This window comes from Bos javanicus, chromosome X (assembly GCF_032452875.1).
Source record: "Bos javanicus breed banteng chromosome X, ARS-OSU_banteng_1.0, whole genome shotgun sequence".
In the NCBI taxonomy this organism is placed as follows: Eukaryota; Metazoa; Chordata; class Mammalia; order Artiodactyla; family Bovidae; genus Bos; species Bos javanicus.
Window position 1 is genome coordinate 38,728,324 of NC_083897.1, and position 130,895 is coordinate 38,859,218.

A 130,895-nucleotide genomic window follows, 5' to 3' on the forward strand; every position below is an offset into this window, starting at 1 on the left:
AGATCCCATAACGCTGGTATAGAAAAATATTTTACGAGTATGAAAAAAAGTTTTAGCTAGTGAGGGCTTCCCTTGTGGCTCAGCTGGTTAATATCCACCTGCAATGTGGGAGACCTGGGTTCCATCCTGGGGTTGAAAAGATCCCCTGGAGAAGGGAAAGGCTACCCCACTCCAAGTATTCTGGCCTGGATGGGGTCGCAAAGAGTCAGACACGACTGAGCGACTTTCACTTCACTTCCCTTTAGCTAATGGAGTGTTCAGGATAGTACTGTCTGTTAAGGCGACTTTACTCTGATTCCAGCTATCATCCAATCCATCCGATTCTCTTTTTGCTACTTCTCCAGTTAAGAAGGAACCGTCTGATTCTGATGTGACTCCCTACCCCACCCCCATTCATTTATTAAATCCCTGTTATGTACCAGGCACTGTTTCAGGCTCTGGATGCAGAGTACTGAATAAGACACCAAATTAACATTCTTGTAGGGGAAGATTCAGAGTGAACATACAAAAAGTATAAAATAAAATGTTACATAGTGATAAGAATTTGAGGTAGATAAAGCAACAGTGAAAGGGGTGCTATTTAGATGTCCACCGGCTTTTGCTCTCATTTTATTCCCCCATAGGGTTATCTATGACCAGTGTCTTCTCCTGGAAAAACCCAGTTAGCCTTTGCCCTGCTTCATTTTGTACTCCAAGGCGAAAATTGCCTGTTACTCCAGGTATCTCTTGACCTACTTTTGCATTCCAATCCCCTATGATGAAAAGGACATCTTTCTCTGATATTAGTTCTAGAAGGTCTTATAGATCATAGAACCGATTGACTTCAGCTTCTTCAGCATTAGTGGTTGGGGAACAGACTTGGATTACTGTGATGTTGAATGGTTTGCCTTGGAAACAAACAGAGATCATTATGTTGTTTTGAGATTACATTTCTAACTCTTTTGTTGACTATGAGGGCTGCTCCATTCCTTTTAAGGGATTCTTGCCCACAGTAGTAGATAAAATGGTCAACTGAATTAAATTCACCCATTCTGGTCCATTTCAGTTCACTGATTCCTGAAATGTTGATATTCACACTTGCCATCTCCTGTTTGACCACACCCAATTTACTGTGATACATGGACCTAACACTACAGGTTCTTAGGCAATATTCTTCTTCACAGCATTGGATTTTACTTTCACTGAAATCAGATTGAGTATATTCTTTGCAGCCAAAGATGGAGAAGCTCAATACACTCAGCAAAAACAAGACCTAGAGCTGACTGTGGCTCAGATCATGAGCTCCTTATTGCAAAATTCAGATTTACCTTTAAAAAAGTAGGGAAAAACAATAGGCCATTCAGGTATGATCTAAATTAAATCCCTTATGATTATACAGTGGAAGTGACAAATAGATTCAATGGATTAGATCTAATAGACAGAGTGCCTGAAAAACTATGGATGGAGGTTTGTAACAATGTATGGAGGCAGTGACCAAAATCATCCCAAAGAAAAATACAAGAAGGCAAAATGGTTGTCTGAGGAGGTCTTACAGACCACTTAGAAAGGAAGAGAAGCGAAAAGCAAAGGAGAAAGGGAAAAATATATCCAAATGAATGCAGAGTTCCAAAGACCAGCAAGGAGAGATAAGAAAGCCTTCTTAAGTGAATACTGCAAAGAAATAGAGGAAAACAATAGAATGGGAAAGACTAGAAATTTCTTCAAGAAAATTGGAGATACAAAAGGACTATTTCATGCAAAAATGGGTACAATAAAGAACAGAAATGGTAAGGACTTAACAGAAGCAGAAGAGATTACGAAGAAGTAGCAAGAATATACAGAAGAACTGTATAGAAAAGGTCTGAATGACTCAGATAAGCACGATGGTGTGGTCACTCACCTAGAGTCAGACATACTGGAATGTAAAGTCAAGTAGGCCTTAGGAAGCATTACTACAAACAAAGCTAGTGGAGGTGATGGAACTCCAGCTGAGCTATTTCAAATCCTAAAAGGTGATGCTGTGAAAGTGCTGTACTCAAATTTGGAACACTCAGCAGTGGCCACAGGACTGGAAAAGGTCCGTTTTCATTCCAATCCCAAAGAAAGGCAATGCCAAAGAATGTTCAAACTACCGCAAAATTGCACTCATTTCACATGCTAGCAAGGTAGTGCTCAAAATCCTTCAAGCTGGGCTTGAACAGTACATGAACTGAGAACTTTGAGATGTTCAAGCTGGATTTAGAAAAGGCAGAGGAACCAGAGATCGAATTGCCAACATCTATTGGATCATGGAAAAAGCAAGAGAATTCCAGGAAAACATCTACTTCTGCTTCATTGACTACAACAAAGCCTTTGACTGTGTGGATCACAGCAAACTGTGGAAAATTCTTTAAGAGATGGGGATACCAGACAATCTTACCTGCCTCCTGAGAAACCTGTATGCAGGTCAAGGAGCAACAGTTAGAACTGGACATATGACAATGGACTGGTTCCAAATTGGGAAAGGAGTACATCAAGGATGTATATTGTCACCCTGCTTATTTAACTTATATGCAGAGTACATCATGCAAAATGCCACACTGGATGAATCACAAGCTGTAATCAAGATTTCAGGGAGAAAGATCAACAACCTCAGATACGCAGATGATACCACCCTAATGGCAGAAAGTGAAGAGGAACTAAAGAACTTCTTGATGAGGGTGAAAGAGGAGAGTGAAAAGGCTTTCTTAAAACTCAACATTCAAAAACTAACATCTTGTCATCCAGTCCCATCACTTCATGGCAAATAGATGGGGAAAAAGTGGAAGCAGTAACAGATTTTATTTTCTTGGGCTCCTAAATCACTGTGGATGGTGACTGCAGCCATGAAATAAAAAGATGCTTGCTCTTGGAAAGAAGGCTATGACAAACCTGTGCTTGCTAAGTTGCTTCAGTTGTGTCCAACTTTTTGCAAACCTATGGACTGTAGCCCACCAGGCTCCTTTTTCCATGGGATTCTCCAGGCAAGAATACTGGAGCAGGTTGCCATGCCTTTCTACCCAGGGATCAAACCCATGTCTCATGTCTCCTGCATTGGCAGGTGGTTTCTTAATTCCCAGCACCACCTGGGAAGCCCTATGACAAATCTAGACAGCGTATTAAAAAGCAGAGACATCACTTTGCCAAAAAGGTGTAGAGTCAAAGATATAGTTTTATCAGTAGTTGTGTATGGATGTGAGAGTTGGACCCTAAAAAAGGCTGAGCGCCAAATAATTGATGCTTTGGAACTGTGGTACTGGAGAATAGTCTTGGGAGTCCCTTGGACTGCAAGGAGATCAAACCAGTCAATCCTAAAAAAATCAACCCTGAATATTCATTGGAAGGACTGCTGCTGAAGCTGAAGCTCCAATACTTTGGCCACCTGATGCAAAGAACTGACTCATTGGAAAAGACCCTGATGCTGGGAAAGAATCAAGGCAAAAGGAGAAGGCGGCAAAGGATGAGATGATTAGATAGCATCACTGACTCAATGGACAAGTGTTTGAGCAAACTCTGGGAAATAGTGAAGGACAGGGGAGCCTGACATGCTGCAGTCCATGGAGTTGCAAAGGGTCAGACACGACTTAGGGACTGAACAACAACAACAATTCCAATCATAAACAGAAAAGAAAGAAGTTCCTTCAAACTTATTTTATGAGACTAATATAATTACTATAACAAACCAATAAAAGGATGACACAAAATATGGAAATGGATGTAAAAATTCTAGACAAACCGAATCCAGCAGTATATATTGGTATATCCTAACCAAGCTGAGTTTTATTCTAAGATTGCAAGGATGGCTTAAAATTAGAAAATCAGACTTAACAAATTTAAGGGAAGCAAATTATATGACCATATCAATATATGCAGAAAAAGCCTTTGATAAAATTCAATACCTACTTATGATAAAAAGAAAATTAACAACAACTTAGAGAACTATGAATAGGAGGGAATTTTCTTAATCTGATCAAAATCATCCATTAAAAAACTTCAAGCAAACATCATGTTTAATGGTGTTAATGGGAACAAAGCAAGAAACAGAAGATCTTTGGTGCAACATCATTCGTGTAAAATAAAACACCCATCCTTCACTGTCCGTTCTCTTTTAAACCTTATCCTTGGAGTTTCACTCTGAAGAGAAAGACCCATTAACCCCAGATGGATTCCCTTGCTGTTAGGATGCAGGCATACAGATCCAGCCAGTAACAAGCTGGAAAAGAAATGGGAAAAAAAACATTCAACTTAGGCCACAAAAATTATAAAACAGTTTGGAATAAACAATAAAACATGACAAAAAACTATATTAAAAAGTATAAAACTTTACTGAAAAAAAAAGAAGACCTGAAAAAATAGAAACTACCGCAGTTCTGGAAAGGAAGAGCTGACATAATAAAGATGTCAATTCTTCATAAATTAATCTGGAAATTATTTGCCTGAGTCAAAATCTAGGCGTTTTTATGGACTTTTAACAAGTTAATTCTAGATCAAGAAGAGGAAGTGTTCAAGACATTTTTGAAACAGAAAACCAATGGTGAGGGTCTTGCCAAATTCCTTAGTTTGAATAAATGGAACTTAAATGATACAATTTCACTCTTGCCATTGAAAAGTAGAAAAATAAACTAGAGTCTAAAGTATTTACTAGTAGAATTTAAAATGGGCCATTTTAAAAAATGGGACAACTATAAAAATTTTTAAATACATCCCCTTGAAAATGGGACTATATAAGATAAAAAACAAGAACAATATAGTATAGATAGCAATTGACAGACAAGCTACAACCTGGAGGATTTTACTGACATGGCAAAGAGATCATAAACTTTTACTCTTTCTAAAAATCCCTGAACTGATAGAAAGCATATATATTTTTAGAGCAAATCCAAAATGACCACAGAAAATAAGAAAGGTAAAACAGTTCAAAATTTTAGAACTAACATCCCAGATGATACTACAAAACATAAAACCACAAATATATTTCAAACACTATGGAACATTTCGTAAAGTTGCTTATGAATTAAAGTTTTAAACTCAGTAAATTCCAAAACGTACAAATCATGCAGTTCAGTCTCTGGCAACAATATAATAAAACTAAAACTTAAGAACAAAAGAATGGGCAAAAGTAAAACAAAACTAAACCAAAAATGTATTCTCCACTTGAAAGTTTTTAAATAGGCTTCAGAATAACTCTTTGGTTAAAGAGGAAACATAGAGTAAAATTATAAACTCTTTAGAAATGACCAACAATGAGAGCCTTACATATTAAAACCTAAGCTGTGTGGCCAAACTGGTCATCTAGAAAAATTAATTACTGTAACTACATTTATTAGAAAAGAGGAAAATATAGAGGATGGATGGAGTTGGAGTTTGCAATTCGCAGATGCAAATTATTATATATGGGATGGCTAAACAACCAGGTCCCACTGTATAGCACAGGGAACTATATTCAATATCCTGTGATAAAGCATCATGGAAAAGAATTTTTTTTAAAAAAGAATGTCTATATATGTATAACTAAGTCATCTTGCTGTACAGCAGACATTAACACAACATTGTAAATCAACTATACTTCAATATAAAAAACAAAGAAACACTTGACTTACTAAAAAGAGGAAAATAGATAAGAAATGAATTGATTCTGGCACACCATGCTCACATTTCTGTGTGCACACCCACATGTACACACACAGGGGATCTCGTTTTTTTATCATGAGATGCTCACTACGAGAAGAGTATCCAGGAACAAAAAGGTATAAATTCATCAGAGTGAAGGGAATGTGATGAGGATGGGAGGTTATCCTCAATTGACAGATTTCAACAATTTTTTGGAGATCAAGATGGGAATTAATTAATGAATAAAACAGGCAGGAAACATTCAGCCTAGCATATTAGACAGAGGGACTACGGAGTAGGTGGGAGCCAGTTGGCCAGATATAACACCAGAGAGTAGGCTCACAATTAGCAGGCATGTGGTGGAAGGCAATAGAATTAAATGGGTCTGAACACCTGGGGATTCATTGCAGGCCCCAGTACAGAATGGTTGCATCATTTGAAACCTCCTCTCCTCTACCAGACAGCTGAGTTAGCAGCTGGAGCAGGCCTGCAGGGAAAATACCGGATGATTCTCTAAAGCAATTGAATGAAACGTCTTTTGAAAACTGGGGCTTCCAGCAGGCATGTGGGCAACTCTGTTCTTCAACTCCTTGCTTTCCACTGAGGAGTCAAAGCAGGAAAACGGACCTATTCCCCTTAAACCTGATTAAATCTCCAAAGCTACCCAGCCCTTCTTTGCTGAATATAAACCAACCAAAAAGCATCATCAGAAATTTGAAGAAAGCCTTCAACGTGAAATAGGTGAAAAATGAACTTGGAAGAATCCTAGAAAATGTGGAGGAAAACATGAGAAATTTTAAAATTTTAATTAGCATATCAGAGAACTAAGAAAATATTTTATCCAAAGAACAAGAACAGAATATTATGTAAAAGGAGTTGAGGATAAGAAATAATTATTGGAAATTAAATGTGATTATTAAAGTTCAAATTTCAATTGAAATATTGAAAGATAGAACTGAACAAGTCTCCTAGAAAATAGAACAAAGCAACACAGACAAAAAATATGAGAGAAAACATAAGGATTTTGGTGAGTGATCTAGGAAGTCCAGCCAGCAGCCAACAATAGTTTTTGTCAAATAAAAGCAAGAAAAAGAATAGGAATCAGACCTCATAATAATACTGGACAATAAAAGATAATAGGACAACAATTTAAAAAAGATAATAAGGCAATGCTTTCCAACTTCCAAGAGAAAATGATTTTCAATTTAGAATTCTACACCAGCCAAAATATCCATCAAGTGTGACAGTGAAATAAAAATATTTAATAATATGTAATACCTAAGAAAATTTACCTCTCAAATATATTTTCTTAGGAAGCTACTTGGGCTTCCATGATAGCTCCATTGGTAAAGAATCCGCCTGCAATGCAGGAGACCCTGGTTCGATTCCTGGGTCAGGAAGATCTGCTGGAGAAGGGATAGGCTACCCACTCCAGTATTCTTGGGCTTCCCTTATGACTCAGCTGGTAAGAATCCGCCTACATTGAGGGAGACCTAGGTTCACTCCCTGGGTTGGGAAGATCCCCTGGAGAAGGGAAAGGCTAACTCCCTCCAGTATTCTGGCTTGGAGAATTCCATGGACTCTATAGTCTATGGGGTCGCAAAGAGTCAGACACGACTAAGAGACTTTCACTAGGAAGCTACTTAAGGATGTTCTCCAGTAAAACAAGAGCGTAAGCCAAGAAAAAGGAAGACGTAGTATCCATAAGACAGTGGATCGAATCCAGGAAAGCTGTGACAGGAAATACCAAGGTTGCCAACTGGGCAGAAGGCCTGATTGGCAATCAGTCCAGATTGGAAGACAAGAATGGCAGGCTCTAGGAGAGAGGAAAAATTAAAAAAAAAAAAAAAACTTTTAAAAAACTTTTTAAAGTGTATGTATGTGAACTCAACATATTAGATAGTGTGATTGGGAGTTTGAAGAAAATTGAATTTGATGATGGTAATTAGTTCAAGAAAATAAGGAAAGCAGTTAGAAACAGCAGGGGAAAAAAGAACTGCACTGGAAGCTATCATCAAAATAAGAAGCAAAGTAAAATATAATTCTACCAGTTGATGATGTTTAATAAAAGAGAATCTGTTAGCCCGTGACGCTAAGAAACTTCTCTTTTCAAATGGCCCAGGGGTCATCAAATTTTATTTATAAGAAGGAAATGTAATCCTCTTTTTGATTGGGCTTTTAAAATATTTACAGAAACATCCTAATGTGAATTTTTGTCTTTGATTTTTCAACTTTTAGAGTCAACCTATGCACAAAACATGGAGAGAGAGGTTTTTTTATAGGGTGGGACACGGCTCTCTTCCCTCCAGGGGTAGTAAAGGGTTAACTCATCAGCCTTGGGTGTTTCTGAGGGTGGTCTTGGTGACCCCTGACATACCATATTTGATATTCACACTGTTATCTTTAGCTCTTTGTAAGTTTGAATAATACACTCAGGTCTCTTGTTCTATTAACTTTCTATAGCCATGTATCTTTGACCAGTTGGTATCAGCTACACTTACTTATATATTGTCAGAGTTAGCATTTATGTACCATCTTGATAAAAATGAAAAGATAATCACTAACAGGGAGGGAGGAGACTGGAGGAAATTCAGGGAACAAAAGCATACTGGTGTTTGAAGGTGCTCAAGAAATAACAGAAGAGGCTGAAACTGATTAGTTCTATGAAGACCCAGAAGACCTCCTAGAACTAACACCAAAAAAAGATGTTCTATTCTTCATAGGAGATTGTAATGCAAAAGTAGGAAGTCAAGAGATACCTGGAGTAACAGGCAAGATTGGCTTTGGAGTACAACATGAGACAGGGAAAAGGCTAATAGAATTCTGCCGAGAACATACTGGTCATAGCAAACACCTTTTTTCAACAACACAAGAGACAACTTTACACATGGACATCACAAGATGGTCTATACTGAAATCAGATTGATTACATTCTTTGTAGCTGAAGATGGAGACATTGTTTACACTCAGCAAAAACAAGACCTGGAGCCGACTATGGCTCAGATCATAGTAAAATTCAGGCTTAAACTAAAGAAAGCAGGAGAAACCATGAGGCCAGTCAGGTATGACTTAAATCAAGTCCCCTATGAATATACAGTGGAGGTGACAAATAGATTCAAGGGATTAGATCTAGTAAACAGAACGCCTGAAGAACTCTAGACAGAGGTCCATAATATTGTACAGGAGCCAGCAAACAAAACCATCCCAAAGAAAAAGAAGTGCAAGAAGGCAAAGTGGTTGAGGAGGCTTTACACATAGGTGATGTAAGAAGAAAAGTGAAAAGCAAGGAAGAAAGGGAAAGGTACACCCAACTAAATGCAGAGTTCCAGAGAATAGCAAGGAGAGACAAGAAGGCCTTCTTCGATGAACAATGCAAATAAATAGAGGAAAACAGCAGAAAGGGTAAGACTAGAGACCTCTTCAAGAAAATTGGATATATCAAAGGAAGATTTCACCCAAAGGTGGGCACAATTAAGGACAGAAATGGTAAAGAACTAGTAGAAGCAGAAGAGATCAAGAAGAGATGGCAAAAATACACAGAAGAGCTGTAAAAAAGATCTTAATGACCCAGATAACCACAATGATGTAGTCTCTCACTCAGAGCCAGACATTCTGGAGTGTGAAGTCAAGTGGGCCTTAGGAAGCACTGCTGTCAATAAAGCTAGCAGAGGTGATGGAATTCCAGCAGAGCTATTTCAAGTCCTGAAAGATGATGCTGTGAAAGTGCTGCGCTTAATATGTCAGCGAATCTGGAAAACCCAGCAGTGGACACAGGTCTTGAACAGGTCAATCTTCATCCCACTTCTCAAGACGGGCAGTACTAAAGAATGTTCAAACAACTGGACAATTGCACTCATCTCCCATCCTAGTAAGGTTATGCTCAAAATCCTCCAAGCTAGGCTTCAGCATTTCGTGAACTGAGAACTTCCAGATGTTCAAGCTTGGTTTAGAAACCACAGAGCAACTAGAGACCAGATTGCCAACATCCGCTGGATCATAGAGAAAGCAAGGGAATTCCAGAAAAACATCTACCTCTGTTTCATTGACTACAACCTCCCTCTGCCGCAGGCTTGGGGTCCCCATCTGTCCTCCTTCCTCACTCCTGTCTGCACTTTGACCCCGGTCATCATGCAAGGGATGCATGAGCTCCGCCAGCCTGAGCGAGTCTTTCAGAATCCAAGAGAGGACAAGGGCCTTATGGAGGCACTGTTCATTTGGGGTGAGGAGGAGAAGGAAGAGGTGGAAGAGGAGGAGAAGGAGGTGGAGGAGGAGGTCATAGCTTTTCTTCCAAGGAGCAAGCGTCTTTTAACTTCATGGCTGAAGTCACCATCTGCAGACTACACTAAAGCCTGTGACTGCGTGGATCATAACAAACTGTGGAAAGCTCTTAAAGAGATAGGAATACCAGACCATCTTACCTGTCTCCTGAGAAACCTGTATGCAGATCAAGAAGCAACAGTTAGAACCCTGAATGGAACAACTGACTGGTTCAGGATTGAGAAAGGAATATGACAAGACTGTTTACTGTCAACCTGTTTGTTTAACTTATATGCAGAGCACATCATGCGAAATGCCAGTCTGAATGAGTTCCCAGCTGGAATCAAGATTTCCAGGAGGAATATCTACAACCTCAGATATGTGGATACCACTATAATGGCAGAAAGTGAAGGGGAACTAAAGAGCCTCTTGATGAGGGTGAAGGAGGAGAATGAAAAACCTGGCTTAAAATTCAATATTAAAAAAAAAAAGCTAAGATTATGGCATCCAGCCCCATCCCTTCATCACAAATAGAAGGGGAAAAGGTGGAACCAGTGACAGATTTCCTCTTCTTGGGCTCTAAAATCACTGCAGATGGTGACTACAGCCAAGAAATTAGAAGACGATTGCTTCTTGGCAGGAAAGCTTTGACAAACCTAGTTCAATTCCGTTCAGTTCAGCCGCTCAGTCACGTCCGACTCTTTGTGACCCCATGGACTGCAGCACGCCAGGGTTCCCTGTCCATCACCAACTCCCGGAGCTTGCTCAAACTCATGTCCATCAAGTCGGTGATGACATCCAACCATCTCATCCTCTGTCGTCCCCTTCTCCTCCCACCTTCTATCTTTCCCAGCATCAGGGTCTTTTCCAAGGAGTCAGTTCTTTGCATCAAGTGGCCAAAGTATTGGCGTTTTAGCTTCAGCATCAGTCCTTCCAATGAATATTCAGGACTGATTTAGGATTGACTGGTTTGATCTCCTTGCAGTCCAAGGGACTCTCAAGAGTCTTCTCCAACACCACAGTTTAAAAGCATCAATTCTTCGGCACTCAGCTTTCTTTATGGTCCAACTCTTACCTCCATACATGACTACTGGAAAAACCATAGCTTTGACTAGATGGACCTTTGCTGGCCAAGTAATGTCTCTGCTTTTTAATGTGCTAAGTTGGTCATAGCTTTTCTTCCAAGGAGCAAGCGTCTTTTAGTTTCATGGCTGAAGTCACCATCTGCAGTGATTTTGGAGCCCAAGAAAAGAAAATCTGTCACTGTTTCCATTTTTTCCCCATCTATTTGCCGTGAAGTGACGGGACCGGATGGCATGATCTTCGTTTTTTGAATGCTGAGTTTTAAGCCAGCTTTTTCAGTCTCCTATTTCAAACCTAGACAGGGTGTTAAACCTAGACAGTTGGCAAAGACATCACTTTGCCAACAAACATCCATACAGTCAAGGCTATGGTCTTTCCAGTAGTCATGTATGGATATGAGAACTGGACAATAAAGAAGGCAGAGCACCAAAGAATTAATGCTTTCAGACTATGGTACTGGAGAAGACTCTTGAGAGTCCCCTGAACTGCAAGGAGATCAAACCAGTCAATCCTACAGGAAATCAACACTGAATATTCATTGGAAGGACTGATGCTGAAGCTAAAGCTCCTATACTTTGGCCATCTGATGTGAACAGCCAACTCACTGGAAAAGACTGTGATACTGGGAAAGATTGAAGGCAGAAAGCGAAGAGGGCGACAGAGGACGAGATGGTTGACTGGCATCATCAAGTCAATGGACATGAACTTGGGCAAACTTCAGGAGATGGTGAGGGACAGGGAAGCCTGGCATGCTGCAGTCCATGAGGGTCTCAAAGAGTCACATACAGCTTGGCAACTGAAAAACAACAAAGAAATCCTATCCATTTTTTCCTACCTGAGAGTCATGGAACGTGACAATATGATTCTAAGGTTCATCAGAATAAAGGCACAAGATGAATAAAGAAAATATTGACTCAAGGGAAGACTTGTCATACCAGCTACCCCAATACACATGGAAATGACAGAAAGATAATGCAGCTTTCATGCTGAAAGAGACAAAATATCAATGGGACTAAGAAGACCCTTGAGAAGACCCAGACACAGTCAGGGCAGATCCTCTTTCTGCTTTGTCGGCCAAACTCTGCTTAGATTCTGAATTCCACTCTTGTGTGATTCACGAAGAAATCCTGCTGCAAGGAATTGTGGTGACCCGTGACCTAGTTCCACTCAAAGAAAACTTCAGACTGATCCTTCAGGGGCTTCTGGGGGGCCTCAGCCTCTCTAATCCGCTTGGACCAGCTGAAGGTGACATCTGAAATGGTGGCAGTAGCTCAGTCAAGCCCTGGGTGTCTCTTTAGAACTTTCTTTGTGGTTAAGGGTTCCCCTGGTATAACTACTTTGTTCATTGCCTCAATCACAAGGTGCTTGTGGCCCTTGGGTGGCTTATAGCCACTTCTGTGAGGCCTTGGGAGATTAGAGACTTCATCAGTATGTGTTGTTATTTCCTAGTTTAGGTTTTATTTTTTTTTTAAGTCTGTGCTGAATTTGTTACAATATTTCTTCTGTCTTATGGTTTTGTTATTTTTTTTGGCCACAAGGCATGCTGATCTTAGGTCCTCAACCAGGGATGGTACCTGTACCTCCTGCATTGGAAGGTGAAGTCTTAGCCACTGGCTAGTTTAGGTTTTTACCTTTGTTTTTTCCCTTTCTTAGGTTGGCTACTGTTTTATCTTTTGGTCTCATTTTTGGGTTCTCAGAAAACCAGTTTAGGGATTCATTTATTAGTTCTCTGATTTCTCTGTGTTCCAACTCAGTACTTTCTGTTCTCATCATCCCTGTTTTCTACAATTTTCTACAATTTCTACTACATACAAATAGTCTACAAGTTTTCCTGTGAATTTTTTTAACCAAAGATGTTTTTTAAAGCAAGTTCTAAATTCTAAAGGTAGGCTTTTTCTTTCTTTTCTTTTCCATTTTTGTTATTAATGTTCTATGCCAAGCATATGTTTTGGATTACTTTCTTTTCTGTTTTATTGGAGTTTCTTTCAGCTTCATATTTGGTCACTGTTTCGTCTGTCACTCTGCTCGACCACAACGCCCAGCAGGGCTATTCCTTACTGTGGTCTCCTATCTATTGGCTAGTGGCTAGTCTATCCATTGGGGTCCTCTCAGAAACCACTCTGGTTGAGGGCATTGAATGCCAGGAAAGGGGCACCTAGGACCACCGGGAAGTAGATGGGGAGAAGTGAGGCATGAAGTCACTGGAGGAACACAAGAGAGGATCTGGAATCCGGGAGGGCCTTGGTAGGAGCTGCAGCAGGTGCCCCGGGGGCAGAGAGGGAGACAGGCAGTACCCCTCTACTCAGTCCCTCCCACCCTCTCGGCTCTGCTCAGGCCTCCTGCCGTCCATCCTAGCTGGAAGCCCACTGAGCCCAGAGCCTGGAAGAGGAAGGCAGCGAGGCCCGCCCCAGAAGGGCAAGGGAGAGATGAGGCATGATGTGTGGCCAAACAGGCCTGGGGCAGTCCCATAGCTGTTTAACATGCTGTCTAGGTTGGTCATAGCTTTTCTTCCAAGGAACAAGCGTCTTTTAATTTCATGGCTGCAGTCACCATCTACAGTGATTTTGGAGCCCAAGAAAAGAAAGTCTGTCACCATTTCCATTGTTTCCCCATCTATTTGCCATGAAGTGATGGGACTGGATGCCATGATCATCGTTTTTTGAATGTTGAGTTTTAAGCAAGCTTTTTCACTCTCCTCTTTCACTTTCATCAAGAGGCTTTTTAGTTCCTCTTCACTTTCTGCCATAAGGGTAGTGTCATCTGCATATCTGAGGTTATTTATATTTCTCCCGGCAATCTTGATTCCAGCTTGTGCTTCTTCCAGCCCAGCGTTTTTCATGATGTACTCTGCATATAAGTTAAATAAGCATGGTGACAATATACAGCCTTGACGTACTCCTTTCCTAATTTGGAACCAGTCCGTTTTTCCATGTCCAGTTCTAACTGTTGTTTCTTGACCTGCATATAGATTTCTCAGGAAGCAGGTCAGGCAGTCTGGTATTCCCATCTCTTTAAGAATTTTCCCCAGTTAGATGTGATCCATGCAGTCAAAGAAGTCAATGAAATAGTCAATGAAGTAGAAGTAGATGTTTTTCTGGAATTCTCTTGCTTTTTTCTATGAGCCAACGGATGTTGACAGTTCAATCTCTGGTTCCTCTGCCTTTTCTAAATCCAGCTTGAACATCTGGAATTTCACAGTTCACATACTGTTGAAGCCTAGCTTGGAGAATTTAGAACATTACTTTGCTAATGTGTGAGATGTGTGAAATTGTACAGTAGTTTGAACATTCTTTGGCATTACCTTTCTTTAGGATTGGAGTGAAAACTGAGCTTTCTCAGCCCAGAATCCACAGCTGAGTTTTCCAAATTTGCTAGCATATTGAGTGCAGCACTTTCACAGCATCACCTTTTAGGATTTGAAATAGCTCAGCTAGAATTCCATCACCTCCACTAGTTTTGTTCATAGTGATGCCTCCCCAGGCCCACTTGACTCCAGGATGTCTGGCTCTAGATTAGTGGTCACACCATCATGGTTATCTGGGTCATTAAGAACTTTTTGTATAGTTCTTCTGTGTATTCTTGCCAACTCTTCTTAATCTCTTCTGCTTCTGTTAGGTCCATACTATTTCTGTCCTTTGTTGCACCCATATTTGCATGAAATGTTCCCTTGGTATCTCTAATTTTCTTGAAGAGATCTCTAGTCTTTCCCATTCTATTGTTTTCCTCTATTCCTTTGCACTGATCACTTAGGAAGCCTTTCTTATCTCTCCTTGCTGTTCTTTGGAACTCTGCATTCAGATGGATATATCTTTCCTTTTCTCCTTTGCCTTTCACTTCTCTTCTATTCTTAGCTTTTTGTAAGGCCTCCTCAGACAACCATTGTACCTTTTTGCATTTCTTTTTCTTGGGGATGATCTTGATGACTGCCTCCTGTACAGTATCACGAACCTCCACCCATAGTTCTTCAGGCACTCTGTCTATCAGATCTAATGCATTGAATCTGTTTGTCACTTACACTGTATAATCATAAGGGATTTGATTTAGGTCATACCTGAATGGTCTAGTGGTTTTCCCTACTTTCTTCAATTTAAGTCTGAATTTTGCAATAAAGAGTTCATGATCAGAGGCACAGTCAATTCCAGTCTTGTTTTTGCTGACTGTATAGAGCTTCTCCATCTTCAGCTGCAAAGAGTATAATCAACCTGACTTCGGTATTGACCATCTGGTGACGTCCATGTGTAGAGTCATCTCTTGTGTTGTTGGAAGAGGGTGTTTGTTATGACCAGTGCGTTCTCCTGGCAAAACTCTGTTAGCCTTTGCCCTGCTTCATTCCAAGGCCAAAGTTGCCTGTTACTCCAGGTATCTCTTGACTTCCTACTTTTGCATTCCAGTTCCCCATGATGAAAAGGACATCTTTGGGGGGTGTTAGTTCTCGAACGTCTTGTAGGTCTTCACAGAACCATTGAACTTCAGCTTTTTTTGGCATTAGTGGTTGGGGCATTGACTTGGATTACTGTGAAATTGAGTAGTTTGGCTTGGAAACGAACAGAGATCATTCTGTCGCTTTTGAGATTGCACCTAGTACTGTATTTCAGACTCTTGTTGACTATGAGGGCTACTCCATTTCTTCTAAGGGATTCTTGCCCTTAGATTTGCCCATCCTGGTCCATTTTAGTTCACTGATTCCTAAAATGTCAGTGTTCACTCTTGCCATCTCCTGTTGGACCACTTCCAATTTACTTTGATTCATGGATCTAACATTCCAGGTTCCTATGCAACATTGTTCTTTACAGCATCGGACTTTACTTCCATCACGAGTCATATCCACAACTGGGCGTTTTTTTTCACTTTGGCTCTGTCTCTTCATTCTTTCTGGAGTTATTTCTTCACTGATCTGCAGTAATATATTGGGCACCTACCGACCTGGGAAGTTCATCTTTCAGTGTCTTATCTTTTTGGCTTTTCATACTATTCATGCTCAAGACAAGAATACTGGAGTGGTTTGCCATTCCGTTCTCCAGTGGACCACATTTTGTCAGAACTCTCCACCATGACCCATCTTGGGTGGCCCTACACGGCATGGCTCATAGTTTCATTGAGTTAGACAAGGCTGTGATCCATGTGATCAGCTTGGTTAGCTTTCTGTGATTGTGATTTTCATTCTGTCTGCCATCTGATGGAGAAGGATAAGAGGCCTGTGGAAGCTTCCTGATGGGAGGGACTCACTGTTGTGGAATCTGGGTCTTCAATAATAATAATTACATAATTATCATTAAACAATATAGTCAAATAATAATTAAACAATTTAGTCAACAATCAAGTAGTAAACTTGATTGAACAACATTGGGCTATAGCTCTTCCTGAAAGATAAGGAAGTCAGCCCACTGGAAATTTCTCCCACCTCTTCTCCCTCTAACCCAGATTTCTTTTTCTGAATTAGTATTTCTGTAAAGTCACCCTTCCAGACACTGATGTTGCATTTGGTGCAACAGCTCCTGATCTTCATGGACTTCATACTCACCGTCCTTCTACAGAGTGTTTCCTTTCAGATAATCGCTCATTTCCAGAATGGGCTGATTAAACCTGAAGCAGTTACAAAGATGCCCCTGGTCCCCCTCCACCCTGTGGGCTCACCACTCCCAGCCAGTTCACCCCTTAGATGTACCAGTTCATTTAAACAGCGTGTGCCTTGGCTGCACTCTTCAGAGAAGTGTGCACTCTCAGCTTCCCCCTTTCATAAATTAATAGAAAAAGCAACATTAGTGTCTGACAAAGGAGAATTCAGAGAATATGAATTGGGACCCCAAAAGTATCATTTTATGTCAATGAGGAGAGTACTTTGCCATCAAGAAGTCACTGTGAAGAATCTTTATGAGCAGCCCTTCACTGAAGCAGTTTCCCTGGTGGCTGGTGATTCCCTGGGATTTCCTGGTGGCTCAGCTGCTAAAGCATCTGCCCACAATGCGGGAGAGCTGGGTTCGATCCCTGGGTTGGGAATATCCCCTGGAGAAGGAAATGGCAACCCTCTCCAGTACTCTTGCCTTGAAAATTCCATGGATGGAGGAGCCATGGGCTCCACTTGAGCCACAGTCCATCGGGTCCAAAGAGTTGGACACAACTGAGCGACTTCACTTTCTTTCTTTTCACTGAAGGAGAGAAAGCACAATTTGCTGGAAATGCTTGATGAAGAAATGGGCAGGAATATAACAGCATTTTTCTTGGGGTGAGACAGAGAAAAGGCTTTGAGTTGGTGTTCATATTCTTTTAAAGGTTGATACAGTGGGTCCAGGCAGCAACAGGGGACAGGGCCCCAGGAAAATAAAGTGCCTTCCCTTCTAGGGTCCTAGAGACAGGATACTTGACCTGTGGGGCCACATGGGGAAACCCCAGGGTGGTCAGAAGTCAGACGAAGCTGTAGGTTAAGGCTGTTATTGGGGTCTCTGAGGGCAAGGCGGGACAGGATGAATAGCTGTGAACAGGGTGAAGACGAATGGCTGCTTTGGCTAGTCTTGGTGAGCTTTGGACTGAGGGTGGGGGTCTCTAGTCGCCTGGCAGCTGGCTTTGGGATGATGAGGGTGGAGGAATATTGCCTCCCAGGCTGTCGAAACAGATGCACGAGGCCTGGCACTAAATTGGTTTGCACATCTAAGACATACACCTGTCTGGGCCCTTTGCTATCTCAGGGAATTGGATGGCTCAGGGAAGGGCCATGTTTCCCCAGCCAGGATGTCAAAACTCCGTAATTTACAGAAATGTTATAAATATTTACAATAGCACACAGTCGGCTAAAACTCTCCTCCATGACATAGATATGGGCCTAACAGGGTAGACTACCGGAAGACATGTTTTCCTGGTTCCCAGGAGAAATTGACAAAAAGAGATCCCAGAGTATGCTTCAAAGGAAATTGGAAGCAATCACTTGAGTGTCCTGGGCTTGGAGAAGTCCTCCCCACCCACAGCTCCTACAATTGCCACTGCTGTGCTACTGTCCTGCTCCACACCTGGGCTCTGCACTTACTCCAGGTACCACCTCTTCCCAATGTTAGAGGACCGAGACACGTGCTGAGTTTCATCCCCCCACCCAAAGGTACGTGCCACGGGGGCAAGGCTGCACCTTGTTCTGCACCCACCCTTGGCATTCAAACGTCAGTTGTTCCAACAGAGAAGCTCCCAAGACACACGTGCTTGTCTATTGCCTTTGCTATCCAGAGCAGGAAGGAAATAGCATCTTTGTCATATCATCACGGTAGGGTCCAGGCTCCCCAGAGATGGGAAGCTGGATAGAGCTGTGGTCTGGCCTCTGCTTCTCAGGGAGCTCCCTTTCAGAGATGCCAGTAGGCACGGTCACGAGTGACTACTGGGAAACAGGGCTCCCTGGTTGGGCACCTGGCAGGGCTGGGGTGGAGACCCAGGACCGCACGTGTCTGTCTTTTACATTTTTTTCCCCATCCAGGGTGGTGGCCTCCAGCCCCAGGACCTGGAGTTAGGCCTGACCCTCCTCCCGGGGCTCCTCCCCCATCAGTGCTTTGTTTCCCTATAGCTCTTGCCTTCTTCTGTTGGATTGACCTTCAGATCCCTGAGACGAGTAGGCAGGAGGGACATTTACAAGAACTTGCTGTGTCTGATGACATCTCTATCCTGCCTATTGGGCTACTTACACAGTTTGAGGTTGGAAATGATTCTACTCCGGCATCTAGAAGAATTTGTGCCTTAGCTCTGGTTTCAAGGGTTGCCCTTCTGAATCTTGAGTCTTTCTCGTGACTTCTGGACCCTCTCTCTGTAAACATGTTGACTCTTCCCTTTGTCCTCAGTGCTCTGAATAAAGCATCGGGGATGTTGCTTTGGCTAGTCTTGGCGAGGCCTGATTCCCCAGAGAAGACACTTGTAAACCCTGCCTAGGGGCCCCAATCTGGGTATAGAAGAAAAAGACCCTTGCCCTGTCCAGGTAGAATTTCACAACCCATTGACCCCTTGCTTGATCCTCTGACTTTGTTGTTGGCTAAGTCAGTTTCCACTCACCCACATGTTTTTTTTTTTTCCTTTCTTTTTTATTTATTTATTTTAATTGGAAGCTAATTACTTTACAATATTGTAGTGCTTTTTGCCCTTCATTCACATGAATAAGCCACGGGTGTACATGTGTTCCCCATCTTGACCCTCCCTCCCACCTCCCTCCCCATCCCATCCCTCAGGGTCATCCCAGTGTACCAGCCCTGAGCGCCCTTTCTCATGCATTGAACCTGGACTGGCGATCTATTTCACATATGATAATATACATGTTTCAATGCTATTCTCTCAAATCATCCCACCCTCGCCTTCTCCCACAAAGTCCAAAAGTCTGTTCTTTACATTTGTGTCTCTTTTGCTGTCTTGCATATAGGGTCATCGTTATCATCTTTCTAAATTCCATATATATGTGTTAGTATACTGTATTATCACTCACATGTTTTCTCAGCTCACAAAATGTTGTTGCTGGGCCCTCAGACTCTGCCCTCCAGTTTTGTGGAGATTCATGGTTTTTTTTTTTTTTCTCTCAAAAGTCTCTGGACTGTAGTTTACTGAAGGGCAGAGTTAGATACAGACGTGCAGTCTGCTCTCTCAATCTGAAATTAAACTCTGTGCATTTTTATGTTCAGAGCGGCTTTATTGTAACAGTTCCAACTGGAAACATCTCAAACGTCCTTCAGAGTATGAATGAGAAGCCGACTGTGGTCTGTCACACAAGGGAATCCTGCTCAACAACAAAGAGGAAGGAAATACTGAAAGATGCAGCCACCTGGGTGAACCTCCAAGTAATCGTGCTGAGTGAAAGAAGCCAAGAGAAAAAAAAAAAAAAGAGTCTATATTGTGAGTCCATTGATATGTTAATAAAACTCTAGAAAATGCAGAGAACAAACATACAGTGATAGAAAGCAGAGGCGGATTGTCCAGGGATTGGAGTGCTGCAGGGAGGGGATTTAGAGGGGGTGCAAGGAACTTTCGAAGTGATGGCTACACTCATCTTGATTGTGGTGCTTTCCCGGGTGTATATATGTGCCAAAATGTGCCATGTTGTCACTTTAAACAATATGCTTTTCATATGTAAGTTATACTTCAATAAAGCTACTTGAAATAAAGCATGGGAAATATGTTTTACACTGTAAAGAGCAATTCTGCAGTGAACACCTGGGTCAACACTTGGCGGCTCAGTCAGCCCTCTTTCCACATCTTGTCTTCATTTTTGCAATCATCACGTCCTCATTCTTCTTTAGACTGTTGCCTGCTAAAGAAGCTTCCCAAACAAAAGTTTCCCTTGGCCTATTTTGGGACTTTATGTGGATGGCATAATGCAGTATAGGTTAGTTTGTGTGTCTCTTCTTTCACTCGCCGTAATGTTTATGCGATTCACCCATGTTATTCAACCCAGCTATACTTAAATAATTGTCATTCCAATATGATCTTTCTATGTCTGAATACAGCACAGTTGATTTCTCTGTTCTACTGCTGATGGGCACTTACGTGCTTTCCAGTTTTTGCCCATGACAAGAGGCAAACGTTCTGTGAAAGTTCATCTTGGAGCCTGTGCCCAGCATGTCTCTCCATTGGGCATAGACAGTCACCGAGGGGAGACACCTGTACCAAGTTACGGTCCCAGCAGCGGTGTCAGAGCACTCCTGACACTTGGTGTCCCTTGCCCACTTGGCATTACTGTCAGAGCTGGGATTGTTCATTCTTGCCCACCTGGTGCATAATTAATGGTATCTTCTTGTGGGTTTTCTGTCTTTCTTCCCCTCTGAAGAAGCAGAGGAATCTCAGGAAAAGACACCAGGGCAGGAGGGTGGGAGAAGCTTTGGGGGCCAGCGTGAGGTTGGAACCTTCACATGGGAGGTTCCCTTAGCCTGCCAACTCACACCCAGGAGTGCCTGAGCTCCTATGCATCCAATCAAGACCCCTATTTGGGGCACAGTTGTAGTAGGGGGGACTCTTGTCCTCATCGGAGTCCTCCTGGACAGTCTCCAGCCCACCAGAGAGTTCAAGAAGATACTTCTCCTGGGTTAGGACAAGGCTTTCTCTTCCATATGCATACCAGTGGGAAGAGTTTCCTGTGAAAGTTACCCGCTTCCAGAGGAAATGAACAAGCAAAGACACCGAGGTACTCAAAACCCCAGAGAACCCCTGTTCTGGTTGGTCTCAAAGAATCTCAGGACGCAAACCTTTGGAAGTGGAAGCTTCCACACCCGCAAGGCTATAAAAGTCCTGCTCCCTCGAGGTGAGGACACAGAAGAAACCGTGGGCTGGCTAAGAGCACTGGCAGGGTCCAGGCCACGTGCACACTCACAGCTCACCCCCAAGGGCTGGGCCTCTGAGCAAAAACCTCAGAGGAAGCTCCTGAGGTGGCTTTCCCGACAAGGACCAACGAAACGGAAAGAGACTGTTCTAAATCATCTACCGTCCGGCATTGCCATCAAGCAGGCTGGCAAGAAAACAGCTTTACTTATCATTCTATTCCCTCAAAAGAAAATCATGTATTCACAGTTACTGTCCTATAAAGACGCGGTCAGTGTGCAGCCAAAACGAAGTGAGAAAAAGTTAACACTGTCCGCTCAAGTTGAAGTGATCATACAACAAAAACAGAATTTTGCGGGCTTTTGTTGTTTTGTGGTAGTAGCCAACTGCTTGAAATGTGTAATTTGTTGGCATTTCTGGTTGGTAAACCTATTCAGATCCTTAAGTGAATTCAAGAAGTTGATCTTGTGGGGACCACACCACATCATGTTTTTTTCTGTGCACAAGACAATTTCTAAATGCTCCAAAAGGAAAATAGAAACATTAATCAGTAAGATCATAGAATTTGAGGTGATTATATTCTAATAAGTTTTCAAAATCTATACCTAAACATATAAAACCAACTAGGCTCTTATAGTAAAAGTCTAAGCAGTAGGGTTTCCTCAATATGTGCTTTCTCTCTCTAAAAAAAATTTTTGGAGGAGAGAAAATGGAAAACTGGATTTTTTTTTTCTGTAATTGTTGAAATATCCTGGTTGCTAAGTTACAGGATAAGGGAAAGGAAACACATATTACTATCAGGCCAAATGTTAACAGAGACCAAGAAGCTTCAGGAACCCCTTCCATATTAAACACACTTACCAATATGTCAAGGGCTTTAACAACATAAGAGAGATAAACGGGGCAGTGACCTTTGAGCCAAATTGGAATGGGAAAGCCAAGAGGTTTGCCTGCTCCACACACCTCCAGGGGCAATGACCAGGCTCCAACACTTGGGAGTCTTCTCAAGTTCCCACCAGTCACGGGATTCTAAGGCCATTTAACTGGGTGGCCTCAGGTTGCAAAGGCCCCAGTCACTGCATTCATCTCCAAATGACACAACCCTGTTTTAATCTTGTGATTAAAATGTTTGGACCCATGTATCAAGTCGTGACCTTACTTCTACTCCACTTGACAAAATAAAGCCAAGGGAATAATCTCAAACTCCTAGCTCCTTCAGTATTTCTATGCAAAGTAAATTCTTGAATAAATTCTTTTGTTAATTTTCATTTAAAAGATAGCTCTGTCTTCTCCCTAATTTTATCACAATACAAAATACCATGAAAACACTACATTTGGGTTTTTGCAAGATTTGAGATGTATTTATTAATTTTTTACAAGAAACTATTAAATGTAACTTCCTAAACTCCTGAGAGTTATCCTATAGATCAGATATGTTAGGACTTCTTAGACTAAATAGCTATGGTTCTGTAAATGTAAACACATGAGTTGAACTTAATTGAGTTAAAGTAATGTGTTTTTTAACAATTGATCCTTTTAAATTTCCAACAATAGCAGTAATTATGTAACCCTACAAAGGTACTCCATTTTGTACAGTTAGTGATTCATTCATGAACTATGATTGTAGTTTGCTTCTATCTTGACCCACTATAATTTCTAAGGTTCCCTAATCCATTGACTTTGAGACCTTGGGTGAATAATAAATTGAGGTAATCAGCAAGTAATCTTTACCTGGACAATCTCCAAAGGAATTAAAATTCATAGAGACAGAGAATACAGAAGGACATGATCACTTTTTGCTGATACATTCTTGTCTGTGTATAAACAAAACTCCCTTCATGACACTCAAATTCAGAAAATTACTGTAGTATAAACATTGCTTTGAGCTCAGCACAGTGGTTTTCATTATACTCAAAACCTTAAAATCTTAATGGTTTAAAGACATTGCCACTGGAACATCTTTCACTGTCACTGTTTGTAAGTGTCAATTTGCATAATACATATAAAGTGTAATAAGTCAGTAAATGTTTTAAAAGCTTATGTATAATACAGTAGAGAAGCCTGAACACGCAGAAGAGAAAGGGTCTTTAAGTAATCGATATCTTTTCAGCACAGGTATTCTACCGAGAGAGTGGAGTTTTTTGCATTGCCATGCTAGGCACTGAGAGCTCAAAATTCTGCTAGCAGAGGTGCTGTCCTGCTGCTCCTGGGTATGGTTATTTCAGAACTGAGGCCAATTATAAGTAAAGAAACAAGCAAACAGAACAAATAGCAAAGGACCATCCTTCACAGAGGAGCTAAAATTCTTACTGGTTATCGTGTTACTTTCTCCTGTGTGTTGTTATCAAATATTGTGACTCTGGTTACACTGTCAAGGCCACGGGCATTTCTGGTTCCAGGGCGCCTGCTGTGCTCTTATCCAGCGATTGACCAGTCTCCTCTGACAGGGCCTGGAGAACAGCAAGGTTTGCCCCTTTGCCTGGCTTGAGTGACTCACCATACAGCACATGTGGGTAACGCAGGAGGCAGTGGGGGGGCGGGGTCCAGGAGAAATGAAGCCTGATCAGAATGCACCATATGTATATTCCTATGCCCATTTTGTTAATTGCTTTGGATTTGTTTTTGTAGGTCTTTTTTGCCTCTTCTTTTGTTCTCTTGTGATTTGATGTCTATCTTTAGTGATATGTTTGGATTCATCTTTATTGTCTGTATATCTATTATAGATTTTTGTTTTGCAGTTACCATGAGGTTTTTGTACAACAATCTATATATATCTATATGTTATTGTTCTATCACATACATATATATCAGGGAAGCCTTATAAAAGTGAAAGTCACTCAGTTGTATCCAACTCTTTGCAATCCCATGGACTATACAGAATCCTGTGAGATTCTCCAGGCCAGAATACTGGCCTGGAGAGTGGGTAGCTCTTCCCTTCTCCAGGGGCTCTTCCCAACCCAGGGATCAAACCCAGGTCTCCTGCACTGCAGGCAGATTCTTTACTAGCTGAGCCACCAGGGAAGCCCCTAAGTTGCTGATCTCTTAATTTCAAATGCATTTTAAAGACCCTGCATTTGTACTCATGAGTACTGGTTTTGATGTCATATTTTATGTCTGATTGTTTTGTGTATCCCTTAACTGCTTAAGACTTCCCTGGTGGCTCAGACGGTAAAGCATCTGCCTATAATGTGGGAGACCCGGGTTCAATCCCTGGGTTGGGAAGATCTCCTAGGGAAGGAAATGGCAACCCACTTCAGTATTCTTGCCTGGAAAATCCCATAGATGGAGGAGCCTGGTAGGCTACAGTCCATGGTGTCACAGAGTCAGACACTACTGAGGGACTTCACTTTCTTTCACTTTAACTGCTTATTATGGATACGGATGATTTTACTACTATTGTCTTCTAACCTCCTACTAACTTTGTGTGTAGATGATTTCCTACCTTTCTGGTGTGTTTGCTTCTACCAGTGAGATTTTCCGTTTTGTCATCTTCTTGTTTCTGATTGTGGCCTTTTCTTTCTCACCTAAAGAAGTTAAAGCTGGTTGGTTGATGCTGAATCCTTTTAGCTTTTGATTTCTCCATCAAACCTGAACAAGAGCCTTGCTGGGTAGAGTATTCCTGGTTATAGGTTTTCCCCTTTGATCACTTTAAATATATCGTGCCACTCCCTTTCTGGCCTTCAGAGTTCCTGCTGAAAAATCAGCTGATAGCCTTTTGGGAGTTCCCTTGTATAGTATTTATTTTCCCTTGCTGCTTTTCATATTCTGTCTTTAATTTTTGTCATTTTGATTACAGTGTCTCTTGGTGTGTTTTTCCTTGGGTTTATCCTGCCTGGGACTCTCTGTGCTTCCTGGACTTGGGTACCTATTTCCTTTCCTAGGTTAGGGAAGTTTTTAGCTATTATCTCTTTAAATTTTTTCTCAGTCCCTTTCTCTCTCTCCTTCTTCTGCAATCCCCACAATGTGAATAGTAGTGTGCTTGATTTTCTCCCAGAGGTCTCTTAAACTGTCCTCATTTCTTTTCATTCTCTTTTCTGTTTGGTGGCAGTGATTTCCACTACATTACCTTAAATGTAAATGGACTAAATGCTCCAACCAAAACACACAGACTAACTGAATAGATAGAAAAACAGGACCATATATATGCTGCCTACAAGAGACTCACTTTAAATCTAAAGATACATACAGAGTGAAAATAAAGGGATGGGAAAAGGTATTCTATGCAAATGGAAATCAAAAGAAAGCCAGAGTAGCAATACTTACATCAGACAAAGTGGGCTTGAAAATAAAGACTGTCATGAGAGATAAAGAAGGACACTACATAGTGATCAAAAGATCAATCCAAGCGGAAAGACATAATGACCATAAATATATATGCAGCCAACATAGAAGTACCATAATACACAAGGCAAACATTAACAGACGTAAAAAGGGAAATTGATACACCACAATAATAGTGGAGGATTTTATATTTTTGAAAATATCTAAATTATTATATACATAAATAAATTATGTCTTTAATAAAAAGACATGGGTTTGATCCCTGGGTTGGGAAGATCCCTTGGAGAAGGGAAAAGCTACTCACTCCAGTATTCTGGCCTGGAGAATTCTATGGACTCTATAGTCCATGGGGTTGCAAAGAGTTGGACACGACTGAGCAACTTTCACTTCACTTCAAAAAGGAATAAAATACTGCTTCATGCTACATTTTGGATGAATCTCAAAAGCATGATGCTCAGCGAAAGAAGCCAGACACAAAAGGCCACATATTGCATGATTCCAGTTAAATGGAATGTCCAGAACAGGCAAATCCATAGAGATGGAAAGTAAAATGGGAGGTTGCCAAGGGTTGAGGGGAGCAGGGAATGGCGAGTGACTGTTAACAGGCACTAGATTTCTGTTTGGGATGATGAAAGTGTTCTGGAATTAGACAGCAGTGATAGTTGTACAGCACTGTGAAGCTACTAAATGCCACTGAATTGTACACTTTCAGATGGTTAATTTTATGTTATATAAATTGCTCTTCAATAAAAACACTTAAAATATGTTTTGGCAATTGCCTAACTTCTTATAAAAATTTTTAAGATAAATTTTTAAATGCTCCTATTTTCATGCAAGAGCTGAGATAAGCAGTCAGCACAATGACTTTTATACCTGCTGAGAGATCATGCTCTGCTAAGTTGCTCAGTTGTGTCCCACTCTTTTGGGACTCCTGTTAGCTGTAGCCCACCAGGCTCCTCTGTCCATGGGACTTCCCAGGCAAGAATACTGGAGTGGGTAGCCATTCCCTTCTCCAGGGCATCTTCCCGACCCAGGGATCAAACCCGTGTCTCTTACATCTCCTGCATGGGCAGGTGGGTTCTTTACCATTAGTGCCACCTGGGAAGCCCATGGAGCATATTCCAAGGTTTAAAATTCCTTTGCTTATTAACAGTCTTAGGGATACACAAAATAGATTGTCAGGCCCAAGGTGGCTGGAAACACATGGCCCCACAAGACAGTATCATGTTGGGTATCCTGGCCAACTTTGAACAGTGTCTTCCTGAGTCTTGGGTTTTCTCTCAGATGTGGGCATGGGCAGCACTTCTCAGTGGATGGGCAGAGATGACCCCTGCAGTGGCTCCCATTCTGCACATCCTCCTGCAATACACCGGGACCACTCCTCCTCCCAACAAGAGGCAGAGTCTCTTTCCCCTTCTCCTGACCAGGTCTGGCCCTGATACTTTCTTGACTAAAAGACTGTGGCAGAAGTCATACGGGGTGGCTTCCAGGCCTAAGCAGAAGAGACTTTGCAGTTTCTGTACTTACCCTCTTGGAATCCAATCCCATGGGAAAAAAAAGTTTGGGCTATTTTTCCTGAGAGGCCCCACATAGAGAAGACCCTGGAGAATGAGATGCCACGTGGAAGAGAATAATAAAACCCAGCGCAGCCAGAACCAACTGCCAGACATGGGACTGAGGCCATCTAGAATGCTTGGGCCTCCTTGGCTATGCACCCAGCTGAATCAAGTCACAAGAGGGATCCCAGCCAATACCATGTGGATGAAAGAACACCCCCCAGAGCTCAGCCAATACATCAACTCAGAAATAACAAATCACTGTGATTTCAGGGTAGCTCGGTAAGCACTAGAGAGCAGATAACACCTGAATCCAGCCCAAATCATCCAATGTATGTAAACTCCTGAGAACAACCAGAAACCATGTGATGAGCCCATGTCAAGCAAGAGGGGACAAAAGCTCAAGATTGCTAGGATCAACCCTGACCAGAAGCAAATGACTTCCTGAGGTGGGCTGCTGGCCAAAGACCCATGAGCAAGATGTAATTATCAAAAACGATCAGGGAACAAGTGAAATTGATGAGGAAGAACCAGTTGTCATAATCTGTCCTGGCATTTGGAGGGATTATCCTTGGTGTCCCTTTTGCTAATAGTCACACACTGAAACCTTTTCTTCTCGCTCTTTCTCTCATTCTCAATTAATAAGAGGTTACACCTGTGCAGATTGTACTTCACAGCCCATTGACAACAGGATCACGTTAGATTTCCCTGATGTCACCATGTGAACAGGAAGTACTACCATGGAGAAAATGTTCCAGAAAACCCGAAGATGATAACTATAGAGCCAGGTGCAGATTCACTGGATCCAATGTGGATTCAAAAGCCCACAATTGTCTTTTGATAGAGGAATTAGTCTTTTGATAGTGTATTAACCTTGACTTTTATCCATTTATATCTCTCTTACCCTTCTGACCCTGGACCCCTGCCTAAAGACATATCCTTCTCATATGCAAAATATTATTTATTTCATCCTGACAGCTCCCAAAGTCTTAACTGGTCCCAGCGCTGACTCAAAAGTCTGGAGTCCAAAGGTGAAGTGAAGTGAAAGTCGCTCAGTCATGTCCAACTCTTTGGGACCCCATGGACTATAAGAATTCTCCAGGCCAGAATACTGGAGTGTGTAGCCTTTCCCTTCTCCAGGGGATCTTCCCAAACCAGGGATCAAACCCAGGTCTCCTGCATTGCAGGCAGAGTCTTTACCAGCTGAGCCACAAGGGAAGCCCAAGAATACTGGAGTGGGTAGCTTTTCCCTTCTCCAGAGGATCTTCCTGACCCAGGAATCGAACTGGGGTCTCCTGAATTGCAAGCGGATTCTGTACCAACTGAGCTACCAAAGCCACATGTAAATAGCATCTAAATGAGCTGTGTGTCAGACTCGATATCCAATTTGTCCCAAGGCAAACTCCTCTCCAGCTGGAAACTGCTAAAGGAAGCAAGTTCTGTGCTTCCAAAGTACAACCACAGGACAGGTAGAGGCTGGACACTGCCATTTCAAAAGGGAGACACCAGAAGGAAAGATCCGACAGGTCAAGAAGGTCTGGCAAAACATCAAACGCAAAGCCTCGAGTATCAGCTTCTTGACCCCAGTGTTCTGCCCACCAGATCCAGCCAAGCGGGAGCCCAGACTTCCAGACTTGCTGCAGGGTCCTTGTCCCCAGGGCTTAGCTGGGCACAGTCCACGCAGCAACTCTAATTGACCAGGGTCAGGTGCCCGCAGCTCTTCCGGGCTCCAGTCACATGCCCGTGGCGCAGCCAGTCTGAGGGCTCTGGAGATGCACCCAGTCCCACAGCTGCATTGGGTATATTACCCAGGCTGAGGCCCTCTGCCTTGGTCTCTGGCCTGCCCCACCAGTTGGATGGAGATCATCTGGCCTGACAAAACCCAGACAATACCCTGCCCCCCCACCCCGCTGGCCTTGGATTGGAGCAGGTAGTGCTGAGATCCCTGAGTAGCCTTTGGGGTCCACCCCGGGTCTTAAAGAATCGTCACACTGTCCCATCTCATAAACTCTGAGAAGTCCCACGGCCTCCCTTCACTCCTTCCTGTCTCCGTCCCCTTCAGTTCCAGCTGGGGTGGCCACAGTCAAGCCAGTCTGCTCATCAAACGCTCGCTCAGCCACGCCTTTAGTACTCTCTGCAGAACACGTGTTCCCATTTTTTTGCACTATGGGAAGGCTGAGAATTTTCCAAAATGTTAAGTTCTGCTTCCCTTTGGATGAGTCATTCCATCTTTAAGTCATTTCTCTGTTTTCAGATTGGACAGTGAGCTTTCAAAGGAAGGCAAGCTGCACCTTCACCAAACATCCAATTTCACGCTCACACATTTGACCTTCTACAAAACACTAGAAGAGCATGAACCCGGGGTAGCCAAGTTCTTTGCCGTTTTCTAACAGAGAGGGCCTTTCTTCCTCACTTCTGTTCTTCAACCTCATCAGAATGACCTTTACCATCCACACCTTTACTAACATTCTTCTCACAACCCCTTAGGCCTTCCCTGGGAAGACCGAGGTTCTCCTCTTTAACTTCTGGGTCCTTGTCAGACTCACCTCCAAACTCTTCCAGCCTCTACTCCCAACAGGGTTCCAAAGCTGCTTCCACATTTTTAAGTATTTGTTACAGCAGCACCCCAACTATTCGTTAGCAATTTCCTGTCTTAGTCTGTTCAGGCCCCTGTGACAAAATACCATAGGCTGGAAGAGCTTATGAACCACAAACAGTGATTTCGCTCACTGATTTCCAGCACTAGGGGCTGGAAGTCAGAGATGAGGATATGAGCATGGTCAAGTGGGGGCCCTCTTTGGAATTTCAGACTTCTGGCTTTCTTCAGAAGGCAAAAGTATCATCACATGGCAAAAGTCTCTCTCAGACTTTTTTTTTTAATGAGGGCATAGTCTCATTCACAAGGGTTCTGCCCTTATGATTTAATCAGTGTCCAAAGGCCTCACCTCCTAATACCAGCACATGGGCCAAAGTCAGCAAAGAACTTGACCAAAGGCAGTTGCCAAGGGTGTGCTGGGCCTCTTCCCAAGGGCCACCGGGCTTCAGAGGAAAGCAGTCATTTGCATCGGTCCATCCAAGGTGAGCCTCTGGATAAACTGAATTCATAATCACAACCTCACCAGAAATGTCACTTATAAGGTAAAGGGCAACTGATCAGATTCAGACATCCAGACTTAGAGAAGAAAGCTCAAATAGACCGGGCAGAAAATGGCCTGGGGCATCTCCTAAGATGCGGAAGTTCACAGCCTCACAGAAGAGCAAACAAGTCACTTCCCCAGAGAAATAGTGGCACCTTCCATTTGGCTCCCTGAATCAAAGACAGTAAAAACCTTTCCAGAACAATGAAAACAAAGCAGCAATCTCTCATTGAAGTGTGAATAAAAGGCAGAACAGACAAAAGGAACACACACAGTAAGATAACATGAATACACACAATAAAACCACAGAGACCTGAGCTACAGCAAACAGTACTGTTAAAACGGCTTCTCCCTAGGCTTCTGTTTGGAATTTCATTCGTAACCAGGGTGGACAGTAAAAGGGAGTCATATTGCATATGCACATCTTGTTGATAATTTAATTGCATAAATATTGGGTAAGCTTTTGTCTGATTTCCACTGTTTGTGATAGTGAAAATGTTTTAAAATTTTAACTGGGCCACAAATGAGATTCGTGATCTCAATACCAAAAGAACAAGGAAGACTGTGCTAATGTACTAATGCCACTGAAGTGTACACGGAGAAATGGTTATGATGGTAAATTCTGTTATGTGTGTTTTACCACAATTTTAAAACTAATTTTTTTTAATGAGAAAAAAAAAGACGAGATTTCTGGGTGCAGGGAGGAGTAGGGAGCAGCAAAACACCCGAACTCCTCTACTTTTAAAAGCGCAGAAACCCCCGCCACCCCCCAGTTCACACTCGTGGAACCAGGAGGCACAGACAACGGGCAAATGGAAGAATCTGTCGGACCAGAAGCCACGAGGGCGTGGCAGGGCAGCAGGGCGGCAGGAAGGGTCCCAGGCGTCCCCGGGGCGCACCAACCGGGATCCAGCCCCTCCGGAGCCGGCCCGATGCCGCGCGGGGAGCTCGGTGCGCGGACCCGAGGGGGCGCAGGACCGAACCTGAGCGGGGGCTGGAGGTGCAGAGGGCGGAAGCGACCCAGGCGGCCGCGCGCCAAGGCCTAGCCGCGGGGAGTGGCACAGCGGCGCCAGGAGAGGGCGCCCGAGAGCCGGCGCCGGGCCCAGAGCAGATCCCTTCCAGGACCCGCCTCCCGCCCCCGCCCCGGAGACCCCGCCCCTCGCCCCCATGGGGTCCCCGCACCGAGAGATAGGGGTTAGAAAAGCCAAGTCGATCCCACCCAGCGAAGCATTTTTGCACGCCAGTGCGGACTCGGAGGCTGGTACACATGCCACGGCTGTCAGCGGTTCCGTTCGATGCTCAAAGGGTCAGCGGTGTGGCCGCGGGCAGCCCCTCCCACGCCTTCCCGCCGGTTCCCCCAAGCTCAGCGCCCCATCGCTGCACGAGCTGGCGTTGGGGTTCCCCCTCCCACGGGACGTTCCTGCGAGATCAGACGCTTCCCCTGGGCCTCAGGTGGGCAGGGGCGGCTCCCACAAACCCCAGGCTCTGGCCCAACGCAGCTTCGAGCTCAGCCAGATGCCTGGTTGGCCTCTTTGCAGTGGTCGCAACCCGGACACCAACACTTTCGAAGGGACAGCGCCGCCCGCCGTCACAGACCCACAGAGATCTCAGTGCCAGCCATGTAATGACTACTTCGTGTTCTTTTTAGTCGCAGGGGAGTGGCTGAGCACTTCTCCCTTGATGGGGTACGCTGTTGCCAAAAGTCATAACGGGGTGTTATGTCGTTGATGGCGTCATGAAGAATATATATATATTTTCATTTGTATTTGCATCACACACTTAAGCTCATCATTTCTAAATGTACAGTTCAGTAATGTTACATTTGGTGCAACCAGGGGCCATGAAACACTAACTCTACATCTGCCCTCCCCCAGCCCCTAGCCCCCCACCCTCCTACATTCTATCCCTGTAACTTTGACTACTCTAGGAATCTCATTTAAAAATGGAATCATGTCCTTTTGTAACTGGCTTTGGAGAATATGTCTTTTTCAAGGCTCTTTATATTCCAAACTAAATAGTTTAATTACAGTGGAAATTGCAGTTTAAGGCTTGCCTGTGAACTGGATTATAAGTATAGATCAGATTGGAAATAAAACACTTTTTTCTCCAAGTAAAAAGGAGAAAAATAAAATTTCAAATACAAGGAAGAAGAAACAAAGAAAGAAAAAGCAACAAAATCCCAACAGGTTTTTTGGAGTTAAATTCCATAACATTGGAAATAAACAAAGCTGTGTGTTTCTCCTCAGTGGCAGTCACAGCGAGCAGAATTGGGGGACAGAGGCATGGCAACTTTTAATCCATTCAAATTTCAGATATTTGCACCCAAACTTTTTAGGTATCCCTTGTTAATTCTGTTGTTGGGGTGGGAATAAAGACCTATGGATGAGCTGCAAAGGTGTGGGAATTACTGATGAAGGTGATACCAAAAAAGTCCTCCTCCAGCCAAAAATCAACTGAAGCCTTGTAGGGATGAGGAACAGAACAGAGGCAGTCCTAGTGGGGAGCTTTGAAGTTAGGGCTTCAGTGTCTTTATAGATACAGAGCTCTTCAGATTCCCTGTTTTCCTCTCAGGCTCATTTGGTTAATTTGTGTTTCTCTAGGAGTCTGTCCATTTCATCTAAATTTTCACATCCGTTGGGATCAAATTGTCAGCATGTCCGTCCTCTGGGTAACATCTGTGGGTTGAGATGGTGGCTTCTTGTCATTGCTCAGTTGGATTCCTGCCACTCAGACCTTCCCTCCACCAGCCACACCCCCACCGCCTTGACTTCTGGACTGTGGACCACTCCATCTTGGGCTTACTCAGTTCCCAAGCCTTGGAGCTGGCTTTGACTCCTCCCTTCCTTCACCGGCTTCCACCGCAGCCACTCAGAGACTCTGCAAGCCCTGCCTGTTGGTTGCCTTGACACTCTATCACCTGGATGCCCACAGGGCCTGTTACACAATACCCCTGCTACCTCCCTGGCCCCTAACACTCTCAGAACATCGACCAGAGGGAGTGTGTCATCATCTAAATCACTTTAGATGAAAGTGATTTTCACTTTCACTCCAAAAATCATAACATGCTCTGTATTTCATTCACAGTGAAAGCTAGCATGCTGAAAATGGCCTCCGAGACACACAGAGACACTGGCCCTCATTCCCTCTGTGATCTTCCATTTCCTAGGCCCCACTAGTTCACTCTGCTCCAGCTGCCCTGGTCTCCTTACTGTGCCTCTAACATACCAGGCACGCTCCTGCCCCAGGGCCTTTGCACTACTTCCGGGCTCTCTCCTGGGATGCCCTCCTCAGATCTCCACATGGCCCCCTCCCTCCTTTGAGACTTTGCTCACATGTCCCTTTCCCAAGAGAGTCCCACCATGATGCCCTATGAAAATGGACATCCATTCTCTCCCCACTCTCTACATTCCATTTGTTCTCTTTTTTATTTTAATTTTTTTCCATTTGTTCTCTTGTTCCCGTCCTCCATCCTGCTTGACACAGCTTATTTCTTGCATCTAATGTTCATGTTGTATTGTTCCTGCCCTCAACGAGCAGGGCAGCTGCAAGAGGACTCTGTTTGTTCACCCAGAGCTGAGAACACGGCCTGGCCACAAAACGCGCTTGCTGGGTAGCTGTGGAATGAACGGCTAGAACTTTTCAAGAGGATGACCTCATTCAGGCGTTACACCAAGTAAATGTTCTCCCTATGTTTCCAACGAGGACATGCACTCTAGAGATGGTGGCTGACTTGCTCAAGGTCCTGGAGGGTAGCCACAGAAAACAGATGCATTAGGAATGTGGGCCCGAGGTAAGCGTTTGCAGACTAGACTGATGAGGAACTTTTAGCTGGTTTGGGGTGAGGAAAATCTGATGGTTATCAGTTCTGAGATCTGCTGGAGAAGGGATAGGCTACCCACTGCAGTGTTCTTGGGCTTCCCTGGTGGCTCAAATGGTAAAGAATCTGCCTGCAATGCGGGAGACCTGGGTTCGATCCCTGGGTTGGGAAGATCCCCTGGAGAAGGGAAAGGCTACCCACTCCAGTATTCTGGCCTGGAAAATTCCATGGACTGTATAGTCCATGGGGTCGCAAAGAATCAGACACGACTGAGTGACTTTGACTTCACTCCACTATCAGGTCTGAGTGGAGCCATCGGGACTTGGTGGAATGGTCACAGAAATGGGGAAACAGCCCGCCCTTGTCTTTAGACTTCATATCCAAGGTCCCTGTTTACAGATATCTAAAGAGCTTAAGTTGGAAGAACTTTTCAACAGAAACAAAAATGGAAATGGAGTTATATTTCATCACATAAAAATCAAAATTCAATGTATATAAATCTTTGCCAAACACAAAGGCAATGGATGATCCTTGAAAATACTGTGCTAAGTGAGAGAAGGCAGACACAAGGACAGACCCCATATGACTCCACTTGTATGAGATGCCTAGAGTTGTCAGACCCTAGACAGAGAGAGGGGGACGGGGGAGGGGGTGTTGGTGTCTAATGGGGACAGAGTTTCCACTGGGGAACATGGACAGTTCTGGGAATGGCCAGTGGGGATGGCCACACAGCCACATGAACGTACTTAATGCCATCAAACTGGACACTTAGAAATGGTCAAGATGCTAAATTTGATGTCATGTATATTTTATCACAGTTTTTAAAAAAAAAAAAAAAAAGGCCAAAGGCAAACGGCCAAAGGATTCCTTGCCATGTTGTGGTGGTGGCCACGGACTCTTCATGACTAAGCCCCTGGTCTACTGGCCAGAGCCAAGAGCGGAATCAAGGTGACAGCTCCCGAGGCTGCTAATCAGCACCCTGCATCGAGTCACTTCTCCATAGTCGGATTAGAGACAAGTCTGGCATCTCCTCTTCTAGCCTGGCCAGAGGGGCCCCAAGTGGGGCAAGGGCGGGAGGCCCAGGGCCCCGTGGAGGGCCTCGCCTTGGCCCAGGAGCCCCAATTTCCCCAAGCACTCAAGCCTCCTGCCTTGGCCCCTTCTCCTTCCTCCCAGGCCTCCTTCTCCAGCTGCTGCTCATTCACATTTTGGCCCCACCCTCCTGGTCTCCAGCTCTCTCCCAAGAACCCCGCCCCTTCTTTCCACCTTGGGTCTCATGCAGGACCCCAGTGAGCTTTCGCCAGGCCTCGGGGAGCACACGTGTGCACCCAAGTGCTAGAGGACTTTCCAGGGCAGTAATCTGCTTTTGGCTAAAACGGGACTTGATCTTCTGTTAGCCCTAATCATCAATTAGCACCCCCACTCTGCAGACGGTCGGTGAGGGGTTGTACAGGACTCACTGCTATCACCTCTGCTCCCTCTCCCCCTTCCCCAGGGTCTGGGGGCAGCAGGTGGGATGGATCAGCTCTGAGGCTCTGGCTGGAGGCTCCCCAGGCATGTCTGGATGTCCGGCTGAGATGGCACTTCACATTCACAAAGGGCTTCCCAATGGCATAGCAGCCCTGGGAGCACCCTCTCCCCCATTCAACTGGCAGCCCCCTGAGAGGGTGGGATGGGTGGGGGCAGGCAGGATGGGTCTTCTTCCTTTAGACAGAAGGTGAACCTGGCCTGAGATGGTGGGATCATCCCACCCAAGACCACCCAGCCTGTCCATGGCCTTGCTAGCAACAGGCAGTACTGCAGCCAGCACTCAGAGGGAGCACAGCTCTCACATTCTCTGATGTGCTGATTCTTTGACACGGGTGGGGACAGGCAGATTGAGCCCCCTGCAATCTAGGCCCGAGAGAAAAGCATGGCCTTGGAAGTTGGAAGAACCTGGGGTGGCGTTCTTGGGATCTGAGCTCGTTACATCAAGTGCCGTCGAACACACTCTGTTCATGCCGTGAACAAAAGCCCTGTCAGTTCTTTTGGGCATGTACTCAGGACAATTGCTGAGTCACATGGTAATTCTATTTTTCAATCTTTGGAATTGCCCAACTGTTTTCCACAGTCACTGTACCATCACCATCTAATTTTAGAATTATTTCATCACTGCCCAAGGCATCTCTTTCTCTAAGGAATCCCTCTCCATGCCCCTCCTCCCAGCCCCTGGCACCCACCAATCTGCTGTTTCTGTGGGCTTGTCTATTCTGGGCCTTCCACCATCTGAGATCGTTTGTGTCTGCTCCTTTCAGTTCACATCATCTTTTCGAGGTTCCTTCATGTTGTAACATGTGTCACGATTTCATCCCTTGTTATGACTTTATAATATTCCAGTACGTGGATATACCACATTTGGTTGGGTGTCTATTCACCTGTTGATTTGACTTTGGGTCAGTTTGACCTCTTGTGAATGATGCTGCCCTGAGCGTGTGTATATGCCTTCTTGTGTGGAGACAGGCAAGGCTGGAGAATTGAGCGATTTCTAGGTAACTGGTGCCCCTGCCAAGTGCTCAGCCAGTGGCAGCCATACAGCAGTGGGTGCAATGGGACAGCGGAGGCAGCCTGTCTGGAACATTCTGCAGAGAGGTTCGCTTTTGAAGGCACGTCTAGAGGAAGTCCTAGTCAAGGGTAGTCCAAGGAAAGTTGTGAGTTCAGGGAAGGAGAGTTGGACAGGTGGGGCCTGTGGGCACCTTTGGGGGCTTCAGGATGGCTTCTAGGGGTCCTGGATGAGCTCCCTGGTGACCAGGGGAGCTGCAGCTCTTGGGGAGCAAGGTAGGAGGGGCAGGGAGAGCCGGATGGATGGTGGGATGTCCATCCCTTCCTGGGGAAGGAGTCCCAGTGGTCCAACTCGTATCCATCTGGGCCCCCAGTGTGGCCTGACCCTCCAGAAGGCTCCAGGTCCTGGCCCAAGGCCCCCAAAGTTGCTTGGAGAGGAGCCGCTGTGAAAAGCAGGGCTGGGCTCTGGACTGAAAAGCCTGCTGCTTGGGCCTGCCTGGCCTAGAGCAGGTGCTGGACGGTAGAAAGGAAGAGAGGACAGGGAAACAGAAGCGAGGGCCTGCAGCAGCCCCCGCAGCACCCTGGCTTGGAGTTTGGCTCCCAGCAAATCCCTCTGAGCCACCCCCGTGGGCTCACCCAGGAGCCAGCAGGCCCAGCACTGGGGGAGGAGGAAGTCTAAGTCCCAGGCCCAATTAAGAGATCAGATGGTGAAGGGTTTGGGGGCTTTTAAGGTGAGGAGGCCTGGGCTGATCCCACAGGCTGGTATAAAGTGCTGTGGCCCCCCGGGCAGTGCCAGGGCTGGCGGGCATCAGGGACAGGGCTTTGCAGAGCCATGGCCCACGCGTGGGGCCCCCAAAGGCTTGCAGGTGGGCAGCCACAGGCCAACTTTGAGGAGAGCACCCAGGGGAGCATCTTTACCTACACCAACAGCAACTCCACCAGAGGTGAGCAAGCAGGCTGGGTTGGACTGGCTGGAACAGCCCTCAGGGGACACAGGCCCAAGTGGCTGCGAACGGGGTGCTGGCTGGCCACCCATCCACCCCAGAGAGCCTCTGTACCCCTTTGCTCCCCTTAGCTTTTATGATGCCATGAATGGGGGGGGTACTTTCTGAATACAGAAAGAAAGAAAGAAAGTGAAGTCACTCAGTCATGTCCAACTCTTTGTGACCCCATGGACTGTAGCCCACACCAGGCTCCTCTGTCCATGGGATTCTCCAGGCAAGACTTACAGGAGTGGGTTGCCATTTCCTCCTTCAGGGGATCTTCCTGACCCAGGGATCGAACCCAGGTCTCCTGCATTGCAGGCAGACACTTTATCATCTGAGCCACCAGGGAAGCCCCTAAGGACACCATCATATCGAATGTGCATTTTTAAACCACATTGGCTTCACAGAGCCTCTGAGAATCCCCGTCCTAGACTGCTAGTGAGCGCTCATTGCCCTCAACCCCATTGCGTCTATGCAGGGGCTCTCTTCCTGGGGAGGGAACCTGGGCCTAACTCATCTTTGCGTCTCCCAAAGCCAAACGGAAATGGCCAGCAGGAGCAGGAGGCTCGGGTGGCCCAGAGCGGGGTGAGTGCCTTCGAGAGCCTAAGGATAGAAGAGACCACGGCGGTCGTCTTGTCCAAGCTCACCCTGGAGCCCTTGGCCCCTGGCGGCATGTGCTAGGGAAGAAGTTAGCTCGGCTCCTGAGGAAAGGTGCTTCAGCCGCACCAGACAGTAGAAAACTCTGTTGAGGCAGCTGGCATTCAGCCCTGGGCATGGCCCAGTCACAAGGTTTTGTCTGTCAGCCCGTCAGAGAGCTGAAGATGCCAATGACCCCCGGCCCCTAACTCCGCAGGTCCCTCCTTCCAACTGAAGACCTTCAGTTCCTTCAAATATGTCTCAGTTCAGTGCAGTTCAGTTGCTCAGTCCTGTCCGACTCTTTGCGACCCCATGGACTGCAGCACACCAGGCCTCCCTGTCCATCACCAACTCCCGGAGTTCACTCAGACTCATGTCCATTGAGTTGGTGATGCCATCCAGCCATCTCACCCTCTGTCATCCCCTTCTCCTCCCACCTTCAATCTTTCCCAGAATCAGGGTCTTTTCCAATGAGTCCATTCTTCCCATCAGGTGGCCAAAGGATTGGAGCTTCAGCTTCAGCATCAGTCCTACCAATGAATATTCAGGACTGATTTCCTTTAGGATGGACTGGTTGGATCTCCTTGCAGTCCAAGGGAAAAATGTCTCACTTGCCACAATTTCCAGAAGTCACACTGGCTCCTTGACACCCAGAGCAGGACCAGCAATAGGGTTCCCAAGCCAAACTGGTGGAGAACCGTGAAGTTCACATTGACCTGATGGTTTCCACCCCAGAATGTCCCTGATGGAGATCCAACAACGCTCTTCCTGGAGGCACCTGGGGCTTTGTCAATGCCCCAGATTTCCTTATTGTAAAATTTTTTTTTTTTTTTACAAAAATTCATGTGTCTAGCAAAATAGAAGGAGAAGATATTGGCACTGGGTACCCATCACTTGTCCCCTCCACTAGGGTGTCCGTCACTTCTCTTATTTCCTCTCTATCCTGCCCACTAACCACTCCTGCCAATTTCTGGAAGCAGATCCAAAACATCACATCATTTCCTCTGTAAGTCTTCAGAAGGTAGCTCTAAGAAGAAAGGACTCTTTAAAAACATAAATGCAAAGTCATACTTTTAGAAGTTTTCCCTCAATGTCCTTGAAATTTATTTGTTGAAGAAAATGAGTTGATTGTTCCTGGACTGACCCATGCCCTTCTGCCCAACCCCCCTCCCCATCATCCTGTTTCCATCACTTAGTGGTTGAGTAATCTGCTAAAATGGTGGTGGCAGAAAGGTCCTTCCAACAAAGAAAGGTGTAGACCCACTGTCATAATAAAAGGGAGTTACTCCTCATTCTGTGTGTGTTGCTCCAGCTGCCATGACAAAGCACCACAGACTGGGTGGCTTAAGCAAAAGAAATTGATCATCTCCCAGTTCAGGAGGCCAGTGATCACGGGCTCGACAGGGTTGGCTCCTCCCGGTGGCTCTGAAGGACACTCTGTTCCAGGTCCCTCCCCTGGGTTATGGTGAGTGAGTGAAGTCGCTCAGTCATGTTTGACTCTTTGCAACTCCATGGACGGTGGCTACCAGGCTTCTCCATCCATGGGATTTTCCAGGCAAGAGTACCACAGTGGACTGCCATTTCCTTCTCCAGGGGATCTTCCCAACCCAGGGATCGAACCCAGGTCTCCTGCATTGCAGGCATATTCTTTACCAGCTGAGCCACCAGGGAAGCCCAAGAACACTGGCGTGGGTAGCCTATTCCTTCTACAGCAGAGGTCAGAGCTGATAACCATCAGATTTTCCTCACCCATCCAGGTGGCTAATCCCCCAAACCAGCCACCAGGGAACACCACCAGGGTTATGGTAGTCTCTGGTAATCCGTAGTATCCCTCCCCCAGTTTATGGTAGTCTCCAGCGATCCGTGGTATCCCTTCCCTGGGTTATAGTAGTCTCTGGTAATCCACGGTATCCCTCCCCCAGGTTATAATAATCTCTGGTAATCCATGGTATCCCTTGGCTATTGAAACACCACCCCGATCCTTACTTTCATTTTCACACGGCCATCTTCTCCTGAATGCATCTGTGTCCAAATTTTGCTTTTTTGTAAGGACACAAGTCCTATTGGACTAGGCCCAGCCTAGCGACGTCATCAAAACTTGATCATCTCTGTACAAACCCTTTCTCTAAATAAGGTCACATTCTGAGGGAGTGGGGGTTATGATTCCCACATGCCTTTTTTGGAAGGGACACAATCCAATCCATAGCAAAGGCCTTCAATCATTCATTCTTGGGGTACTAACTGTACATGCATGAGACACAGTCCAGTGAGGAAGACAGGACACGCACGTGCACAGCTCCGATATGGAGTTAAATCTCAGCTGGGGAATCTGGAAAGGGTCCTGGAAGGTAAGGGCACAGAGCCAGACTGGATGGTATGAACCAGCTGAGGACCCGGGTATGAGGGAGACCATGAGCAAAGATCTGATGACAGAATGATGTGCAGGGCACACAGGCAACAGCACCAGGGTGCCAAGGGGCTTTCAGCGGAGCAGGAGCCAGCCAACCACACTCCAGGAGTGGGTGGGCAACTCAGACCAGGGAGCAATACCTGGCATGGATGATGCTTTGTTAAGTTCAAGGATGCCCATGCAGGTGTTTCCAGCAGGTCGTGGCCTTGGGTCTGAGAGACAGAATTGAGGGAAGGTTGCCTGCAGATGAACAAAGCTAAGGGGAAAGACCAGTTGCAAAGGCGAGGGCAGGTGTGGCCGTACAGGTGATGAAGCAGCTGCCCGAGTCCTCTGCTCACTCTGTACCTCCTGCCTCAAGATCCCTTTGAAGGCCCCAATTACCACATCGCTCCCAGATGGGTGTACCACCTCACCAGCGCCTGGATGGTCTTCGTGGTCATCGCGTCTGTCTTCACTAATGGGCTTGTGCTGGCAGCCACCATGAGGTTCAAGAAGCTCCGCCACCCTCTCAACTGGATCCTGGTCAACTTGGCCATTGCTGACCTGGCAGAGACCATCATCGCCAGCACCATCAGCGTTGTGAACCAGATGTATGGCTACTTTGTGCTGGGCCACCCCTTGTGTGTTGTGGAGGGCTACACTGTCTCCTTGTGTGGTAAGTCACCTGGGGGCCTGGGTTTGGGGGAGACCCAGCCTGCTGCACGTAAAGGAGACCGTCATGTGGGCAAAATCACCAGAGGCAGCTGTGGGACGCAGGCTCAGCACATCTTTGAAGGGGGATGGACCTGCTGGGGAAGTTGGGCTGGGACCATTAGAGGTGTCTGCTCTGAAATAGACCTGACCTGGTGACATTCAGTTTGAGACCATATAGCTGGCATGGGCGGAGACAGACAGATCCACATAATCCCAGAACAGGGTGGCACAGGAGGCCTCTGGGCACCCCAAACGAGACTCCCACTCAAATCTGGGACACGTGCCCTTTCAGCTCACCTGTGTCAGTTTTTCCCTGGCAAGGAAGCAATTCCCAGGAGAGCTCCTGAGATATTGAAACTAGATCCTATGTCCCTTTCCCCAGCCCAATCGCTCACTTCTACATGGCTCGTGGCTCTGCTGAGATCTCCATTGGCTGCCAAGCCCCTGTGTTCGTTGCTCTGTGCTGTCGGGCATCTGGATAGTGAGAATATGGTGCCGTCAGTCCTTAGAGGACCGGGACCTGGAGGAGGCCGTGAGGGAGCTGGATGTTGGGTCAGAAGGACGCGAGGGCACTCACGCCAAGTGGGCGAGGAGGGTGGGGTGCCAACAGCTAGGCTGGTTGGGTGGCCGGAGGCTGGGTGGGCAGACAAGGGACGGAGGAGGCCCAGGATGGCAGGCTGAGATGGGGATGAGGGGATCGGAGGGGGAGACCGAGAGGAGGCTCGCCAATAGCTGGGAGGATGTGAGGAAACCAGGGCTGGCTGGCATCCACCACACGCTGAGCACTAGGCAAGGCTGGGGCATGCTGGGAGGCCAGGTCTGCTTGCCAGGGGCCTATGAAGAAGAGGACATGGACCCCTCGGGGGCACACCCCCCCAGGAGAGAAGCAAGGGCTGCAGGGTTGCAGCTTGGCATCCACCGAAGATGACAAGGAGTCCAAGGGCCCCAGTGCTCAGCACGTGCACCCTGTCTCCAGGCCTCCAGCCATCAAAGCAGCAAAGGCTCGCAGCTGCCTCCTCCCAGTTTTAAGTCCCATGGCCACCTGCTCACATGCCTGGGTCCTTGGCACCCACATCTATGTTGGGTTTGTCTCACTGCCCTACAGTGATCTCCAATTTGGATTCTCAAGAGATGAGCCATAGAAAGACAATAGGATTAGCGGGGCAGGTGAGAGGGGACCTGGTCAGTGACCTGAGCCACTGGCGGTGTCACCTCTGCTCACTGACCTAACCAAGTTCAAACCCTTTGGACACCGTGGGTAGCTCGTGCCAGGGCCCCCGAGTGGCTCCTCCATCCCGTCCATCCCACCTCTGTAACTGCTCAAGGTCTGCTCTCAGGTCACCAGTTTGGGGGGCCATAGAGTCCCAAGGAAGCCAATGATACTGAAATACGGTTATTGAAGTATGAAACATGACTTAATGACACAGTCCCTCATTCAAAGTGTTCATATTAAAAGTAGTTTGTAGAAGTATTCAGGACACCACTCCATGAAAGTATCAACTGTATCTGGCTGGAGAGCCCCTGAAAGGTCAACGTGGTAATGAATATAGTTGTCTTGGCAAATGCCTAGCACCTCTGTAAAGTGACAAGCCACAGGTGCTGCTAACGCTACTGCACTCGTGTTGGGAGTAAGGGAGGCCAAGTGTCCAGCAGACGTTGGTGGAAATGAACACATTGTTGCCCCATCCCAGCTCATGGAGCCCTGAATTCCACACACAGATTGCTGCCAGGTAGGCCGTGCTGAGAGGCCTGGGCTGAGGGCAGGCATGCCCACGGCTGGAGTGTGCCAGTCACCAGACACATCCTGTTTCCTGGCCTTGGCTGGGACAGTGGCACCTCAGTGTGGCCTCAGGGGTGTACGTGGCCATCAGGACTTGCATTGACAGTATCACGAGAAAGGCTGGTGGCCAGATAAAAGAGATGAGAAGCGAGGTGGGCCATGAGGCTGAACCAGAGCGGGCAAAGGGAGGCGGCTGCATGCACATCAGGGAAGGAACAGGGGACACAGGTGTTAGAGAAAGAAACTGACCAAGAGACCTGCTCCATGCACCCGAAAACACTTTTTGGAGAATCAGGTTTTGCAGGTATTTGGGGGGGGGCGTGGGGGCGTTCTCCCTCTTGATCTTGCGAAGTGTTGACTCAAAGCCCTCCTATGTCTGCTCTGCCCCAAAGGGATCACCGGTCTCTGGTCCTTGGCCATCATCTCCTGGGAGAGGTGGATGGTGGTCTGCAAGCCCTTTGGCAACGTCAGATTTGATGCCAAGTTGGCCATCACAGGCATCGCCTTCTCCTGGATCTGGGCTGCTGTGTGGACGGCTCCGCCCATCTTTGGTTGGAGTAGGTGAGGAGGCGGGGGTGCCAGGAAGACAATGTGTGTAGAACAGGGCAAGGAGGGTCAAACTCGTCATTCACTTTGAGACCTTGGGGCAAATCACTATCTGTCTCTGGGCCTCTGTGGCCCCAGGAGTGAAGTGGAAGTAGACCTGACTCCTCCTGAGGGCCCTTCAAGCAGGCCAGGTCTGCAGCTGTATGACTCTGCCTGGCTGCCACGTGGGCACAGGCCCTCCAAGCCTCAGCAAAGGTCTGTTTCTCCCAGACAGGAGCAGCTCATGAGAGCTCAGAGAGGAACACTGCAGGCTCGGGCCATGGGCACACTGGATCACTGGGCACACAGAGTCTTACCCATTCTGTCCCAGGCCTCTTTCTTGCACCTGCTAAGGGGCCCCCTTTGCAGAGGCTCCTTGGGTCGCAGCTCACCAGTGTCCTCATCAGGTGGATTCTTTGGGAAAAGACCCGAATTTCCAAGGAAGCGGCTCTGATATTTGAGTGGGCAGGATGGGACAAGGCTGCTGCATTTCTGTCTTCTGGTGCAAGCTGGTGAACAAGTTCTTTCTTCGGGAAGCTTCCATCGTCATGGAGGCGAGGCTCTGTCTGTCACCCTCCTCATACCCCCATGCCCGCAATAGCTGGGATTGTTGAACACATGTTCATGTAATCCTCAGGGGCTCACAGCTGTTCTTAAGGCAAGAGGGTGCCCCACCTCCCCTTTGTAAAAAGAGAATGTGATGGGAATGATGAAAATGTTGTAGAACCAGATTGGTGATGGATGCACAACATCGTGAATGCACCAAATCTCCTAATTATGTGTAAAGAACAAAAGAAAGTAAAGTCACTCAGTCGTGTCCGACTCTTTGTGACCCCATGGACTGTAGCACACCAGGCGCCTCCATCCATGGAATTTTCTAGGCAAGAGTACTGGAGTGGGTTGCCATTTCCTTCTACAGGGGATCTTCCTGACCCAGGGTCTTCCTGACCCTTCCTGAACCTGGGTCTCCCGCATTGAGGGCAAATGCTTTACCGTCTGAGCCACCTATGTGTGTTTTACCACCAAAAAAAAAAAAAAAGAGGGGAAAATGAGATCAGAGATGGAGAAGGATTTACAGAAATCCTACCAAAGGCCCTCCTTTGAGGGGTGGTGATGAAAATGTCCTGGAAGCAGACAGGCGGCAGTTGCCCCATACCGTGTATGTCCTAGATGGCCCTGAACTGTTCACTGCAAAAAAAGTCAATTTGGGTAATGTGAATTTCACCACAATAATAAAAAAAAAAAAGCCCAACAACCCTCAATCAAGTCATTGGGGTGCCAGGGTGGAGATCCTGGTCCCTGCCCATTTCAGCATGGGCTTCTGGCCCTTTTCTGCAGGTACTGGCCCCACGGCCTGAAGACTTCATGTGGCCCCGATGTGTTCAGCGGCAGCTCCTACCCAGGGGTGCAGTCGTACATGATCGTTCTCATGATCACGTGTTGCTTCATCCCACTCAGCGTCATCATCCTCTGCTACCTGCAAGTGTGGCTGGCCATCCGAGCGGTGAGCGCCTCACCCTCCTGGCTTCCCTCCTGCCTGCTGGATCATGCAGGCAGAGGGGAGCCACAGAGGACCGCACGGTCTGCTCTCCTGCCTCCAAACCAGACGTGAGGCTCCCTTGGCCCTGCCTGTACAGGGTGGGCAGGGATGACCCCCCTCTCTTCGTGGAGGGACCCAGAGCTGACCCCGGGGAGGGGGGTGGGGAGGAAAGCTAGCCACAGACAGCCAGATCCCAAAGTAAAACCTGCAAAGCAAGGGGTGTTTTCAAAAGGCTGCCACCCAAGGGCTCCCTTCAGGGGGCTGTCCAAGGGGTGCATTCACACCCTCCTCCCTGAGAAGCTGGTCCCCTCCCCTGCCACAGGGGTGCAGGAAATCAGAGCAAGGCAGGAGAAGGGCTTCTGAGAACTCTGCACTCCCCCGAGTTGCCCGAAACACCACACAGAAGTCGCGTCTTTGTCAATCAGCTTGGCCTGAAGGTGCCTCCGGGGCCTGGCACGCAGAGTCCGAGGCCTCTGGGGTGGTGACTTTCCTCTACAAAGCAGCTTGTGCCCACAATCGGCTCAGCACAGGCTGTCGCGGCTCTTTGTGGAGGGGAGGCCATCACGGCTGAGATAAGCTCCCCTCCCCCTGCCTTCAGCCTGTGATTTGCTCCCCCTTTTCACTGCCCACCTCCACCCCCCATTGGCAGTCAGGGATCAGAAGCAACCTAGCTGACTTCCACGGGTAGCCACACACAACTTGGGCCGGGCGAGTCATGAGCTGTGGAATCCGGGCTACAGGACACACACCCCAGCCATCAATCACCCTTGAGACCTGACCATGGGGCAGGGCGGTGGGGGCGGGGGGACACAATCTGATAGGGGACTAGGGGAGGCTGGAAACAGCCTCATTAGCTCCTTCCCCGCCTCCTGATGGGAACCAAGCGAAGCCAAGTGCATGGCAGGTGTTAGCCAAGTTCCGCTCAAAGCCTCTAAGAGCTCCCACAAGACCAGCCCTGGCCAGGCCAAGCACTCCCTTAGGTGGGAGTACTGGAGTGGGTGGCCATTTCCTTCTCCAGGGGATCTTCCCAACCCAGGGATCGAACCTGGGTCTCCCGCATTGTAGGCAGACACTTTACCATCTGAGCCACCAGGGAAGTCAGCAGCAGGGAATCTCCTGAGATACCCCTCACGGTCCCCAGGATGATTCTCCATCTCCCCCAGGTGGCAAAGCAGCAGAAAGAATCTGAGTCCACCCAGAAGGCGGAGAAGGAGGTAACCCGCATGGTGATGGTGATGATCTTCGCCTACTGTCTCTGCTGGGGGCCCTACACCTTCTTTGCCTGCTTTGCTGCTGCACACCCCGGCTACGCCTTCCACCCTCTGGTGGCTGCCCTGCCAGCCTACTTTGCCAAAAGTGCCACTATCTACAACCCCATTATCTATGTCTTCATGAACCGCCAGGTAAGGCACACAGTTGGCAGAGCAAACTGCAGATGGACCCTGGAAGAGCCCAGTGATGGCTCCCACCAGGAAGTGTGTCTGCAGGAAGCCTGAAAATGACCTCCGGGAAAATAACCCTGGGAGGCTTGGCACCAGTGACCCAGCCCCAGACAGCCGTCCCTCTGGATCCTTCTATGTTCTGGGCCTGACAGTGGGCACTTCCTGCAGGGCACTATGTGTGCATGCCCATCTCAATGGCTGGCCTTAGCTGAGCCTGGAGCTCAGACACCCTAGGATTACCAGAATGCATCTAGCATACAAAGTACCCTGGGCATGTGCGTCTTGATTTCATAGACACAACTCTTCTCGCGAACTTAATCTTTCCATATTCAAACCCCAATTCTGATAAGGACACAGAGGCCCTTCTTGCCTGTGCTGACTTTTGGCCTTCTTAACTTTGTGGGTCAGTCCAGGCAGGACATGCTGTGGTCTTGCCAGATGGCAGCCATCAGAAGCTGGCATATTGAGCCTCAGCACTAAACTGCCCATGACTCCCAGACTTCCTGCAAAATTACAGGTGACCATCATCTCTGAAGGGCCATTTGCCTTATTCTTCCTTGAATCCATCATGTCCACTCCACTAAGGTGTTGAGTAGATGTGATGTGGCTTGATAATCAGAAAGGTCTGCAGGTCAGAATACAACTCTCCCAGGGGCCTCGCATCTCACCATGGTAATGTTTAGGTTATCGAGTATAACCAACACCACTATGGAGTCCCAAGGACTTCACACCAAGAGCAGAGCTCACCCCTCGGCCCCCATTTCCTGTCTTTCCCATGGGTCTCTTCTGAGGTTTAGCTTTAACTTGCAGAATCCTAGGCCATCTTTGTCTTTTCTTAAGCTTTTCCACTCTCCCCTCTGGAACTCTCCCTCCTCTACCGCTGTCTGCATTCCCAGATTCTCCAGGCTTTCAAACTTTGCTTTCACCCTTTCCACACTGTTATCCCTTCCTGTTGCATTCAGAGAGAATTTTCTGGAATGGAGCTCCACAAGGACATGAAATGTTGCTCTTTTGATTCAATGCAGATACCCCAAACACACATGGGTTCAGCGTGGGTGCTCAGTATGTAGATGCTGAATGCGTGGCCAATGGATCCCTCAGCCTCGTCTGCTGGGTCTTCAGCTGAGTCTGTTCTGCTGCTCAGCCCAATTCTGGTGTTACTGACTTCAACAATTATGTTTTTGCTAGAGTTTTGATATTGGAGGTAGTCAAGAACAGGCCCCAAATATATAGGAAACGCCTCTGCTTTGTATTCTCAAAGCATTGTTGTTAACTCAGTCATGAGATATAATCTGGGAAATGCATACATCCCATTAGGGGTTCAGTAGCAAAGAGCAGAGGGCTTCCCTGGTAGCTCAGCTGGTAAAGAATCTGCCTGCAATGTGGGAGACCCCAGTTCAATTCCTGGGTCAGGAAGATCCCCTGGAGAAGGGATAGGCTACCCACTCCAGTATTCTTGGGCTTCCCTGATGGCTCAGACAGTAAAGAATCCGCCTGCAGTGCAGGAGAACTGGGTTCGATTTCTGGATTGGGAAGATCCCCTGAAGGGGCTCATGGCAACCCATTCTAGTATTCTGGCCTGGAGAATCCCCATGGACAGAGGAGCCTGGCGGGCTACAGTCAACGGGGTCGCCAAGAGTCGGACACAAATGAGCGACTAAGCACAGCACAGCACAGATCAGAGTCTTCCTGATGCCAGAAGACTCTTGGTTGAAGAGATGAGGTGGGCTCTTGCCTACCTAATCCTTACCTGGCCCCTTGTTGACAGACCAGAAACAAGACAACAGTCACTTTCCTTTTCACTAGAATGCCTCTGAGACTCTCCCAGACATTGGCCCCTTAGCTGGGATCATCTTTCGTCACTGTATATGTTTCGTGGGGCTGTCATAACAAAGTACCACAAGCTAGGAGTGTTCAAACAACAGAAATCTATTCTCTCTTGGTTTGAGATCGGGGTGTGGGCAGGGTTGGTTCTTTCTCCTAGGTCCTGACAGGTACCCATAACCTCTGGTGTTCCTCGAGTTGGAGATGAGTCCCTGTGATCTCTGCCCTTTACCTTCACATGGTGTTCTTCTGTGTCTGAATCCAAATTGCCTTCTTTTCCTGAGGACATCTGTTATTGGATGAGGCCCCACCCTACTCCAATATGACCTCATGATAATATGCACCTTAATCACATCTCTAAAGACTTATTTCCAAATAAGATCACAGTTACAGGCTCCAAGGATTAGGACTTGAACATATCTTTGGAGGAACACAATTTGGCCCACAGTAGTCACCATCAACTGGTCAATTAGATAACTCAGATAACCGAATAGTCAGGGATAGACTATCCACCTGTGCAAGGAGTAACTGGAGCCTTCCTCCATTCTCCTTGTAGATTCTGAATGTTTAAGCCGTCAGTTCAGTTCAGTTGCTCAGTCCTGTCCGACTCTTTGTGACCCCATGGACTGCAACACACCAGGCCTCCCTGTCCATCACCAACTGCCAGACTTCACTCAAACTCATGTCCATTGAGTTGGTGATGCCATCCAACCATCTCATCACCTGTCGTCCCCTTCTCCTGCCTTCGATCTTTCCCACCATCAGGGTCTTTTCCAATGAGTCAGTTCTTCTCATCAGGTAGCCAAAATATTGGAGTTTCAGCTTCAGGCCTCCTAAGCCATCAAGGTGACACATAAGGACTGCTATCCTCACAGGGCCCCTCCGTTGCATTTAGCCTAGCACACTGGCCCTACCTGCTCTGCTATTCAATAACCCTTTCTGTCCTGCCAGTTTCGAAACTGCATCTTGCAACTTTTTGGGAAGAAGGTGGACGACAGCTCTGAACTCTCCAGTGTTTCCAAAACAGAGGCGTCATCTGTTTCTTCGGTGTCACCTGCATGAGTCTCTGCCAGCCCCGAAAACGAAAATGCCTGCCTCTCACCTGAAAATGGAAAATGGAACCTGTCCCCACCTCCAGGGCTTTGGCCCCCATCCACCCCACCTCCCCACCCTTGCTTCTCCATCCCTGTGAAATAATCGTAGTTTCTCTTTGCCAAAAACAACCATGTCACAGGGGCTGCCACGGCCATTTGGGGGCAACCGAGCCTCTGGGCATTGGGTCACTGGGTCACGGGAGGGCACGCAGGGTAGAGAAGGGTGCAGTACTCCAGAGATGTTCATCTTTTATAAGCCTCCTGTCTGCAGGTGGGAAAGAGAAGTGTGAAGCAGGTGGGCATCACCGGGCTGCCAGGGATGAACCAGGAAAGGCAGAGCTGAGCAGTGGCCATCTGGAGAGGTGGGAGGAACTAGCAAAGCCAGGCCCTTTAAGGCCCCTTGGGTGGAGGCCGAGAGGCCCTGGCAAACCATCTCCACCTGGAGGGGACCCAGGCCTGCCACTCTGGGGCAGAGATGGCGTGCCACTTCTGCCAGGCCAGGGTGCTGAGCCCAAGGAGCAGGAGCATGGTGCATGTGTGCAGGCGCAAGTGCAGCAGCAGGGGGCAGGCACAAGTGCCGGACAGCAGGACCAGGAGCACCGTGGCCAGCGTCAGCAGCAGGCTCGTCAAGTGGCACAGGATGTCCTGGGGCCAGCTCTGTGGGCGTTCTGTCAGCCCCAGCTGAGTCACCTGCTGCAGAGCCTTGAGCTTGCCCATGCGATTCTTGAAGGTATCCATGACCTCCTGCAGGAGGAAGACCATGAAGCTGGGACCCTGTGTCCCTGCTGCCCAGGAGCCAGAGAGTCGCAGATTGTGCCCAAGTTCCCAGATTGACTAAGCCGGCCCCGGCCCCAGGAGAGGGCAGCGTGATCATAAAGACCAGGCGCTGCAGGGCACAGTGCCAGGCACGATCCCTTCCCTGGGCTCCGGGGGTGTCAGAGCAGACTCCCTCATCTTCTGCTGGCCTGGTCCCTATCACCACCTCCTTATCAGCCATTTCTCACAAAGGTCCCCCAGGGCTGCTCACCCAGATCTCCTTGGCTCTCTCACAGGACAGGTAGACGATTCTCTCCTTGGTGCAGGCCAGGTTCTGTTTGAGGTGGTAAATCTCGTCCAGGTGCCCCTGTAGGTGCCCATTCACCTGTCCTTCCAGCAGCACTTGTCTTGGGAGCAAAAGACAGTGACAGGCCCTGAGCAACCCTGCTCAAAGCCACACTAGATGTGGCTTCAGAACACGCCTTCCTCCTCTCTCCTCAAGCTGCAGTCGAACCCTGACTCCTCCTCCAGGTCGGTCTCAGAACACCCCAGATGCACATCAGCCAGCCACACACACATACACACACACCAATATTCATGAATCTTTTATATATATAGTCACTCTTTTGTAATGGCTTTACAAAAATAGCAATATATGAGAAGTAGAAATAGAGATCTAAACTGCCTGTGTATGCCATTAAATTCCATATATATATATATATATATATATATATATATATATATATATATACACACACCCCCACCCCAGTGTTTCGTGTGCAGTAGCTCTTCCCTAAAAATCATCTGTTGATTATCAGGATGGAACAGTCTCAAAACTCCACATAACTGTATGACTCCATGGGTAGGAAATGTCCAGCATAAGCCAATCCGTAAAGACAGAGGAGGCTGGGGGAGGGAGGAGATGGGGAGTGACTGCTAGCGGGGATGGAGCTTCTGCTGGGAGGGGTGACAGGGCCCCGGACTGAGACAGTGGCGACTATGGCGCGGCTTTGTGAATGTGAGAAAAACAGTTTAAATGGGTGAATTGTATGGGATGTCAATTATATCTCAATAAAGCTGTTATTAAAACAGAAACCAAAATTGGATTGTGGTAACGGTTACACTGCTGCTGCTGCTAAGTCGCTTCAGTTGTGTCCGACTCTGTGCGACCCCATAGACGGCAGCTCACCAGGCTGCCCCGTCCCTGGGATTCTCCAGGCAAGAACACTGGAGTGGGTTGCCATTTCAACTAAGTAAATTTACTAAAGCTCATTGAAACATACGGTTAAAATGGTACATTTTATGGCATGTAAGTAATATCTCAGTAGACCTATCAAAAAAAAAAAAAAAAAAACACACACAACATCACTACCTGTTGTTTACAGCCACATATTTAAGTAGCAAAAGTCTAAAAATATGTCTGGAAAAGCTAAGCGCCTAACAAGGATAGCAAGTGGGCAGAAGGGGGGAAGGTGAAGGGGAGAGTTTCAAGCAACTCATCTTTTAAGCTTTTATTTCTTAAATAAAATTTGAATATGTTAAGATTTGAGAAAGCTGGGGGTGGACAGATAACCTTGACCAAGTTATTCTCTGCTTTCCCTGGGTTTAGAATATTTCATGATGTCAAAAAACACTTTGAGGTCCCTCATTTGGGCACCAGCAAGGATGGGCCGGAAAGACACAGGCCAGGCAGCTTCCAGCTCTTTAAGGAAAACTGAGGAAGGCCTGACCAGAGCCAGGGTGACAATGCTGGATACCAGCAGGGGCCTGGAGTCCTGCAGAGAAGCAGAGGCAGGGATAGGAACTGGGAAGTGAGAAGTTCAGTTAGGTCCTGTTCAGGGACTTGACTGGCACGCCGTGGAGATGGTCCCCAGGCAGCTGAGAAGCTGAGACACTCATTTGTGGAAGCCAGTTCATCAAGAGTCAGTTCATGATGGTATTTCAAGGAATAGTCCATCAATCTCTGCCCTGTTCCCTGTTGACAAGAGATTGGTCTGACAACCTGACTAAGACTACCACCACAGAGAAGGGGAGAGAGTGGGGTGTCCACCCTGAAAGCAGATTCCCCCATGTCTGTCCTTCCATTCACATATGGGATGGAGCTGCAAGGACATTCAAGATATCTACCAGGTTCAAGTATATATTCATGAACATGTTCTTCATGAAGACAAAATTAGCAAGCAGATTCTTCATTAATGTATTTCTAAGAACAAATGACTATACTCTTACACACATTCTTGCAGAGACTGTTGAATAAGACAATATTAACATGTAAGGCTGTTCCCTCCATCTCCCCTTATCAGTGGGGCCACAGCAAGATCCTAGCTTGTGACACATCCCTCCCTTGGTCAAGGACTCCTCTCTGTCTGGCTCCTACAGCCACGGAGGTAGAAGCACCACCGTGCAAAATGCTCTTATGAGGGCAAAATGATGGTAAATCAAAACGCCCCTCAAATTCTTCCAAAGCTGTTAAGGCCACCCTGTCTGATAAAAATGGCCTCATACATCATTGCTGCTGCAGAAAAGTATATTCTTGTTCATAGCTGAGGATGGGCTTTGACAAACTGAGCTAGAACCTAACAGCCTGAAACATAGAGAAGTCTGAGATGGAGAGACTGAGGTGGGAAGGATGAAGCGAGCCAGATGGGGTAACCTGGTAGAGACAGAGCAACTCCTCCAAGCTCACGTGGTATATCACACACATCCTTAGAAGTGGAGGCAGCAGCAATGGTCACACACAGAGGAAAAGGGCATGTGAAGACAGAGCACAGGGAAGGGGAAGGTGCTGGCCTGGAAGACTGCAGTGACAAGGCCACAAGCTAAGGAAGCCAGCAGCCCCCGGAAGCTGGGAGAGGCTAGGAACAGATTTGCCCTTCCAGAAGGGATGCAGCCCTACCCACACGCTGACTTTGACTTCACTGTGCTGACCTCCAGAACTGAGAGAATCCATCTCTGTTGTTTGAAGCCACTAAGTTTGAGATACTTTGTTAGGACGGCCAGACGAAAGCCCTCCAACTGCATCTGGTGGGGAGAGAACAGGGACGCGGCTAAACAGCCCACCACACATGGCATGGCCTCCTACAACAGAGAATCACCTGGTCAAAAATGCCAGTAGTTTTGAGGTTGAAAAAAAAAACTGCACTTTGGTGACACCATCTAGAGTTCCCTTGCACTAGGTGACACCTGAGTTTAGGAGCCTGAAACTTCTAAGACTGACCATACCACCAAATATTGGCAAGAGCGTGCAGCAACTCAAAGTCTCACAGATTCCTAATGGGAATGTAAAATGGTACAATCATGCAGGAGACCTGGGTTGGGAAGGTTGATTCCTGGTTGGGAAGATCTTCTGGAGGAGGGCATGGCAACCCACTCTAGTATCCTTGCCTAGAGAATCCCATGGACAGAGGAGCCTGGAGGGCTACAGTCCATGGGGTTGCCAAGAGTTGGACATGACTGAGCGACTAAGCACAGCACATGCTGGAAAAGTTTCTTTAGATGTTGATTTGGCAATTTCACATACAAAAGCATATGTTCACAAAAAGACACGCATAGTGTTCACAGTAGCTCTACTCCTCACAGCCCCAACTGGTAGCAAATGAATGGGTCAATGCACTGCATTCACATCACAGAGCACTGCTGAACAAGAAGGAATGAGCCACTCCTGTGTGCAATGTGGATAAATCTCAAAATCATTACATTACGTGAAAGAAGACACAAAGTCTGATATAACATATGCTTCCATTTACATGAAATGTACCAGAACAGACAAATCCAGAGAGATGGAAAACAGATTGGTGGTTACCAGGGGCTGAGGGAAGGCAAATGGGGAGTGGCAGTGTCTCTTTCGAGAGTGATGAAAACGTTGCTGCTGCTGCTGCTGCTGCTGCTGCTGCTAAGTCGCTTCAGTCATGTTCAACTCTGTGCGACCCCATAGACGGCAGCCCACCAGGCTCCCCGTCCCTGGGATTTTCCAGGCAAGAGTACTGGAGTGGGGTGCCATTGCCTTCTCCGATGAAAACGTTGGGGAACTATTATTGATAGATGTACTTTTCATTGCACAATACCGTGAATGCACTGAATGCCATTGTACACTTTAAAATCAGCAATTTAAGCCTTTCCAGCAGTAACAACCTCCCTATGAGAACATGCCTCTTAAAAGGATCTCCCTCATCTCTCTCCAGAAGACAATAGGAAACACAAGAAGAAGCATCTGGTGCAGAGCCTCAATTCCTATTTCATGGATGTGAAATGCCCAGGGTGTTATAAAATCATCACTGTCTTTAGCCATGCACAAACAGTAGTTTTGTGTGTTGGCTGCTCTACTGTCTTCCGCCAGCTTACAGGAGGAAAAGCCAGGCTTACAGAAGGCTACTCCTGCAGACGGAAGTAGCACTAAAAGTAACCTGTATCAAGAAGAATGGGAAACCATCCCCATAAACATGTTTTGGATAAAAAAATAAAATAAAATTAATAACTTTATGTTTTGTCAATTTTGTCTCAATTGAAAAATAAAATAGCCCTCTTGAAAGCAAATACATATAACCTGTGAGAAGTGTCACAGAACTCTCCAGTTTGAAACCTCAGTCTGTGACATACCAGAGAAGACGTGACAATTGCAGGGGCCTGGGTAGTGCCCAGCTGTGGACACCGGGTGACACTTCATTGAGCTGAACATATGCCCTTGTGCCTGAGACTCTGTTTCCCCATCTGTAAAGTGGGCGCTGAATGGTACAGGTGATCAATGCTACACGCTCCCTGTTGTCACTATGACTGCGTTGTCTTCTTCAGCCCATTCACCATTTCTCTCAAGAAATCTGAGTCCTATGGACCTGCTTTTTTGTTTTTAATGTATACTAATCAAGGTAGGCTAACTGCTATAGCCAATGACCAGAACATCTTGGTGGCTGAAGACGATGCCAGTTTATTTCACAGTTCACTCGTGGTGGTGTTGGTATGAGGAAGGTGCTGACTTAGAAGCGCAACCTTGCACAATTCCCACAGAGTTTTGTGAGGAGGTAGTTTGCTCTGCTCCCCAGTACAGCTGGCAGACACTAATATGCTGTGGGTTAAGAACTTTCTAGAGCACCACAGTCCCATTGGCCTAGGCAGTATGGAAACATACAAGGAAATGCACAACTGTCCTGAGTTCTGGTCTTGCTTTACATAAATCCAACCTTGAAAAGAGGACTATAAAGAAGGCTGAGCACCGAAGAATTGATGCTTTTGAACTGTGGTGCTGGAGAAGACTCTTGAGAGTCCCTTGGACTGCAAGGAGATCCAACCAGTCCATCCTAAAAGAGATCAGTCCTAAATATTCACTGGAAGGACTGATGATGAACCTGAAGCTCCAATACTTTGGCCACCTGATGCCAAGAACTGACTCATTGGAAAAGACCCTGATGCTGGGAAAGATTGAAGGCAGGAGGAGAAGGGGACGACAGAGGATGAGATGGTTGGATGACGTCACCAACTAGATGGACTTGAGTTTGAGCAAGCTCCAGGAGATGCTGAAGGACAGGGAAGCCTGGTGTGCTGCAGTTCATGGAGTTGCAAAGAGTTGGATGCAACAGCGATGGAACAACTACAATAACCTTGAAAAAGTCACCCCCCAAAAAAACCTGAATTGTGACTGGCTGCCTTACTTGACAGCAGGTTGCCCCTTCATACTCCTTTAACTGCCCTTCAGGGATTGGTCCAGCAGTGTCAGTGCAGGTAGGATTTCCCTATGCAAACAGAGGATGACTGCAGGGCTCAGAGGAGGGAGCTTGGCACCTATGAGGGTGGCTAGCACCCCAAGAAGGGCTCAGTAGAAATGGGGATGTCCTTGAGAGATTGAGTTTGCCTTTTTTTTCCTATTAGTGGACCCTAGTCTGGTCTTGAAAGTAAAAGTGAAAGTGTCAAGTTGCTCAGTCGTATTGGACTCTGTGACCCCATGGACTGTAGCCCATCAGGTCGTCTGTCCATGGGATTTCCCAGGCAAGAATACTGGAGTGGTTTGCCGTGCCCTTCTCCAGGGGATCTTCCCAAACCCAGGGATCAAACCCAGGTCACCCATATTGCAGGCCGTTTCTTTACTGTCTGAGCCACCAGGGAAGCCTCTTGGATGAATAAAATCAACCCACCGCACCAGGGGCTGAGGAGGAGAGAAAGCATTCCCTGGAAGGCAGTAATTTTTAGAACATATCACCCACGTGGGAGCTTATGCCTCAACTTAGCCATGAGCCCAGTTGATGGGGTCAGGGCAACAAGGCAATTCCACTCATGTATCATCTGCCACTCCAAGAGGAACACTGATACCACCCCCGCCCTCCCCAGAGCCCAGGTGGCCAGGAGCTCCGCCTCACCTGGACTTTTCCTTCTGAAGGGACTCCAGCAATGCTTGCAGGTCAGTCAGATACTGCTCCCTGAGGCTCTGGTAGGACCCCTGCAGGCTCAAGTGGACCATCTTCACCTCTCTCAGCTCCTCCTTCATCTTCTGCCCCAGCAGGACTCGTGGCTGGGCCCCACACTTGCTCTCCAAGGACCTCTGCTGCTGGCAGGCTGGGAAATGAGCCTGGAGAGGGACGTGTCTGATAACAGTGGACAGGTCGCTGGATGAGCAGTCTTCTCCACCTGGCCAGGGGGGCTCTGTACACAGAACCTTTTCACGGGGCTGCTTGCAGTTGTTGTCCAGGCTGCTTTTGGTCCCCAGCACTAAGTCCTTGGGCCTGCAGCCCTCCTCTAGCTCCTGCAGCTGCTGATGACACTGGCGGAGCCTTCGCTCAATCTGGGCGATGGTGACAGAGGTTCGCTGGTTCACCTTCTCAAAGGCTTGCCGGATGTGGGGGGCCTGGTGCCGGTCGGCCTTGGATACCAGTTTGAGGTAGCCCACTGTGTTCTCATTGCGGCTGGCCTTCTCCACCCTCAGCTGCTCTGAGAGGTAGAGGATACAGTGCTTGATGCTGTCCTGTATGTTCCGGGTCAGCTCCCCATCTGAAAGGCTGGAGTGGCCACTGGGGCCATCCTCGCTGGATGACAGGGATCTGCAGGAGGGGACACTGGAGGAGAGGATGGTAGTTGGGCCCTTGGTGTATTCTGTCTGCATTGGGAGATAAGAATCACAAAACAGGTACTTCCATAAGAGGCAAACAATTGGAGAATCAGACTCATTGCTCCACCCTAAACAATACTTCCAGGTGTGAGCAGGTATTTACATGCCCTACATGCACTTCCATGTACATGCCTTCCATGTACTTACATGTGCAAAAACATGTGTGAGTACATGCGACACAGACTGGACATGCTTTATGGGCATGGCATACCTCACTGTGATCTCCAGGTGGCTAGCACACCCTCCACATCTGCCCTGTCTGTTCCTGAACTTCTCTTCAAAGATTTACCAGCTGTGAATCTCATTTTATAGAGAACTGTTATTGTGAAGCATGGAATAAACTCATTTCCCTCAACTCATACAGCTTGCTATATTGCTACTGCCAGGTGGACAGAAGGGAGAGGCATGGAGATTTGCAGCCTAACAGGTTGATTCCTTCACCTAATCATTCTTTGAACACATATTCCTGAGTCTGCCATGTGGAACAGAAGGCAGACACATTCTGTACTCTCATAGAGCTGACCATGCAGGGTGGATGGTTCTACTGTAACACAAAGGAGTCTCTTACATGGAAAGGGATAATAGTAAGCACACTGCCTTGGAGACAGAGCCCAGTTCAAATCCTGACACCACCACTCTGAGACCTTGAGCACTCAGAGGGTCAGATTTCTCACTTCTAAAATAAAATTGGCCATAAGAGCATAACTGGAACACAGGAGACCAGGGCAGAGTAGACAGTGATGAACTAGGAGAGATAGGTATGATCAGGACAGGTGGAGCCTCTGTTCTGTCCCTACTTTTTAACTAAAAACACCTTCATGAATGTTTGATCTGAAAATGCTCTCCCAGTGGAGAGCCAGGAGTGATTATATTGTAATAGATATTTTGGTTCCGTGTATTTTATTCTATGCAAATTATACCTTAATCTTAAAAAAGAAATGTGATACCACTATGCACCGAGCAGAGTGGCAAAATTTAGACTAACAGTAATAAATCTCAGACAGGATATGAAACAACAGGAACCCTCCATCACTCCTGGTGGGAGAGTAAATGGTGTAAAACTTTGGGGAAAGCATTTGGTAATATCATGAAGTTGAAGACATGCATGCTGAATGGCCCAGGTACGCTCATGGCTTAGATGGTAAAGAATCTGCCTGCAATGCAGGAGACCTAGGTTTGATCCTTGGGTGGGGAAGATCCCCTGGAGAAAGGAATGGCAACCCACTCCAGCATTTCTGCCTGGAAAATTCCATGGATAGAGGAGCCTGGCAAGCTACAGGCCATGGGACCACCGCAAAGAGTCAGACACGACTGAGCGACTAACACACTAATGCTGAATGGCCTGGCAATTACATACTTAGATATACCCTTGAGAGGCAGGTACAATAATACTCCCAATAATCAACTGCTAGAAACAACCCACCTGGTCTATAGATCAAAGAATATGTAAGTGAACTGTAATATATTCAGTAATATACTACAGCAATGGCACTTCCCAGGTGGCACTAGTGGTAAAGAACCCACCTACCAATGTAGGAGACATAAGAGACATGAGTTCGATCCCTGGGTCGGGAAGATTCTCTGGAGGAGGGAATGGCAACCCACTACAGTATTCTTGCCTGGAGAATCCTACGGACAGAGGAGCCTGGCAGGCCGCAGTCCATGGGGTTACAAACAGTTGGACACGACTGAAGCAACTTGGCACGCACCCACGCATACAGCAATAAAAATAAACTACAGTCTTGAAAACATGAATGAACAAGTATAATGTTAAACAAAAGGAGTCAAACGCAGAAGAATCCATACAATATATGGCTCTATTCATATAAAGTTCAGTTCAGTTCAGTCACTCAGTCATGTCCGATTCTTTGCAACCCCATGTACTGTAGCATGCCAGGCTTCCCTGTCTATCACTAACTCCCAGATTTACTCAAACTCATGTCCACTGAGTCAGTGATGCCATCCAACCATCTCATCCTCTGTTTTCCCCGTCTCCTCCCACTTCATATCAAGTTCAAAAGCAGATAAAATGAAATGATGTTGTTCAGGGATGCATACAGAGGAAGTAAAGTTATAAAGAAACACATGGGCTTTAGTAGCATAATCATCAGGATAGTGGTTCCTGAAATTTCCACTAGAGCGAGAGAAGGAGATTGTGATTGGGAGAAACATGTGGAAGCTAGGGTGCTTGATCTGGGTGGTAGCTAAATGTGTGTTTACATTATCACTACTTCCTAAACTAAATGTTGAGGTTTTTGCACCTTTATATGCATATGCCAAATTTCACAATTTTTAAAAGTTTTTAAATGTTCAACACATGGCTTTAATAGTGGATTAGAAATGGCTTGAGAAACAACTAATAAATTGTAAAACAGAGCTAAAGAAAGCATCCAGAATGTAGCACAGAGGCACAAAGAAATAGAAAACCTGAAAATACCGAAAAATACGACACACTGAAGACAGAATGAGAAAGTCTAACAAAAAAGTAACTGCCATGCCACAGGGAGAGGACAGCCTCAGGTAACAGCAAGACTTTAAGAGATAGTCACTAAGAACTTTCCAAAATTGATGAAAAACATAAATCCAAAAATTCAAGAAGCCCAAGATAAACCAAACAGGATAAAACACAAATATATACAAATCTAGACACAGATCTTAGAAGCAGCCAGATTTAAAAAGCTGATTACCTTTAAAACCATGACTTTTAGACTGAAAGCTGCCTTCTCAGTAGCATCAATGAAATCCAGAAGAGAGTTGAATAATATCTTCAATACACTGACAGAGTAACTGTCAAAGAGAAAAAAAATAGGTCACATTCAAAGAATCAGAAGCGAGAATGTTTTCCGACTTTTCAGTGAAGCACTAAGAATTAGAAAACATTGAAGCAATGCCTTCAAAATGTGGAGGGGAAACAATTTTCTCACCTAGAAGTCTACAACCAAACTGTCAATTTTCAGGTTAGACTAAAGATTTTTCCAGCATGAAAGAACTCAAATAGTTTACTTCCTCTGCATTCTTTTTTTTTTTTTTTTCTGGAAGCTACTAGAGAAGATGTGCCACTAAAACCAGAGAAAAACCTAAGAAAGAAGTAGAGATGGGATCCATGAAACTGGGCTCTCAAGCCCAAAAAAAGTCAAGTGCAATCTCCAGGATGATGGAAGGGGAGACCAAGCTGGATGTGTGCCTGGAGGGCAAGTCAAAAGGCTCCAGGAAAGAGTGCTCCAAGTGAATGAAATCAATGGCATACTGTAGGACATCTTTCAGCAGCTTGCAAGGAGAGAGAGCCAGTTTGGGAAAGTACTGCCCTATGGTAAGTAGTAGAGAACAAGCAACACGGGGGTGGGGAGAAACAGTGTTAACTCTAAAGAAAACAAACTATCAAGACAGGGGACTTCCCTAGTGGTCCAGTGGCCAAGACTCCACACTCCCAATGCAGGGGGCCTCGGTTTGAGCCCTGGTCAGGGAACTAGACACCCCCCCATACTGCAACTATTGACCCTGCAGAGTCAAATAAATAAATATTTTTTAAAATATATCAAGAGAGAAAGGAAAAATAATCAGGGTTGTCATAGACTTGATAATGTGAACACCAAGGAATGACCTAATGCAGATCATTGTATACTGTCTTGGGAGGATGGGGGTGGTGGAAGAGCTACATCATCATCTTTTATTCTAAGAATAGTCAGTAATTCCTAAAATCTAAAGAAATAGCACTATAAACAATTTATTTAGAGAGTTGGAAGTAAATGCCAAAAGAAACAGCTAAAAGGGATGAATATAGTTGATTCTGGGGAATAGATGGATGAATGTGGGTCAAGCAACAGATTGCTATTTTTGTAATAAACCTTATAGGGGAACCCTTTTCCTCTTTGAACCAGGGGTTGGCAAACTCTGGGCTGGTTTTGTACATGGATGAGCTAAGTATGGTTTTTACATTTAAATGGTTGAAAAAAATCAAAAGAAGGACATTTTCTGGCATGTGAAAATGATGTGAGGTTCAAATTTCAGTGTCCGAAGTGTTATTAGCACACAGCCACACTGGTTCACTTATATATAGTCTCTGACCAACTTTGTGTCATAACAAAGGTCCAGTTGAGCAGCTAAAGCAAAGAACATGTGGCCTCAAATATTTACTATCTGGCCCTTTATAGAAACAGTTTGCTGATCCCTGCTTTAAACTATGTTCATACATACCACTAAATAAATGAAAGAACTAAGTATTTTTAAAGGAAGTAGGTAATACAGAAAATTAAAATTTGCTAATGACTTGTTCTATTGGGGAATTTTATAGATATCATATAAAACTCAAAATTGAGGTGACCTAAATTGGAAGGAAATAAAAAAAAAAGAGAGAATATAGGTATATATGTAGCTGGTTCACTTCATCGTACAGCATAACCTAACACCACACTGTAAAGCAACTATACCCCAATAAAAATTATTTAATTAACTCATTGACTACACTAAAGCCTTTGACTGTGTGGATCACAACAAACTGTGGGAAATTCTTAAAGAGATGGGAATACCAGACCACCTTACCTACCTCCTGAGAAACCTATATGCAGGTCAGAAAGTAACAGAACAGGACATGGATCAACAGACTGGTTCAAAATTAGGAAAGGAGTATTTCAAGGCTTTATATTGTCACCCTGCTTATTTAACTTTTATACAGAGTACCTCATGTAAAATGCCACACTGGATGAATCACAAGCTGGAATCAAGATTGCCAGGAGAAATACCAATAACCTGAGATATGCAGACGACACCACCCTAATGGCAGAAAGTTAAGAGGAACTAAAGAGCCTCTTGATGAAACTGAAAGAGGAGAGTGAAAAAGCTGGCTTAAAACTCAACATTCCAAAAACTAAGATCATGGCATCCGGTCCCATCACTACATGGCAAATAGATGGGGAAACAATGGAAACAGTAACAGACTTTATTTTGGGGGGCTCCAAAATCACTGCAGATGGTGACTGTAGCCATGAAATTAAAAGATGCTTGCTCCTTGTAAGAAAAGGTATGACCAATCTAGACAGCATATTAAAAAGCAGAGACATCACTTTTCTGACAAAGGTCCATACAGTCAAAGCTATGGTTTTTCCAGTAGTCATGTATGGATGTGAGAGTTGGACCATAAAGAAAGCTGAGCACCAAGGAATTGATGCTTTTGAACTGTGGTGTTGGAGAAGATTCTTGAGCGAGATCAAACAAGCCACTCCTAAAGGAAATCAATCCCGAATATTCATTGGAAGGACTGAAGCTGAAGCTCCAATACTTCGGCCACCTGATGTGAACAACTGACTCACTGGAAAAAGACCCTGATGCTGGGAAAGATTGAAGGCAGGAGGAGAAGGGGACGACAGAGGATGAGATGGTTGGATGGCATCACCGACTCAATGGGCATGAGTTTGAGCAAGCTCCGGTAGCTGGTGATGGACAGGGAGGCCTAGCATGCTGTAGTCCATGGGATTGCAAAGAGTCAGATATGACTGAGCAGCTGAAATGAACTGAACTGAACTGAGGGAGGCCTGGAATGCTACAGTCCATAGGATATAAAGAGTCGGACACAACTGAGTGACTGAACAACAAAATGTAATTAGGAAAACTCAAAATTGAGAGAAGAATAGGTTGGTGAAAAAAAAATGCAAGGCCACTAGTGGAAAAAAGAGACAGGTACATAACATCCAAATAACCAAGGGAAGAAAGAAAGGAACTTGATTAATTCAAAAAGCAGAAGGAAAGGAGGAACAAAAATAAATGGGATACCAGAGTAAATATAAAATAGGATGGCAATAAGATGTGATTATCAGTGACTGTATATCATGTTCTCAAGACTAACACTCCATACTGTAAATATGTCAGTCCTCTACTTATTAATATATGAAAAATAAGTGAAAGTTACAGTCAGCCATGTCTGACTCTTTGTGACTCCATGGACTATACAGTCCACGGAATTCTCCAGGCCAGAATACTGGAGTGGGTAGCCTTTCCCTTCTCCAGCATTAATGTATAAATTTAATAAAATCCCAATTTAAAACCCAATGGGACTGTCTTATGAATCTTAGATTAGCTAATACCAAAATTTACTTGGAAGAGAAAATGAAAAACAGTAGCTAAGAAATTTTAAGAAAAATAAATAGTCTTGGGATATTATATGTGGCTATATATAAAATAAATTAAGTTAGAGTGCTACTTTACATTACAGAGACATCAGTGTCCCAACAAAGATCCATATAGTCAAAGCTATGATTTTTCTAGTAGTCATATACGGATGTGAGAGTTGGACCATAAAGAAGGCTGAGCACCAAAGAATTGATGCTTTCAAACTGTGGTGCCGGAACAGACTCTTAAGAGTCCCTTGGACAGCAAGGAGATCAAACCACTCAACCATAAAGGAAATCAACACTGAATAGTCATTGGAAGGACTGATGCTGAAGCTGAAGCCCCAATACTTCGCCCACCTGATGTGAAGAGCCAACTCATTAGAAAAAGACCCTGATGCTGGGGAAGACTGAGGGCAGAGGGAGAAGGGGGCGACAGAGGATGAGATGGTTGGATGGCATCACCAAGTCAATGGACACGAGTTTGAGCAAACTCCAGGAGATAGTGAAGAACAGGGAAGCCTGGCATATTGTGACTCATGGGGTCAAAAACAGCTGGACACGACTTAGTGACTAAACAACAACAGTAAGAAAGCCGAGACAGCATAGAGTACTAAACATAAAAATGAAACTAAAAAGGTATCAGAAGGACACAATAGGAAATGTTTTTGTAATCTTTGTGTGGAGAACATCTTTCTGAACAAGTCTCAAGCCAAAATGCCATAAAGGAAAAGATTTACATATTGTAAATGTACTACATTAATTTTTTTTTAAATCTATAAACCTTCTTATAGTGAAAGAAGTATAAAATTAAAAAGAAGCAACATTTCAGCTTGGTTCAAAACTTGCTCCTTAAAAATGAAGTATCTCCTGATAAACTTATTCAGCTCAGTTCAGTCGCTCAGTCGTGTCCGCCTCTTTGCAACCCCGTGGACTGCAGCAGCATGCCAGGCTTCCCTGTCCGTCACCAACTCCCTGAGCCTGCTCACATAAACTCATTAGGTGTTGCCAAAAAAAAAGTATCTCCATTAATATTTTTAAAAAGCAACAGATTAAAAGATCTGCAATACCTGTAAGAGACAAAGGACTAATCAACATAATATTTTTTAAATTCCTACAAATTAGGAAGCTAAAAATAATTTACCAAACATAAGAACAGTAAAGGGTTGTAACAGTCAATTCAGAAAGGATGAACTACGAATGCCAGTAAACGTACAAAAAAATGTACAACTGCAAGTAAATCAGGCAGACATGAAACGAATGATTAAAAACGGTTTTCTTATCCATCAGAAGGCCGGACATTAAAAATATAAACAATATTCATTGTTGACGGGGACCTGGGGAAAGGTGCACTCACATAACTGCGAATAGAATGACACAGAGGTTCTGGGTTTCACTGCGCCATTATCACTGCACGAAGCCTTTAACCCAGCAAGGACGTGGGTCCCTGGCCGCCTTTAGGGCCATTGTGGGAGCTCTCAGGAGAGCGGCAGGTTTGAACTAAGTGGCTGAAATAAGGGTGTGTTGGTGCAGAGAAGGTGCCAGGGGGACCACGAAAGAGCACCTCAGAGTCACAGGGACGAGCTCCGTGGCCTTGCTGATTGGGGCTTTCAGAAAGATGTAAAGTTAACGGGAGTCCCTTTAAGTCGTTGGACGCACAGCAGCTCAACGGTTTGGTGGGGTTTGAAGTACAGAAGTTTCTAGAAAAAGAAACGAGGTCCGTGCAGAAACGCCTTGCTGCCTTAAGACGCTCAGACCGCTTCACCTTTTGTGAACCGCGTTCCCCACCCCCGCTCCCCCTCGCCACCGCCGGACATTGGGCTTCTGTGGGGCTGGAGAGGGGGCAGCTGCCAACTGGAAAATTCCAGCGTGGCTTTTATCATAGTGTGAGAAAATGCACAAAACAAACGTAACCACTGTAACTCTTTTAAAGCTTGTGAAAACACAGGTACTCCGTTATTCCAGTCAGCACGTATCGCAACCATCGCATCATCTAGTTCCAAAAATTGATTATCACCCCCCCCCACCCCCCGCAAAGTAGACTCCGGTGCTGGTGCGGAGGAAGCTCTCTTTGAGTTGACAGGACAAGCGCAGATACAAAGGACTAATCTCAAGGTATCTCGAATAATGTGCAATATATGAAAGACAAATATTCAAAATCCGCGGGATTGGAGGGCGCGCGGAGGGAGCGGCGCGCGGAGGGAGCGGCGCGCGGAGGGAGCGGCGCGCGGAGGGAGCGGCGCGCGGAGGGAGCGGCGCGCGGAGGGAGCGGCGCGCGGAGGGAGCGGCACGTTTGTACACCGCGCAGCACACTCCGCTGTATTTGCTCCTCAGACGCGGGCGTGTTCGCAGCTATGGCCGACGCTGAGGCGAGCGCCACGATGGCGGACGAAGCCAAACCTGACTCGAAGACTTTGCAGATTCTGCGGGACATGGCCAATCGCCTGCGCATCCATTCCATCAGGGCCACCTGCGCCTCGAGTTCTGGGTAAGGCGCCCTCGTCGAAGCTCGGGTCGTTGAGCGGCTCGCCCTACGGGACGCCTGTGGAGAGAGTTGAGGGAGCTGTCGGGGGGCGGGGAGGGCTCGGTTGTGGAGGCCCCGTTTCATGCTCTCCGGGTTTGGCTGCCATATGCTCCGGCAGCCACCCGTCTCGGGCCCGTGGCCGGCCGACAGTGGCGGCCCGGGGCCTCCGGTCTCTCAGGTTAACGGAGAAGAGCCCGGACGCGACGGGCGGAGCGCGTGGCCCGGGCGGCTGGCATGGGAGCGGGAGCGGCCTGGCGCTGTTTGTGTGAGGAGTTGTCCTCGTCGCCAAGGCCTCGAACCCAGTAGATGGAGTTCGGAGAAATAAAGCTTAAAAGAAAGTGATGGGGGAGTAAGAATCCGAGCAAAGGGGAAACTGTTGCTTCTGCTGGTATTTTGTCGAAGATGTTTACGTCAATATTCATAAGAGATATTGCAGTTAGTTTTCTTGGAAGATATTTGTCTGCCTTTAGCATCGGTATAAGGGCTGTTCTGGCCCAGAGTGAGTTTTAACGTGTTCTCTTCAGGGTTTTTTGGTTTTTTTTTTTTTTTTTTTCCCTGGAAGAGTTGGAAGAGGATTGAGGATTCGGCAGTGAGGCCATCAGGTTCAAAGTTTTTCTTTGTCATGGAGCTTTTCCACTACTGATACAACTTCCGTATTGTAGATTTATTCAGATTTTCTCTTTGTGATTCAGTCTTCTTCGATTTTGTTTCTAGAAATTTCTAGGTTAAACGATTTATTGCCATACAATTGTTCGCAGTACTTGATAGTGCTTTTTATGTCTGTTGAATTGGTGGTTATAGCCTTACTTTCATTCCTGACATGAAATTAGTAATTTCGAATCTGATTTAGTACATTTAGTAATTTTCTTTTTCATTTATTCTAGTTAAAGGTTTGTTAATTTTGTTAATCTATTCAAAGAACCAACTTCTGTTTTGGTTCATTTTCTACATTGTTTTCCTAGTCTATTTGTTTCTGCTCTAGTATTTTATTACTTTTTCCATTTTAGTAGCTTTGATTTAGTTCTGCGTTTTTCAGTAAGTTGTGAACTTAAGGGCTTCCCCTGGTGACTGCGACCGTAAAGAGCCTGCCTGCAATGCGCGAGACCCAGGTTAGATCCCTGGATCCGGAGGATCCTGTGGAGAAGGAAATGGCCTCCCACTCCAATATTCTTGCCTGGAAAATCCCATGGATGGAGGAGCCTGGCGGGCTACAGTCCATGGGGTCGCAAAAGTCGGACAGGACTGAGCGAGCTCACTTTCTTTCACTGTGCACTTAGGTTTGTTTGTTTGTTTAGTTGTTTGTTTGTTTTTTTCCCTTGAGAGACTTTTTATTTATCTATTTATCGGCCTCACCGTGCAGCTTGCAAGATCTTACTTGCCGGACTGGGGATCGAACCAGGGCCCAGGGTAATGAAAGCGCCGAGTTCCAACGACTGCACCGCCAGGGGATTCCCAGAGATAGTTCTTTTTTAATGCAATCATTTATAGCTATAAACTTCTCTCATCACTGCTTTTGCCACATCCCACAAATTTTGGTATAATGTGTATTTCATTTGTCTCTAAAAGTTCATCAGCTTTTCTTGCAATTTCTTCTTTGACCTATTCATTTAAGTACACTGTGGAGAATTTTTGTTGTTTTCTTTTAAAATTGAATTATAGTTGACTTGCAATATTAATGTCAGGTGTACAATACAGTGATTCAATATTTTTACAGATTATACTGCATATAAAGTTATTTTAAGAGTGTGTTGCCTAATTCCCACAAATGTGTAAGCTTTACCATTTTCCTTCTATTATTGACTTCTAACTTCACCCTGTCATGGAGATGTGTGTGGTTCTGTTTTTTTTTTTTTTACACTTACATTTTGCTCCCTTCACCTTCTAAATTAATAATGGTTTACATTTTCTCAAGAGATCTCTAACAGGAGTATCCACTTAAGGGATACTTGAAAGCCAAGAGGTTTAACTCTCCATTTTCTGTATTGTGAAATTTGAAAGGGGAGATTAGTAATACCCATGAGCTGCACTTAAAATCTTACTCTTCTGACTTTTGGGGCATGGCAGGGCTCTATAGTGCCTGCCTGGACGCCCATGAAAGCTGCTTTTTAAGAGCAAGGGTTGTTTCATTCTGTAAGGGCCTCAAGTTACTCCACCATGAGAAACTTCTCAGTCTGACCATTTACTTCCTAAAAGAAATTCACTTTAGGTAGTAGAATGCATTTTATTCATTGGGGTTTTTTAAAATTTTCTTTCCCAGTGTTATTGAGATGTAATTGAGCACACGGGGCTTCCCTGGTGGCTCAGCAATAAAGAATATGCCTGCCAATGCAGGAGATGAGGGTTTGATCCATGGAGAAGGAAATAGCAACCCACTCAAGTATTCTTGCCTAGGAAATCCCATGGACAGAGGAGCCTGGCAGACTATAGTCCATGGGGTCACTCAGAGTGGGACACGACCTAGCAACTAAACAATTGAGCACACAGCATTAATATATTAGCATAATAATTTGATTTAAATATATTGTAAAATGATGACCACAGGTTTATTTACCATCCACCATCTCATAGATAAAACGGAAAAGAAAAATGTTTTTTCCTTGTAATGAAAACTCTTAGGATCTACTCTTTTAACAACTAAAGTATATATCATACAGCAGTGTTAACTACAGTCATTTAGTTGTGTTTTACTTCCCATATCTGGAAGTTTGTAGCTTTTGACAACTTTATCCAATTCCAGCTCCCCCCAACCCCCACCTCTGGTAACCACAAATCCTATGATCTTCTATGAGTTTGGACGTTTGGTGTGGGTTTTTTGTTTGTTTTTAGAGTCTACATATAAGTGAGATAATACAATATTTGTTTTTCTCTGAGTTATTTCAGTTAGCATAATGTTCTCAGGGTCCATCTATGTTGTCACAGATGACAGAATTTCCTTTTTATGAGTGAATTATATTACATCATATATATATGTACCACATCTCCTTTATCCGCTCATCTTTTTTTAAAGAAATACTATATTTTATGTATTTATTTAGTTTTGGTGGCTCAGCATGTGGGATCATAGTTTCCTAACCAGGGAAATCCGCATTCATCTATCGGTGGACACTTAGGTTGTTTCCATGGCTTGGCTACTATAAATAATGCTGCTGTGAATGTAGGGGTGTAGATATCTGTTCCACATAGTGTTTTCATTTCCTTCAGATACATTCCCAGTAGTTGAATTGCTGGGTCATAAGGTAGGTTGTTTTTTTTGTTTGTTTTTTAAGATCCTCTTATTGTTTTCTATAGTGGCTGTTCTGGTTTACATTCCCACTGACAGTGCACAGGATTCCCTTTTATCCACATCCTTGCTAGCATTTGTTAGTTCACCTTTTTGATGATAGCCATTCTTATGAGTGTGAGGGGATATCTCATTGTGATTTTGACTTGCAATTTCCCTGATGATCAGTGATATTCAGTACCTTTTCATATGCATATTGGCTGTCTATTTTCTCTGGGAAAATGCCTATTCAGATCCATTGCCCATTTTTAATAGAATTTTTTGTTGTTTTGTTATGAAATTGTGTGAGCTTTTTATATATTTTGTATGTAAACACCTTATCGGATATGTGATTTGCAAATACTTTTGTCCCATTCAGGAGGTTGCCTCTGCATTTTGTTGATGGTTTCCTTTGCCGTCAAGAATTTGACTCAGTCCCACTTGGTTTATGTTTGTTGTTGTTTTATTGTTTTTGTTGCTTTTTTTGCTTTTGCTTTTAGTGTCAGATTCAAAAAATCCTCACCAAGACTCAGGTCGGTGCTTAGTGCCTATGTTTTCTTCTAGGATTTTTATGGTTTCCAGTGTTACATTTAAGTTTTAATGTATTTCAAGTTAATTTTTGTGAGTGGTATAAGATAGAGGTCCAGTTTCATGTTTTCACATGTGAATATCCAGTTTTTCCCTTACCGTTTGTTGAAGAGACTTGTTCTTTCTGCATTGAGTATTCTTGGCTCCCTTGTCAAAAGTTAGTTGACCACATAGGTGTGGGTTTATTTCTGCTTTGTGGAATTTCTGATTAATGATATCACAAATGAATTCAAGTGAAGTAACACTCAAATGTTTACAGAGTCATCAAGTGAACCTCCTCAAGTATGTTGGTGCTCCACTGATAGAAGGAGTCTAGTCTGTGAGGCCTTGCTCTCTTCTGGGAGAGGAGTTGTGAGATTACTGGGCCTTAAAGCATTCTTAAAAGCTGTGAGCTTGGAGCGGGGGCCACTGAGTGCCTTAGAATCCCTTTCCCTTGACTGGATTCTTCTGGGGCTGGAAGAAATGACTGCTGCTTTTGGTTTGAGGAGACCATGTGTTGAAAGGCCTCCTTGTGCACTGTGTGTGTCCCTGGTGAGTCACTTGCCTGTGAGAAATGACCTGTGCCGTGTCTTCCAGCCACCCCATATCATGCAGCAGTGCTGCTGAGATCATGTCTGTGCTGTTCTTCCACGTCATGAGGTATAAACAAGCGGACCCGAAGAACCCAGACAATGACCGTTTCATCCTCTCCAAGGTAAGCTGGCACAGGAACCTAGGGCCAGTTCAGATACTTGGTTCTTAAACTCATTTTAAAAGCCACCGTGTGTCAACAAGGCCTGAGATGGCCTCTGTTTATTGTTTTGGTTCTTCCCTCTTTGCTTCATGTCTTCATCTGTTTAGGTTGGGGTAACAAAACACCAGAGACTAGGTGGCTTATAAACAATAGAAATTTATTTCTCACAGTTCTGGGGGCCAGAAGTCTAAAATCAAGGCACTAACATGGTTGTGTTCTTGTGAGGGCCATCTTCCCAGTTACAGACTTCTCATTGTATCGTGCAGTGGAAGGAGAAACGGTTTCCCTTTTTATAAGGGCACTGACCCCACTCCTGAGTATTCTGCCCTCATGACCTAATCACTCCCCAAAGACCCCCACCTCCTTATACCATCACCTTCAGCTTCAGATTTTCAATATAAGAGATTTGGAAGGAGGGGCACAAACGTTGAGACCATGGCAACTCATAAAGATCTAAAAGGTGTTCTAGCAGAAACTGCATAGTGGGAAGGATGACTTGCAGCAACTGGCAGCCCCTGTTTTCCTTTGGTACTTCACCTTAATTGATCTGGCACTAAGGCCCCCCTACCCAGAGTCATGCTCCTCCCATCCTGTGCCACCTGGGTAGAGGAGGGCAACATTGAGCTTGATTTGAAGGTACATCCTGCTCTGATCAGTCAGCTTTCTCTTCCATTTTTCTGCAGATCACCAGTAGGGAGTTTCTCATGAGTCTAGATATGGTAACCAGGTACCTCATGACATTGGAGGACAGGAAAGAAAAGGAATGTTAAAAACAAGATCGACCTAGGAGAACAAGCAGCTCTTTGATGCTATCTGAAGGTTTGCTGTGTTCTGAGCAAAGCATTCAGAACTTAACTGGTAGAACATCGTGTGCAAATAGAAACCCCAGATCTAGGCAGTGGAAAGTAAAGAGAAGGCAGAGTACGGGCAGAGAACCTGGAGCTGTAGTTAATGACCCTTGTCTTGGTGTCTAAAATGTAATCTCAAGTGAGGTTTGCCCAAGGATGAATTAAAGATGTGTAGAGGAAGAGAGATAAAGCAGACGAGTGCAATTAGTAATAGCTAATAAAATCTAGGTAAAGAATATGGGGAACTTCATTGTGTTCTTTTTACAACATTTCTGTAAGTTTAGATTTCCTTTATCATAAAAAGTGAATAGCTATAGATATATAAAGTATGACTGTTTAGAGCTCTAGTTTGGTTTTGGGGTTTTTTGTTTATTGGTTTTGGGTGGGGGGAGAGTGGCTGCAGCATTCAGAATCTTACTTCCCTGACCAGGGATTGAACCCACACCCTGAGCAGTGGAAGCGTAGAGTCTCAACTACTCGACCACCAGGGAAGTCCCTAGAGCTCTAGTTTTTAAAAAAAGGAAAGAGGGACTTCCCTGGTGGTCCAGTGGGTAAGACTCTGTGCTTCCACTGCAGGGGACTCAAGTTTGATCTCTGGTTGGGGAAATAGGATACCCCGTGCCATGGGACACAGCCAAATAGAAAGAGAGAGATGTGGGAATTCCCTGCAGTCCAGTGGTTAAGATTTGGTGTTTCCACTGCCAGGGGTGCAGGTTCGATCCCTAGTCCAGGAGATGGCTGCAAGCAGGACAGCATGGGCCCCCCAAAAATGCCTAGATTCTCTCATAACCGCTGCTGTCATATAATCAGAGTCATTAGCCTTAGAGGTATAGAGTGACTTTCTGGCATGCAGTCACAGGCTGGACACTGGTTAGCTACCAATATTTGTGTGTGTGTCAGATTTATGCAGCAGATAAAGTTAGAAGAAAAGAGAAAAACACTCAGGAGCATAGTCCATCTTGGCTCTGGTCGGGAATAGAGTAAATGGACTTGCTAGAGGCCAAGAAGCCAGGATCTTCATAATCCATGCTCCCAGGGCACAAGTGTCTACGCAGACAACTACAGATGGAGGCCACCTGCTAAGGCCTGGCCATGGCGCTGACTGAAGCGCTCAGATTCCCTTGGAGCCCTCATGGTGCTCATGATCCCTCATGGTGCTCATGATCCCTCCATCCACCACCCCGGCCTTAGTTTTTGTTTCACAAACTCTTTTGCTTTCTTCAGCGAAGCAGGCATGGGAAGTAACCAAAAAGCCTGTTTGTAAACTTGTTCTTGAAGTGTGCTTTGTGTCAGAACAAAGATGAGAAATGCTACCTGGAAGAGAAGACTTTCTTTTCTGGGTGCCCTTGGCACACTGAGTGCATCTTTATTTTTGGCCTTGGGCCGCCTCAGTTGTGTGTCCCCACGTGGTTTAGCAATTCTTGGAAAAGAAAAGGGAACCCATGGGAAGGGTGCTTCCACCACAGCAGACGTTGTGCTGATGCCCCGCCAGTCTCCTCAATCAATCCTACAGCCTCTTGCTGCCTGAGGGGGATTTCATCACCATCATACCCAGAAAGCAAAGCCTTGCGGGGGTGGTCTTACTCAATTCCCACATTAAACCTGGGGGAAGTGGAGTTGGTCTGAGCATAGAGCCCAGGCTTGGTCCAAGGGCATGCAAGGCACCTGGGAACCAGAGTTTGTTACAGGAGTAAACTAGGAGCTATGGGGAAGAAGACAGAAAGGTTGTCCGGAGGGATTTCAGTGGGACAGTTGTCAGAGCTAGAGGTGCAAAACAGAAAAAGAGTGAGGGCACGAAGCACATGGAGGAAGGTCAGGAGCCCCAGGAGGAGCAGAACCATAGGGTGGATCAAGACAGGAGAGGGATTAGAGAACTCACAAGTACCATTCAGCCATCCTGTAGTGACAACACTAACCAGTCTATGCTTGAATGAAGCTGACATCTGAATGGAGGGAGGGGACAGAGAAGAAACTAACCCAGAAATAGCTAGCATGCCAGAGGGGCCAAGAATCCTAAATCCAAAGGAAGTGGAGGGGCAGGAAGTACTAGGTGAAAGAGATCGTCCAGGAAGGTCTTGGTTTTGACATTTGAGCTGAGAGTTGAAAGGAGTGAGCTGTGCCCCTACCTAGGCATAAGCACTGGGCACTCTGAGGGTAGAGGAAGGCACAAATGCTGAAGCCCTGAGTCAGGTGTGTGCCTGGTGCATTCAGAAGACAGCCAGGACACCAGGCACCTGGGGCAGCGGGGGAGAGAGTGGGAGGTGATGGGGGTCACTGCAAGAACCTGAGCTTTGTTTGACATTAGATGGCAAGACCTTGGACAGTTCTCCACGGCAATTGAGAAGCGGGCTTAGGTTTTAACATGCTCCGCCTGGTGGCTGTGTTGAGAATTGACTGTGGAACAGGGAAGTGGGGAGGCCATTGCAGCGACAGAGGAGAGAGAGGTTTGTGGACAGGAAGAGATGGTAGCAGTGGAAGCATTGACTAAGTTTGGTGTCTCTTTAGAAGCTTGGGAGTGGGGCCTCAGTGCAGCAAACCTTTGACACCACCTTCTCTCCATGGGACAGTGACAGCCTGTGTGTACAAGCAGTGTGGGGGGAAACAGTGGAGTGGTGCTGGAAAGGGATTTATTTCTAGCATGACCTTTTACATAACCCCTTCCCAAATCTCAGTTGACTTGAGTTTTACAAACCAGGGAAATAGAAGTCCTTAGTGTTTCTGATTCCTGTTTAAGAGCCTGTGTTCTTCAAAAACATTGAACATCTGGTTTGTATATGGCTAGATGAAAGGCCTTGCGAAAATGGCAAGGCTCATGCTTAGATGTTTTTTTTCTGGTTTGCTCTTGGGCTCTGCTTAGGCTGCCGTGTGGAGAAGATGCCCTCTTCTATGTTGTCAGAGCTGCAGTCAACCTCACCAGCTGCATAGATTCCCTGTGATTTCCTTGTCTTTGTAATATTGATCTGAGACTTGGGGTGCGTGTGGGTGTGGGGAAGAGTAATTCCCTTGCATTGTGGGAGGGGCCGCTGTGATGAGTAACCTTTGTTTGGAAGTTGGTCTGATACTCATGCCCTGCAGGTGCACCTAACCTAGGTTCATTTGGTCCCTTCTCCTACAGAGACTCTCATTTGTTGATGTGGCAACTGGATGGCTGGGACAAGGACTGGGGGCTGCGTGTGGGATGGCGTATACTGGCAAGTACTTTGACAAGGCCAGGTAAGACACTTACTCAGAAACCATTTAACTCTCCAACTATCCCACCCCTGGCACTTTGGCTTTGTTTATCATTTATTAGTTTGGAAATACAGTGATTTAAAAGTTCAGGTCACCAAGTATTCAAGCAATAAAAAGAAATTGTATTTCAGGAAACTGTTCTGGCATCTCTGGTTGGGTTCTAAGTGCTGCCTGCAGTATAGAAACTAGTTTGTTAGGATTGAAGTCTTTACCAAGATAGATATCTTCCTGTTTCCCATCTCTCAGTGAGCTTCACTATACAGTGAACAGATGTTGTGTTCGCCTTTCCATTTGGGACCCCTGTATGTTAATAATCAAAGGTCTCTTTTTGGAATGGTTCCACCTTCCGAAAGACTGATTCATGCCTTTATGATAAGGGTGTGTGTCTGGGTGCTGCTGATATAGAGCAGCAAAATGGGATGTCCCTGTTGTGTGGTAAGTCGCTCTTTAACAATTTCACTTACAGCATTTTTCTGTGCCAGCAGTGGAGAAAGCACAATAAAGTGCTTCCAGAGGAGCCACCTGGGCTGGAACCTGGGACTGAGGGGCCACAGACTCAGGTGCCCTGGGGGAACCATAGGACTAGAACATACACTCCATGGCGTGCTTTCTCTACTGCTGGGGCAGTTGCCCTGCTCCATTTCCCATAAGACTGTTGACCTTTTTCATCTCTCCTTTTTGCCTCTATTAGTCCCTGTTGTGTGGTTAATCACTTTTTTAAAAGTTCACTTACACCCTGGGGTCTGCATTATATTTTATTGGTATAAACATTTCATGTTTCTGCTGCAGAAGAGTTTAATATTTACAACAACATATGCTCCTGAAGTAGAATGTTTTGATTGTTATGATTATTATAAATAAATTTGTAAGATCAGAAATAGAAGGTGGATGTGCTTTAAAAAGAAGCTTACCAAGAAACTGTATATGTGAATGTTTGGGTGTTTAAGGGCCTTCTCTCCATTCCCTCTTGTTTATTGGACCTGGAGAAGTTGAAGAAGAACCTGGAAATAGTGTTTGCAGCTAGAATGAGAGAACTAGCCAAAGGTGCAGCCCATCTCATGAAGCCCAAGCTTTTAAAGCTGAGATTCCTCAGTTGTTGAGTTTGGGCAGCTTTGATAAGGGAAATTGTCTCATAGGAACCTGCTGATCTGAAGCACCTGCTTCATTCTCTTCCTCTGTTTCTCTTTGTGAAATGTACTTGTTTGAATGGCTCAGAGGAGCCCCAGGCAGGGTCCTAACCTCTCTTGACTTGCCCCAGCTACCGGGTGTTCTGCCTCGTGGGAGATGTCGAGTCTTGGGAAGGCTCCGTCTGGGAGGCCCTGGCCTTTGCATCCCACTACAGTCTGGACAATCTTGTGGCCATCTTTGATGTGAATCGCCTGACCCACAGCACCACTTTGCCTCTCGAGCACTCCATAGATGTCTATCAGAAGCGCTGCGAAGCCTTCGGGTAATTTTCCTATTTGGTGTCACCTTCTTTCTGGTCCTTCCCCCTTCGCCTTATAACCTGGCTGCTGCTTCTGTTGACAGGTGGAATACTTTGGTAGTGGATGGCCGTGACGTGGAGGCACTGTGCCAGGTGTTCTGGCAGGCAGCTCAAATGAAGAACAAGCCCACAGCTGTGGTTGCCAAGACCTTCAAGGGCCGGGGCATTCCAAGTAAGGAAGTGTTGATTTTATGCTTAGAGTTGTCAGCCCCTGCACAGCACATGAGGCAGAAGGAGGCTGAGGCTCGCTGAGCAGACAGACAGCTGACTTCACGCACAGTGATTACACTTCTGACATGTGCCAGATGCTCTCGCTCTCTTTGATGCTCGTAGATAGCAGATCTGGTCAGGGCTGGGGAGGGGAAACCCAGACGCCCAGCAAGTGAGCACAAGGGAGCGGCTGGGAGGATAGTCCATCAGTTATCGGACCAGCAGGGAACCATCTCCACGGGGCATACTGAGTCAGAGAGGGTGTGTGAGCAGATACATAAATAGGAATGTATGCACATGCATGCGATGGCCTGTGCCCACGCTACCTGGGAGGACACACAGGCCGCTAGTAAAGTGGCCCCTCTGGGAAAGGCAGCTGCGGAACTGACGGGAGGAGGGGGGTTGAAAGTTGTAACTTCTTGCAGATTTCAAAGCGGACAACTAAAGTTGTTCATCTCCAGTATAAATAGTTGCAGTGGGAGTGATTTCTGGTGTGTTCTTAATACTAACTTTTTAGAAGAAAACTATTCTCTGATTTCTCCTCAAAATAGTCTTCTGGTATACTCAGTTCAATAAATGACTACTTGCCCAATTTGCTCCTGTAATAAACCTGGGTATTTCTTTGCCTCCACCTCTCCTTTATGTGCCCCCCACACACACCCCCACTCTGTCATCCATTCTAATTGATTCTGCTCCTAACATATGTCTCAAGTCTGTTCACTCCTCTCCACCTCTCTTGCCCAAGCCTGGTCTTCTCTCCCTCACTTCAGACTCCTCAAGCCAATCCTCATATGGCTGCCTTGGTGATCTTTCTACAACATGGATCTTATCAGTTACCTCTCCCATTTCCAAACCCTTCAGGAGTTTCCCATCTTGCTTTGGGCAAAACTCAAACTCTTTGTACCCACAGGATCCTCCCTGCCTGTCTCCAGCCTCGTCTCCCTCACCATTCCCTCCATTCACCAGCACATTGGCCAGTGGCCCCCTTAAGAGCCTCTCGGCCTTTGTCCAGGCTGTCTCCTGCCACCGCAGTACCATGTCAGGCCCCCTGTGCCAGGTTTTTACTCTGTGGCTGACATCTTTCCCTTTCAAATGTTTTTCAGATGACTAAACAGGGGCTCGTGAGTTACAGAATAAATGTCTTTTATCCATTGGGTTACAGGTGTTGAAGATGCAGAAAATTGGCACGGAAAGCCAATGCCAAAAGAAAGAGCAGATGCAATTATCAAATTAATTGAGAGCCAGATAGAGACCAACAAGAGTCTCGAACCAAAAGCCCCTATTGAAGACTCGCCTCAAATCAACATCTCAGTTATAGAAATGACCTCTCCACCTGATTATGAAATCAGTGATGTGGTAGGCAAACTGTTTTTTCTCTGCTTTTGCTAAATACAGAGGACTCTTGTTTACTCTGATTTCCCCAAATGAACCAATTCTTAGGTGGTGTGGCATTTAGCTAAAGGTTATAAACAACAAAGATGGATTTACCTTGTCTTTTAACTATTTTGATATTTATTCTTTGATTTCAAACCTAACTCGGGTCTGAACTTTCTTACCAGTCAGTCACTACTTACTTGCGTCCAGTGCTGTGCAGCTTTTGCTTGCTTCCTAAATTCAGTCTGTAGTCTGGCAGACCATTGTGCATGAAACTCCATGATTCTATGTAAACTTGAAGGACAGGGGCCTAGCTGGATTGATGTTTTGGGCTTAATCCCTGGATTACACAAGGAAGAGCACCAGTTCACTGAAGGCCAGTTCTTCAAAAAGGAAACAAATTAGGCATGAAACCCTGATTAACCCTTTCTGTTTTTATCATGATTTTTGTGTCCTGCCTTCTGGTGTATTACAGCAGATCCAAAATAGTTAGGCTCTTCACAACCTAAGGAAACAAGGTGGTGAGCCTGGGAGAAAGGAAATTTTTCTGACCCTTGTTTGTTTTCCTTATTTATTTGGGGACATTTTGAGTGTTACTTACGTTTTCTTAGCCTGGTAATATGGATTAATAATAAATGAGTTGACTGAGAAATTAGAAAGCAAATTTAAAAGCAGAAGAAAGCTATTAATAAAAAGCACATATTAACAGAAGGTACTTTGGTAATATGTGTTAACACCAACTGTTCACACCCTTCAAAGTAGAAGTGCAACTCACAGGTATTTATCCTACAGAAATACCTGTGCAAGTGTGCAGAATAGAATAAATGTTGATTCCAGCATTGATTATGGTGAAGTGTTTATGTCTAGAAAATATGTTAGATTATTGGAACTTTTTGTTTCAAGTGTATATATTAATAGGAGAAATTAAGGACACAGGCCAGTTGATTAAAAAGTTAGTAAATTAAAGAACAAAAAGTCACATTAATAACCAAATCTAGGAGTTGGCTCTCTGAATTACTAAACAGTAGACAAGCCATTATCTAGTCTACTTAAAGAGATAAAAACTATAAGTGAATAAAATTAGTCACTAGAGGAGATAAACACAAATTGAGAGAACATTCAGAGAATTTTGAGAAAACTACGCTAATTGGTTTGAAAACCTATTTTAAAAATGGACCTTCTTAAGGAATACATAAAATACCAAAGTTAAGTAAAAATACACAAAATGCTTAAGTAGGTCAGGGACTTCCCTGGCGATCCAGTGGTTAAGACCACACTCCCAAAGCAGGGAGCGTGGATTTGATTCCTAGTCAGGGAATAAGGGAATACATAAAATACCAAAGTTAAGTAAAAATACACAAAATGCTTAAGTAGGTCAGGGACTTCCCTGGCGATCCAGTGGTTAAGACCACACTCCCAAAGCAGGGAGCGTGGATTTGATTCCTAGTCAGGGAACTAAGGTGCTGCATGCTGCACAGTATGGCCACAAATAAAAATTTTTAAAAACACTTGAGATCAACAGCCATTAGGAAAATTTGAGAAAACTGTCTAGGAATTATACCTCCAAAGTACCAGGCTCAGTTAGTTACAAGAGTGATTTAATTTTAACCTTCAAGGGATAGATTAATTCCTCTGCTATTTCAAACCTTCTTGAATATGGAGAAGGTCATTTATGAAGCCAAAATGTTATAAAGCTAGCCCAAAGGAAGAAACTACAGGCCAGCCTCACTTAGGAATATTGATTTAAAAATTCTAAATAAGACATTGCCAAGAGTTGGACACGACTGAGTAACTGAACTGAACTAATGGAACTGAAATAAGACATTCACCAGCCTCAATTTCTTTAGTGCCTTAAAAGAAGTATCAGAATCAGTGAAATTCAAATTAGTAATGCAAATCATTCACCACTATTAAGAGAGGAGAAATTGTGGTCATTCACAATAAAAGACTCCATCCTGACAATGAGAAGGCAAGCCTGTTTGCAGGTGGTAGAGTTGTATGTCTGGAAAACTCAAAAGAGAATAGAAATCAGAATGAGTAAGAAAGGAAATAAGAAAATATGTTAGAAATAAGAGTCCAGAAAGAGAGCTTGTAGCTAAACTAATATATAATAAGGATTGATTGTTTTCTCGTATTAATACAATTGAGAGATTATTCTTTTTTACAATAGCAATAAAAAGTAAAATAACTATGAATAAATGTATACGGTCTATATTATATTAAGGTACTTACAAAACTATACCTTTAAAAGCTCATGTGCTCTGTGAGTAGACCATTCTCAAAAGGATACTTCACAACCCTATCATTTCCCTACCTCTGGAGAGAGGAACTGGGAGAGCAGGAGGAAGATGGCCTCTTCATTCAATATCCTTTCATAACTTGACTTTTGTACTCATCTATGTGAAGTGCCTGTTTTAAAAAAATATTTTTTAAGAGTGTTTAAATGAATGAACAAAGATAAATAAATGAAGAGGCAAACCTTATTTTTTTAATAACAGCTTTATTGAGGTAAAATTTTCTCTACAATATACCCGTTTGAAGTGTATAATCCAGTGGTTTTTAGCATATGACAGAGTTGTGCAACTATTACCACACTGAATCTTACAGCATTTCAGTCATCCCATAGAGAAACACTATATTCACAAACATTACTCTCCATTCCCACCCAGCCCCTAGTAACTGCTAATTTACTTTCTGTGTCTGTGGATTTGCCTATTCCAGACATTTCATATAAATGAGATCATCTAATAGGTAAACTTTATGAGTCTACTATTTATCCATTCATCTGTTGCTGCATATTTGGGTTATTTCTACCTTTTGGCTATTGTGAATAATGCTGCAATGAACATTAGTGTACAGCTTTTTGTGTATTTGTATTTTTCTCTTGGGTAATTACCTAGGAGTAGAGTTGCTGGATCATAATTGTAATTCTGTGTTTAACTCTTTGAGGGAATATCAGATCTGGGGGGTTTTTAATAGAAAAAATACAGTGAATATGTCAGTTCTCCCCCAGATTAATCCATGGGTTCAGTCCAGTCTCAAACAGTATGCTAATGGAATTATTTATTATTTGTATAATGATTCTGAAGTTCTCCGTTTTAACATTTACAGTGAGTATTATCATTTTTAAAAAATACTTATTTTTGTCTGTGCTGTATCTTCATTACACATGGCCTTTCTCTAGTTGTGGAGAGCAGGGACTACTCTCTAGTTGTGTTGTGCGGCTTCTCACACTGTGACTTCTCTAGTTGTAGAGCATGGGCTCTTGGGCACATGGGCTTCAGTAGTTGTGGTGCATGGGCTCAGTTGTTGCACAGCTGTGGAATCTCCCAGGAGCAGGGATTGAGCCAGTGTCCCCTGCATTGCAGGGCAGATTCTTAACCACTGGACCACCAGGGAAGCCCCTGTTACCAGCTTTATAATTAAAATAAGTCACAGAGGCATTTGCATGTTGGGAAATTTAAGTTTTTAATCAACTGTAAGAATGAGACAAGAATAAATTTATCTTTGGGAAATTGATACTCAAGTGAGCCAAGTATGGATGTAAGATTGGCTAGCAATCCTGTTGTTTTGGATTTTTTTCCCTTTTGGTCGCATGTGTGGCATGTGGGATCTTAGTTCCCTGATCAGGGCTTAAACCTGTGCCCCTGCATTGGGAGCGCAGAGTTTTAACCACTTGACCACCAGGGAAGTCTCAGCAGTCCTTTTTTATTACCCCAAAGGAGATTATTGGTGAATTACAAATTTGCTTTGTTCATTAAGGAGGATGACAATTCATAATTCTACCAAATTTCACCTTCCTTCTAAATGCATTCTAAGAAACTCTCCTGTTGACTTTCAGATAGCTACTCGGAAAGCATGTGGTTTGGCTCTGGCCAAGCTAGGCCATGCAAACGACAGAGTTATTGTGCTGGATGGTGATACCAAGAACTCCACCTTCTCTGACATATTCAAGAGAGAACACCCTGAGCGCTTCATCGAGTGTTTTATTGCTGAGCAAAACATGGTACGTGTGCTAGGAACATCACTTTGAGTCATCTCATTGACAAATGGTGACCCACTCAAGGAGGCCTGCCCCCACAGTTTTTCTTTCCACTTATAAAGGTAAAGGAAGTGGAGGGAAAAAGTCTCCGGGGAAACAAGTAGAGAGCAGTCAGGAAGAGTGTGAGGGGTGGCTTCCAGGATTGCTGGGCCAGGCACGGTTAGATGGCTCCATACTCTCTCCAAAGAGTCTGTAAGCTGCAGCCATCTGACTTCAGGGCTCCTAATCTGAAGAATGCCTAGCTCCCTAGTAGCTCTAGGTGGCCCCTGGGATGTTGTAGGATTGCCTGGCTGTGGCCAGTAGGTGCAGAACCTCAAGGAATTGTGGTCTGTCTCTCCACCTTGTATTATGGGGCCTAATATATCCTAGATATTTCAGTGTTCGTGCAAGTAAATGCCTTGACTTCTAAAGCTCTGCACCAGTGCAGAGGATAGCACACATTTACCCTCACATCACAGAGGTCAGAAACAGCACTGGCCAGAAATCTATGGGCCAGCAGGCCTCACGTGACCAGAGATATTTTGTTTGGAACAAATAGTATTTACAAATATTTTAAGTTAGTTGCCAGCTTTTTAAGGTCAGGAAATTTTTATATGGAATCCAGATTTCTGGATTTTTCTTAAAGAATGGGAAGATCTGGCAACATTGGAACAACATTCCCTCCTTCCTGCCACCAGTTGGCTGGAGTCAAGCAGGGGCCCTGTTTAAATGGGCATCCACAGCCATCTCGCCATGTCCCTGCCTCCTGCTGGCCTGCTCCTTTGTTCATGGTGCTTCCCTGGCCCTATCAGTGTTGGAATCTAAGCCCCTCTGTTCAGTAAAGCAGGTCACTGCAATTGTAAGGATATGAGCATTTTTCAGTGGGTCTCATTAACCTATTTCCATTTTGAATGGAAAAAAAAATACAACTCATATTTTTCTGAATTGAGCTTCAAAAAGTTTGCTTCCCTAGGCATTGATTCTTTCAACCAGCAACTGAAAAAAAAAAAAACTAGTAAAGAAGCAGCCACCAAGTGAGTAGTGTCCTGTGCTGCCAGATAAAACTGGTGGCTACAGGGAGAGCATGACTAGGGCCAATCAGGAGCAAGCTCTCAGAAGAGGTGACATTTAAACTGAGACTTAAGTGACAAGGAGTCTGTCACACGCAGATCCAGGGACAGCATTCCGAGCAGAGCGCCCAGCTAGCTCTCCTGCATGCCCAGATTGGAGCTGTTCAGGGAGCAGGAGGAAGGGCCCGAGACTCTGGTATGGAGAAGAGCTTGTTGAGGGAAGTGGGGGAGTGGCAGGAGATGACAGCTTGGACCAGGACAGTAGCTGTGGGGTTGGGGAGATGCAGACTCATGCAGGGTAGATGACCGGGTGGAACCAAGGCTGGCAATAGGGCATAGGCCAGAGCACCTGGGAGACAGACAAGACTGGGGCAGGAATGGGTTTTGGGGGCACAGGAGCTCTCGGTGAGCCCTGAGGGGTTAGACTACCTCTTAGACTGGGGGTAGGGGTGCCAGGTAGGTCAGGATAGATCATTTATCTCCAAATGTGTTTGCTTTCCAAACCACTGAATGTCTTTTTCTAAGTAGATCTAAAAGCTTTAAGTTAACATCTAAATTTTTCGTTAAATTTTTTAAGTTCGCATCTAAATATATCCTTGGTATCTAGATTTAACTGATGCCGAGGATGTAACTTCCCATATATTGTAATTTGTGACAGTTGAATACTTAAATCATCCAGTTACACAAAGGCTTTCTTTGTCAGAAATTAAATGTTTTTCTGCTTGAACTCTTAATTCCATTCTACTTCTTACTCATGAAAGCCTTTTACTGATAATTCTGCAATAAACTATGCATATACATTGATGGTTTTTAAAATTTGTTTCCTACATCCACAGGCCTTAGAGCATTACCATTTTTTTCTTCTGGATTGAGCTATGGCTATAATTTTTAGCTTGTGTAGCAGTAGTTAAGTACATTTAGAGCTAGAATGAGGTAAGATTCAGAACAAAATCTATTTGTATTTAAATGATGTAAGTGCCAGAAAACCTTATTCAAGTAAATATGGTGCTGGAAAGAGTAAGAATTTTGTTGCATCAACGTCATTCAGTTCATTTGAATCCCGTCCCAGCTGTAAGCCAAAAATCATACACAGTGATCTTTCATGTCCAGTTGTTTGTGGAAAATTATTTGTAAAGGATTGGCACTTCAGTTAGATTCTTTTTCAGTTTTGTTAGAAGAATTGGAAAACCCCTGACTTACGGTAGGATTTGTTGTCCAGTCTTTTGAGCTTTTTAGTTTTTCAAGGCTGCTGTGATTATTTCAAATTATTCTTTCTGTTTCTGGAGCTCTTACATTCCAGGATGTTGCCCCACTGAAGGAGCAACCCAAGGTGGGTGAGAGTATACCTTTTGGCAGTTAGTTGCTGGGAGGTGATTATCAGGGAGACAGTGGAAAGGAGGCCCTGGGCCCTTTCCCTAGCAGGCAGATGTGGGAGTCAAGGATCTTGATGTTGAGACCAGCCATAGCCATGCACCCTTTGAAAGGTCTTTGTTTACCTCCAAGATACTCATCTTCTAGTTTGAAGGCCACCAGGGTGTGTGAGCCTGGCTTTGCAGGAGAGGTGAGCAATAGAGAGACAGAGGAGACCTTAGCATCATGCAGATCAGAGTGACACCGTGGGACCCCATGCTGGTTCCCTGTGAAGGGGGCAGATGAGGAGGAGTGTGGCACTTAGTCCAGGCGCACCTCCTGGCAGATCCAGCTGGGGAGGGAGCAGCAACATCCAGTGAGGCAGGTGGTCCCTAGTGCTGGATGCACCTCAGAGGTCAGATGTGATGCAGAGGAACTCAGGTGACCTTTTACATTTGGCCCCTTCCAGGTCCCTCAAGGGGATGGTGGCCTAGATGAAGGAGAACGTGCAGAAAGTGGGAAATGAGAGAGAGTGTGCAAGGTTTTCCTGGGAAGGAGAACATGGACGAAGGGCAGGATCTGGAGCAGGAGTGCAAGGGGAAAGTGAGGGAGAAACTGAGGTGATGTGGGAAGGGAGGGGACAACTGCACGGTCAGAGAGCCCCTTGAGAAAACAGGAGAAAGATGAGATTCAGCAGGGTGGGGAGAGGGGACAGAGGCAGGGGACGAGGAGAGTGGGAAGGAGACCCACAAGGACTGCAGGGCAGCCTTGAGTGTCCCGAGGTTCCCCAGCTTGGATTTGAAGGAATGGGGCCAGCACTTCAGTTCCTCTCATTTCTGGCAGTGTTCAGGGGACATGGTAAATTTGCCAGGTTTGGGATTTTCCCAGGTAGGTGATTGGAGGGAGGGTGTGGCGAGGTGAGGGGGTACAAAGGATAGGTGATCCTGAGAAGCATACACTCTACACTGGGAAACAGGAGGGGAAGTGGGCTCCAAGAGTATTCTGATTCACCTTCTTTGTGATGCAGGTGAGCGTGGCACTGGGATGTGTCACCCGTGGTCGCACCGTGGCTTTTGCTTGCACCTTCGCTGCCTTTTTAACCCGAGCATTTGATCAGATCCGGATGGGAGCCATCTCGCAAACCAACATCAATCTTATTGGGTCCCACTGTGGGGTGTCCATAGGTATGAGTTCTCAATGCCTTTGTCTTAATTGCCCCCCTCCTTTACAGAGAAAGATCAGTGTGTGAGCAGTTGAACTGCCCAACATAGAGTTCCGTGATACTAGTTTGATTATTTGTAACCTGTTTTTTTAAAAAGGCCATATTGTGTTTTAGAAGTTCCAGAAACTGGGTAACTTTTTAGCTGATCTTCTGGTATTACTGTAAAGTGCCTATTGTTTCAGTCATTGAGAAATACTTACCCTGAGTGCCTCTTCTGTGTCAAGCCACATACTGGGTAGTGATTTGGCCACTCTGGCATCACAGAATTCTTTCCTGCTGTTTGGTCGCCTCAGTCTGAGTTGGGACAAACAGCCTGCCAGGGCTCTGCTGGGATAAGCAGCCTGGTCAGGTAGAATGGGAAGCCTCAAGGAGCTCAACATCAGGGCATTAACTGTGGATGGGAAATGGGGGAGCCAGGAGGAGGATGGAGGTGTCCATTAGCACTGGATGGAAAATGGAACAAACCTGCAAGAGCCTGAGCAAAGACGTCAACATCACTGACAGAAGGAGGAGTCCCAAACTGCATGAAAAGCAAAACGCCAGTGCCCGGTGGTTTCTTGCCTAGGAAACATCTGGGAGTTGTGTTTGTGGAGGATAGCAATGGGGACTATAGAAAGATGGGGCACCTGACACGCCTGTGGCAGGGCAGGTCATCAAGGTAGATGTGACTGACAGCTGACCCTTGCTGCCAGAAGGCTGGAGGGGAGGGCTGGAACTGCACGTCTGGGTGTTGTCCCAGGGACTTCAGGGAGAGCTCAACTGGCAAAGGAGACTATGGGTGAGCCAGATTTAACGGAAGAGAGGAGGGCATGCACAGGGGCCTCTCCTGGGGCTGGGTGCAAAGTCAGTTTTAAAGTCAGCCAAGTGGAAAAGTGGTTCTAAGTCCAACCCAGAAGAACTGGAGTTCTTTGGAGAGACAACAGTCCCAGGCCAGGCAGTGTCCATGGTGACAGTCTCCTTTCTAGCTGGAAGAGCTCGGACATCCTGGTGTACATTGGGTTACATGAAGTCCCTGAGTTCCAACAGTACCCCCAGGGCACCCCGAAGGTATGTTCTATAACGCTCAGCTACTTTAAAGGCCATGAGAAATGAGAGACCACTCGAGTCTGAAAACTTTTATCTCTTGATGGAAAAGAGCAGAGAAGAAACAACAGAGTCTGGAGGGACCCTCCTCAGAGAAGAGGACAGGGGCAGAGACCTGGTACTTGGAAGAGAGCACGGGTAACCTAGGGCAGCAGTACCAGTCACACTGAGTGCCAGATGCTGGCGAGGCTCGAGGCCAAGAAGTGGCTTCTGCTGTGTTGCTTGCAATGTCCGTAGTGACTGCTGGGATTGTGGCCCCCATGGCAGGCAGCACAGTTGCTCATCCAGTGGAGGGCAGGCTCCTACTGGGGTCTCTTTGTTGGGCTATGGTTTTGCTTTCTCAGGTGAAGATGGCCCCTCCCAGATGGCCCTGGAAGACCTAGCCATGTTCCGAGCCATTCCAAACTGCACGATTTTCTATCCAAGTGATGCCATCTCGACAGAGCATGCTATTTTCCTGGCGGCCAATATCAAGGTATTTCTTAGAAAGCACTGGTGCAGACAAAAAATGTGTCTGGGCTCTGCTGCTAGTTTGGTTCTGATGGTTTGATATTACTTTTCTCATCACAAAGGTAATAGATATTTGTTACAGGTAATTTGGTGGCTCAGAGGTTAAATGGCACCCCACTCCAGTACTCTTGCCTGGAAAATCCCATGGATGGAGGAGCCTGGAAGGCTGCGTCCATGGGGTCGCTGAGGGTCGGACACGACTGAGTGACTAACACATACACACACACACACACACACACACACACACACGTAATTTGATCGCAGGCTTTTTTTGGCTGCACTGGGTCTTTGTTGCTGCACAGGTTTACTCTAGTTGTGGCAAATGGGGCCTACTTTCTAGTTGTGGTGTGCAGGATTTTCATTGTGATGGCTTCTCTTGTTGCAGAGCATGGTCTCTAGGGTGCACATGGGCTTCAGTAGTTGTGGCACATGGGCTTAGTCTCTCTGTGGCATGTGGGATCCTCCTGGTCCAGGGATCTAACCTTTGTCACCTGCACTGGCAGGCAAATTCTTAACCACTGGACCACCAGGGAAGTCCTGTAGGATTCCCTTTAAATATAGAGCCATTACCCCAAAAAGGGTAATGGAAGCACGTAGAACATGAACACATTTGCATTGTAAAAAAGCAGTGCAGAACAAGGTCAAATTCCCAGCGACCTGTATGGGGTGGGACTTAGGTCAAGAAGAGGGGGAAACGGGGGGGCTCTGGGACTCAGAGTCCTTGGCAGAGCCATGGGAGTGGGCTCCAGTGACAAGCCACCAGGTGCGGGTGTTAGACACAGCCTGTGTGACTGCCACCTCGTGATAGCCAGAAAGCTGGAGTTGTCAGCTGCAACTGCACATGAACCCTAGAATCCCCAGCCCTGGGGCCCACCCTCCTCAAAAACTGCTTAGAAGGGTAAGAGTCTGACTTCTGCCCTGCCTGCCCCTCCTGAAGTCTCACCCAGGGGCATCAGTTGGACACAACCTGGCTCCTGGCCAGAACCCAGCTGCAGGGGCTTCCCTGATGGCTCAGCGGGTAAAGAATCTGCCTGCAGTACAGGAGACACAGAACCCTGAAGCTGCAGGAAAATTTAGGGAACAGAATCTTTACCTTTCCAAACTCTCCAGCTAGCAGTCACTGGACTCACCTCACCACTACCACCCCCCAGCTCTGCACACAACCCTGTGCACAGTTGAGATGGGTCATGCAACACACAGGTTCCCTTCCTGGCATTTCCAACGTGTGTGACACATGAGTTTCTTTGACTTTTTTTTCTTTATTTTTTAACCTAAGTGAGCTCACACATGGTTCTGTACTTTTCTACTTGGTGTATCCTGGACATTGTCTGCACATACAGCACAAGCTCATGTGTGTTGCAGTATCTTATTTGTGGAAAGTTCAAAAGAAACATCAGAATAGAGGTTGCTTCTTGGGTGGGAGAGAGGCATGAGGGAACTTTCTGGGCAAGTACAAATGATCTCCAAACTGAGGAGACAGATACATGGTGTATAACTTGTCAGAATTCAGGGTGTGCTCCACTTAAGTAAATTTTACCTCCTAAAAACGTACTGAACAGAAGTAGTTCATAGTGTGTAAATGAACAAAAGGAAGCAGTGTTTCTAAATTAATGTATTAGTTTATCGTGTGTGATTTCAACAATTGGGTTCTCTGGTGGCACAGAGAATTCGCCATTTCCCCCTATCGGGATCTTCCCAATCCAGGAATTAAACCTGGGTCTCTTAGGTCTCCTGCACTGGGAGGCGGGTTCTTTACCACTAATGCCACATGGGAAGCCCCGTAGACAGAGGAGCCTGGTGGGCTACACAGTCCATGGGGTCACAGAGTTCAACATGACTTAGCATTCATGCACACAAATTAACAAATACTCTATAGATATTTGAGTATTTGTTTATAGTTCTATTTATATGTTCAAGGTGATGATGATGAAAAGAATTGACATCTTCTCATTGGAAGATGAGTAATTTTATGTTCTGGTATCTAAGGTATTTCTTTTTTTTTATTTTTTTTAAATTTTATTTTATTTTTAAACTTTACATAATTGTATTAGTTTTGCCAAACATCAAAATGAATCCGCCACAGGTATACATGTGTTCCCCATCCTGAACCCTCCTCCCTCCTCCCTCCCTGTACCATCCCTCTGGGTCGTCCCAGTGCTCTAGCCCCAAGCATCCAGTATCGTGCATCGAACCTGGACTGGCATCTCGTTTTAAGGTATTTCTAAGAATGAAGTATTATACACTGTTGCGACAAAAATTGTTTACCGTTATGTTTTAGGGTTTCTATTCAAGGTAAGTAAGAGCTTGTGCCCCGAGTTTACATTCTATTGAGACAGATCGGTGTGTATCTGAGGAAGCTTTCCCAAAGGGGTGAGCATGATAGCATGGAGAGCTTGTCACTGGGCATCCAGCAGCTTCCCTCACAGGCTTTTGCCTCCTGATCAGTAACACCTGACCTGTTGCCAGTGGTTAGAGATAGTTATCCCTCGCTCCAGAATGCACATTTTGTTTTTCGTACTAAGAATTGTTCAGTACTTCCCAGCTGCTTTTTAAGGTTTATTAGTTGGAAATTTAGTTTTATTTTCTAAACTGTGGCTCTGGTATTCATTTACACCCTAGGGGATGTGCTACATTCGAACCAGTCGGCCAGAAACTGCAATTATTTACACCCCACAAGAAAGCTTTGAGATTGGACAGGCCAAGGTAAGGCCTTAAGTTCTCCTGTATCTTCCAGTATTAGTTTGTGTTGGGAGCACTGTTCTTTACAGCCAGAGTCAGGGGCCCCAACAGTTGAGGCTTCATTCTTCATTTGTTCTAGTTTTTTAAAAAAATCATATTTGCCTGCTTTTCTTCAGAAAGTAATATTCTGCCAGTGTCAGCCTAAACTTAACTTTTCTCCTTTCTGAAAGGAGTCTCTGTTGAACCCTTAAAGATAAATAACTTGAAGACTCTTGAGTTGCTTGGCTGTACGTTACCACAGACAACGTCAAGCTAAAAAAATGATAGAACCCATTTCAAATGAGTAGTAGATCTGTTAGGTTCTTGTTTTGCCCATTGGAGGCCAGGAATATAACAAACATGAACCGTCTTGCCTCTGGCCATCGTGTGGCCCTGAGGTTGGTTTTGTGGGATGTGGCCACAACCTTCAGGCCTGCTGGGTGCTTCCTATCTCCTGTGTCCTTGAGAAAGCCTTGGAAGCACAGATAGTTAGCAGCCATATTTTTTTTTTTTTTGCTAATGAATTAAATTTTTATTTTTTATTTATTTATTTTTTTGTACCCCAATGTTCATCGCAGCCATGTTTTGAAGATAAGGGCCAAAGAAGGGTAAGCAGCAAGCCCAGTCAGCAGCCTGCTGTCTGTGGGCCTGCCTTTCAGAGTTGTACGTGCAGAAAGCCAATAGCATCTATGGAGAAAATACATGATTGTCCACCACCTAGAGGGCAGGCCTTAAGACGTTTGGGCATGTTTTCTTCCTGACTTTTTCTAGGTGTATATCTTAGTTGAGATCATGCTGTGTAGGACTGTTTTATGTCCTGCCTTTTATCTTATAAGCCTTTTAGAATACTCTTCTTAAGTATGTAAAAGAATGATAGTCACTCTTAAAGGAGCAATACATGACTTCCAACTTGATTGATAAGGACTAGGCTGCACCAGAATTCACAGTGGTAGTGTGCTCAGAATGAATAAATGAGCCCTGAATAGCTTTAGTGCCACAGGAGAGCAGGTATATTCAGAACAGTTCCAGCCCCCCATAGTTTCATTCCACTGAATGGAAAAGCTGAACTATTCACTTCAGTGTGAAGTACAGGTGCTATTGTTACATGGACTCCCACTCAAGGCCATCTGTTTGCCTCTGGGGGTGGCAGGGAGGGTGTCTCGCTGACAGTCATGTGGTTTTCAGAGTTTTCACATCTCTCTTGTCTTTTTTTCCCCATGATGTTTGTCCTATCCTGACAAAATGAAGTAAATTTCCTGATGTGAGTTAAATTATGTGTGACGATATGCATGGCATGAGTAATTCAAGGCTGGGTTTGCAAAGGGGCATATAGGGATGTGTGTGTATATTTACATATACACACATAAAAAGGCTAGGACATTCTTAAAGGATGGGGCAAGTGGTTTAAAGCCCTAAATATCTAGTCAGCAGTGGTGCTTATGCTACAGGGAAACCTATAGAGAGGAATGCAATGCAGACTAATTCCAGATGCCTTTGGTTGGGTGACTTTGAAAGAAACAAACCAATGGAAAACAGAGCAGAGAACCCTGTCTGCTTACAGACTAGCAAATGGTTGGGAAAATGGGCTTTGAATTCATACGGGTCTGGCTGTTGGTCTCAACCCTGCCCTGGGCGAGTTCCTCCTGTTCTCAGGTTTGCTTTCCTCAGTCACAGAATGGGCCCACTAATGCATGGGCATCACAGGGCACTTGGGCATGCAGGGTGCTTGGCACAGAGCACCCCAAGATGCTCTCAAATAGCCCTCATTAGCACATTCATCATCAGAGTCCAATCTGCATGGATACCTCCAGAAAGAGGTCTAAGCAGTCCAGAGGTGGTGCCTTTTCAGATCCCTTGGTGGGGGTGAGTCCACACTGGAGCAAATGGGCTGTGGAATTTGCTTCTGGCCTTCTGCCTTTCACATTCCAGTTGGAAATCCACTTGCTTTGGTAAAGGGTCATTTTGCATACATACTGTAAAAGAACTTAGTGATTTGGCATTGTGAATCATGAGGAAAGGTAGACAAATTTGTTAAATAAACATGAAGTGGGGCTTATTAAAGAGAGCAGTCCTTATTGGTCAGTGTGCTGACTCAGCCTTTCGTATAGTGAACTATGAAGCACTGAAATTGGTAGGCTCGGGAGAGCAGACTGTCCTCCACTTTGAGATTGATTCTGTGTAGTAAGCGCAGCATTTTTGTTTTGTGGGTGCAACACCAGGTCATCCGTCAAAGTGTGAACGACAAGATTACGGTTGTCGGAGCTGGAATTACTTTGCACGAAGCCTTAGCTGCCGCTGATGATCTTTCCAAGCAAGGTCAGTTGGGGGTTGCTGAACACTGAAGTTTGGGCTGGAAGAGGTTGGGCTGCCTGTCTGCCCCAATGCATCTTTTTAGTCTAAGTCTGCTTGATACACTAAGCTGGTTATTGCTATTTTCCAGGTATTTCTCTCCGTGTCATTGACCTGTTTACTGTTAAACCTCTGGATGCTGCCACCATCATCTCCAATGCAAAAGCCACAGGTGGCCAGATTATCACAGTGGAGGATCACTACCCAGAAGGTGTGTGCAAGCCTTAGGGGGTACCATTTTGAAAGTCTGCTTTGGTGGAACATGTTTTGTTTTCCTTGACCAGAAGTATGCCATGACCACGGGCAGTCCCTCCAGCTGACCACTCACCCTGTATTACTTTCTCTTTGTAAGGTGTGGGTGTAGGGTCTCTTGCCCATCTACACTAGCCAAGGGAGGTCCCATGTCCATCCTTGTCGATGTGTTTCAGCACAGTGTGCCCTGCCTGGTCCTTGGCTGGCTCAGTGGCAGTACAGAGGAATGTCTAACTTGGCATTGTGGTGGGATGGATCATAAGAAGCTTCACAGTTGCTCTTGTGTATTGACTGATTCATAGTTTGCCCCCTGCAAAAAATGCAGACAGTACCTTGCAAGCAGAGAACACAGCAAATGCCGGAAGTGTGACCAGCGAGAGGGGGCTGAGCAGTGTTCGGCCTGGGAAGGTCAGGTAGGGCAGAGGAGCGAGTGGGGAGCTTCATGTGTTCATGTGTCAGGGGCTCCAGAGCAAGCCCATGGTCTGCAGGGAAGCACTCTCCAAGGAAGGGGCACACACTGGGACCCCCAGGGGCAGAAGACACGGGTCAGGGGTGAAGACCCCCATGCCTTTGGTTCCCTCCCTCCTTTGGGGGGCCCCCAGCATGCTCCCTTAACTGGCAGCAACAGATGCCCCCCTGGAGACCTAGGGAACCCACTCGAGACTCATTGCCGTGAGTAGTATTAAGGGCTGATGGCTGCCAGGCACATGCCAAACTTCCCGACTCCCAGAGGAAAGCAGGTGAGCCCCATAAGTCACCCTGTGGTGCCAACAGCTGAGGCACAGAGACCACTCTTAGCAGTAGGGAAAGTGTCTCATTGATGTCAAGGACTCATATCAGCCTGCCTGGGCACCACCCCCAGGCCAGCCTTGCATGCTGGCCTTCTGAAGTCAGAAGCTAATTCTTGGGCTCCTGACAGGTTTGAGAATCTGAGCTCCACAGATCCTTGTGTCCATGGAGCCCCAGTGGAGATAACCCCTGCCATAAGTGGGGCTGGGAGCAATTTGAAGACTTGTACTTTTGAATGAGAACTCTTCTGGACAGTTAGGGAACAGTTGTTTATAAATCAGTGCCTAGTGAGAAACTTTTCTCCCTGGGAACCACCACATTCAAAGGTCTCTACATGATGGGGTTTTGAGGCTGACTAGCTGCTTCCAGAACATACCCTAATATCCCTTGCTTCTTCAGGTGGTATCGGGGAGGCCGTCTCTGCAGCCGTCTCCATGGAGCCTGACATCGTGGTCCATCAGCTGGCAGTGTCAGGGATCCCTCGGAGCGGGAAGCCCAGTGACCTGCTGGATATGTTTGGAATCAGTTCCAAACACATCATATGGGCTGTGGAACGAATTTTAATGAAATAGCTTAGCTGTTGGCTTTGACCAACAGACTGGCCTGTTTACCTTACCTTACGTTTATGCTTGTTGCCAAATGATTACTTAAATCTATGCTATTGTGCTTTATTCTTTTTAAAAATAATGCAAGTTAACTGCTTTCTTGTTAAGCCATAACTACATATAACACGTATAACTCTTACCTTTGAATCATTAAAGTGGATTATAAGATAAAGTCTGAAGTGACAGAATAGCTAACAAAACAACCACCTGATAGCAAGTTTTCTGATGAGACTAGAGATAACTGGGGTAGAGACCAACATAAGGTAACAGTTTCTTAAATGTGTGCATTTTCCTCATAAGTAAAAGAAAAAAATGTGAATTGTAGACTGCAGTCGCCCAAGTTGGGCAGTATTATACCACCATGCTGCCCACTGATGGCCCATGCATGAGGTCAGGTGCTACTATCCTACCTGCAGCCTTCCAGGTACTGTGTGACTGCAGTTGATGTGGAATTTCCTCTGGTGTTTGCCTTCATCCCTCTCCCATGCAGAGGCTGTGGAGCAGCAGTGAAAGCTCTTAGGATGTGCTGTACTGTTTGAAGTGACTGTTCTGTGAAGAGAGGACATGACTAGGTCTGACCTCCACACTCTGCTCTCTGGTCAGATCTCAGGAATGTCTTATTTACTCAGTGACCAAACCAAACTGTTAGCTCAATTGTACTCATCTACTGAGGATATTAAAGTTGACGTTAATAAAGCAATGAAGAACTGGCTAGCTGTTTTGCTCTGTGCCTTGGATGTGTGATTTTGTTTCTCCTTGATAAAATCCTAAATAAGGAAGAAGCTGTTCTTTAAACCAGGAGAGAGATCCATGTCCCCAACAAGCCCTGGAAAGGGTAGTGGACAGGAGGTGTACCACTAGAGGACAGTATTCAGCCTGAAAAGCCAGCCCTGAGCCAACTCCTTATTTTAGGTCAGAGCATTTAAACCATGTGGTTGGAATACAAGAGAATACCTGCCAGATAAATGAAGGATAGACCGGAGCTTCAAAACTAAAGTTGGCTGGATGTATCTGGAATGTCGTGGTCCTTATTTCTGTCATTCTCACTAACTGGTCATCAAGGGGTTTTTGTTCTAGAATGTGTGGTAGAGATGGAAGAACCAGTCTGCCACTGAGTTATTTGCAGAGCCTAGTCTTTCTGTTCCTGGCTTTTTAACTCACTAAGCTGGTTCCCTGGCCTGTAAAATTAGCATGATAGTATGCTTATTTCATAAAACTTCAAAAATTTTAAAAATAGTTGATGTAATTGATAGAAAATATATCAAATGTATCAAAATACAAAAATATTAAAAATACCAGGGACTTCCCTGATGGTCCAGTGGCTAAGACTGCACTCCCAATGCAAAGGGCCTGGGTTAAATCCCTGGTTGGGGAGCTAGAGCCCACATGCTGCAGTGCTGCAAGTAAGTCCTGGTGCAGGCAAGTAAATATTAAATAGTTGACATTTTTCTATAAAAATAACAGTTGATTACAGGGTCATATAGAAAATTGATAAAATGCAAATAATCAAAATTTTACCTCACTTAACTGGACATCTCACATTCCATGCAGTTCACCCATTGAAAGAATACAAGTTAGTGGTACTTAGCATACTCAGAGTTCTGTAACCATCACTGTGGTTCATTTTAGGACATTTGTATCACTCCAGAGAGAACTGCACCCCTGAGTAGTCCCCATTCACTGTCCCAGCCCCTGGTAACCACTCGTGTGTTTACTGTTTCTAGGGTTTTAACATATTCTGGACATTTTGTATGAATGGAATCACAGTATGTGACCTTTTTGTCTCCTAGCTTCTTAGCATAATGTATTTCAGGTTCATCTACATTAGAGCATGTTACAGAATTTCATTCTTTTTTATGGCCACATAATAGTCCATCCTATGTATAGACTGTTTTGTCCATCGGTTTGTAGAAATCTGGATTTTTACTTTTTGTCTATTGTGAATAATGCTACGAACATTCCTTTTCAAGTTTGTGGATTATAGTTTTACTTACATTGCTACTGCTAAGTTGCTTCAGTCGTGTCCAACTCTGTGCGACCCCATAGATGGCAGCCCACCAGGCTCCTCTGTTCATGGGATTCTCTAGGCAAGAACACTGGAGTGGGTTGCCATTTCCTCCTCCAATGCATGAAAGTGAAAAGTGAAAGTGAAGTTGCTCAGTCGTGTCCAACACTTAGCGACCCCATGGACTGCAGCCTACCAGCCTCCTCTGTCCGTGGGATTTTCCAGGCAAGAGTACTGTAGTGGGGTGCCATTGCCTTCTCCATTACTTGGTGTATATTGGGTGTATATATATTGGTGTATTATTGGGTGTATATAAAGCTAGGAGTTGCTGGGTCATGTGATAATTGTTTACTCTTTTGAATGTGTGTGTGTGTGGTTAAAGTAGATTCACCAGGGGTGAATGAAACTGACCATAATGATAACCATGACATCTGTAAAGCACTCTAAGGTAAAGCTGTTATGAACACACAAGCTAGGATGTGTGACCAGGCACTGTGCACCACACCAGCTTGTATTTAGATGTATAATGCCTGATTTGGTGATGTTCACAACAAATACTGTGCAGCAATGCACTGTTGAAGCCTAAATGGAGTTCCAAATACAATCCATGATAAAAACTCCATTCCAAAAGCCTGAGTTCAGGCCCCCACAGGAGTTGGGCAAGAACAGAAGAGCTGACTTTAGGAATAGGGGCTGGGAGGAGAGAGGATCATGTAGGGATGGGAGTGGCCCAGCTATACCTCCAGGGTGCAGAGTAGCTGAGGTGATAAGGGACAGGAATGCTGTCAACTGGTCTAGGTGCTTAAGTGTCTGAATGTCCCTTGATCTAGAGCCACAGACTCGGGTGACCCTGACGCATGATTCTAATCCACAGGTTGCCTACTTGTGTATGTAAAGGTGAACTAAAGTCACCCGTTTTGGCCTCAGTTTCATTTCTCAAAGGGGATGACAGTGCTGAGGGTGGGGACAGCTTCTCCCATAGGGCTGTGGCCAGGATTTTAGAAATGCCATATAAATGTCCCCACTGAAGGCTACCCTAGCTTGTGGCGCGTTCGTACTCCCCAGCAGTGGCCTCCAGTACGCACGCATGCACGCCCCAGCCACTTTCCAGCCTCTCTAGGATCGCCCAGGGCTCAGCAGAGAATCGGCCCCGCCTTCTCCCTCTCTGGCCAACCCTCTCCTCGGCAGCCTTGGCTGCTCCAACCTCCCCCACCTCCAACCCGCCTGTACCTACCCACCATTTGGCCACTGCCTGGCGAAGGCCTGCACCCCACCCACCCCGCCGGCTCTCCGCACACCTTGCGCCCGCCTGCCCGGGGCCGACCAATCCGCGCAGCCTGGGCCATGTCATTGGGTTTTGTCCGGTCACTCACTGAGCCTTAGCCAATCAGCATCACAGGCACTGCCCTCGGGGGGTGGGGCCGCCCTGAAAGGGGTGAATATGATGGCGTGAGGCTGCAGCCTCGACCCCCGAAGCAGAGAGAGGCCTGCGGCGGCCTAGGTCCCCAGAAACAAACCGAATGACAGTGCTCCCAACCGAGAGCTGACGGCCCGCAGAGAGCAAGAGGTATGGCCCGAGAGAAGAGGAAGCTGAGGTTGGTTGAGGTAGTGGTGGACGGGCGGGGCTGGGGCATAGTGGCAGATATGCGTGAAGGTGCACAAAAGGCTGGTGGCAAAGGTGTGCAGCACAGCCCTCCTGGACATAAAAGGACAGAGAAAGTGATTCCACGTGGACAGTTGGGGTCTGGGAGCGGAGTCCTCCAGTTGGAGCACGCCCACCTACAGACATGCCTCCCCAAGGACAGCTTTACCAGCCACCAGAGAGAAGACAGGTACATTCTATCTCCCTACTGTGGCACAATACCTTGCTGGGCCATGCACAGGATGAGAAACGGGGTGCCTGACACTCAGTAATCCTGAAATGATCCCTACAGGGTTCCCTGCTTACTGAGAAGAACAGACAGAAAACTTGCAGGCCACTCAAGCAAGAAGGGAAGAGTGTAGTGGAGAGGTGCAGAGATGAAAGATGCCCCCACCCTCACTGTATCCCTGTCCCCTGGATCATGCAGTAATCGGACCCCACTTAGGGGTCTTAAAGGGCTTCCCTTTTGGCTCAGCTGGTAAAGAATACTCCTGCAATGCAGGAGATCTGGGTTTGATCCCTGGGCCAGGAAGATCGCCGGGAGAAGGGAAACGCTACCCACTCCAGTATTCTGGCCTGGATAATTCATGGACAATATAGTCCATGGGGTCGCAAAGAATTGGACACGACTAAGCGACTTTGACTTCACTCACTTCACTGTGGGTCTCGTGGCAACAGGACATGGTGGCAGAGGGTCTGGAGGACAATTGGTGTCCCCTTGCAAGGCATTGGCACCAGGTGAGGTAATGACACAGTCCGCAAAGGACAGAACACCAGCATCCCAGACACAGCTGGGCAAGCTACTTCCATCAGCAAGGGAGGCTCTGGGGGACGGGGGGCTTGCCGATTGTCAGCTTCCACTGAGGGCAACCAAATATCCCAAGTCTCAGTTTTAAGGCCCCACTCATCCACGCAGTGGAAGGCCACACAGGCGCTGGCCTGAAGCCCGATTCTGTGGGAGGTTGCTGAGGTGACCGCGCCCGGACCGGCCACTCGAGGAGCCCCTCGGATGGCTAGGGAGCCCGCACCCACACTAAGACAATTACCTGTGGTGAGCTGAGTGCCAGGCTGTGACAGTGCAGGAGCGGCTGAGAGGATCTACCCCACGCCCGAGGCCAGGGGTGGTGGCCAGGAGGAGCTACCCCACGTCCAAGGAGCGGTGGCTGTGCAGGCGCAGGAGGGCCTAGAGGAGCTACTTCATGTTCAAGGTCAGGAGGGGCGGTAGTGAGGAGATACCCCTCATCCAAGGTAAGGAGCAGTGGCTGTGCTTTGCTGGAGCAGCTGTGAAGAGATACCCCACGTCCAAGGTAAGAGAAACCCAAGTAAGACAGTAGATGTTGCAAGAGGGCATCAGAGGGCAGACACACTGAAACCATACTCACAGAAAACTAGTCAATCTAATCACATGGACCACAGCCTTGTCTAACTCAATGAAACTAAGCCATGCCCATGGGGCAACCCAAGACGGGTGGGTCATGGTGGAGAGGTCTGACAGAATGTGGTCCACTGGAGAAGGGAATGGCAAACCACTTCAGTATTCTTGCCTTGAGAACCCCATGAACAGTATGAAAAGGCAAAATGATAGGATACTGAAAGAGAAACTCCCCAGGTCAGTAGGTGCCCAATATGCTACTGGAGATCAGTGGAGAAATAACTCCAGAAAGAATGAAGGGATGGAGCCAAAGCAAAAACAATACCAGTTGTGGATGTGACTGGTGATAGAAGCAAGGTCCGATGCTGTAAAGAGCAATATTGCATAGGAACCTGGAATGTTAGGTCCATGAATCAAGGCAAATTGGAAGTGGTCAAACAGATGGCAAGAGTGAATATTGACATTCTAGGAATCAGCGAACTAAAATGTACTGGAATGGGTGAATTTAACTCAGATGACCATTATATCTACTACTGTGGGCAGGAATCCCTTAGAAGAAATGGAGTAGCCATCATGGTCAACAAAAGAGTCCGAAATGCAGTACTTGGATGCAATCTCAAAAACGACGGAATGATCTCTGTTCATTTCCAAGGCAAACCATTCAATGTCACAGTAATCCAAGCCTGTGCCCCAACCAGTAACATTGAAGAAGCTGAAGTTAAATGGCTAATGAAGACCTACAAGACCTTTTAGAACTAATACCCCCAAAAGATGTCCTTTTCATTATAGGGGACTGGAATGCAAAAGTAGTAAGTCAAGAAACACCTGGAGTAACAGGCAAATTTGGCCTTGGAATACGGAATGAAGCAGGGCAAAGGCTAATAGAGTTTTGCCAAGAGAACACACTGGTCATAGCAAACACCCTCTTCCAACAACACAAGAGCAGACTCTAAACATGGACGTCACCAGATGGTCAACACCAAAATCAGACTGATTATATTCTTTGCAACCAAAGATGGAGAAGCTCTATACAGTCAGCAAAAACAAGACGGGGAGCTGACTGTGGCTCAGATCATGAACTCCTTATTTCCAAATTCAGACTGAAATTGAAGAAAGTAGGGAAAACCACTAGACCATTCAGGTATGACCCAAACCAAATCCCTTATGATTATACACTGGAAGTGACAAATAGATTTAAGGGACTAGATCTGATAGATAGAGTGCCTGATGAACTATGGACGGAGGTTCGTGACATTGTACAGGAGACAGAGATCAAGACCTTCGCCATGGAAAAGAAATGCAAAAAAAGCAAAATGGCTGTCTGGGGAGGCTTTACAAATAGCTGTGAAAAGAAGAGAAGTGAAAAGCAAAGGAGAAAAGGAAAGATATAAGCATCTGAATGCAGAGTTCCAAAGAATAGCAAGAAGAGATAAGAAAGCCTTCTTCAGCGATCAATGAAAAGAAATAGAGGAAAACAACAGAATGGGAAAGACTAGGGATCTCTTCAAGAAAATCAGAGATACCAAAGGAACATTTCATGCAAAGATGGGCTCGATAAAGGACAGAAATGGTATGGACCTAACAGAAGCAGAAGATATTAAGAAGAGATGGCAAGAATACACAGAAGAACTGTACAAAAAGATCTTCACAACCCAGATAATCACGATGGTGTGATCACTGACCTAGAGCCAGACATCCTGGAATGTGAAGTCCAGTGGGCCTTAGAAAGCATCACTACAAACAAAGCTAGTGGAGGTGATGGAATTCCAGTTGAGCTATTCCAAATCCTGAAAGATGATGCTGTGAAAGTGCTGCACTCAATATGCCAGCAAATTTGGAAAACTCATCAGTGGCCACAGGACTGGAAAAGGTCAGTTTTCATTCCAATCCCAAAGAAAGGCAATGCCAAAGAATGCTCAAACTACCGCACAATTGCACTCATCTCACACGCTAGTAAAGTAATGCTCAAATTCTCCAAGCCAGGCTTCAGCAGTACGTGAATGGTGAACTTCCAGATGTTCAAGCTGGTTTTAGAAAAAGCAGAGGAATTTTTATCTCTGGTTAAGAGATCAAATTGCCAACATCTTCTGGATCATCGAAAAAGCAAGAGAGTTCCAGAAATACATCTATTTCTGCTTTATTGACTATGCCAAAGCCTTTGACTGTGTGGGTCACAATAAACTATGGAAAATTCTGAAAGAGATGGGAACACTAGACCATCTGACCTGCCTCTTGAGAAACCTATATGCAGGTCAGGAAGCAACAGTTAGAACTGGACATGGAACGACAGACTGGTTCCAAATAGGAAAAGGAGTACGGCAAGGCTGTATATTGTCACCCTGCTCATTTAACTTACATGCAGAGTACATCATGAGAAACGCTGGGCTGGAAGAAGCACAAGCTGGAATCAAGATTTCCGGGAGAAATATCAATAACCTCAGATATGCAGATGACAGCACCCTTATGGCAGAAAATGAAGAGGAACTAAAAAGCCTCTTGATAAAAGTGAAAGAGGAGAGTGAAAAAGTTGGCTTCAAGCTCAACATTCAGAAAACTAAGATCATGGCATCTGGTCCCATCACTTCATGGGAAATAGATGGGGAAACAAGGGAAACAGTGTCAGATTTTATTTTTCTGGGCTCCAAAATCACTGCAGATGGTGACTGCAGCCATGAAATTAAAAGATGCTTACTCCTTGGAAGGAAAGTTATGACCAACCTAGATAGCATATTGAAAAGCAGAGACATTACTTTGCCAACAAAGGTCCGTCTAGTCAAGACTATGCTTTTTCCAGTAGTCATGTATGGATGTGAGAGTTGAACTGTGAAGAAAACTGAGCGCCGAAGAATTGATGCTTTTGAACTGTGGTGTTGGAGAAGACTCTTGAGAGTCCCTTGGGGAGATCAGTCCTGGGTGTTCATTGGAAGGAATGATGCTAAAGCTGAAACTCCAGTACTTTGGCCACCTCATGCGAAGAGTTGACTCATTGGAAAAGACTCTGATGCTGGGAGGGATTGGGGGCAGGAGGAGAAGGGGACGACAGAGGATGAGATGGCTGGATGGCATCACCAACTCGATGGACGTGAGTTTGAGTGCAGGAGTTGGTGATGGACAGGGAGGCCTGGTGTGCTGCAATTCATGGGGTTGCAAAGAGTCAGACAGGACTGAACAACTGAACTGAACTGAACTGAACTGACATCCACGCAGTGCCCCTGCCTTTCACCTAGGAAATGCAGAGAGGCTGGAAATTCAAGCAACCTGTGGATTCTGCAACTTACATGGTAGAATGCTGTGTTTGATTTCCAGCCCCGTCAACCCTGCAGGCACAGGGGAATTTGCAGGCTGCCATGGAAGAGCTGTGGCTGTCATCCTGTGACCTGAGCCGAGAGCTAAGGCAGGTGTCCTTGTCAGTTTCCTCCCAGGGACACTGCAGCCTTGGTTCCCGGCATTCCCTCCATAACAGTTCAGGGTAGCAGCCGCTCTGGCTCCTCAGGCACTTGCTGCCCTTGGCCCTTCACCCCAGTCGAGCACAGGGACAGCATGGTGACTGCTGAGACCCCTGAAGGTCATGAGAGCCTCAAACACAGGTGGTCACTCAGGAGTGGCTCTGAGGGCTGAAGGCATGCAGCGAGTACAGGAAGCAGCTGCCACCCCAGACCCAGGGCAAGAAGGGAAGGGGTTGATGTCATTGGAAGCCCAGAAGCCAGGATGAGGGGCCACGAAGACTGGCCCATCTCTCCTCAGGGTCACTGCCTTGTCATCTTCCGAGTCATCTACCTGTGGTTTGATTCATCAGCTGAGATTTTTATTTCAAAGACTGTGGTTTTGTTTCTAATGTCTAAAGTTCTTTTTTTGTTTTCAAATCCACCTAGACTTTTAGAATTCATCTTATCTTTTTGATTCTTTCTTGTGTATCTACTTTTTAAAGTTAATTTTTAATTGGAGGATAATTGCTTTACAATACTGTGTCGTACATCAACATGGATCAGCCATAGGTATACATATGTCCCCCTCCCTCTTGAACCTCCCTCCCACCTCCCACCGTGTGTGTCTCTTTTGGTGTCTTGGAGGCCAGTGAAGATTGGGGGAGTTGCAGTAGCCTTTTATCACAGGAATGCAGATGACTGGTAAATATCCATGAGAACCGCTCCCTGATCTCATGAGAATTCAAAGGTACTCTCTGTTTCAAAGTCCTCCTGATTAGGCACAAGAGTACAGGTGTTTCTCTTTCTCACCTCCTTCCTTTATGGACTGGTCCAAGGCCCAGGGATAGTCACTGGGACTCACCTCTGATGCCTTCAGGACAAGCTGATGTGTGATATGATGCCCCAGGAACCTCCTTGGGAGCCAGATGGAAAGCGTAGCCTGTGAAAGAGCTTCCCTGAGAGCTCAGTTGGTAAAGAATCCACCTGCAATGCAGGAGACCTCAGTTTGATTCCTGGGTCGGGAAGATCCTCTAGAGAAGGGACAGGCTACCGAATCCAGTATTCTTGGGCTTCCCTAGTGGCTCAGGTGGTAAAGAATCCGCCTGCAATGTGGGAGACCGGGGTTTGATCCCTGGGTTGGGAAGATCCCTGGGAGAAGGGAAGAGCTACCCACTCTAGTATTCTGGCCCAGAGAATTCTGTGGACTGTACAGTCCATGGGGTCGCAAAGAGTCGGACACGACTAAGAGACTTTCACTTCACTTCACATCCTGCAAAAGGAGGTAGACTTAGAGGCCAGTGTCCTTACCCACCCCTCCCTCTGCTAGCTAGAGATTCAGAACAAGCTGCTCAAGTCTTCGTGTCCTCATTTGCTCATCTGGAGAAGGGGGTGACATGCTACCAACTTTCTAGGGCCTCCGCGAGGCTGGGATGGGTGAATCCAGGCCCATAGCAGACAGTCCCAGCCCTTACAGAAAATTATATCATCTGGCCTCTGACAGTGACACCCTGGGGATATAACAGGGCCACTCCTCTCTCTGAGGGACCTGCCAGCATTCCATGAGGATGGGTGGTGTCTTCAACGTGAGATCACAGACCGGTCTTTAGCTGGCCCTCTGGGAGTCCTGAGTGGGAAGCCAGAGGTGAGGCGTCCCTTCTGGGAGCATTCACTCTGCCAGGAGCCCAGCAGTACAACCACAGTGCGGGGGGGTTTGGGGGGAGCCTCCCTCAGCCAGTGGTTTGCTGAAGCCCCACTGTCTGTGGCAGAGGGATGGAAGCCCCTGCTTGCAGATGATGGGGACTGGTCTTCTCACTCAGACGCATGCTGGGATGGACCCAGTTCCTTTTACAGCCTTGTCCTTCCTTCGTACCATGCAAGTGACCTTTCAAGAGCACTGGTTTCAGGTGGATTCTCGGTTCTTATCTGTGCTTTCCCCATGGATCTCGCTTGCTCACCGGTGGGCCACCTATGCATTTAAATATTATAAAACACTCTTCTCTGTACACGTTTCCTTGTCTTTTCCCCAACTGACCTGGCATCCCACGGGGGCAGGGGCTGGGTGTCTGATGGGCACTGGCCCCAGTCCCGGCCTACCTAGCCTGAGATCATAGGACACCCCCCACACACACACACACAGTAGTGGGGCCAGCAGGACAGCAAGAATCAGCCAGCCTGGGTCCACGAAGCATTGGGTGTGGGAACTCGGAAATTCTGCCCCGAGTCACATGACTCTCCTCACTTGAGGCAGGACAACTTTGTGCCCAAGATACACAACCCAGAAATCATCAATCCAGAGTGTAATAATTTGGTCACATAAAATTGTGTAACTTCTTGACAGCCGAAACCAGCCAGCCTAGTCTTTTGAGACAAGAGACAGGAATCCCACAGCGGTACAGTGGTTAAGACTCCATGCTTCCACTGCAGGGGGCGGGCTCGAGTCAATTCTTGGTCTGGGAACTAAGATCTGGCATGCCATGCTGCGCAGCCAAAAAAGAGAGATCCTGTCTTCTGCGGCCCCTAAGGTGCTCGGTCCTTCTGAAAAGCTAAGGCTGTTTTGGGGTGAGGCCCTCACTTCATCTGGCAACTGGCACCGAGCCAGCAGCCCCACCGAGCACTCGCCCGCACTGTGGCCTCTGTCTTGGAACTTCTTTGCACCTACTCGGCCCTCATTCTGCCTAGTGAGGTGATGGTCACAGAGGATAAGATCAGTGCCCTCGTTAAAGCAGCCAGTGTAAATGTTGACTCTTTCTGGCCAGGCTTGTTTGTAAAGGCTTTGGCCAGTGTCAGCATCGGCAGCTTGATCTGCCATGGGGGGGCTGGTGGACCTGTCCCGACAAGTGGTGCTGCGCCACCATAAGGTCCTGCCCCCTCCACCACTGCTGCCCCAGCTGAGAAGAAAGTAGAACAAAGTAAAAAGAATCTGAAGACTCTGATGATGACATGAGCTTTGCTCTTTTTGACTAAACCTCTGTAGTAACTTCCCTGGTGGCTCAGATGGTAAAGTGTCTGCCTACAATATGGGAGACCCGGGTTCGATCCCTGGGTCAGGAAGATCTCCTGGAGAAGGAAATGGCAACCCTCTCCAGTACTCTTGCCTGGAAAATCCCATGGATGGAGGATCCTGGTAGGCTACAGTCCATGGAGTCGCAAAAAATCGGACACAACTGAGCAATTTCACTCACTTTAGTAACACATTCAATAAAAAGCTGAGCTCTTTAGAGAGAGACTGAGAGAAAATCTCTGCAACATATGGAACACAGGGCTAACAGCCCTGCTATATGCCGATCGGGGTCTTTTGGGGAGGCAACTGCTTAGTATCAATAAATATGGTAAATACCCATAGGTTTTGACCTGGCAGTTCCACTTAAAGATAATTATCCTAGCAGGAGATTTACACATCTTCAGAGCTGCTAACAAACAAATAAGAAGAACAATGGAAAAGGTAACACATGAGTTGGGGATTCCTTATGTAAATTATAGCACATGTGCTCCCTCCAGTACCTTGTGGCCAGAGATGACATGAGCTAGACTTTTGTGTACTGAGAAGGAAGACTTTTGCAGATATATTACTGCTAGTTAAAATCACACTGAATATACAGGGTGTGTGTTTTTTTTAACCTGAGTGAAGAACTATGTAGGTGATCCCATAGAAGAATATAGTTAGAGGTGAGAAACAGAATTGTTAACAGTCTTGCCTAAAACAATGTTTTGTAAAAATCTTCAATTATGTGCTTTAAAAATATCCAGGGTGGTAAGGTAAAATGGTCCAGCCACAGTGGAATGCAAATTGGCAGTTTCTTCTAAGGCTAATCGTCCACTTCCTTAGGACACAGCACTTGCACTGCTGGGCATTCATGCCAAAGAAACGGAAAATTCTGACCACAGGAAATCCTGGATACAAATGTTCAAAGCAGATTTTTTCTAGAAACCTAAAAGTGGAAACAGGCAACAGTGGGTGAAGGCTTGAACAACTGTGGCTGACCCACACCAAGGAAGGCGGCTAGCAATACAAACTGACTGCTGAAACCAACTATTGATTGAGATGGATGGATCTCAAGGGCAGTGTGTGATTAAAAAAAGCACACCCCGTTATCAAATTGCATGCTTTCATTAATGTACTGACGTGTGTGTGTGTGTGTGTGTGTGTGTGTGTGTGTGTGTGTGTGGCGAGGTATCCTGCATCCCAGCTCCCCATCCAGGACTCAAACCCAGGCCACCAGTAGTGGGAGTGTGGTGTCCTAAACACTGGCTCGCGCGCACACACGCACGGAGAACCCTGAGAAGCTTTCTGATGGTACCAATGCCATCTCTTGGTGTGAGGGCCCACTGGCTACGCAACACGCTGATGCTGGGGCAACAACGGGAGGGGCATTTCCCTGTAACTTCCCGTGAACTTAATTCCTTCAGAATACAAGCTCACACCATAGGCACACCGCAGGGCTTGGCGTATACACATCGGATTACTCTGTACGTAATCCGTACGCGGACAGTCTGGATCTCCCCGCGGGAAAGTCCAGGGGCCCACAGCACGCCCGACTACGGACTGAGGAAAAAGAGACCGACCCGACCGCTGGGCGAAAGGCGGAACGCACGCGACCGGCCTGCTCTGATTGGGCCACAGAGCTGCCCATCAGAAAGAGGGACAGGCTTGCTTGGAGCTGGAGGGCGGGTCTTCTCAGGAGTCGAGTATGGTCATTGGTGAAGCCAGCCGGAAGAGGTGGGCAGGAAGGCGGTACACCACGGCTTCCGGTGGGCGGCCTGAGGAGGGGAGCGAGAGGCGACGGCCGCGGGGACGCTCAGGGCGGGGCTCGAAGCACGGAAACGGCCCCTCGCTTCGTGTCCCCACCCCCCCCATCTCGGTGCACAGAAGCCTGCCCTCTGGGTCCTGGGCGGGGTCAAAGCCCCGCAGTTAGCTGGGTTGTGCGTCTTTTCCTGGGGAGAGGGCGAAGAGACGCCTCCCCAGAGTCCAGGGCCCTGGAGACCTTGGGGATTCCGTCGGGGCCCCACCCCCCACTCCCGGCTGGACCCCCCCCCTACTGTACTGAGGGCGTCTGGCCCTCGAGATGGCCCAGGACAGTGTATTAGGGGCGCCCAAGGGCCGTGTGAGCGGGGAGGGTGGGCGGCAACCCCGCCAATATGCCAAAGGGCAGGGTCAGGGGGTCTCCGCTTGGCCCCGCCCTCCAGTCCTGGCGTCTGAGGGCGGCCTTGCCCCGCGCTCCTGATGCCTTCCACCCTCCCAGGGTCTCGAATCTGGCCGCCTCCAGCCGCCCCCACCCATTGCCAGGCCCACCGTGTTCCACAGCCCGTGAGTGTGACTGGGATGATTCTCTGTGAAGCCCGGATCCTGCCCCCTTCCCCCCGCCCCACACGGAGTAACAAGGGAGAGGTGGGCAGAGCTGAGCTCAGTGCCCAGAAACGTGGAGTTGGCCAGGGGTGCCATGCTTCTGGAGGTGGGGAGGGCCCAAAGTAACAGTCTTCCCCCTGTCACTCGACAGGTGTGGCCCGCTGGGAGGGAATCTTGCCCAGGCACTCCTGTTCTCCAGGGCCGCCTATGGTTGCAGCCCTCAGTGCCTGCTGCCTGCCTTTTCCCTGGAGGTCAAGGTGAGTGAACCCAGCAGGGAGAGAAAGCTCCTGGCTTCACTAGCAGTGGATGTGATCAGAAACCATCCATCGTAAAAAAAAGAAAAGAAAGAAAGAAAGAAACTATCCATCCTGACGCTGGTTCTCACGCTGGAAGGGTCGTGAGAACACCTGGAGGGCTCACTCAAAGCCGGGCCGCAGGGCCCCGCCCTAGAATCGCTGATCTTGCACATCTGGGGTGGGGCTTCAGCATTTGTGACTCCCACAAGCTCCCAGTGCTGCTGCCGCTGCTGGTCCAGAAACCCCACAGCAGTGCGGCTCTAGAGGCCTGAGACTCCTAGGTGTGTGCCCCCTGCCCTTCTCCTGGACTGGTTCTCTGCAGGGTCCCCGCAGGGCGGGGAAAAGCCAGGAGGCTGGTGGCTCTCGCGAGATCTGGGGCTTCCCATTGAGCAGTCCTCACCCTTCCCTGCCTGAAGCTGAAGGAGGGGGCTGTCCACAGCCCAGGCAGGATCAGGTGTCAGGTTTGTTGAGTTGCTCAACAGCTCCTCACTTGGGCTGATAACATCTGGACACGTAGGAGGGTGGGGCGAGATCAGATCCTGTGCCTGGGTGTGGGGATGGAGGAACTATCTGATGAGGCAGAGGAAAAAGGCCTACATGCTGAGGTCAGGGATGGGGAAGGAACATCGGCCCTAGGACCAAGTGTGGGTCTGGAGGAGCATGGAGACCCGAAGAGCTTCCCAGGTGGTGCTAGTGGCAAAGAACCCACCTTCCGATGCAGGAGATGTAAGGAGATGCGGGTTCAATCCTTGAGTTGGGAAGACCCGTGGAGGAGGGCATGGCAACCCACTGCAGGATTCTTGCCTGGAGAATCCCATGGACAGAGGAGCCGGTGGGCTACAGTCCACGGGGTTGTGAAGAGTCGGACACGACTGAAGCGACTTAGCACACACGCGCAGAGAGCAGCAAGGGGGTTGTCTGCCCAGGAACTGCCCTGACAGTTGTCTGGTCTGCAGGTGTGGTCAGCCTTCTCTCGCTGGTGGGAAGCCACTGCCTTTCCTGCCACACGTTCCTCACCAAGAGGATCTCCCAGCTCCTGGGTGATGCTGCCCAGACCTCCTCAATACCCAGCACCACCACCCACTTTGGCCAGACTTTGCCGAAGCTTGTCTGTCTTTGGCTCCAGGATGGCCCGCCATCCAGTTGGAGCCACAGATGAAAAGCAATGCCAGTGTCCAGCTGCCCCATGTGCCCAGAACCAGCAGCTCTGGAACCCCAGCCCCCGAGTACATTCTTGCAGTGGGATCATTTCGGGGGAGGGGGGTGGCACTTTGGTTGGCATTTTCCAAGGCCCTCTCCTGCACCCTTTTCCTTTGGGTCACTGGTCTTTTCTTATTGACTGGTTCAACTTCTCTATACATTAATGATATGAGCCCTGAGTCACATCTTGGTACTATTTTTTGGCCCATTTTGTCACTTGTCTCTTGACTTTGTGGTTTGGGGTTTGCGTTTGACTAGGCAGACGATCTTAGAGTTTGTGTCATCAGACTTTCCAGGGTCTTCCTATTGGTTTCTGGGGTTTCTTGTCGGTTTGTTTGCTGCCAATTGACTTACGGTGATCTTCTCTATTTAAAGTCATCGTGTATAAATTACCCATTGCTGAATAACAAGGGTAAAAACCTGCCTGTCAACACAGGAGACAGAAGAGATGTGGGTTGCGAAGATCCCCTGGAGAAGGAAATGGCAACCCACTCTAGTACTCTTGCCTGGAGAATCCCATGGACAGAGGAGCCTGGCAGGCTACAGTCCATGGGGTCGCAAGGAGTTGGACACGACTGTAGTGACTTAGCATGCAACCATGTGTAGCAAATTACCCCAGATGTAGTGTAGTCCCTTAAAACAACCAGCACTGGTAATCTCCCAGGTGTCTGAAGGACAGAATTCTAGAAGGCCTGGCTGGGGCTTCTGGCCTGGGGTCCATCACAGGCTGCAGTCAAGGCTTCTCTGGGGCCACAGCCCTCTGGTCTGCCTGGGGTGTTGGGGTGGGAGATGGGTAGGCTCTGCTTCTGGAGGGTTCACGAGGCTGCGGCAGGGGATGGTCCCTCCCCACCGGGCCTCTCCACCGGGCTGCTTGAGTCAGGCCTTCCCCAGATCCAGTGATTTCAGAGAGACAGAGCAGCCCCGAGATGGAAGCCACAGTGTTTGTCTCATAACTCATCTCGAGGTGACACTCCCTCACCTCTGCTGTGATTTTATGGGTCACACTGGTCACCCTGTGGAGAAGAGAATGGTACCCACGTGGGCCTAGGTTCTTCACATTCGTGCCGCATGAGAAGGCTCCAAGGAGTGTCCCTGCCCCTGAGCCCAGGTGTGGGACTCCCGGGCTGCCCAGGCCCCTCAGGAATGTGTCCTTTGTGGAAGCAGGGGTGGCGGGTTGCAGCCCGGAACCGAGCCAGGCCAGGCGTGTGTTGTATAGGCAGAGAGTGGCTTTTCACCTTGAAATGGTTGCAGACCAAACACACGGAAAGCCAGAGAAACAGAGATCGTGTGATGATCCCAGCATGGCCCACAGAGCCCGCGGCGTGTGCCCTCTGCCCCTCCGCCCAGGAGCCTGCAGCCCGAAGGGCCATCCCAGCCAGTGGTGCAGCCCTGAGCACAGGCGCAGAAGCTTTCTCACCCTGGCAGCCTGTGCATGCCACGGCTGTGCAAGTGCACACTCAGGCCTGGGCCCCGTGCTCTCTGACCTCCGAGGTGTCCCCACCCTGTGGTCAGCCCTGCCTGCACCCCCTCCTTCCCAGGGGGCCCCCGTTGAGGGGGTGAAGGCTGATGAGCCCCTTTTCTTCAATGGCTGTGCCTGGTATCCCTGGGCTGGGCTGGTGCCAGCCTGGGGTGGCAGCTGAGTGTCCCTTTGGTCCCAGGAAGATGCTCCCGCTGTGCCCATGGGGGATGTGCCTGCTGCCCCACCTCCTGGCTGGGACTGAGATGGGACTTCCCGGTGACACGCTTGGTGGCTGTGAATGTGTCATGCAGCTTCTGTGGGTGGTGAGGGCTCCTCCTGTTGCCTCTTGCTTCTGGGCAGCGCTGGGGCCCTTGGCGACAGCTCCTGGCCCTGTCCGTGGCCACCACACTCTTCTCGAGCCTGATGACCATGGCCTCAGGAGAGCTGGGCTCTCTGTCTCCGTCCCCGGGCAGGAGCTGAGGCTGAGGCTGAGCTTGCAGGGCTCGTCCTCGGGGATCGTGGCCGTGACTCATGGGGACACCCCTCGGCCAGGATGTGGGGCCGCCACAGGGTCCTGGGGTCCCCTGGAGAGGCTCAAGCCCCCTGCAGTCCCACACTCTTGGGCCCGCTGACTGTTCCCCTAAGTAGAGCTGCCTTGCAGCCCCTGAGCCCTGGGCACAAGGACCGACAAGGGGCCTCTGCCCTGCCATCTTTGCCCTCAGGGCTGCCTTCCTCAAGCATGCCCTCAGGCCCAGGGCTGCGTGGGCACTGTCCTCCCTCTCCTGCTGCCCAGGCGCTGTGGCTTGTGGAGCTCCTGCAGGTACCCACCTGGTGGACGGGCACAGTCTGGGCAGCGACCCGGCCCTGCCCCCCTGTCCACCTGCCTCGGGCTTCACCCTTGTCCTCATCCTCCGCCCACTGGGCATGATGGTGCCTGACCTTTGGAGCTCAGGCATCTGGAGCAGCGCATCCTCTGCTGGTGCTGGGTCCAGGAGCAGTCCCCCTCATTCAGCCCTGCTCCCCAGGCTGTGGCCTCCCTGGGCTCATGGGGACCTTGCAGACGTCTGTGGCGAGTGGTGGAGCTGGCTGAGGCCAGCCTGACCTCTGAGCAGCATAGCGTGCCCCTGCCGGGTGCATAAGTCCTCCTGGGGGTGTCCATGGGCTGTGGAGGAGGCTGCTGTAGGTGGCGGGCCTTGTCCTCTGGGGACCTGTCCACAGCTGGGACATGGAGCTGGATGATAGACACACACAGCTTGGACATGGAACTGGATGATACACACAGACATGCAGATGCACACACATTCGAGTTCCTGGCGGCCAGTATCCATTACTCATGTTTGCTGACTGTGACTCGTCCACAGCTGGGACCTGGAGCTGGATCACACACACACACACACACTCGAGTTCCTGGCGGCCAGCAGCCATCACTCCTCACATTCACTGACCTTGACTTATCGGCTGCTCCCCCTTTGGCTCACTGCCTCCATCAGGGTTCCAGCGGGGTGCCCGTCAGTGCCCTGGCCCTGCGCCCTGGAGTGGGGTGTGGCTGCCCAGACCAGGGGCCGTGCGGGACCTCCAAGGGTCTCTAGAGCTGTCACCGTCATTGAAATGCCGAGGCTGTCTCTCTGTGGGTGGCCGTCCCATCCTGAGGGGTGCTGTGCCCTTCACTTCACCTAGGTCTGGCCCACCCTCCTGGGGGAGCAGGCACCAGGGAGAGTGGGGGTTGGGGGGGGGCCGGCTGTGGTGTTGGAGTGGTCAGCTCCCCCGTCCCCCTGACTCAGAGCAGACAGGACCTGTAGGATGTGGGGGCCACTCCCCACAGGGTGACCAGACACCCCCTCCCCAGGCTTAGTAGGGAAGAAGGGCCCCGGCGGGCGTCTGTGGCTGGACCCCTCCTCTGCTCCTGGGGACCAGGTCTCAGGCCGCTTGCCCCCAGCAGATGGGCTCCTGGTGCCATCTGTGTGTCCCCCTCTCCAGAAGCCCTCCAGAGGTGGCACCCTGTCTCACTCCCTCCTAACCCTGCCTGGTCAAGGCTCCAGCCTGGTCTGGGCCGTGGTCTCTCCTTGGGGCTGTCCTCAGGGTTGTTCCCCCTGCAGGTTCCAGCTTCTCCCCTTGCCGCCCTGTAGCCCTCATGACCGCCCGGGTGCAATGTGGCATCCAGGGAGGGGATAGGTCTCCTGGTTACACTCTCTTCTGGGGCCATTCTCCCTCCAGGGGCCCCCACCAAGCAGGCTTTGGAACACAGGATGGCAGGGAGGACTGTCTGCTCTTGGCAGGCTGGTCCAGGCAGGAGAATCTGGGTGAGTCTGGGTAGGGGAGTGGTGCCTGGTGAGCCGACAGAGGTGAGAAGGGGCTGATTGGGGGTGGGTCCCCTTCCCTGCCCCCACCCCAGAGTGGGACTTCTCCAGGCTTGCATCTGCCTCTTTTTGCCACCTTGTCCAGCTGAGCAGCTTCTAGAAGTGTTTCGTGTAGACCAGTGGCTGTACGCACTCTGCCTGCTCCCTCCATGGCAGAAGGGGCTGGGGGCTGGGTGAGCCCTTGATCTGGTCCTGTTCCTCTCCTTTCCTGAGCTCACGCTCATCACTGGGGTGGCTGAGAAGCAACTGTGCCGTGAACCCTGGGCTCATGCTGGCCCAGAAGGTGCTTCCAGAAAGGGGTATGGCTTCCAGGTGCCCCGTTGAGAGAGGAAGCCTGAAAGCTGAAGCCTTGGCTGGCTTTAACAGCCTTCCTGACCTGCAGACCCGGGGCGGGTTGTGTGCAGGTGGGAATTCTGAACAGCGATTCAGAACAGCACGCCAAGGGGCTGAGATTGCCCTACCCTGCTGAGGGCACAGCCCACCCAGGCACACGAGGCCAGACAGGTGCGGGCTTGGAAGGACCTAGTGGATAGGCAGATGGTGGCTATGGGGCAGGGCTTTGAAGGTGTCCACCTGCTGCCACCTGCATGGCTTGGAGACAGCCCCTTACCAGGGGCTGGTGGCACATTTAAGATGCCTGGGTCATGGCCAGGAATCTCCTGGGATTTGGCCTTCTGTTTACCTGGCCCTCCCACCTGGCACGCAACCTCCTGTAGCCTGGCCAAGGCCTGGCCTTCCCCTGGGACAGCATCTGTTCCTGGTATGATCTGGGACAAGGACAACCATGTCAGGCTCGGTTCTCGGGGCACTAGACACCCCCTGGCCTGCATGGATTGGAACCCAGGGAGGCAGAGAGGAGGCGGAGTCCCCAGGTGCCCTCCAGGTGCTCAGGCAGCAGAGGGGGCTGGAGCAGAAGATCCCACAGCCTGTGGTCCGGGCCCGCACCTCCAGCCACCCTGTCAGCCCTCTTTGCCACAAAGCTTGAGTCATGCTCAGGAGAACGGAAGCAGAACTTTTATTCTTCTTGGCTAGGAGAGAGAACTAGCGGGCAGGTGTGCATGGCCCCCCCCTTCACCCCTTCCAGAACCAAAGAAGACAGGCAGGCTGCCTCTGCTCGCCTCTCTCCTTTGCCCACGTGGAGGCAGGTGAGCGCAGCACAGGGCAGGGTCAGGCTGCAGTGATGGGGTGGCCAGGGCTGGCCGGGGCTGGGGCAGGTGCTGCTTGGGTGGCGAGGGGCAGGCGCAGGGGCACTTCTCGTCCTGGGAGCTGGTGACTGGCAGGCGCACAGCACTCAGGGCACCAGGACTCGGTAGGGGCTGCCCGGGATGTGCTCGTCACCCCACTTGACCACCAGCGTGTACTCCCCCTTGTCCTTGAGCAGGTAGGACACACTGTAGAGCCTGCTGCCCACGTGTTTCACCAGGATCTCTTCACAGGGCGTCCGGGGCCCATGCACGCCCACCAGCAGCATGTTGTTGCCTGGGAGTGGGGGCCAGGGCTTCACTGCCATGCCCCAAGCCCCGTCCCATCAGTGGTGACTGCAGCGACCCGCTTTGTTCCTGCCCTGGGTCCTCCCCACCTTGCCTGTCTTGGAGTGACAGCCCTTCTTAAAAACAGCCAGCACCCCGTCCACCCAGAACAACCAAAGAACCTGCAGTTTCTCCAGGGCCCTGGAGGGCAGAGGAGCTAGCAGGGGGGCCCAGAAGGCCCCCAAAGAGGCCTTCCCACCCACTCTTTCCCAGGCATGGCCTCTCTGCTTTTCTCTCCAGCCTCCCATTTTTGGAAGGGCTGGGGCCCGCACACCCACCTGCTTTGCTGCAGTCCACCGTGAAGCTGCTCTTCTGGCCCATGTAGGCCTTGCTCAGCCCCACGCCTTTGGCCAGCACCTTGCTGGCATCAGTGGGACCCGGGCCTGGGGCACTGTGCTGGGGGATGGTGGCAGTCTTGGTCAGGGAGTCCACAAACACAGATGATGTCTCATGGAGGCTGTGGTTGCTGACGAGGCGGTGACCTGCAGGGCAGAGCAGTGGACAGCCAAGAGGTGGCAGGAGTGCCCGGCAATGGGGTGTGTAGCAGCCATCTGGCACCAGGCTCACCTGTGACTCTGGCCTTGAAGGGGCTGCCCGCAATGTGGTAGGGGCCGCCGTACTTGATGGAGATGAGGTAGCTGCCAGGTGCCATGGGAGTGTAGGTGACGCGGTAGCCCTCGGGGCACTCTTGGCAATCCATCTTCACCTTGGAAGGCCCGTCGATGGTGACTGAGAGGGCACCAGCGCCCGCATTGCTGGTGTTCACGATAAACTCAGCTGGGCTCCCTGAGGGCACGGGAAGGTAGGTACAGCTGGCCTGGCCCGTTGCCCCACCCCCACCCCCCAACAGAGTCTTGTCACCTCCACATGCCACCTGTTGTCACCGAGAGCTTGGAGGAGGGAACCCTAGTCGTTGTGTTCACACACCAGAAGCTGCCCACGCTGACCTACCTGTGATGCCGCCTTCCAAGCCAGCTCCATAAGCAGACACCAGGCCTGGGTCCCCTCCATGCCCAGGCTCCCCAACTCGGATCTTGAAGGGGCTCCCCGGGATGTGGGTGCCGTTGAACTTGACATCAATCAGGTAGATGCCATTCTCCCGTGGGATAAAGCGCACAGCGTACTTATCTGAGGAACAGAGAAGTAGGTGGTGGGCCTGGAGTCCCTCCTCCAAACTGAGCAAGTGGCATGTGCCCACCAGTGTGAGTCCAGCAGGTCTCAGGGCCCAGTTAGCTTCTTCTGGGAACTGTGCTGGGCACCTTAACCCTACTGCACAGAAATCTTGAAGCCCGAGGGACGAAGCTTTAGATGCCCAAGCTACTGATAGATGCCCAAGCTAGCTTTAATTGCTGCAGCATTTGGACTGAAGTCTTTTGTAAGCAAAACACCTGCCTCAATGCCTCCTTAGAAAGGCTACCCTGAATGCCATATCCACCACATGCTAACTGGGGCCCAGAGATAGGCAGGAACTTGCTCGAGGTCACACAGCCAGCAAGCGGCAGGACTCAGCCGTGGACTAGTCAAATTGAGCAGCTCCTCCCACCCCCAAGCCTTTCCGTGAGTTCCAGGCCCTGGCAGGCCCAACTGCTAGACTTGGGGGTCTCTCTTGTAAGAGATGGCAGGATCATGCCTCCAGAAGGCTTTGTCCTTTCTAGCAGCATGGCCACTGAGCCCAGTCCCCAAGGGCTTGGGTCCCAAGTAGGGGGCGGGAGGCCCAGGCCCTCTCTCGGCTGCTTGCAGATTGTGTCTTGCTTTACACTCTCAGCCTGCTTCCAGCCAGCAGGGCCGGCCCGGGGAGGCCCACTGCTCCCAGCAGTGCCCGGGTGGATGGCTGGATGGCCAGGCAGAGCCTCACCTTGGTCGATCTCGGTGACATAGCACTCCTCCAGGGCTCCTGAGGGGCTGTGCACCTTGGCATCGATTGCCCCCTTGGCCCCATTCAGGCTGACTGCAAAAGAGGCTGGCTGGTTGACCTTTAGCCCTGACTCCTGGAAGCACAGCAGATGTGGTTAGGATAGCGGAGGCTGGGGGTGGTGGGCAAGGGGAGGCTGGGCCCAGAAGCAGGAGGCCCAGGGGGAGGCACTTACCCATCTGGCGTCCAAGTGGGTTTAAAGAGGGAGAGCCAGTGCTTCTCGAGGGGCAGCAAGCTCCAGGCACACACCCCAAAACCCTAGCCCCACACGCTCCAGGCACACAGCGGGCAGGCAGGAAGCGGGGCGGCCCCCGGCCTGCAAGCAGCACTCAGCAGCCCTGGCAGGCGGCTGTCCCTCTTTAAACCTCAGCCCTAGTGCTCAAGGGGCACAGGCTTCTGTTCAAAGCCTTTAGACCTGAGACACGAGAAAAACTCCACGCGGCCGTCAGGGGTGCGTCCTGCCGACCCAGGCGTGGGCTGTTCCCGGCCAGAGCAGAAGCAGCCCGGCGCCCTGAGCTGGGCTGGCTGGGTCCCTGGACATAGGGGCTCTGGTCTGGCCGGGTGCAGGAGCCCCAGGCGGGCGGTTTCTCTCAGTGCCTCACCTGAAGACTAGAAACAGTAAGGCGGCGGGCGTCACCAGACGGAGAAGCCACAGGCACCACGAAAGGGCTATCGGGGATGTGCTCCTCGTTGAACTTGACTGACACCTCATAGTCACCTGGATGGGGAGCGAGAACAAGACGGCCATGCATGCCTTCCCCTGACAGCCCAAGAGGCCCTGGGACCTCAGGGTGTTGTGGGGGAGAAGGCAGGGCTGTCTGTGTAGACCCGGACGGGCACCCACCCCAAGGGGAAGCCTGCTGGCCCCAGCCAGACTGTAGTACCTGGCTCCTGGACCACGTAAGCCACGCCACAGGAGCCATCCTTGCGGTCCTCGAAGGAGATCTCGGCCTTGCTGGGGCCCTCGACAGCAATGGCCAGGCCCCCCGCGCCAGCTTCCCGGGTCCAAATGCTGAACTCGGCTGCAGGAAAGCAGAATGTGTCCTCATGAAGGGCTGTGCTCCCCCCAACCAGCAGGGGCTGCTGGAGACTTCCTCCCTCCCACTGCACCCCCAGCCGGGACCAGCCAGAGCCCCAAAGGAAGCAGGCCTACCTGGCACTCCAGCTTCAGCCCTTTCCAGGCCAGGGCCCCCGGCACGGACCTTGTGGGCTCCCCCTTCCCCCAGGGGCCCCACGGTGAACTGGAAAGGGCTCCCGGGCACGTGCTGGCCCTTGTACTTGACGCTGACCGTGTGCATGCCCATCTCAGCTGGCACAAAGCGGATGCAATAGGTATGGTTCTCCCCTTCCACAATCTCGGCCTCGTGGCTCTTGCCTGATGGGCTAGTCACCTGGGCTGTCATGTCCTGGATGCTAATTTCTGCAGGTGGGGGAACAGGCAGGTGAGTGGGAGACCCAGGCCACGCCTCTCTGTCCGGGGGCCCCGCAGGGCTGGTGCTTAGGCCTCCCTGGGACCCGCCCGGGCGGCCACGGCTCCCACCTGGGATCTTGAGGCTGAGGTCACAGTGACTGCCAACATTAGCCACCGATGGGGCCCGTCGCCTGCGCGTGATGCTCTCTTTCACGCGCCCCTCGCCTGTCACCTTCACGGAGAAGGGGCTGCCTGCAGGAAGAAGGCACAACCCACACCCCAGACAGGTTACCCTCTGCTCGGGGCCCCCGGGGTGTGGCACGGAGAGTTGCCCAGCAGTGGGGGAGGCACATGGGTGCTGTACCCACCAGGCACGTGCTGGTCAGCAAACTTGATGTTGATGATATAGTTGCCAGGCTCCGTGGGGCAGTAGGTGACCCTGCATGTGCCATCCTCCAGGTCCTCTGTGTTGATGTCTACTTTGCTGGGACCCTCGATGGACAGGCTGAGCCCCCCATAGCCTGTGGGCGAGACAACCCTGAGCCGGGGGGCCAAGTATGATGGTCTGACCCCAGCTCCCAGATCCCTACCACCTACCTGCATCACGTGTATCAATGATAAACTCTGCTGGCTCAAAGGTGTGGCCTTCGTGGAGGCCCTGGCCCGAGACCCGCACACGGCTGGCATCCCCGATCTCCGATTGGCTGATCACCACCGGAATGGGGCTGCTTGCCACATGCTGCCCATTCTTCTTCACGTGCACCAGGTGTTCCCCTGTCTCCTTGGGCACGAATGAGATCCCTGGGCACAGGGCGGGGCTGTCAGCCAGAGAAAGATATACAACCCCCCCCACCTTCCCTCCCTCCCGTAAGGCCCTGCCGCCCAGCCTCTTACCCACGTGGCCGTTGCGCAGCCGCTTCAGCAGACAGGGTTCTTCCCGGCCCGAGGGGGGCACCACTGTGGCGGTCAGCAGGCTGAGGTCCGTCTCCGAGATGTTGATGGGGATGTCGGCGGCAGAGCCCACCTTCAGGTGGGACATGCGCATGGAGTCGTCACCTGGCAGGGGTCAGTCACTGTGTGTCCAGGCACCGGGAGGGAGACTGTCCCCACGCCAGCTGCCTCCTTTGTCACCGCTGCAGGCCGTCCCCTACCTGTGACCCTGGCAGTGAAGGGGCTGCCCGGGATATGCTGTTCGTTGTACTTGACCAGGATGCTGTAGTCACCAGGTAACACGGGCAGGTAGGAGACACTGCACGTCCCATCCTGGTTGTCGGTGCAGCTGATCTCTGCTTTGGAGGGGCCCTCAATGGCCAGGGACAAGCCCCCTGGAGAGAGTTGTGAATGAGGGTACGAACTGTGCCCGGGAACACTGCACCAACCGTGCAAGCGGAGGCCGGGGGTGGGGTGGGGAGCCCAGTTTGGGGAGCATCTCCCGTGTCCAGACCCCCCACCAGATGACGGCATCCCGCCCCAATCAGGCAGGTCAGGATGAGAGCTGCTGCTCACCCTCGCCCGCATCCTTGGTGTTGACGGTGAAGATAGCGGGCTTATTCACCACCCCATGGGTGAGGCCTGGCCCATAGGCTGTGACATGGCCACAGTTGACATAATCCACGTAGAACTGTAGGGGGCTGCCTGCAGCAGGAAGAGGGACCACATGGACCGGGGCCTCCCATCATCCCCCAGTCTGTCCCACAGCCCGCCCCCCTGGGAGGTGGTCCGGCATGCTGAGTGGACGTACCTGGGATGTGCATGTTGTCATAGCGGATATCCATCTCGTGCAGGCCGGCTTCACTGGGGGCGTAGCGCACAGTCACAGTGCCATCCTTGTTGTCGGTGATGGCGGGCTGTGCCACCTTGCCCGAGGGCATCCGCACCTCCCCTGCAGGGCAGGGGGGGCCTGGGTCAGGGCAGTCCATGGGCACCCTCCAGCCTCTGTGGCTCCCTAGCCCCTTCCCAGCTGCACTCACCAGTGACCTCGCCCTTCTTGATGGTGAAGGGGATGACAAGGTCAAAGGGCCTCAGGCTGCTCACATCTAGCCCGTTGACCCCCACCAGGGGCCTTTCTGGGGCCTGCAGGGGGCGGAGACACAGAAGGCCTGAGTGAGGAACTGGAGGGAAAAGGAGTCCCAAGTGGCAGGCTCCAGGGTCCCTCCTCGCAGATAGCGGAACAGGACCTCACGGGACACCCAGCCGGCCCATCCCCAAGTGTCCCCGAGGGCAGGGCAAGCTGGGAGGTGGCAGGGCAAGCCATACCCAGGTCTGCTGGCCCCCCTGGGCGTAGGTATATGGTGGTGCCAGCTGCTGAGGCCGTAATGAGGGCTGTGCCGTGGGCTGGTCTCCAGCCAGAGCCTGCAGAGCAAGGCACAGAGCTTGAGGCTGTCCAAACCCGTGAGCCCCGTGGGGGCGGTGAGCCAGGTCCCTGCCCGGACCCCACCCCAGCCCCGGACCCTCCTGACCGTCACTTGGAAGGGACTGTTGGGCACGTGTTCACCACCGAAGCGCACGCAGATGACGTATTTGCCGGGCTGGGGAGCCATGTAGAAGATGTCAAAGGTGCCATCCTCATTCTCAACCACGTCCACGTCCACCTCAGAGCCATCGGGGGTGCACACAGTACAGGTGACCTTGCCTTTGCCCGCTGCCTTGGTGTCCACAGTGATCACAGTCTCCTCCCCGATCTGGATGGTAGGGCCGATGCCAGCACCTGGTGGGGCAGGGTGGGTCCCCGAAGCGGGGGCCGGGGCATGAGCTCGGTGCTCAGGCCGCGGCCATCCACGTGTCAGCCGCCCAGGCCTCTTACTGCCAACCACCAAGCACAGCCAGGCCTCCCGCCCCCCAAGCTGGAATGGTGAGTGATTTCTCAGAAGGCAGGAAAGGTTCCCCTGAACCACCTCAAGCCCGGGAGTCCTGTCTCGGGGCGTATCCCCGCCACATGGGAAAAGCCCAATGGGTGGCACCCAGGAGTCTGAGAAGAAGAAGGGCCTGGAAAGCCCCGAAGCCACTGCCGGGGCCTAAGCATTTGCTGCCATCTCCCCTGCCAACTTGGCTTCAGCCAGTGGTGCCCTGGACCATGCTGACTGACAGCTGAGCCCCGGGCTGCCTTCACCCCTGTGGCCATGCCCTGGCCCTCAGTGCTGTGTGCGGACGCGGTGAGGCGGAGTCCTGCTGCAGCGTGGGGCATGTGACACTTGTTCCCCACCCCTGGGGCCTGAAGGTGCAATTGGAGTTTCCTGACAACTGAGAAGGCTCGCTCGACCGGAGGCTTGCAGAGAAGGGGCAGCCGGGCACGGCCTGGTGCAGGCAGGGAGCCGGGAGCAGGGAAGCAGGGAGGCAGGGGGGTTAGCACCCAGGCAGTGCAGCGCAGCAGAGGGGCCAGCACCCAGGGGGCAGGGGGGCAGGGGGCCCAAGCCAGAACCACGGCTGCAAGGCGGTGAGAGCAGAGGGGAGGGACAGTGACGTTATGATCTGGGCTCAGCCATGGAGGCTCGGGGGGCTGGGGACCATGAGGCCTGGCAGCGAGTGCTTTCTGGAGCCCGGCCCCTGCCAGGGAAGCAGCTGGCAACACCGAACCCACCCTGGGGCCAAGTTCAAGGGGGTCCCCAGCCAGCCACTTGGCCGGCCCCTGAGCTGTCCTGTCCGCCAAGGGCGCCCACTTTGTGGGGCTCCAGAACTCTATGCCTGGACCCCCACCACCCACCCCGCCCTGGGAGGCCTCACCTCGCACACAGCCACACCTGCTCTCCCTGGCTTGGAACCTGGACCCACCATCTAGCAAGTGGCCTGGGCCCAAACCTCAGTTGGCCCCAACTACCTGCGCTCCCTGCCCAGCACCCAGCTCTTCAGCAGGTCTGGGCTGCTCCATCCTTGAAGCCCCCCACCCCTGCAATTTGGTTCTCCCCTCAAGCCCCACCCACCCACCAGCAGCCTAGCCCAAGCCAGCCTTGCAACTGATACCGAAGTGACTTCAGTTCCCCAACTGGGCTCTTTGCCTCCGCTGGCACATGGCGGCCAAGGTAAACCAAGACGGCTCTCTCAGCCCCAGTCTTGACCCTGCTCCTGGTCCCCAAGGGTCCTACCCCCTGGCCCAGGCACACAGGCCTGTCATCTCAGACCCTGAGGCCCCCTGGACAGAGTCATCGAACCCCTGCCACCCTCTAGCTTTCTCCAGGGCCACCTTGGCCAAGGTCCAGGCCTCCAGCCTCCAGAGGCTCCCATGTGCTTGTGGCCTCTTGCTGGCATCCCTGGCTGGGGTGAGCCTCCCCTCCCAGGTCTGGTTGGGGACCATCTGAATAACGTCACTGCTGGGAGGGGCAGGGAGGGAGGGAGGCGGGAAGAGGGTGGGCCACTGAGTGCACTTTGGCACTCTGAGGCTGGGCCGGGCCCCACCATGCTGGCCGCCCAAGCAGTCAATGCTGGCGCTATGGCACTACCAGCCAGCCCCACCCACTCATGCACTGGCACCTCCCCCGGCCTGGGACGCGGAGGCCCCTGGGAGGTGGGGACAGGGGTCTGTGGATCCGGCTGGGGCTGGGGACTCCCGCTGCTTGGGGGAGACCCTGGACTCAGAAGGAGGAAGTGAAAAGAGACCGGGCCTGCTGCCCGCCCCCGAGACTGCCCCAGGGCGCCAAGATCCCCAGACCCCAGAGCCCCCAGGGGGGTGCCTCTAGGGATGCACCTCGCCCCAAAGCTCACAGCTGCAACCCGACTTCTCAGGTGGAAAAACAGAGGCCCAGAGAGGGGGAGGGCCGGAGCACTCATGCCCAGCTCCAGAGGCCTCCCTGGGCCCTAACCCTCCAGTTCCTCCCCTCTGTCCCTGCCAAGAGCTGCAGCTGGAACTGTCCTGGGAATCAGCCGGAAGAGGAAAGGAAGCTGCCCTCTGGGCAGAAGGGGCATTGGGAGTGGCCCCAGCAAGCAGCTTACCTAGCCCGTGACCTCCGATTGACACTGAGGTGAGAGGGCAGAGAGCAAGGAGAAAGGTCAGGTGAGTCACTCAAGGGGGCGGCCCCCACTCCCACACGCCGCCCCAAGCAGCGAGCCCTTGCACACAGGCACACCCAAGCCCCGTGCTGAGCGCCGTGGCTGCTGGCACGCTGGGCTCACCTGTGACGGTGCACTTGCTGGCATCCCCCGTGGGCACGGCGCGGACACGGTATGGGGAGAAGGGGATCTCGTCACCACCATACTTTATGAGGATAGTGTAGCGGCCTGTCACGTCTGGCACGTAGGCCACTGTGTACGTGCCGTCGTGGTTGTCTTGGATGTGTGTCTTCTTGGGCTTGCCCTCCGGGTCCTGTGTAGCAGAGCACAGAGAAGAACAGTTGGTCCAAGCTCACCCTGGCCTGGGATTCCCTCAGGCCCTCTCAGAGGACCAAGTGTCAAGCACTGCTGCTGCAGGGTCAGCCACCATGGCCCAAAATGGCTGCCTGCATCCACCACTGTCCTTTACTTACTTCCCCACGGGCAAGGTCCAAAAGGGAAGCCCCCAATGACAGGCACAGCCAGGAAACTTGGCACCTATCCTGCTTTATCCCCACAAACACTTCTCAGCCCCAGTCCTCTACCCCAGGGCCAGCCCCAGCCCTCTACCCCAGGGCCAGCCCCAGCAGTAGGACAAGCTCCTCTGAAAGATCCCAGAGTCCCAGCCTTATACCTGGCCCTGGAGAATGTTACAGGCAAAATAGTTGAGGCACTAAGGGCTTTGGTGACATCAGAAGTGAGCAAGTATGTGTGTGGGGGAAGCCTGGGTCTGTGACCACCATCCTAGAGGCGGGGGCCAGGCTCCCAGGTGAGACCAGAGACCCAGACTGGCTCATCTGCCCCAGGCTGTGGACCTCAGGCCCGGGTCCCTCCCCTCCCCACCTGCCATGGACCCAGAGCTGCAAAACAGCAGGGCCAGGTGGCCCCCACATGGCCCACTCACCGTGATCTGGACAGCCAGCAGGCCCTCCCCAGCGTCCTTGGCATCAATAGTGAACTCCACAGGCAGGCTGGCAGGCACACCCGTGGTGTTGAGCCCTGGGCCACTGGCCTTGACCTTGCTGGCATCATGTGTAGGCAGCACCTTAACCTTGAAGGGGCTGTCGGGCCAGGATGTTGTGGGTGGTTAGGATGGCTCTTGGTGCCCAGGCCAGTGCCCCCTCCCCTAAGACAGAGGGCCCTGCTCCTTACCTGCGGGGTACCTCTTCGTCTCCATACAGCACTGAGATGCTGTAGGGCCCCTCACGGCTGGGCACATAGTTCACAGTCTGGGTGCCATCGGCATTGTCCACCACGTCCACCGGCTCCACCAGGCCTGACCCCAGTCCCAGAGACAGAGTCTCAGCTGGTGCTCTGGGTTCCTAGGCCCACTACACTAAAAAGCCGGATCTGAGCCGTGTATACTCAGCCCCCACCCCAGGCCTAGCCCTGCCCATCCCCAGGAACAGCCCTGAGCCTCTGTGACAAGACACTAATCTGGGTACCACCTGGGCCCTTGCCCTCTCTCCTTCCCACCTCTGCTCAGTGGTCTATGTCCTTTTGGTCCCCTTCACCAGGTCACTGGCTCTGGTGTCACCTGTGGCTCCTCCGTCAACTGCCTGCCCACCTGCGTCCCACCCCAAGGTGTGCGAGACCCCCTCCCTCAGGGGACCAGGCCCTCCTGACCTGACCCCCACACCCCAGACACACTCACCTTTGGGCCCCTGCACTTTGACCTGCAGTGGGGCCATGCCAGCCTTGCTCGTGTCCACCTGGAAGGACTGAGGTAGGTTGGCACGGACCATGCCCGGGCTCAGGCCAGGCCCAGAGCATTTGACCTTGGACGCGTCTGTCACATCGTGCACAGGGACCTTGAAAGGACTGCCTGTGGGGGCCGAGAGGTGGCATTTCTGAGACAGGCTGGAGGGCAGGCAGGTGGCCCCAGCCAGGCCCCAGCTGACCTGATTCCTCACCTGGCACTTGGTGGCCGCCGTAAGTGACGTTAAGGCTGTAGGTGCCGGCCTCGTAGGGGACATACTCAACCGAGCAGCTGCCATCCTTGTTGTCCATGCAGGACATCTTGGCCTCAGAGGGGCCCTCAACAGCCAAGCCCAGGCCCCCTGTGCCAGCTCCCCTAGTCCAAACAGACAGCTCGTTATCCCGTGACTTCTAACGCCCACCGCGGCCCCTGCTTGTGGGGCTCTTGCCCACCTGGTCTCCACAGTGAACTTGTTGGGCTTGTTGGTGGTGCCGCTTTGGATGCCTGGCCCATGGACACGCACTCGGGAGGGGTCGCAGCCTTCAGTCACTGGCACCTGGAAGGGGCTGCTGGGCACAGGACTGCCGTCGTAGGTCACGTCCACAGAGTGGAGTCCTGCAGGAGGGCGGGCTGACTTAGAAGGGGCCCAGACTGCCCTGCCCCTTCACCCCCCACAGTCCCTCTGGCACCCCGACACGCACCCTCCTCATATGGCGTGTACTCCACTTTGTATGTGCCATCACCACAGTCCTGCACATAGGTCTCAGTCAGGTTGCCCGAGGGGTTGGCCACGCGAGCCTTGACGTGGGGCCCTCCAGTCTGCGTCAGAGCCCGGGCATCCACGCTGAACTCGGTGGTGGCTTCTCGGAAGACACCTGTGGGGGAGGGGATGTGAAGAGGAAGACGGGGGCTCCAGATACCCCAGTTCCCCCACCCCATGTCCCACGGCAGAGCCTCGCACCTTGACCCTCAATCCCGGGCCCATAGCACTGGATGCCCGAGGTATCCACTGCGGGCTCCACCTGCAGCTTGCTTGGGAAGTTGGGCACAGGCTGGCCGCCGTACTTGATGGTGACGGTGTAGGCTCCAGGGCACAGGGGGATGTAGGTGATGGTGTGCGTGCCGTCACCGTGGTCCTGGATGTGCACCTCGGCCGGCAGCCCTGCCTCGGAGCGGATCTCGATGGTCAGCTCCGCACTGCCCGCACTCGAGCAGTCCACATGGAACTGGCCGGCCTCCCCAGCCGTGGCCCGCTCCAGCCCGGGGCCTGAGCACTTGACCTTGGACGGGTCGAAGCAGGGAACCACGTGGGCCTTGAATGGGGAGCCGGGGATGTGGGTGTCAGCGAAGAGGATGTTGATGTTGTAGTCCCCAGGCTCAGTGGGCACATAGGACACAGAGCACGTGCCATCCCCGTTGTCCAGGCATTCGAGCTGAGCTTCACAAGGGCCTTCGACCGTCAGGCCCAGGCCGCCTGTGCCGGCACCCTTTGTGTCGATCGTGAAGCGGGCAGGAGACCCTGCACTGCCCCCCTGCAGCCCTGGCCCGAAGGCTTTCACCTAGGGGAGGAGGGGCGGGTCAGGAGCCCAAGCTGCACCAGCTCTCTGACCCTTGACCCTCAGACCCCAGCCTGACTCCATCTGTCTCTCTTCTTGTTCTGGCTTCCCTCCCCTACCAGGCGGGCACAGGCCCGAGCAGGGCCCTCGCTCAGAAGGACCAAGAGGAGGAGTAAGGTCCAAAGCAGACATGGGCTGTGGCCCCGGCACCCCCCTTACCTTGCTAGGCTTGGTGGGCGGCACGGCTTCCAGGGAAAAGGGGCTGCCAGGCACAGGTACGCCATCATAGGTCACCTCAACCTCATAGGGCCCCTCTTCACGGGGCACAAAGCGCACCACGCTGTTGTCAGCCCCGAGGCCTGGCTCCACCTTGCAGGGAACCGCTGCCCCTGAAGGGCCCACGATCTTCGACAGCACTTTGCCCTGGCCACCGGCGCCCTTGGACTTGACCGTGAACTCCTGGTCTTTGCCAACATCCACCTCTGTTGAAGCGATGGGGGGAAGACAGGACTGTGAGGCCGCTCAGACAGCCTGGGCATCGCCAGCGGCTGTGCCAGGGCCCCAGCAACTTACTTTCTCCCAGGCCGGACACCTTAATCTTGCTGAGGTCCAGGCTTGGAGACACCCCCACTGAGAAGGGGCTTTTGGGAATAGCATCACCTCCGTAAGTGACATTGATGCCCACTGGGCCCTGGGAGGGGTACAGAAGACAGGGTCAGAGGTCATGGCTGAGCGCCCCTGGCCCGTGCCTTCCCAACTCGGGCATGGGGGTTGGGGACACTGCACCCCCCAACTGCTGTGCCCACTCTGTCCCAGGTGAGAAACCAGAGTGGGCACAAAGTCTCTTGGAGCCAGCCACCCAGCCCACCATGTGAAGGGGCCCACAGGCTCAGCATGTGTACGGACAGGTGTGGCCACAGGGGGTCAAGAGAGCTGGCTACCTGCTGCACAGGCGTGTACTTGACGGTATAGGTGTTGTCATGATGGTCAATGATGTCCACGTCACGCACTGCATCCCCTTTGGCCGGCCCCGAGAACTGGACATCCAGCTTGCCTTTGCCGGCAGCTTTGGTGTTGACCGTGAAGTGGGTGGGTTTGCTAAGCTCGACCCCTGAGGAGACACAGCAACCATCTAGGGGCTCCTGCATGCGCATACACATACCCTGTTCGGGGCCCCGACCTCCCTACGCGGGGGGCCGTCCTCACCGGTGCGACTGAGGCCGGGACCTTCTGCCTTAACCTTGCTGGCATCATGGGAAGGCTCCACTTTGACCCGGATGGGGCTGGTGGGCGTAGCCTGCAAGGGGTGGGAGGAGAAGGGCTGAGAGGCGAGCAGCAACCCAACACTCAGCCATCTTTGGGGGCCAGGAGCAGCACACCCACCTGGTCAGCAAAGAGCACCATGATGGTGTAGCTGCCAGCCCCGCGGGGGGTGTACTTGACCGTGAAGGTGTCGTTGTCGTTGCGGATGATGTCGAAGTCGATGTCGGCCTCGGCAGGGCCCACCACACCCGGGGCACACTTGATGCCGATGCTGACATCACCTGCAATGGAGGAGGGCATGGGGCTGGGGACCTCACAGGGACGCTGCACCCACCGGCCACCCACTCCCAAGGCAGGGCATTACCCTGGCCAGCCTCCGTGCAGTCCACAGTGAAGTAGGTGGGCTCGTGAGCCTTGAGTCCTGTCTTTGCCACTCCTGGGCCGTACACCTTGACCTTGTTTGGGTGGCTGCCGGCACCCACATTCACCTGCAGGGCACAGGGGCAAGTGCAGGGTCACAACCAGCCCAGAGGACAGGCAGAGGCTTTCTGACCCACCACCGTTGGGCACGCAGAGTGGTGCCACCACCCTTGGAAATCATTTGGTGGCCCCTCAAACACAAGCAGATTTCCCTGGTGGCTCAGACAGTAAAGTGTCTGCCTACAATGCTGGAGACCCGGGATCGATCCCTGGGTCGGGAAGATCTCTGGAGAAGGAAATGGCAACCCACTCCAGTATTATTGCCTGGAAAATCCCATGGACAGAGGAACCTGGTGGGCTACAGTCTGTGGGGTTGCAAAGAGTTGGACATGACTGAGCGACTTTCCTTTCCTTTTCTTTTCCAAACACAAGCAACCATATGATGCTGCAATTCCATTTTTTGGTATCTATCCACCCAGAGACATGAGATCACTCGTCCCCTCTAACACCCATTCTGGACCATTCATAGCACAGCTCCTGCCAACCAAAAGGTGAAAAAACTCCCAAATGTCCATCAACAAATGGCTGGAAACAGAAAACGTGGTCTATCCACACAATGGTGTATCATCCAGCCATTGAAAGGCAAGAAGCAATGACTCACGGTATACAGGCCACAGGGGATACGAGTCCATCCCCACCCAGCCAGAAAGCAGAGACAGGAGAGGCTGCTTAGGCCAGGGCAGGGGGCCTTTGGAGGGTTGCCGACTTTCTTTAGGGGGTGGTGAAAACGGCCTCATCTTCCGTCATGGTAATGGCTTCACAACTCAGAACTCACCCAAAACCACCAAGTTGGATACTGGAAAGGGGTTGACTGTATGGCGTGCAAGTTTCATCAAACAGAGCTGTATCAAATGAAGCAGGGGCCCCAGGGAAGTGGGCTAAAGGCTCACCCGGAAGGGGCTGTTGGGGATGCTGACACCTCCCCAGGACACCATGGCCGTGTGCTTCACTGGCTTCCGGGGCACATAGGAGCAGCTGTAAGTGCCATTGCCATTGTCCTTGACCGTTGCCTCCACTGGGCAGCCCTCATTGTCCTGCAAATTGGGCAGGAGCAAGAGGCCTCCTGGTCACTGCCTGGTCAGTGGGCACCTGCCCAGCCCACTCCTGGCACGGGGGAGCACCTCACCTGGACTTGGACCTTGAGAGGAGCCTTCCCGCCGTGCTTGGCATCCACTGTGAACTCTGCTGACTTGTTCACAGCCACGCCGGTCTTCTCCAATCCAGGCCCACGTGCCTTCACCTGATGGGAGGCCACCCAGTTCTCAGGGCAGAGTGCCGGCCCCCTCAGGCTCCCCCACCCAGTGGCACATGCTCTTTACCCTGTCTGGATGGAAATCCTGGGGCGCGTCGCGGATGTCGGCCATGAAGGGGCTGAGACGGATGTCCTCACTGTTGCACAGCACGTGCACCGCGTACTCACCAGCCTCCTGTGGCCAGTAGCGCACATCGCAGGAGCCATCGCCCTTGTCGTCACACTCGATCTTAGCCTGCGATGGGCCCTCCACCGAGAAGCCTGACAACAGCCGCCAGCTCATGAGGGCCCTGGATCCCCGGGAGGGTGGCCCTTGCTAGCCTCTGCCCCCGGAATACCCCCAATTGTAGCCACCTACTCACCCAGGGTGCCCACGTCGTCGCCAATGGCCTCCACGACAAAGTCTGCAGACTTGCCGACAACACCGCCCTCCAGCCCAGGGCCCCATGCCCGCACCTTCTGATTGCCGCACTCAGTGCCCACTTTCACCTCGAAGGGACTGCAAGGAGAGAGCCACCCAGGGAGTGCTGAAGGGCCCATCCTGGAAGGATGAGCCTAAGCCCTGCAGGGGAGGAGGCGTGCCACCTCTAAAGCGCTCATCCAGGGCCTCACCTGCGCCCAATATTTTGGCCACCCCACGTGATCGTGACAGTGTATGTGCCGGGGATCATGGGGTAATACTCGAAACCATAGACACCATCGCCCAGGTCCTTCTGCTTCACACGCTCTTCACCCTCTGTCAGAGACAAGGGGAAGCCTCAGGCCTGCTGAGCAGTGGCCAGGGTCTGGCATCACCCTACCCCAGCCACAAGCCAACTTACTGGGGCCCTTTACGGTGACCTTCAGCTCTCCGCTGCCCGCCCCCTTTGTGTACACTTTGAAGTCGGCCGTCTCCTTCACTCGCACACCCTTGGGCTGGAGACCCCGGCCGACAGCACGGCAGGCACCTGGGTTACAAGCTGTGAGCAGAGGACTGGTTGAGCTGCTGGGAGCTAGTGCAGGGCGACCCCCTCCCTTGTCTCCCACCGGACTGGGCCGGTGGGCTGCCCGGGATGGTGAAGGCCATGTAAGAAAGAACCGGAAGAGACCGTGACCCAAGGACCTGGGGCCCAGGCCCAGACATGGTAGGCCTCCTTCCCTGTGCTCCATCCACACCAGCTCCCCCCGCAGACCCCACACCCAGCCCACCCACCCCCAACCCCCTAGGAAGACAGATCCAAGTACCGTTGACCCTGTGGGCAGAGCAGAGAGCAGCAGGTTTCTAGACAGCTGGAGCGAGCTCTTCCGAAGGTGAAAGCGTGGAGAGAGAGAGAGAGGGAGAAGGCGGGAGGAGGAGGAGGAGGCCCCAACAGTGGAAGCACAGATGTCCCGAGAGCCAGGGCAGGGCTGCAGCAGCACTTGCCTGGCTGCCCCCATCCAAGACCGCCCAGCTGGAGCTGTGCCCTGTGGAAGGCAGCTGGGGCTGGCCTACCTTGACCCACAGTGACTGTGTAGGGGCTGCGAGGGATGGGCACCCCGGCGAAAGTGACGTGCACCATGTGGACGCCCTCCACACTGGGCTGGTAGCTGCAGCGATACGTGCTGTCGCCCCGGGCCTCCAGCTGAGGCTCCACGGTACCCTTCTGGCCTGCTGGGTCCTGGATCACCACCTCCACCTCACCCATGCCCGCACCTGCTGGGAAGCAGCGGCTCAGCTTCCAGCCTCTCGTCCTCCCATGAGCCCGCTGGCCTCAGCACCCTCCACTCACCCGCCGTGAAGATCTCAAAGTAGGTGGTCTTGTTGGCAATGTTGCCGCTGGGCTCCAGGCCAGGGCCCTGGGCAGTCACTTTGCTGGCGTCTCCCTGGGACTTGTCCACGTACACCTCGAAGGGGCTCTTGGCAATGTGCTGGCCGGCAAAGAGCACGGTGACCTGTTCCCAGGAGGGGCAGGCCGTGAGGCCAGGGTTGGGGTCCCCCCTAGCCACAGCTTTTGCTC

The 130,895-nt window shown here is 49.0% G+C and overlaps 5 protein-coding genes and 1 pseudogene across 10 annotated transcripts in view; 4 read left to right on the forward strand and 2 right to left on the reverse strand.

Moving 5' to 3' along the window:
• The first annotated feature begins 37,086 nt into the window (after positions 1-37,086).
• LOC133242812 (long-wave-sensitive opsin 1) lies at positions 37,087-49,702 on the forward strand. Its single transcript, XM_061409011.1, has 6 exons — positions 37,087-37,483; positions 40,930-41,226; positions 43,437-43,605; positions 44,968-45,133; positions 46,333-46,572; positions 49,387-49,702. Exons 1-6 carry the CDS (start codon positions 37,372-37,374, stop codon positions 49,495-49,497), a joined length of 1,095 nt encoding a protein of 364 aa, XP_061264995.1. The 5' UTR covers positions 37,087-37,371; the 3' UTR covers positions 49,498-49,702.
• Positions 49,703-49,908: 206 nt separating this feature from the next.
• TEX28 (testis expressed 28) lies at positions 49,909-57,459 on the reverse strand (the record flags this gene model as incomplete). Its single annotated transcript, XM_061408748.1, has 3 exons — positions 49,909-50,273; positions 50,557-50,692; positions 56,630-57,459. Coding segments are annotated over 3 exons (1,320 nt in total), but the record flags the coding sequence as incomplete, so codon positions are not given.
• LOC133242210 (small ribosomal subunit protein eS27-like) lies at positions 52,713-54,675 on the forward strand. Its single transcript, XM_061408330.1, has 2 exons — positions 52,713-52,718; positions 54,445-54,675. Exons 1-2 carry the CDS (start codon positions 52,713-52,715, stop codon positions 54,673-54,675), a joined length of 237 nt encoding a protein of 78 aa, XP_061264314.1.
• An 8,287-nt stretch (positions 57,460-65,746) lies between the features above and the next one.
• On the forward strand, positions 65,747-94,410 carry TKTL1 (transketolase like 1). Its single transcript, XM_061409012.1, has 13 exons — positions 65,747-65,964; positions 70,424-70,541; positions 74,544-74,641; positions 75,918-76,109; positions 76,190-76,317; positions 77,518-77,711; positions 81,571-81,735; positions 85,198-85,354; positions 86,820-86,950; positions 89,605-89,688; positions 91,923-92,019; positions 92,144-92,263; positions 93,493-94,410. Exons 1-13 carry the CDS (start codon positions 65,831-65,833, stop codon positions 93,663-93,665), a joined length of 1,791 nt encoding a protein of 596 aa, XP_061264996.1. The 5' UTR covers positions 65,747-65,830; the 3' UTR covers positions 93,666-94,410.
• A 2,862-nt stretch (positions 94,411-97,272) lies between these two features.
• LOC133242554 (large ribosomal subunit protein P1-like) lies at positions 97,273-109,193 on the forward strand (annotated as a pseudogene).
• A 4,597-nt stretch (positions 109,194-113,790) lies between these two features.
• The window catches only part of FLNA (filamin A), a 26,172-nt gene continuing 9,067 nt past the window's right edge, over positions 113,791-130,895 (reverse strand). For 3 of the 6 annotated variants that reach the window (XM_061409015.1, XM_061409014.1, XM_061409016.1), the window contains 40 exons: positions 130,668-130,830; positions 130,391-130,591; positions 129,741-129,878; positions 129,532-129,655; positions 129,282-129,418; positions 128,987-129,180; positions 128,794-128,907; positions 128,558-128,701; positions 127,552-127,675; positions 127,308-127,468; positions 127,131-127,221; positions 126,866-127,035; positions 126,498-126,615; positions 126,144-126,406; positions 125,330-125,927; positions 125,070-125,243; positions 124,821-124,983; positions 124,583-124,743; positions 124,324-124,494; positions 123,822-123,945; positions 123,574-123,730; positions 122,754-122,943; positions 120,110-120,357; positions 119,907-120,002; positions 119,621-119,723; positions 119,392-119,532; positions 119,157-119,285; positions 118,802-118,975; positions 118,545-118,706; positions 118,248-118,451; positions 118,019-118,171; positions 117,780-117,902; positions 117,393-117,659; positions 117,124-117,261; positions 116,842-116,957; positions 116,183-116,315; positions 115,279-115,455; positions 114,895-115,113; positions 114,606-114,809; positions 113,791-114,277 (listed from right to left, as the gene is read on the reverse strand). In XM_061409015.1, coding sequence (XP_061264999.1) covers positions 114,090-114,277; positions 114,606-114,809; positions 114,895-115,113; positions 115,279-115,455; positions 116,183-116,315; positions 116,842-116,957; positions 117,124-117,261; positions 117,393-117,659; positions 117,780-117,902; positions 118,019-118,171; positions 118,248-118,451; positions 118,545-118,706; positions 118,802-118,975; positions 119,157-119,285; positions 119,392-119,532; positions 119,621-119,723; positions 119,907-120,002; positions 120,110-120,357; positions 122,754-122,943; positions 123,574-123,730; positions 123,822-123,945; positions 124,324-124,494; positions 124,583-124,743; positions 124,821-124,983; positions 125,070-125,243; positions 125,330-125,927; positions 126,144-126,406; positions 126,498-126,615; positions 126,866-127,035; positions 127,131-127,221; positions 127,308-127,468; positions 127,552-127,675; positions 128,558-128,701; positions 128,794-128,907; positions 128,987-129,180; positions 129,282-129,418; positions 129,532-129,655; positions 129,741-129,878; positions 130,391-130,591; positions 130,668-130,830 — 6,855 coding nt within the window. In that variant the 3' untranslated portion in view covers positions 113,791-114,089. Of the gene's footprint in view, positions 114,278-114,605; positions 114,810-114,894; positions 115,114-115,278; positions 115,456-116,182; positions 116,316-116,841; positions 116,958-117,123; positions 117,262-117,392; positions 117,660-117,779; positions 117,903-118,018; positions 118,172-118,247; positions 118,452-118,544; positions 118,707-118,801; positions 118,976-119,156; positions 119,286-119,391; positions 119,533-119,620; positions 119,724-119,906; positions 120,003-120,109; positions 120,358-122,573; positions 122,598-122,753; positions 122,944-123,573; positions 123,731-123,821; positions 123,946-124,323; positions 124,495-124,582; positions 124,744-124,820; positions 124,984-125,069; positions 125,244-125,329; positions 125,928-126,143; positions 126,407-126,497; positions 126,616-126,865; positions 127,036-127,130; positions 127,222-127,307; positions 127,469-127,551; positions 127,676-128,557; positions 128,702-128,793; positions 128,908-128,986; positions 129,181-129,281; positions 129,419-129,531; positions 129,656-129,740; positions 129,879-130,390; positions 130,592-130,667; positions 130,831-130,895 lie in introns of all 6 variants that reach the window. The other 3 variants (XM_061409013.1, XM_061409017.1, XM_061409018.1) reach the window with 3 other exon arrangements.

Coding starts and splice junctions, on each gene's coding strand:
- LOC133242812 (XM_061409011.1), top strand. CDS start 37,372: ATGGCCCACGCGTGGGGCCCCCAAAGGCTTGCAGGTGGGCAGCCACAG. Junction 41,227..43,436: donor CTACACTGTCTCCTTGTGTG/GTAAGTCACCTG, acceptor TCTGCCCCAAAG/GGATCACCGGTCTCTGGTCC. Junction 46,573..49,386: donor ATGTCTTCATGAACCGCCAG/GTAAGGCACACA, acceptor CTGTCCTGCCAG/TTTCGAAACTGCATCTTGCA.
- TKTL1 (XM_061409012.1), top strand. CDS start 65,831: ATGGCCGACGCTGAGGCGAGCGCCACGATGGCGGACGAAGCCAAACCT. Junction 76,318..77,517: donor CAAGGGCCGGGGCATTCCAA/GTAAGGAAGTGT, acceptor ATTGGGTTACAG/GTGTTGAAGATGCAGAAAAT. Junction 92,264..93,492: donor GGAGGATCACTACCCAGAAG/GTGTGTGCAAGC, acceptor TTGCTTCTTCAG/GTGGTATCGGGGAGGCCGTC.